General features: G+C 39.1%; 4 protein-coding genes across 13 annotated transcripts; 2 read left to right on the forward strand and 2 right to left on the reverse strand.

The window, feature by feature from the left end:
- The first annotated feature begins 28,922 nt into the window (after positions 1-28,922).
- On the forward strand, positions 28,923-36,873 carry LOC109043218 (putative 3-methyladenine DNA glycosylase). 5 transcript variants are annotated; one of them, XM_072296388.1, is made up of 4 exons: positions 28,925-29,506; positions 31,146-31,852; positions 33,763-34,015; positions 35,518-36,873. In XM_072296388.1, exons 1-2 carry the CDS (start codon positions 29,128-29,130, stop codon positions 31,604-31,606), a joined length of 840 nt encoding a protein of 279 aa, XP_072152489.1. In that variant the 5' UTR covers positions 28,925-29,127; the 3' UTR covers positions 31,607-31,852; positions 33,763-34,015; positions 35,518-36,873. The 5 variants fall into 5 exon arrangements, with proteins under 5 accessions (XP_072152491.1, XP_072152489.1, XP_072152488.1 ...); XM_072296387.1 differs by lacking the exon at positions 33,763-34,015 and adding an exon at positions 34,246-34,368; XM_072296390.1 differs by lacking the exon at positions 33,763-34,015 and having other exon boundaries at positions 28,923-29,506; positions 31,146-31,668.
- A 26,521-nt stretch (positions 36,874-63,394) lies between these two features.
- On the reverse strand, positions 63,395-119,983 carry Adat1 (Adenosine deaminase, tRNA-specific 1). Of its 6 annotated transcripts, none has more exons than XM_019053128.2 (6): positions 119,686-119,983; positions 113,134-113,430; positions 99,139-99,690; positions 83,852-84,090; positions 72,646-72,917; positions 63,395-64,714 (listed from the first exon to the last, which is right to left on the reverse strand). In XM_019053128.2, the coding sequence occupies exons 2-5, from the start codon at positions 113,368-113,370 to the stop codon at positions 72,656-72,658; spliced, it is 1,290 nt and encodes a 429-aa protein (XP_018908673.1). In that variant the 5' UTR covers positions 113,371-113,430; positions 119,686-119,983; the 3' UTR covers positions 63,395-64,714; positions 72,646-72,655. The 6 variants fall into 6 exon arrangements, with proteins under 6 accessions (XP_018908673.1, XP_072152467.1, XP_072152468.1 ...); XM_072296366.1 differs by lacking the exon at positions 119,686-119,983 and adding an exon at positions 118,367-118,738; XM_072296367.1 differs by lacking the exon at positions 119,686-119,983 and adding an exon at positions 118,363-118,736.
- On the forward strand, positions 106,216-109,114 carry LOC140223983 (uncharacterized). Its single transcript, XM_072296662.1, has 2 exons — positions 106,216-107,095; positions 107,796-109,114. Exons 1-2 carry the CDS (start codon positions 106,216-106,218, stop codon positions 109,112-109,114), a joined length of 2,199 nt encoding a protein of 732 aa, XP_072152763.1.
- Positions 119,984-124,023: 4,040 nt separating the features above from the next.
- On the reverse strand, positions 124,024-132,533 carry LOC140223893 (uncharacterized). Its single transcript, XM_072296393.1, has one exon. It carries the CDS (start codon positions 128,233-128,235, stop codon positions 126,520-126,522), a length of 1,716 nt encoding a protein of 571 aa, XP_072152494.1. The 5' UTR covers positions 128,236-132,533; the 3' UTR covers positions 124,024-126,519.
- Positions 132,534-142,841: the final 10,308 nt, after the last annotated feature.

Below are 142,841 nucleotides of genomic sequence, written 5' to 3' on the forward strand. Positions count from 1 at the left end.
TTGTGAGGTTGCGAAGCGCCGATCCATGTATAAGAGGCTTAAATTCGCACACGCAAGTCATATAGCGGTCATAGCATAGTGACAATGTGCTGGCCTTCCACCGTAGCGATTGGGGTTCGAATCCCCGCGGAGGCTCCGGGGATTTTACGCTCGTCTTCGTCAAAGGACCTGACGGCTGAACCTAACGGCAATCGGCTGACAACTTTAATCCCTTTTTTTTGGCGATTTTATCAATCGCTAGGATCATCAACATCTGAGCGATCATCCTCGATCTTATCGCGATAAAATCGCAATTTTTTCGGGCCGATAAAATCGCAATAAAATCGCAAAAAGATCGAGGATAATCGCTCAAATGTTGATGATCCTAGCGATTTTATCGCCGATAAAATCGAGGATAATCGCGACTTTATCGGCGATAAAATCGCGATTTTTCCGTTGAAAAATGCTACTTGGGTAATACGGGTTGCTCAACGGGAGAAGAATTAGGTATGTCAAAGGCTCCTAGAGTCTCTTCATTGAAATGCCTCGTCCAAGTCATTAGCGGTGTTGCCGTCGACTGCAAAAATGACCGTCGGGCCAGGGATCGTCGTTCGTGAGACAGAGTATACCCGCTGAATCGATGACTGATGATTAGTAATTTTCGGGAAGATGGTTTCATGGAGAAAAATGATTATTAGCGGTGTCTGAGGAGTATCTTACAAGCAATTTTTGTATCTTTCGTTTCCGCAAAGTATGTTTCTTGAGAATTTGCCATAGTCTGTTATATGAATCGAAGATTTGTTTTGGCTGTCGATTAATATGCAGATATGTTTTGGCTATTGTTTGGCTGTTAATTTTTGCTTAAAAAATCACTGGCTGATTCCTCAAAAATATACTGCAGTATTTTGTATGTATATGACAAGTATATCGACGGTGAAACTACCAAACCACGTATCTCGTTTGCAGTGTTTTAAAATCTACGCTCGCATTTTATTTTTTTGAAGTAGACCAAATCAATATCATTCCTTGAAATTTTCACAGAATTTTCTCCGCACGAAGAGGAAAAATCACAGAAATTTTCAAGACTGGACGTTAAGTAGTTTTTCATTTAAAAAATAAAGTATGACAGGAAGTCAGCGACGTCGCAAACCGAGATACGTGGTTTGGTAGTTTCACCGTCGATATGCTAAATTGACAGGCAAGACTGCAACAAATTCTAAAAATTTTGAAAAGTCCGGCATCCGGCGGCGGGCAAAATGGGCCAAAGCTAAAACCCCTATGCGCCCAACTTGATTCGCGAAGAAAGCAGTTAATCACTTTGATGCTTGCTGTAAGTGATGATCATTAATGCCTAAGGACAGGGATACGTAAGTTTCGGCACAGGTTTTGTGGACCCTAGCGCGATAACAGAAGGCAAATTCACAGATTATTGATGCAGTAAGGCTATGTGGCATCATAGCCTTACTCAATAGGGTGTGTGCCCGACCTGGCAAAGGGGCACCCACAGACAGACAGGCCACTAGCCAGAGCCAGGCCCTTCCTGTTCAAGTCGTGATCTCGTGATAATAAACATCTTTGAGTGATCATCAGCGTCTCATTTATTTAGGCTACCGACCCACATCATGGCGACGAGGATAACGTGACGGAAATCAGCGAATTCACCTGATCAGCTAAGAACTGGGGACTGGCTATGCACCTGTTAGGCCACCATGCTCACTGCCGCAGATCATCAGAAGAAAATGGGTAAATAGATTGTTTTAACTCATCCCCCGACATGACGCTCAAGCAGAATCCACAGCTACAGTGATTTCAGTGAATTTTATCCTATCGATTTAGTTCGAATTGTTTTTAATTTTTATAATGTCTTAGTCTCCATGCGCTTCAAGGTTATGACTGATAACAGTACCAGATGAGGCACCTATCATTATTATAGGCTAAGCAATTATTGCATTCAAGAATCTCTCATACTCGCAATTAAAACAATGGAATTGCGAACTCCCGATCCCCTTTCTCTCAGTGGAAACGTCCATGAAAACCTGAAACGTTTCAAAAAACAGTGGTCCAATTACAGTATAGGCTACGAATTAGACAAGAAAGATGAGAAAGTCCAAGTCGCTATCTTTCTCAATATACCGGGTGTCCGTAAAGTAACTGAAAAGTGGGTATAATTTTTGAACAAAAAAGGATATAAGGTCGCGGTTTGTGGCATTCTTCATCATCCAGAGGGGGAAATCTTTCGATGGGGGGTTTTTCTTGGGGGACCCCCCTGGGGGGCCCCAAGGGGGGGGGCAACTTTCAAAATTCAAATAGCAACCCCCATTTTTTTAGACATGGTTAAAAAGAACTTAAAAAGACAAGAAAAATGACGCAAATAAAATTAAAATCGGTTCACTCGTTCAAAAGTTACAGCCGGTCAAAATTTTAAATTGACCACTTTTCAAAAAATCACCGTTGAGCTCCAAATTACCGAAAAAACAAAAACAAACCTGGAATGAAAAATTTGAAAACTGCCCTTTAAGGCAAGGAAGAACAACTGACGTTGTCACAAGTTTGGATGGCATTGTTTCAAAATAAAATTTCGGAAAATTCAACATGGCGGCAAATTCGAGGAAACGCGAATAATGAAAATTCCAGAAACTGTTATCTTTCAAATACCCTCTAGTTTAAGGAAATCAGTGGTATCAACTTTTTTTCCTTTATTTGGCCAAGTAAGAGCAATAATTTGCTGACTTTAAAGTTGTCAAGTGGGACGCCTTCAATCGTTGGAGTATGCGACATCACATGCACAGGATTAAGTGTGCTGTCAAAAAATGAAGCCGATGTGAAAAAGCGCTCCTCCTTTGGGATACTTTAGTAATGTTCAAGGTCCTCATCGTTAAAAAAGAAGAAAAGAAAAATTGAGCAATATTTTTATTATTATTATTTTTTAAAGTGGAAGATCTTATACCTGATGACCTGTTATTCCGACAAATGTTCAAAGTTATCTTCATTTTGCTGCAAACAATAGTAAATTTACAGTAGTAATTGCCTAAATCAGAACGCAGTATGATCAAGAGAACTTAGCATACTGATTTCAGATTCGTAAATAATGTTACCGATCAGATATTTCATCAGATATTACCTGAAATATCGGTTCCTCAAATCGTGAGGTTGAGGCTGTCAATAAGATAATCTCAACTCAGATAATAATCAAGAGTAGAACGGCGTTTTCGGAATTGAAAGCGTAGCAGATATCCTTCTTGCCAACTTGGAGTGCCAGGAATTAGAGAATCACAATTATTCTTGCGTTTTCAATTTTCAGATAGAGAAATGTCAAAAATGTCAACCGCCCCTATCCCATCAGGATATACCATGTTTTTTTTGGCTCACCTAGTTTGTGGGTAAAAATTGCTTAATTTCTCTTTTCTTCTTTTTTGAGGATGAGGACCTTAAACATTACTAAAGTATCCCAAAGGAGGAGCGCTTTTTCACATCGGCTTCATTTTTTGACAGCACACTTAATCCTGTGCATGTGATGTCGCATACTCCAACGATTGAAGGCGTCCCGCTTGACAACTTTAAAGTCAGCAAATTATTGCTCTTACTTGGCCAAATAAAGGAAAAAAAGTTGATACCACTGATTTCCTTAAACTAGAGGGTATTTGAAAGATAACAGTTTCTGGAATTTTCATTATTCGCGTTTCCTCGAATTTGCCGCCATGTTGAATTTTCCGAAATTTTATTTTGAAACAATGCCATCCAAACTTGTGACAACGTCAGTTGTTCTTCCTTGCCTTAAAGGGCAGTTTTCAAATTTTTCATTCCAGGTTTGTTTTTGTTTTTTCGGTAATTTGGAGCTCAACGGTGATTTTTTGAAAAGTGGTCAATTTAAAATTTTGACCGGCTGTAACTTTTGAACGAGTGAACCGATTTTAATTTTATTTGCGTCATTTTTCTTGTCTTTTTAAGTTCTTTTTAACCATGTCTAAAAAAATGGGGGTTGCTATTTGAATTTTGAAAGTTGCCCCCCCCCCCTTGGGGCCCCCCAGGGGGGTCCACCAAGAAAAACCCCCCATCGAAAGATTTCCCCCTCTGGATGATGAAGAATGCCACAAACCGCGACCTTCTATCTTCTTTTGTTCAAAAATTATACCCACTTTTCAGTTACTTTACGGACACCCGGTATTAGGCACTGACGCAGAAGAAATTCTTAACACCCTCATCATTACTGACGCTCAAAAGAAAACAGTAGATGGTCTTCTAAAAGTTCTAACTGAATTTGCCAAGCCTAAACTAAACATAGCTTACTTGTTCAATACGAGAGATCAACAAGAAGGGGAATCATTTTATATGGCAATTAGAAAATTAGCCGAAGATTGTGGATTCGAAAAGCTGAGAGATTCACTTATCAGAGACCGAATCATCATAGGCATCCATAATGTTCAACTGAGAGAACGTCTCCTCGGCGAGGAACTGCCGCTAGAGAAAGTAGTTTCCTTGTGCCTCTCCGTCGAAGCAGGAAAGAAAAGGTCGAATGAAGTCAATCAACCCAAAGCATCAAGTGTTGATCTAGTCAATAGTGGAAGATTTCAAGGCAACCCCTCAAATCAAGGCAACAACTTCGCTGGACGAGCTCGAAACAACAATTCTGGACAAGGACGAAACAACAACTTTGGACAAGGATACAACCATCAAAGCAGGTACAACTCGCCCAATCAACAGCAGCCGTCAAGAATCATTGATTGTCGTTCCTGCGGTCTACAACATCCTGTGCGACAGTGTCCTGCTTATCGGCAGCAGTGTAAAAAATGCTTGGGTCGAAATCATTTTGAAAAAATGTGCCGTATTAACGAAGTGATTTGTCCTGAAAATTCAGCACCTTCAGTGCACCTTGATGAAGTCGAAGCTTCAGATTATGTTTATATCTCAGAAATTAGTTGCATTCCACATAATTTTCCAAAGTCCTTTTCAAGTCCCCCTATTACTGATTATAATCTGAGCAAGTGCGGTAAAAGCTCTGAAAGTGAAGCGAGTGCGGGTCGCAATCAAAAAGCAAGCTATCAAACGCATCATGCTAATCAATCAAATCATGTAAATGTAAATGTAGTTTCTTCCGCTGAGACAAATGAGTTCTGGATGCAACAATTGCTGGTTAATAATTCTTTCATTGATTTCAAAATCGACACCGGTGCCGAAATAAATATTTTACCGTGGCATCTTTTTCAAAAAGTTAAGACTTTAAGTGATGATTTAGTTCCCAATACAACAAGGGTTCTGGGATATGGCGGAGCTCCTATCGAAACTTTTGGTAACGTAACCTTAAAATGTCAATTACCCAATACTGGTGTTCCTTATACAATTAAGTTCACTGTAACCAAAACAGGCTCTACCCCTCTGTTAAGCCTACAAACATCAGTACAACTTGGCCTAATTTTTAAAAAACAAATAGATTATGTGTCTGCCTTCACTGATGAGGCTGCAGTTCTTGCAAAATTTCCCAAACAGTTTTCCGGCGTTGGAGAATTTCCAGACGTAGTTGACTTATTTGTTTCACCTAGTGCAATCCCATCAAATGATCCACCGAGAAGATTGCCGCATAAAATTAGAACTCCCCTGCGAGATAAATTAAATGCATTACAATCTTTGAACATAATCTCAAATGATGTCAAGAATGTAATATGGTTCAGTAACCTAGTCGTTGTGGAAAAAGATGATGGATCCATCAGGGTGTGCTTAGATCCTAATCGATTGAATAAACATATTAAAAGAGAACTTTTTCTCATACCATCCTTTGAAGAAATTAAACTTAAACTCACAAACAAAAAGTTGTTCACTGTTCTAGATATTAAGGATGGATTTTGGCATTGTAAATTGTCTCCGGAATCAACAAAGTACGTTGGGTTTCACACACCGTTTGGAAGTTTCAAATTTTTGAGACTACCGTTTGGAATAATTTGTGCCTCAGAAATTTTTCAAAAAGTATTGACCAAATACTTCGGTGATATTCCGAATGTAATCATCTATTTTGACGATATACTAATTTGTGGTGAAACTGAAGAAGAGCATGACAGAGCTTTTGCAGAGGTAATGCGAAGAGCAGAAGAACTGAATATTAAGTTTAATAAATCTAAATTTCAATTTAAAAAGACATCTATTAATTACATGGGGCACGTTCTCAATCAGGAAGGAATTAGCCCAAATCCAGAATACTTGGAGGCCATTTTGCAATTAAAAAATCCAAATAATCGTAAGGAATTACAAAGTTTTTTGGGGAGTGTGAATTATGTCCGTGAATATATTCCTCATCTTGCGGACCTGATTCAGCCTTTTCGAGGATTGCTTAAAAAGAATTCAGTGTTCACATGGCAACAGATACATACTGAGAACTTCAATAAAATAAAAGAGGCAGTTTGTGCAATAAGCAGTCTAGCTAATTTTAACCCAGCGAAAAAGATAACTCTGCAATGTGACGCGTCTCAATTTGGTCTGGGAGCTTGTCTCTTGCAAGAAAAAAGACCTATAGCTTTTGCGTCTCGTAACTTATCTGATGCGGAATGTCGCTACGCACAGATCGAAAAAGAACTTCTCAGTATTGTATTTGGAACCAAACGCTTTCATAACATTGTATATGGTTATAAAATTTATGTTGAAAATGATCATAAACCCTTACAGCCTAGTTTTCAGAAAAATATTTCTCAAATTATGTCAAATCGCCTACAGAGACTACTACTCAAACTGCTACCATATGACCTAGAAGTAAAATATATTCCAGGAAAAAATATGTATCTAGCCGATCTGCTCTCAAGAAACTTTTTAAATGGTAAGCCAGAGGATTTTATCCCATTAAATGAGGTGGTTCATTGTATTGAGACCAACTTTGAATTATCAACCCCAAAATTCCTAGAACTGCAAAAAGCTACATGTAGTGACCCAATGTTAGAACGTGTGAAGCAAATGCATTTACAAGACTGGAACAGTTGTAACGATGAGGCCCTTAAACCTTTCTATAAGATCAGGCATGAAATTGCAATGAATAACGATATTATATATTTTAAAAACCGATTAATCATTCCAACTGAATTAAAAACAGTTTACCTAAAATTACTGCATGGAGACTCGCATTTAGGGATCAGCAAAACAATAGAAAAGGCTAAATTAATTGTCTACTGGCCTACTTATATCAAAGACATAGAAAATTATATAAAAGCGTGTCCCACGTGTAGTAAATTTCTACCAAAAAATGTAAAGGAGCCTTTGATTTCTCACACCATTCCTAACTTGCCGTTTCACAAGGTAGGATCTGATATAGCAGAGTTTGCAGGAAAATCTTTCTTAATTCTAACTGATTACTACTCGAAATGGCTTGAGGTGAGACCCATGAGAAATAAAACGTCTTTAGAAGTAATCAGACTTTTTAAAGAGATTTTCAAAATTCACGGTATTCCAGCGCTTGTCATTGCAGATAACCAGCCATTTGGTTCTTTTGAGTTAAGTCAATTCGCTAAACAGTTCAATTTCAAAATCCAAACATCGAGTCCTAAATACCCACAATCCAATGGCATGGCAGAAAACGGGGTGAAAAGAGCCAAAATGCTGCTAAGAAAAGTCACAGAAAGCAAAGGCGACTTGGATCTTGCTATTTTGGAATATAACAATTCTCCTATCCCAGCTCTTGGAGCGTCTCCTGCTCAACTGCTAATGAATCGAGTCCTCCGAACAAATGTACCAGTGTCTCAAAAAGTTTTGGTCCCTCAGATCATCAATGTCTCAGAAAAAATGAGGGAACATCAGAGAAAAACAGAGAGTCACTATAACCAAAGTAGTAAACCTAAACAAGAGTTTCTAGAGAATGAAAAGATCTTCATTAGAGAACAAAATGACCGCTGGTATCCAGGGAGAATAATTAAAAAGTTGGAAGCTCCAAGATCATCTCTAGTATCTAAGGAAGACGGGGGAACCATTGTACGAAACTCAAAATTTCTAAGGAAAAATTATTGTAATTCTAGAACAGAAAACGATGTTAACCCCTACTTGTTTTATTTACCACAAGGGAACACTAATAATGAACATAACATAAATGCTGCTAATCAGGTTGCTCCAATTCAAACTTTCAATCTGGCTCCTCCGATTAAAAATCCAACTGAAAATTCCCTTAACTCTGTCTCATCAGATGACTCTAGTGAAATCACTGTAATTGAACCTAATGTGCCAAAAGAAAAAGTCACAAATGAGGAGACAGAAAGTACAGATGAAGAAGATTTTTTGGGATTTGAGACAGAACCAAGCACTTCAACACCTAAGGAGGTCATAAATATTAATAAGAATAGCCCATTCAATCAAAAATTAAGACATGGTGGACGAGGTATTCCCAAAAAACTCGGAAATGACTTTGTAAGGAAGTGAATTAATTAGAGTGCTACCTGATGTACTAATATGAAAAAACTGTGTATCAAAGCAAGTGACTACTCATTTCTTCCTGTGTATTTGCCTCGTGAACAATGTTCAATCTATTTAATTGTGATATTGATTTTAATTAATGTATAAAATGAAACTGGTCAAATGAAATACCAATTTAAAAGTACCTATGACTGGGGTTCCCACCCCTAACCTTTGAATTGTAATTATCTCAAGTAAATTAGTGGTAACATAAGTTACTCAATACGCCCAATAGCGACATTAAGTGTATCTAAGCCAATGGCTACATTAATAATTCATTACGCCCAATGGCTACATTAATAATTCATTACGCCCAATGGCGACATTATTAGTTTCTCAGCCCAATGGCTACATAAATAATTCATTACGCCCAATGGCGACATTATCAGTTTCTAAGCCCAATGGCTACATAAATAATTCATTACGCCCAATGGCGACATTATCAGTTTCAAAGCCCAATGGCTACATAAATAATTCATTACGCCCAATGGCGACATTATTTTCTCAGCCCAATGGCTTTTTGATTTTTATAAAATGAAACTAGTCAAATGAAATACCAATTTAAAAGTACCTATGACTGGGGTTCCCACCCCTAACCTTTGAATTGTAATTATCTCAAGTAAATTAGTGGTAACATAAGTTACTCAATACGCCCAATAGTGACATTAAGTGTATCTAAGCCAATGGCTACATTAATAATTCATTACGCCCAATGGCGACATTATTAGTTTCTCAGCCCAATGGCTACATTAATAATTCATTACGCCCAATGGCGACATTATTAGTTTTTCAGCCCAATGGCTACATAAATAATTCATTACGCCCAATGGCGACATTATCAGTTTCTAAGCCCAATGGCTACATAAATAATTCATTACGCCCAATGGCGACATTATTATTTTCTCAGCCCAATGGCTACATTACTAAGCTCCATACAGCTTTATTTTGCTCAGAAAGCAACATGAATGTGGAAATATCCCACACATAATCACGCACCAAGTGCTTTCTTTAAAAAAAAAAAAAAAAAAAAAAAAAAAAAAAATCGGGAGGTGCAGTAAGGCTATGTGGCATCATGGCCTTACTCAATAGGGTGTGTGCCCGACCTGGCAACGGGGCACCCACAGACAGGCAGGCCACTAGCCAGAGCCAGGCCCTTCCTGTTCAAGTCGTGATCTCGTGATAATAAACATCTTTGAGTGATCATCAGCGTCTCATTTATTTCGGCTACCGACCCACATCAATTGAGAAGCCCAATTTATGGCTCTTAAGCTGGCCAACTGATGAAGTATAACAAAACTCAAATCGATATGGAATATGGATCCCTCGGCGTGACCTTTGCTTTGTATTCCAATGTATCAGCCAGAACTGAATATTCACCCTCTCGGTCGTACACTGATACTCATATTGAAGGTTCTCTTTAATGAAAATGTTGTGGAATATTTGGACTGCATTTTGCAAATTGGAACTATAAATTCTGCCTCTTCTGGAAAAACACTTATATGCTTTGGGAAACAACTGGCACATACGTTATTTTTAAACCGGGCTAGAATTTATTGTTCCAAATTGCAAAATGTAGTCCATTTGACTTTGATATATGGGTGAATTCAAATAAGGGTCAAATTCCAGGTTCTATTTCCTCCCAAAATTTTTTTGTGAATTTTTGGGCAAACCAAACTTTATTTTGACTATCATTAGGTGTAGACTTAGGAAATATAGCTCGTCGAGCTTAATAGTTTGGCTTAAACCCGAATTTCCACCGTCAAGTGTATCACTTCCCAAAATTTGCTCTAATTTTGCCTGATTTCCCAAATTTTCGTCCCAGAGGTGACATATGATACTTTTAATTGAAAATTGAACACAATTGTCATAAAAGCACCATCGAGCACTAAATTAAAGCATAATTGAAAACATGTAACCCTTTCATATCTTGCAGAACCAAAAAAATTGAGGAAAAATCATCCGTCATGAAAGATATCTGGAGCTTATTCTGCTTGTCTTTTAGACAGTTCCGTCTGTTATCAAAATTCGCACTGTTTTCCTTTAACACGAGAAGAAGCTTTTATTTCTTGGAATATTGCAGTACAAAATGGATCAAAAACATCGAATTTTAAAACTTCGAGTGGGCGTGTACCCGCTGAAGTGGAGATAAAGCCAGGAAAAGTTTGAGTACTAACACCGGTCAACGTTTTTTTTTTTTTTTTTTTTTTTTTTTTTTTTTTTGATTTTCCGAAGATTTGCCAATGGTTTTGGAGTAGATTTTTGGCGCTGATTCTGAAGAACACCTCCATTTAACTGTATCAGTGCGATTTATCCTGGGAAAGTTCGGAATTTTTCCGGAGCAATCGGAATTTTCCTTAAAAATCTAGCTTTTCCAGTAGAGTCAATTTTCCGGAAGAATCTATGCACGATGGAAAAAACCCAGGAATTTTTCGATTTCGTAGCTTAAGATACATAAGAAACCCTATTGCACCCCTATTAAAATTTCCTTTCTTTTCCTAATACCAAGGTTTTCCGGTCCAGTTTCATTAAAATCAATTAGTTAGTCACCGAGATAGTGTTTTAAGCCACGACCACCATCTTAGATTTTCGAATCTTGGAAATTTGACTAAAATTCGAGTTCCCCATTCAAAAATACCCGCGGGTACCAAGTTTCGCGTAAATCGCTTGATTAGGCGCTGAGGTAGCATTTTAGGCCATGTCCGCCATCTTGGATTTTTGAATTATGAAAATTCGACTAAAAATTCAAGTTCCCCATTGAAAAATACCCCCGGGTACCAAATTTCACTTTAATCGACTGATTAGGTGCTAAGATAGCATTTTAGGCCACGTCCGCCATCTTGGATTTTCGAATTTTGAAAATTCGACTAAAAATTCGAGTTTCCCATTGCAAAATACCTCCGGGTACCAAGTTTCGCGTAAATCGATTGATTAGCGCTGAGATAGCATTTTAGGTCATGTCCGCCATCTTGGATTTTCGAATTTTGAAAATTCGACTAAAAATTCAAGTTCTCCATCAAAAAATACCCCCGTGTACCAAGTTTCACTTAAATCGGTCGAAAAGAGCGTCTACAGGGCTTAAACAAACAAGTCTCAGTTGATTAGGCGCTGCGATAGCATTTTAGGTCATGTCCGCCATCTTGGATTTTCGAATTTTCAAAATTCTACTAAAAATTCGAGTTCCCCGTTGAAAAATACCCCCGGGTACCAAGTTTCACTTAAATCGGTAGAAAAGAGCGCCTACAGGGCTTAAACAAGCAAGTCTCGCAGTTGTAACAGTTTTCCACACTGTCCCACTTAACTGGGACATGGGACAGGATGGAAACATATGGGACAGGATGGAACGGGACAAGATGGAACGGGACAGGATGGAATAAGCTGTTTTTTAAGCTTATCTCTAACAGTAAAGACAATTTTGGTGTTTTTTTTCACGGAATATTTAGTAGCACATCCTAGAGGATCGGAGTAAGAGAAAATTTTCCCTAACGCATACTTCGAAAGTATTTTACGAGCTGATATTAGTGTGTGTGTGTGTATGCTTGACGCCCTGTTAGTTATCGTGCATAGAATTCTGTTTGGCATCGTTAATGGCGTTATTCTTGCACAAAAATTTGCGAATTTCAGAATTTTTGCCTTCTACGACGTGTGAACTATTCAATCAAAACAAAAAAAGTCGTTTTTGGAAAAACCTCAAGGTTACGGCAATCATTTAGAGCTTATTACATCGTTCTATGTCTCTCCTGACTGTTGCTGACTGTTGCTCGGGACAATGATTCTAGGGCGTGAAAAAGTTATTGATGGAGCAAAAAAAAATTGACATATTTTTTTTCTCAAATTCAAAAGCATTACCTATCATCTCCGATAAAGTTTTCTCAAATAATCACTTTGGTTATGCTGCAACATCGATTTAAAGTCAAGAACCAGGCACGGGGGACACGCAAATTTGGGACAAATATAGGCAATTTGCACATTCAAAGTTCTCCTAAATTTTTATTTCAGTCCAAATAAAGTGGGAAATAGCATGTAATAGTCAACAATAGTGTGGAAAATGAGAAAAAAATTTGATTTGCCCATGTTTCTCAGATTATGACGATTAAAACAGCTCGGGACACCAGATTAGACGCTTATTTGAACTCACCCATATATCCATGCAGAATAGTATGGGCCCAGTGCTAATCCACAATGCACTATTCTAGATTCCCGATACTAACAGATCGGGACACTTTTTTAAGTGCTTCCTTTTCCATTTGAAAAAACCCAATGACGTTGCAGAACGAGGTGTTAAGGTCATTGAAGATGAAAAGTGAATTTGAAGTGAAGATGGTGGGTATTTTCAATGCAACCTGTTAAAGATTATGGAGAGAAGTTCCCCCACTACAAAAGTCAAAGTTGCTCTTGGTTCTCGAAAAAAAGGGATTTTCAAAAATCATGAAGATATTTTGTAGCTTCCGTGTGCGTCAATGTACTTACGTGAGAAAATGCTGAAAAATTTCCTCTCTTTAGGTGATGTTTATCATTACTGAAAGTAGGCACCGAATGGCGGAAAATCATGAATGATACCTAGCTTGTTGGGCTTACCTATTTTGTTGTGAGCCCAATTGAGAGATTATACACTAGGCTCGTTAAAAATCTGAGAAATTTTTCGTTGCCGTCACGTAAAAGTTCGTAAAGAAGTGCACCGGAACACAATTCTCTGTTTTCGTGGGAATTTTGAATCATCACTCAGAGTGAGCACACCAAAAGCGAAAAATTGCTTAATTTTGCGAATCAGGTTGAACGCATAGAATTTTCAGCCTGCTTCATTGGTCGAGGCTTTGTCAACAATTTGAGAATTTTTTGGTCGCCTTCCCGTAAGATTAATCAAAAAAAGTTTTGCCCGAACACGCAATTGTGTCTGTCTAATCAGCGTCGTAGGCACATAACAGACGAAAGCAAATAGTAAAGAAAACATAATTGGCGGAATCGCAATGAACCAACATCTCCCCCCCCCCCCCCCCAAAAAAAAAAAAAAACCCCTGAGGCTCTCAAAAATGATGTTAAAACCATTCTTTTTCTGTCAGGTCCTCCGGAAAAGACATCAATTCAAGGGGAAAATTAGAAAATTTGAGTAAGTGGAAGATATTGCCGCTCCTCGGGCGGAAGGGCGTAACTCAATTTCCTCGTGAGCTACGGTTCACATATAAGTTCATGCTTTCTGGGGCTCATATAGAAACCGAGGTACACCTTAACGTCAAAGAAGCGACGCTATAAGCAACCCAAAAGTTGGTCAATACAACAGTGGTGAGACATTGTAAATGGAGGTCCTGCCTCTAAAGGACTTATCAATTGTCACTAGCCCAATATCAAAAAACAGCAACGGCAACGGTCTAGCCAGAGATTTGGAATTGTATGTAGATGGAGTTTCCAATCGACATCCTCCCATCAGTCATAAGGGGATGAAAGTAATGTGTGAACAATGTGAATGGCAACACGGCAGGCTCCTCGCCGATTCCCTTCGCAGTTCGCACCGCGGCAAGGCTCCATTCAGCCTGCCTCGCTTCCCGTTCCCGGAACTGCTCCTTTGCACCGGGGTAACTGAAGTATAAGCTCAAGGAAAATTTTTTGTTTCTCATTTTCTGGGATTAACTTTTCTCAATGTATTCGGATTCTGCATAAAATTTCAATCAAAGTGATATAAAAAAAAATCCAAAAAGTCAATTATTCACCCAGGAGCAAAATGTTTGGTACTCTGAATATTTATAAGGAGAGCAAATCAATTAATTTTCAGAAAGAAAGCTGCCATTTTTTTTGTCCTGCCACCACAACGCCTAAAGTGGATCCAAGCCTGGGAGCCGATATGGCTTGAGGAAGTGAGTGTATTGTTGGGTTGGGAAAGGTACCAGCATAAGGAGCTATTTTGGATTACCGGAGAAAGCAGTTAGTGTAAATGTTGAATGTTATCAAAGAAATGGGCCTAGTGCTGTTTAAATGGAACATTTCATTCAATGAGCCCACCATTTTCGTAAAATTCGCAATGATGATCAGAAAGTCTATTATGTCTATGTATAGAAAAAACGAACCACGGTAAATAAAAATGGTTTACCAAAGGGTTTGTCATGTCGCAGTTTATCAATTTTTCTCAGTTTTAAATGCAACTTTGACAGCTGGTCGAGTGTATTTCGTGATTATACTACGGTTTTAGGGGTGCACGTGTACCAGGAAATTGTTGAGCTATTTAATGTTTTTACCTCAGTGTTCCGCGGTTATCAACATCCATAATGTAGGGAGGAACCCAGTAGATGTTCAACGCTCCCGTGCGTGGGAAAAACACGGTTATTAATTCCGCATAGCTTTTACGACTTTCTTGCCTAAAACTAGCCGAATATGAAAATAAATAATCATGAGTGGCGGTAGCCACCACCGGGCAAGTAACCTATCCTCCAACAATTGGCAACACAGCACAGCCCGGTCGAGGCAACGACACCATAGTTACACGAACTTGGCTTATTTGGGTTTTTAGTTGCGGTCTCAAAAGCTTTTCAAAGCAACGGAGCGACGGATTTTAGAAATTTTGGTGTCTAAAGATGCGTCTTGATCCCGTCTAACGAACTGTTGAGTTTCAAGGAGGTTGATGATTTATTAAACAAGATAATTACGCATATGTGCCTAAAATAGCAAAAAGTATCCACTTTGACCATTTTCACGCTCTGTCAAAGCTATGGAGAATACGAGACATCGGAGCCCTATATAATGTTATATCAAAAGAATTGTCATGTTCCCGTGTAGTGCGCGTTTAAGTTTCATTAATAACCAAGGCATCCTAAGAAAAATATTGCGTCTAAACTGCTTTTCGGTTGCAATGGGCGACCCGACCTGCTGACGTTTATCATTGAATTTCTCGCTTACACTATTCTGGAATGAAATTATGGTTATTTCGAGGGAACATCCTGAAGTTATGAGGATTCTAAAAATTATATATGAGTAAGGGTTTACTTTTACCGTTTAGGCTGTAGCTTTGATTATGTCCCAAAAATCGTAAAACCCGAATTTACTAACACATACACACGGTAGAGTGACAATGTTAGTGCTCTCTGCAGTCAGCATCTCACCAGCGGAACAACAAAACAAACCACGAATGTTAGGTTAGTTCCTGTTTCACAGAGCAACAAAAACGATCGAGACAATATGAAATCATTTGGTTTCAATGATTTCAATCCATTTACGACTTCAACGATGTTTGTGACAATCATTATCATCGTGTTTTACAACCTGGAGCAGAAGTCTATCGCCTCATTGTGAAGTGAATTCTGAATATCCAATCTTAGAACTCGAAACCTCACCATTCTATTCTCTCACTGTTCTCTCTTCATTTTTGGCTCAAGTCAAGCGATTTAAAGTCGCTTCACTAAAATTATGTGATCTTGAATCCATTCAAGAGTGTGAAGCTCACATTTTTCTGGCATTGCAGCCTTTTTACTCCTCAAATTCTACGGATATGAGTCCATTTCGCTCAAGGTTTTTCTGAGCGATACCAAGTGTTTATACATTTAAGATAAGTGAGGTTTGTCTTTTGGTTCTTCTTTTAGCAGTTTTAAAGTAAATTAGGTATTACAGTACCTTCGTCCAGTTTTGTTTCCTTGTTTAATGTTTGTTAAGAGTCTTTCTACGTGAACACTCAAGGACATACATACTTACGCTCAGGTACCAATACCATTGTTTTTCTCTCACGTCAGGATGTACCTTTAAGCATGCTAATTTACCAAAGAAACTCCTCCAGTGATAAGTAATTTTAAGCTTTATTACGAAGTGAAAACCTCTCTGTGTGGTGTCGCTAAATTTCTCAGATAAGTCTCAGTTTAGACACGTAGAACAGACGTTCACTTTTGTCCGTTACGATCCCTGCTCTTATAGCTTCACATCTTACTTTGATCTCTGATTCATCGATTAATGGCACTTTTAGTTCCATTCATCATCAATCATAGTTCAAAGCTATCTCAACGATGAATCATCAAACGTTATATCAAGGAAGACATTTTCTGCTGAAAGCTACGACGGAATTGACATTGCAACTCAACTTACGAAAGCATGAACCAAGACATAAGAATCCGTCTCAAAGTGAACATTTTTTTCAACTCATCAGGCAGTTTAGCAGGTAAGAAATCTACAGTTGATTAATTAAGGATTACCAGATTACATGCACACTGGTTTTCCAACATTTACGGTAGATAGGGATATTTTTATTGATAATGATTAATGACGAAACGAATATATCAATACCATGGCCAAACTGGGAAACTACTTACCGCAATCCACAAAGTTCAGCCTCAAAGACTTTCAGAGTATTTTCATTTCTCTGCTGATAAATAATTCAACATAATTTCTGAAAATTGTGTAATTAATGACTTCGATGCGCAGAATATTCTTTTCTGGGATTTTAAGCGTAGTGGTCACTAACTTTTCCCTGATTTTGGAATGTCCTCTTTTGACATTAGGTGTCTCAGATAAAAATTCTTTTCACAAAAATTTCAAGTTTTTACTTGACTTAATTTTAAGTGTTTAGTCTCTTTAAACTGAAAAGTCCAATTTTTTTACTGGGAGAAGGAATTTCAATGCTCCGCAGCAAAACTACCTGACATATTTTCACAGTGAGGAGGGCTTTATTTCCTAACTTTTACAGAACCTGTCACCCTGTCTATCCCTCAGAAATTCAGTGAACCAGATGAGATTCAATGAGGGTCGTTGATAACTTTACCACTAAATTGATACCGCTTACTTAAAGGATTTTGGAGGGAGCAATTTTACCTACTAACATTGTTGTCAAACAGGGTTTATTCATCAGAGCCCTGAATTGAGGAACCAAGAGAAAATAATTTGTTTTCATTTACTCCTCAAAGATGATACTATGACCATGATGCAGGTCAGTACCTATGAGAACTATATAGATCTCATAAAATTTCAGTAAACCTTGTCGCTGGGGGAAAGATCTAATACATACTGAAGATAATTATCGAATAATGTACTCTCCTAAATATAGACAAAAATTACAATGAAAATGTTCATTATTTGATGAAAAATAAAGTACAAAAATTTTCAGAGTCTCAGAGGACGCCAAGAACGCCAAAAAATCTTAAAATAATTTCCTTTCACAAACAAAAATAAAAATGACACTGAACATTTCTAGCAGGGCTTCTTGATAATCAGAGAACAAAAATTTTGAGAGCTTGACACTTTTAATCCTTACAATTTTTAGATTGTAACACTAATGATGTCTGGGAAGCTATTGAATGCCCTGATTTCCAAACTTCTATTACTCAAGCAGCACACATTTCTTTGGATTTCAATTCCATGGTAAAATTATTTCTATTGCATTGTAGTGTTGAGAATGTTGCCTATTTACTCATTGAAGGAACAATTTTTAGAGCAATTAATTTGAAATAAGTACCTACCGTAGTTGCAATTTATCATTGAATTTCTTCGTATTTCTTTTCTTTCTTCTTTTTCTTTTCTTGGGATTCTACAATTGTATTTCTTTTCAGGGATATCTACAGTTGTGTAGATTTTGATTTTTAAAACTAATCTCTTTTTAAAACTAAGAGAGCGTTGAAATAATTATCACTTACCATGTATAACTTTCTGCAAAATTTGCCTCAGTTGATGTTCTCATAAGTTCAGTTGTAAAGTCAATTCAGCCATAGCTTTCCGAAGAAAATTTCTTCTTCGATCTAACAATTAATGATTAATCGTCGAAATAGCTTTGAACTGATTAATTAAAAATGACAGTCAAGGGTGTAAAAAAATAAGACGGATCCGAGAAACTTTGCTACACAGCAAGGAGATATCCACTTCATAGCTACAAGCATTAAATGGATTACATTTTGCAATTAGGAGCCACTATTTCTGGTCCATTTTAGAAACAGATTACATGCTATTGGTTTCTCTATGCAGATATGTGTTTTTATGGGAGAGCCAGAGGTAATGGTTCCTTATTGTAAAATGTAATCCAATTCCTTCACAAGTGGGGGACTTCATTTGGTAAAATAACAGTTTTCTTGCAAAAATGAGATGATATAAACTCCAAAAAACCCAAAAACTTGGGTAAAGAGACTCCGGGCAAGTCACCATCCTCTTGCCAAAAACCTCCAAAAGCTCTTCTTTGTTCCCCTCTTCAGTGGAAAAAGAAAATATCACACTACGACAGTTTCCATTTCTGTCATAGAGTACCCCAAGCGGACCAAAGAACGGAACTCTTAGTCGTTTACACATTTACGTATTTAACAAAATCTCCAGGAGGTCACAGACAGGCTGGCAGCCCCTCATTGGACCAAAACGCACACCGTACCATTTTTTCCTTGTAGGTATGTGCCTCCAAAGTACATGAAATGACTCCTTGAGGGGCGGGCAAGTTTGATTGAAATTCACGTTGTCCTCTGAAAATGAGCTAAAATTTTTACCTTGAAGAAGAAGAAAATCGAGTTATCATTTTCTTCCATACACGGTAGGTATGCCTATGAGGTATGAGAGGCACCAGGAACGCCTTCCAAAATTATTGATGCAACCCGCACGACTCCGAAGTCAGCGGAAACTTTCTTGAAGCGTCTCCTAAGATTTTCCCTACGCAATAATCCCCTTCAAAAATGAATGATGCAACAAGCGCGTCCTGTTTGACCACGAAAGCTCCTCAGATGAGAAGTCTTTTGGTCTGGTCAGAAAAATATTCGAACTTTATTTTTCATCTTCTCTTCTCATTTCCCGCATTGACGGAGGCGACATTTTTTGGAAAGCATGACGCGCCCGGCCCAATGCGTAAAAAAAAGTGCGAATAGAATATGACCTTCCATTATGAATGATCGTTCGGGAATACTTGTACAACAAAGACGGCACTGTTTATTTGGAAGTGTACAAAGCCTCCTCGTAGTCATAATTGACTTTTTCCATTCTGATCCCGTACTATCAGTTCGGAAATTGGCCTCATTCTCAGTGAGCCCGAACATCTGTTTCCTAAATATTTTTAGTAGTCTATCTACAGGTTGATCCTCAGTGAGAGCATTGGGCCGGGCGCGTCATGCTTTCCAAAAAATGTCGCCTCCGTCAATGCGGGAAATGAGAAGAGAAGATGAAAAATAAAGTTCGAATATTTTTCTGACCAGACCAAAAGACTTCTCATCTGAGGAGCTTTCGTGGTCAAACAGGACGCGCTTGTTGCATCATTCATTTTTGAAGGGGATTATTGCGTAGGGAAAATCTTAGGAGACGCTTCAAGAAAGTTTCCGCTGACTTCGGAGTCGTGCGGGTTGCATCAATAATTTTGGAAGGCGTTCCTGGTGCCTCTCATACCTCATAGGCATACCTACCGTGTATGGAAGAAAATGATAACTCGATTTTCTTCTTCTTCAAGGTAAAAATTTTAGCTCATTTTCAGAGGACAACGTGAATTTCAATCAAACTTGCCCGCCCCTCAAGGAGTCATTTCATGTACTTTGGAGGCACATACCTACAAGGAAAAAATGGTACGGTGTGCGTTTTGGTCCAATGAGGGGCTGCCAGCCTGTCTGTGACCTCCTGGAGATTTTGTTAAATACGTAAATGTGTAAACGACTAAGAGTTCCGTTCTTTGGTCCGCTTGGGGTACTCTATGACAGAAATGGAAACTGTCGTAGTGTGATATTTTCTTTTTCCACTGAAGAGGGGAACAAAGAAGAGCTTTTGGAGGTTTTTGGCAAGAGGATGGTGACTTGCCCGGAGTCTCTTTACCCAAGTTTTTGGGTTTACCCTATTATTATGAATTTGAAATAAAATCGGTCAATTTTTAATCATCCGAACAATTTCTGGGAGTCTTTCGGACGATTAGTGATATTTGAGAAAGAACGGAGGCCTCTTTTCAGTACAGTTTTATGGTCAGACGCTTCTGAGCCCGTTCTATCAAAATTTCATGTTTGCAGTCACTATCTCTTTGCTATTAGGTACAGTAGAATACCAGAGGGTCCGCCTTTCGCCTGCTCTGCGGTCAAACGTACGGGGATTGATTAGTGTCTAATGTGAAGTATCGAGAAATCATGAAGAAACGTAATGCAATAAACAAATCGGAAGCACAATGGTATGCGGTTATGCGAAGAAGATTGAACAATTGGACTATATTTTCCGATTTTTTTTTCTTTCTTTTTTCTCTTTTGGAATTAACTAACATTTTAGGCTCTCGTCATATCCAAGTGAAGTGGTATAAGTATAATTCCAATCCCTCTCCACATCAAAAAATTAATTAAAGTAACTCGATTTTCAGTTTTTTTTTTTTTTTTTTTTCTTTTTTTTCAAATTCATTTCCTTTACTCTCTTTGGATTGGAAATATCCGAGAATATCCCGTGTCCTAACTTCCTGAGGGCTTTTCAGTTAATAAAGAAAACTCATCACAAATAAAATGACGGTACATAGACTAACTGAGATCCCTTTCCGAAATATACCCTCGTTATATTTGAATATTGCGGGGAGCATATCATAATCGATTAATATACTTATGTACGAAGTTGGGTTCAAACCAAACATGCAACTACTTTAACTCTGCGGAGTGCCGGGTTGCATACGCTTGATTTTGCGGGCGAAATCTAAGATCTGCCCAGGCTTTCGCGATAAAGCGAATGGGGGAAGTTGCATTTATTCTATACACCCTCCTCTTTTAACTAAATTAGGGAAAATTTAAATTTTTAGTTCTTTTACGTGTAAAAAAATCAGGTTATCTGGTATGGTCATATTTAACGAATGGCGGATGAAAGACTGCCTGAGGAGGTACTGAAATGGTTTCCTCTCGGAAGGAGACGTATAGGAGACGCCCAGGAAAATCTTGGATTGGTGGCATTCAAAATGAAATTGCGAGGATCTATTTACCAGATGACCTCTGTTCCGATAGACAAGGATGGCGATTAGGTGTAGCAAAGCGCCCGCCGGGAGCACTGTAAAAGCGACGGGTAAATAACATAAAACAATACGTCATGATCACTGATCATTGATATTATGGTCGAATCAATTGAAAGCAATTTTTTGTAGATTGAATAATTAGGAATCAAAACATTTGTTTAAAATGAAACAATGTAATGTTGTCTAATAATATTTAAGCAAGTTTTTTTTTTTTTTTTTTTTTTTTTTTTTTTTTTTTTTTTTTTTTTAATTGAATAAGCCTCAAGATATTCAATATCCGTTCCCTGCGGTAAACCCGTTTCACGATCGTGAATTTTTATGACACACAATAATTGTAAGGAGCCTATTGTGTAAATTATATGAAATAAATGAGCGAGCATAAACAGTTAAGGTTTGAGAGGGAATAGCGAAGTATAGAAAAAGTAGATGTTATTGCTCTCATGCATCATTTCAGTCGGACGGACGAAAATAAAACAAGAGAGGACGCGACCAAACCAGAGCCACCATCCCGTGCCTGGACAAGGCTTCGAAATCGCGGAGGTTGAGCGAATTGTCGCCGACCGTTGAATCAACTCGAAATCACTGATTCTGTGCGAACTATCCGGCCGTGGATAGTTAACTCAAGATTTCACTTTCATCGGAGAAGAGACCGATCCGAGGTCCTGATTTTAACCGCATGCGTTTCACATCCCCTCGCGCCTCCGAAGGGGTTGACAGCGCGGTACGCGTTCCGATCCCCGTCCAGATTTCAATACCGAGGGAATTCCCGGTACAGTTGCCTCTTGATACCTGAGGCCGAGGCAACTCGGATATGAGCTATTGCGGTCTCTGGCCAGAGATGGAAAATTTCATGAAATTTATTCGAGTGAAATTTCACGCGTGAAATTTCATGAAATTTCATGAAATTTCACGAAATTTCATGAAATTTATTGAAACTTTTGAGGATACATTCAAGAGTATCAAGAGGCCAAGAAACGCCTAGAAACGGTGATTCTCGATATTGAGATTTTTCAGCCCCCCCTGACCTAACCTAACCTCACCACCCACTCTTCCAGCAGCTCAGTTTTTTATCACGAAGATTTCGGTGTCATGTCAGATGTCACTTATGTAAGTCATGGGTCCTTAATTTTCGTAAGTAATGCATCATTGACACTTGAGTGCCTCCGCTCCACCACAAGAACAATTTCCTCCACGCATCGGCATGAAAATACTAGTTTTTTTATGAGGGGGGGGGGACTTTTATTTGAGAAACGTTGGAGAAATTGATGCTAAAAATTGTAATGCTAAAAAACGGCACTTTTAGTGGTATATTTCTGAACCAACTTAATGTCCTACATATTTAACAATTATACTATAAAGATTATTCTCAGCAGTGCTTTTCGGCTTTTTCGCCATTATTCACATCTCTGAAAACATAAAAGTACTAAAGTAAAACGTTTCTAAAAGGGTGTGATGTTCTTATAATCTTGTCCACGGCCACGCGATTTGCTGGGTACATGTCTGTTTACATTTGGTTTGGAGGTTAGGTTAGGGCTAACTTTCTCTAAAACCCATAGAGTACATAGAGTCGTAATGTAATTGGGAGAGCTGGCGCCACTTTTAAGCATTTTCCATGTCCCGAATTCCGAGACTCCTGTGTGACGCCGGGTCACTTTTGCGATACATAATCGATTGTTTGCGATACACAGGTACCCGGTCATCCGATGACAACAACAACAACAACAACAACGGAGATAGGAATTACCATGTATTCCACACCGCCATTTTGGATCGAAAATGTATCGAAAAAGCGACCCGAACTCGGCGCACACCGGGCTCGGAATTCGTCGAGCAGAACATGGCGCCAGCTCTCCCATTTACATTACGACTCTATGTACTCTATGCTAAAACCCCCCTTGTGCCCCCTCCTTTGGGTGTAGCATCTCATTAGTGGGCCATATTCTGCTGCATCAGCAGGAGGATCATCTGAACCGTTTCCGAGGCTTAGTAACAATATTTCTTTGAAAAATCAACAAATTTCAATTTTTTTGAAATTTATTCGGGCCTTGTGAAATTTCACTTTCCATCTCTGTCTCTGGCCTCCACCATGACCAAGATACTAGTGGAGGGTCTCTTGTCTCTGTCAATTATTAGTAGATGGTATTGTCTCTGTCTATTTCTTTCATGGTCCTTGCCTGCAAAAAGTAAACATTGACGCGAACCGCGCGATGTTTACTTTTTGCAGGCAAAGACCCCCTCGAATGAGCAGGCAAGATGGCTGTGTGGCGCGACGGGAACTCAGAGCAGTTCGAGCACTCTCTAACCAATACCTACTCTAAACCCATCCTATCGTCTGCCGTCTCCCCACCTTATCCATCCAAATAATCATGTTTCCAATGAATCAGTGAGTTCGGAAACACTCCAACACGGGTTTTTTTCGATTTTCACTTTTTTACGGATGACTGTGGGAACTACAGAGGGTTAGCGGTGACAGGAACGATAAGTAAAATTTATGGAAAAGTGTTGAAAGCGAAGATCGAAGAGGAGTGGACCCCGTTCGAGGCGGAGGAGCAAGCAGGTTTTAGGGCTGGTCGGTCTACCGCTGATCATCTGTTCTGTGTTACCCAGTTAACCGAAAAGAAGAGAATTGTTGGCCAGGAGCTTCATTTAGTGTTTTTGGATATTGAAAAGGCTTATGATAGTATTCCTCTTGTGAAACTCTGGGAAGTCCTAGAAGAAACTGGTTTTAGTAAAGGACTTATTGGGGCAGTCAAGCAGTTTTATCGGGGGGCTTTTGCTAGAATTAAGTGCCAAGGAAGGCTTTCAGACGGTTTTTTTGTCACCAAGGGGCTTAAGCAGGGATGTTGTCTGTCACCGACGCTGTTTAAGATATATCTAGAGCACGTTCTGAAGGAATGGAAAAGAAAGTGTGCCGGCATGGGCGTCCCTCTAAATGACCAAGAAACACTGTTCACGCTATGCTTTGCTGACGACCAGGTAGTCATAAGTCAAGATCACGATGACGCGGAGTATATGACCCGGAAGTTGGTGGAGGAGTACCGCAAATGGGGCCTCGAGGTTAGTGTCCGTAAGACAAAAAAGATGTCAGTCGGAGGTGCTCAGCAAAGCATAGTCCTGGAGGATGGTCAACATATAGAAAGTTGCGAACAATACAAGTACCTGGGGGTGAACCTGACTTCGGATGGGAAGCTGGATCAGGCCATTCGGGACCGTAATCTTCTAGGAAGGAAAGCCATCGCCATGCTTAATGGGATCCTTTGGGACCAAAGGATTTCCAAAGACAACAAGAAGAGGATTTATAACTCGGTTGTCAAGCCTATTATCACCTATGGCAGTGAAGTGTGGCAGTTGAAGAAGCGGACCCAAGAAATGCTCAAGGCGACCGAGATGGATTTCTGGCGAAGATCGGCTGGAATCTCGAGGAGAGAACGTGTCAGGAATGAACGTGTCCGAGAGATAATGGGCGTTGAGGGGACGATTGTGCACGATATCATGACCAAGCAATTGGTATGGTATGGGCATGTGCAGAGAATGGCTGATACCAGGTTGCCGAAGAAGGTGTTGGAGTGGGTCCCCCCAGGTAGGCGACGGAGAGGGCGTCCAGCCAAACGGTGGGTAGAGGGCATCCATGAAGAGATGGAGAGATGCCACCTTCCGGAGGATCTCTACCATGACAGATTCCTGTGGAGAATAGGCGTCGCAGAGCGCCCTAGCGCGCCGTAAAAGCGGCTCATACATACATACTTTTTTACGGTTTAGTAACACTTATGGATAAGTAGAAGCATCTGCACGCAAAAGGATATTTCGAAATTGCAATCGGAAGTGCTCGAAACACTCGAAACAGCGACGGGATAAGGGAAGAATCGAAGAATTTCATTGGAAATACCAATTTTTGGCCGATCAAGGGAACCGGGTGACTATCCGATTATGCGGTTTTCTTTTTTCGGTTCAGTATACCTTGTGCCAACAAGTTATATACTTAAATATTCAAGCGTTATTCAGGTCAAAAAATATAAATTTTTCAGGGCAGACTATGAAAAATCAGTATCTGAAACTTGGTGCTTTAAAGTCTCTAGAGTACTTCTTGCGTCCCTTGGCATCAAAAAGGTTTTTCTGAAACCAACTTCTGCGCCCGCTGCGAAGTTTTAGGTGTTTCCTGAAAATTTTTTTTTCCGAGTTGGTGTATTTTCGAATTCATTGATTCAAATGATTCACTAATTTCACTGATATGTCATCTTAGGTACCTAATGCGATATTTATGCTCCCATATTTCACCCCTTGATGCCTAACTGGTAAAATTCACCATTTTTTGGATCGTTATGTACTTTTGTAGGTATATTAAGTTATCAAAAGCAGAAATGTGTAAAGATATTTTTTTAGCAAATTTTTCAAGAAATATGCTAAGTGCCTCGTTACCTTTAACAGGATGTTTCCCAGAAGTTGTACCATTGTGCCACAAAAAAAAAAATTGATAAATTTGTGCGAATGCTAAAGTTAAATTTTTAGCTTGATGGTTCATCTTCACATGTAAATATTTTTGGTAGAATTATAAATTCCACAATGAAAGTCTGCCAACACAGCTAATTTAGCAAAAGCCCTCATATTTCTTGAAGTCAGGAGAGGGTAATATTTCTCCCCCCCCCCCCCTCCTCCTAACTAGTTCCCCCAATGCTCCTTGCTCCTGAAAACATCTCTGTGCACCTCTGCTGTGCGCAAAAATCCTCAAACTCATCCCTCATCATCTGGCATCCCCATGGCTCAGATATAAATGAAGCCCCTCCCCCCCCTTATTTTCCATCAAAATTCAAAATGTAAGTAGGTATACGTTTAGGATTTGATTTCAATGCCTCAGAACGCTGCGAGGCCCCCACACAAGCTTGTGATTTCTCCAGATATGCTAAGATTTTCCCTCCTTAATCCTTAAATTATATCAGAAAAATGTCTTGCCAAAGAATTTTGAGAATTACCCTGGTTAGTACTTGGTTTGAACTCTCTTAGAAATTTAATCTCGATCAAAAAGGTCAATTCCCTGAGCTGAGCAGTTTAATTTTTCTCCGAGAGTGAAATTTGTGCTTGGCGCCATTATGAGCAAAGAGTAGAGGAGAGGAGAGAGCAACAGAGCATAATCAATGAGTCCGAGCGAGCTTCATGCACGCTCCACCAGCTACTCCCGCTCTGCGATCGCCTGCTCATCGTAGGGGGTCTTTGCCTGCAAAAACGCTCAATCGAACCGCAACCGGCGCAGCCGCGCCAGTGAGTTAGGGATGTCGATACTCAGGGAAGTATCGATACTCGGTATCGATACTGGTATCGACTCTAAGCATCGATACCGGTATCGAGCATCGAGCTGAAGTATCGATACTTATGAGGTATCGATACCATCGATACTATTTCTGAATTATGCCGTGATTCTGAGTGTGCGCATGTCTGTCGGCCGTTAAATTCCGCCAGATTTACGCCTCTCTCGAAAAAGCCCTGTTTGCGTCCTTAGTCAACTATTTTGAGCCCTTAACTACACCTATCGAACTGAGCTTTTAACATTTTTATTGAAGTATAATCATTTTGAGAAACTTGATTACTCCGTCGTTTGTCACAGTGCATCATGAATATGAAGGGCCGTTTGTAAAAAAAGTGTCAACTTCTTCCGGAGAGAGAGAAAGACTGGAGAGAGAGAAGATGGCTGGGGAGAGGGGGAGGGAGGGCAGGGAGAGGAAAAATTGGCAGAGAGAGAAAAATAGATAGTAGAGAGAGAAAAAAATTAGCGAGAGAGAGATGAATTATTCATGGCGAAAATAATTTCTCCGCGGAAAATAATTTCACCCGAGGTTGAATTGCTGTTCTAATGTTCAGGATTGAGGTTATACCCTCAACGGTGCCATCGGTTGCACCGGCCGATTTGCTCCGTTGCCACATGGATATTATTTACAAATGGATGTTATGTTGGTAGTACTTGGAAGTGTCTGACAGTCTTGTCTAGAGTCCCTATATACTGAGAGTCAAGACAATTTGAATCCATTTCTGATTGGTTCCCGTATTTTAGGCCTCCACAGTGTCACAAACGGGAATAAAGATTACATTTTCACCAATTGCAAAGATTATAATCTGGAATGGACCAGGGAATTACGGGTTCGGCAAGGAACAAACGGAACGAGAGGAGGAACGGAGAAAGGCATTTGAGAATGGGCCGATCAAAGATTACGAAAAACGTTCAATTTCTGTAATCTTTATTCCCGTTTGTGACATCCATGAGCTGAATTGTCTTGACTCTCAGTATAAAGGGACTCTAGTCTTGTCTTGGCGGGCTTGGTGCTTGGCACATGCTTGGTATGTAATTGGTATGTACCAAAGACATAAAGACGGAGCACTAAAAGCAAAAAATGAAGCTTCTAGAGCTTCTTTTCAATCACCTCTACTATTGGCTAGAGGATTGGCGGCGAAATCGGGACAAGTTTGAATTCAAATGTAGGGCGGGAACTAATAAATAAAATTGCGGAAACGAAGTATTTTAGGTTGATTTTTGCCCAAATTCAGGTACACACTCATATTTTATTAACTTTAGGTTAGTTTCGGTCCGTCGTCGACCGACTGATTTCATTTGGGAGTAACGTAGATCTAGAACTGTAACGGCCTGTTTGAACCTGCAGAACCACCATAAGCAGAAGAAAAACTAACTTTATCTGAGATTACTGCCTGTTACCGAGCAAAAGTAGGTGTAATATATTAGGACGCAGACCGAACTTTCTTAATATAATCGTTTTAAGCATTTAAAACACGTTTCGAAGAAGAAATAAGGAAAAATCAAGAGGACAAGTTCAAATCAAATTTCCGTTTGCCGCCATGGATTCCCGCGCTCATTTACACACTCACACAAGCGCGCAGCGCCGAACCTAGCTTCACTTTTTCCCCGTGCTTTTAGATACGAGCGCTCCGTCTTTATGTCTTTGGTATGTACTGATTGTGAGCTACACGTGCTACCTATACACAGAACAGAACAGAACAGACTTAGACTTGTTCTCAAGCACGGCACGGCAAGCAAGCACGGTGTGTACCAACAAATCAAACCACTGACCACAGCTTTTCGTATTATCGGGAGTAAATTTCTTATTTAAAATTATTTTCTTTTCCCTACTGGCTTTACTACTGCTTTGTAAATTTTATTTTCCTCAAGAAGTGAAATAATAATGATGGAAGAATGGAATGGTGGGAATGGATGAGCCTGGACTGAGTGGACTGGAACTATCCGAACCGAAGTATAAAATTGAATATCCTTATCCATGTGGCAACGGAGCAAATCGACCGGTGCAACCGATGGCACCGTTGAGGGTATAACCTCAATCCTGGACATTAGAACAGCAATTCAACTTCGGGTAAAATTATTTTCCGCGGAGAAATTATTTTCGCCATGAAAAATTCATCTTTCTCTCGCTAATTTTTTTCTCTCTCTACTAACTGTTTTTTCTCTCTCTGCCAATTTTTCCTCTCCCTGCCCTCTCACCCCCTCTCCCCAGCCCTCTTCTCTCTCTCCAGTCTTTCTCTCTCTCCGGAGGAAGTTGACACTTTTTTTACAAACGGCCCTTCATACATGAAGGTGAAATAGTGGGGAGAGAATTTTTTAAAAAAGAAAAGGAGGCCTTCTTCATGGCCAAATCAGACTAAGTATCAATACCGTCGATACTGGGGTCTTGGCATCGATACTGCATGGTATCGATATCGTGGAGTATCGATGCCGAGTATCGTTAAGTATCGATCGAAAGTATCGATACTTTGCAAGTATCGGATAAGTATCGACATCCCTATTCCCTATACAGTGAGTTTTCAGTTTTCACGCTTCGTAGTTCGTCGTCCCTCAAATGCAATTTTTCTGTTTCAAGATGTGCGACAAATCAGTAGTCAACGCTACTTCCAAGTACTTCACTGACAACCTTGAGAAGAATCCCCATAAGCGTTTCGTTTCAGGAGAAAGAGTGAAGGCACCGTTTTACAATCAGCCTTGTGAAGAATTGGCAAAATGTCTCCTTGGTAAAATTCTGGTTCGTCAGCTAAGCAACGGCAGTGTACTTCGAGGGATGATCGTTGAGACGGAAAGCTATCTTGGCGGTGAGGATTTGGCATCTCATTCTTGTGGAGGTAGAGAGACTCCAGCAAACAAACCCATGTTTATGAGCCCCGGAACTGCCTATGTTTACTTTACGTATGGAATGTATCATTGCTTCAATATTTCCAGCAAAGGTAAGGAAGATCATCCTCAATTCATTTTCTCAATGCTGTAAAACAGCAACTCCATGCCTTTCAGAGTGCAAAGCATGATAACCGTGTTCAAGGCCCTATACCACCTTGCAACAAAGGGTTTATTGGAACCATCAAGTTGGAAGCCCTCAGGGTTGATCACTCATGAAAACATATTTATCCAAGCCTCCACATTATTTAAGCAAACCGGCGTTTTTTTAGGGGGGGTTCTCTCCCTCACCCTTAGGAGCCAGTAATTCCGATTTGGATGGTCTTTATTCAGGGTAAAAGGACCCCGCACACCTCTTACGGGAAGCTGCACCAAGAAGAATTGCCTTCTGACTCATGATTATCGACTCTCCTCAAGATGCCGATCAAAAGTTATAATTGCGCCAACTTTCTACAATGCACCGTTTTCGCCAAAAACCTTTGAGAACATTCAATTACTCGGTGATGTAAAACCAGAAAGATTCCTCATTTCAGTGCTCGATTGATAAGCGGCTGTGTGTCAACAAGGAAATCATGGGGACTCCCGCACCGAGCGGCAGTCCTATCTCGGATTCCGCACGCCGTTTTGCTCGACCGCTATCTAAATCAGATTCTTGAGGAGCATAAGAACAGGAAAGTCTGAACGTCTACCGGGCGAGTGCGGGAGGGAGATAGCCCCTGAGTCGGCAGGTACAGATAAGAAGACAGACATGCACTACGTTTTTTCCTTATTTACATCGGGCCTGTTCTCAAATGCTTTGTTCTTTTTTATTCATAGTCTCCAAACAATTGAATCTTCTCATAGTTTTTTTGCGAAAACGGTGCATCGTAGAAAGTTGGCGCAATTATAACTTTTGATCAGCATCTTGAGGAGAATCGATAAACATAAGTCAGAAGGCAATTCTTCATGGTGCAACTTCCCGTAAGAGTTGTGCGGGGTCCTTTTCTGCGTTTTCTAATTATGATGGAATACTTTCAACTGACTATGACTGCAACTTTTAAAGTGAGTGCCCTCCTTTTACCCACAAAGGGGGGCAGGGACGATGAAACTTGGATTCCGAAGGGTAATTCTCCTACTCTTGTCGACTGTCTTGGACTTCCTCCGGCCTAAAACCATTGAGAAGGAAGTCTGCATGGGTGGTCTGGGACATGCTGCACACGCGTGGCCTCTGGAAATCTTGCTTTGAAGAAAGAATCTACAGATTTAATAGTCATAAAACCAAACCTAAAGCACTAAGGAATATTAATTATTTGAATTTATCAAGATGAATGCTGAAAACATTGGGTTTTACGGCTTCCCTCCCTCTGAAGAATACTGTCGCAAGTTTGAATTTTTTTCCGTGTGATTCTGAAATTTTCAGACCAGGTACAAGTTATTGTTTATAGTCCATTGCAAATATGTTGAGGCACTTTCAGACTGGGATAAAAGATCCGCTATCTTGATTCTTGCATTACTTTACATGTATAAGTAACGTCAGACGATCTTGTGTCGCTGTTTAGAAATGCGTACCTGAACTTTTTTGGTGTCGACTCGAGTCTGTAGAAACTGCAAGTAATTTTTAAACCTCTAAAAATCAGTTGATTTGCATGGAAATACCTAAATCGCCTCGGCAGAACATTCCAGAACTAATGACGATTAATTTTTGGAAACCAGTGTTATCGCTTTTGATTGCAGGAGAGGGAGCAGCTGTGTTACTGAGAGCTGTGCAACCAATTGAAGGTATTGAAGAAATGCAGAGGAAAAGAAAACAGTTTATGGAAAATATGTATGCAAAGCGCAGAGCTAAACGTGGCCTTGAGAACAACATAAAAGCCTCTCTCTACCAAGATAAGAAGATCACCGAATTGTGCAATGGACCCTCTAAATTATGTATAAGTTTTGATATAGACATAGCCTCATGCAATAAGTGTGATTTGGTCAAATCGGATTCTCTATGGATTGAATATGGTGCTGATGGAACAGCTAGTGAGCCAATGAAAATTGTTGAAGCACCGCGCATAGGAATTGACTCTGCGGGACCTATCTGGGCAAATAAATTGCTCAGGTTTTACATTTTCGGAAGTGAGTTCGTCAGCCGACAAAACAAAGCTTGTGAAGAAAATTTACCAAGCTAGCTGAAAATACAAGCAGCAAAATCTTCTTTTCCATCTCCTCTCGACTCAGGTTTTTCAAGTAGGTAAGCAGCTAGAAAGATTTATCTTCTCTGCTACCGCTTAGTTATAATAATGGCTGGATGCTTAGAGCAGTCATAGCTCACAATGAATACCTTGTCAGTATTTTATACTGTCCACTCTTACAAGAATCCTTTCACGGCCATTCCAGACTTTTCATGGTTTTTCTGACAAACTGCCTATTACCTGGTAAGTAACTCATACTTCGTATTTCATCAATGCTTGTATCATATCTTTTAAAACTTAGACTGTAAATACAAGGGGTGTCCTATAAGTACCGCACATTTTTTAATAATTTAGAATAACGGTAGTAGATATCAAAATATAGTTCGTGTAGCATGAACATGCTAGTAATGACGAAAAAACAAGACAATCCTGAATTCTCCAGGTCAACACTTGACAAAGTCTCCAAGTTTTTAAAATGACATGTCGAGGTGACCCCTCCAGGATTTTCAGCACCTGTTCTCCGAAAAGTAAACAAGATTTAAACAGTAAAACATTCTGCAGACCAAGCGTGCTGGTGGAAGGAAGTTGGTAGTGCTAATCGACATGAAATATAAGCACTGCAATGTTAGGCAACAACAGGAATTATCATGTTCGCACTTGACCTCCTGCTGCAGGAAACAGGGGCTCTTGCATCAAGACCGCTCGTCCTCACACGACTTAGTTCACGAAAGAATGCGTGGATAAACATAGGTTTGTCTGTCTTCCGCATCCCTCATAATGTCTGGACCGTGCACTATGTGACTTTTGGTTGTTCCTCATATTCCAGAAGGCCTTGAGAGTTAAGAGGTTCAACTCTGTCAATGAAATTAAAAGCTGTTAAAACTTTCTTAATTAACCTTAGAGAAAAAGAGTTCATATCGTTTGTCTAAATTAAAAGAACATACAGTACTTTTGGGACACCCCTTGTAGAGGTGTCGTCAGCTAAGTTGACGGTTGTTTACTTTCGGTTTGCAAGTGCCAACGACGAATTTGGGTTTTGGGCCTCTGAACAAAGGGGCGTTCGCTACTATCCACATTGAAAACATCAGTCTCATGATCGGATCGTAAAAAAAACTACTCATCAGTCATGTATGATTTGCGAATTTTTTGTGGTTGTGATTTCTGCGTGGCCAATTAGTAAAGTGTTACATGGTCTGAAAGTATTAGAAAACTTATCTAAACTAGTGTTCTTGCTTCTGAGAGAGCCAGATGTTTTCATGTGAATAGTAGTGACGCAAAAACACCTGCAAACCGAAAGTAAATAACCGTCAACTTAGCAGACGACACCTCTACTAAGTACAACTTATCAAGTCCTTTAGTAAAATAATACTTTCTCCGAAAAAAAAATGAATAACTGTGGGAGAGTTTAGCCGCTTATGAAGGTAGTCTGGCTTTTCTGATCTTAGCACTTTAAAAAGTATTTTATCAACATAGCTCAGCATAAGTAAATTCCTGAAGTACTTTTTCACATAAATTAAAAAAAAATATCAGTTTCTGGGGGAAACTAACAATTTAGAAACATGTACTGTGGAGGGAAAATTACGATTTGGTATTTTCTAGCAGACATTAAAAACTAGTGGTGTAAACAATCTTGTTCTCCATGAATAACTGCACCCAAATTGTAGAAAGAGCTGGTAAGAATTTCATCAATGCTTTAGGAGACGGAGATTCCTGGCCCTTTCAACGGCATTCCTGCAACTGGCAGGATTTCTTATTCAAGTGATTATTTTTTCGGTAGATTTTGTGAGAAATATGATAGTATTTTTTGTTGACCTTTAATGAGTCAGTGGCATAAGTATGCGGATCTTTTGTTGGAAAAGAGCTTGATGCAAAAATGGCTTTTTCCACCACCCCCCCCCCTCCCCTTTGGAATTTTTTCAGGCTTTGTCTTGATTACTCATACTTGAGCGCTTCTTTTCCCAAATTTTCAGACCCCCAAAAATGGGGGGGGGGGGGGTGGAAGTCAAAACCTGTGAACCTCGATATCTCTCGTACGAAGTAAGATATCGAGGTCCGGTTTGGACGAAAAATCGTCTAAAATTGCATACTTAAAGATTCTAAAGGTCGAAATCCCGATATCACATTTTTAAGTCAACATACGTGCTTTTTTCCAGTTTTTAGGTCTAGAAAAGTTCTTTGAAACGAAAAATGTACAAAGATCTCAATTATTTGGTTGAACCCAAACCAGTTTTTTAAATTGTTCGTCTTTTTCCGCATCCAACGAGTGGTCTATTAAGCTGGGGAACCAAACGGTTCCGGAGTTATGATCGATTAAAGTTTCCGTTCAACGCGCGCCGAAAAGTCGGATTTGACTGTTATTTACCTATCTGACTTGTGGGTCATGTGTGCTACCTACCCGAGACGCATGTTAGTAATTTATTTATTTATTTTTTTTTTTTTTTTTTTTTTTTGCACAAAATAAACGTACAAAGTATACTTTTAGACATCTATTATGTCTTTAAAAAGCTCAGTTGATATTTAAGAATTAATACTTAACTAAATTTACAAATTTTAACAATATAAAATACTACCTCAATGTATCGAGGAGAAAATGAAAAACAGGATTACTACAAAATAAAAATGTCTTTTTACTTTAGCCAAATATGGACAACCAAGCCCGCCTAAAGTCCAAAGAACCTCCGATCATGTCCGAGGATTTGGACAAGCGAGCCCGGTTAAAGTCCAAAGAACCTCCGATCATGACCGAGGAGCACGAGGAGGCACGTTTTATTTATTTATCTCTTTCTTTACGGGAAAAATTTTGTGAACCCCTGGATTCCAAGCTCATGGGGCTTTCTGCGTTAGTCTCCTTCTGCATTGGTCCAACTCCAAGAGAGCTAGTGCTCCCGGGTTAGGGTGCCGATAAAGTCGGGCTTCATAAGAGTTGTACATACATCTTAGTGATGTTGTCCTCTACCGAGTCGATGTCGAGGTCAGCGCGAATATCTGCGTTTCTCTCAAACCATCTTGCTTTAACTATGCTTCCTAGTATTTTCATTTGCATGATTTCGATTTTGTCGAGATTTGACTTGGCTGCTTAACCCCACAATTGGCAGTCAAAACTCCAAACTGGCCTCAACATTGACTTGTAGAGGAGCAGTTTTAGTTGAAGGGATAACCGTGATTTGCGGCCTAAAAGCCACTGCATATTTGCAAATTTCAAGCGCAGTTGATCAACCTTTTTCTTCATATGTGCTTCCCACTTGAGCCTGGAATCCAGGTGAAGACCCAAATATCTAGAAACTTTATCAAAAGGAATTTGGATTTCACCCAATAGAAGTGGAATGTGGGTGAATGGTGTGTTAGTGAAAACAAGTTCTACAGATTTGGAAGCGTTCAGTTTGGTTTTATTCTATTAATTCTAGTAAGGTGAGATTGGACGTTATGTGCATGTTAGTCATGTCATGTGCTTGCACATTAATTCGATTGAAAAATATTTTTACACAACATAAATTATCTCTGGAATTATTATCGCAAATCGGAAGACAGAATGATTTTCAATTCTCACTCGGCTTATACTTTTGAAATCATCTTATTATTTTTTCCATCAAAGCTTGTGTACAAATACCTGATGTACCACAGCATATGACTTTCGGCAATTTTTGAGAATGTGTTTTGACATCCAGAAATATTGATTGATCAATGGATCATTTAGTTGTTCTCGATAAAGTAATATATAAACTATAAAACGAATTGACCTAATTTTTCTGAGGAAGTTATAGAAGAGGATCTAGTTAACTCTGACGTTTCAGTTTTCCAGTAATACCTAATATTAACCTTGATGTCAGACATGTACCGATTGCTATCCATGTAGGTGGTTCCACCCCATAAGTTAAGAGTTAAAGTGGACTTCATTTTTTCTTTTTCAGGACCAGCGTTACACCACGATCGTATAGGAGCTTTTATAAATGACCAGAAAAGAAACTCTTGCATGCGTCAGAGATTAGGGATCTTTTCCTTGTGTGAATTTTTGTGAGAAGGATGATGATGCCACTGATTTTCTCTGGATTTAACTTCCGAGCTCAAGAAAAGCTCTCTGAGTTGAGGCCGTAATGGAGGAGATCGTGGATGCCATGCTGAAAGTCTACCTCTACTTCCCGTCATACTCACCATGCTTAGATTGGATGCCATTTATCACTGAGTCTTAAAAGCTGCAGCCACAGCAACTCTGCTTCTGTATTTGCTCCTTATGTATGCATGAAAAGTTTGATTGGATGTAGAGGTGGTCTCTCAGCGTAGCGTGGGGGATTTCCTCCGTCACAGCCTGAATTTTGAGAGATTTTTTTCTAGTTTTGGAGTTCATTGCAGTGAAAACCAGTGGCACCATGTTTCTTGCTAAAACTCACCAGAGCATATGTGTTTCAATTGCGGATCTTCGACGCATGCAAGAGCTTTAATGGGGCTCTTCATTACGGTAGGTTATCTCTTTTGCCATCAGTGCGCAGAGAATACAACCAACTACAGAGGTTAACCGTTCACTTCTTTGAACACCGACCATCATAGCTATACCTTAATTTCAAGAGCGTTCTTAGCTTGTAAGTTCATTAAGAACATAAGCAAAAGTACTATTTTGCTTTTATCAGGACTCGCATTTAAACATTGCATTAAATTTTTGTTAATTTCTTCTCTCAAGAACCTAATTGCAAACATTGTCAGAACATTTCCGAGAAGACTTATGAACCTGTGTGTGTGTCTAGAACCTTAGAGTACTTTTGCAACCCTGCTCCTTTTTTACAGTTCGGATAGGTAGATAGGTACTTTGTATTGCTTCATCCCAGCTCAATACTTGGGAAAAAACAGGTTTCACTTTCTGAAAACAGCCAGTTATTTAATTTTCCCAATAGGTTTTAACACTCATCAAGTTTTGAACTTTCGCTGCCTGTTCAGTTCTTGCATTAAACAATTTATCCCAAGTTTTGAAGGAGCCTGTAACTGCACTCGTTACTCGTCCTTTTTTTTTCAATTTTCCTCCAAATATTCATTCTACCAGATAATTAATTCTTTGGCAAAAAGTGCGTTTCTTAATGGCAAATGCTTATTTTGTGAGTATTGATTCAGATTAAGTTCTCATGTTTCAATTCTCATTATTTCCATGGAAAATCTGAAATTTACTTTCTCTGTAGTCTGCAAGCTGCTGTTACTGTATATGAATATTTTTTTTCTTTTTCTCATGTATGAAAGTTTTTTAACTATACACATTTACAAATAAACCGATTTATTTTGTATGAACGCTTTTCTGTTTTCAATGTTCCATGTAATTCACTGTTAGTTATAAACTCTGCAAATCCGAGAATTGCGCTGCATTGTGCCCCCCAACAAGGAAAGGAATCTCGGCTCAAGGAAGCTAAATTTTTAAAGGAACATTTTTTGTCCCTCGAAAATTCGAATTTTTATATCGCCGAGAAAAACTGTTTCAGAGAGCCCTGTGAAAAAGTTACAAGCCTTAAAGTTAATTCTTGTGTCTATAGATGGCGAAAGGTTTTCTTTAAACCAGCCAATTCTTACTTCTTATGAACGGGGTAGATTGGAATTGGACGTATTTGAATCAAAAGGAATTGTGTTCATTCGGGCAGGAGCCCTCAGATCCACGAGTATACAAATACATACATGACATGGAGCTTGTTGCAATGGACGCAGTTCCTTTTAATTTAAACGCTTCCAATATTGAACAGCTTTCTCAAAACTACTTATTTGGAACCGCTTGCTTCAGGATGCCATTACTCTTGCTTGGTTTGACATTTTACAGACGTTTTTCCTCACAAAATGATCAGAGACTACTCTTCTATTATTTTGTAATAAAAACTCAAGTTTTTCTTTTTGTGGACTAAGTTTCCTAATTCGACGGGCAGTCAGTCACAAATACAGGAATATTAAGTAGAAAAACGAGGAGAAGGTGAAGTTCAAGTAAAGATGTTGAAGACTCTTGCTGCATATTTTCGCTACTAGTTAAGCCAAAAGCAATGATGAAAAAATAAATTTCCCACAACAAAAAAAAAATCTTTCAAATCCTGAAGAGAGGAAAAGTCAGGTTCAAAAATTGGACAAAGAATAAAGCGCATAGATGTTTCCTTTCCTTGTAGAAAAGGCACAATATTTTAACTTTTATTCTTAAATTTTTTGGTAGTTACACTGAAATTGATCAAATTTTTAGTAAGCGTGTTTGAAGGAATGAGAATAATTATTTCGATACAAAGGGAAGAGATTCGAATGTCTATGGCTGAACCTGGAAATCTCTTTGTCAGTTGGAGGTTCTAATTTCCAACTCATGACATTTATGCTGATGATTTAACTTAACAATATAATTTCAACAAAAGAAATTATCACAGTGACCCCCAAGAAATTATGAGACAATGATTGGTTTCGGAATTCGAAAGACAACGGATATACTTATTATGCTGAAGGAAACTTCGTTCAAATGAATTAGGGTGTAAGGACTGCATACAGGGTGTTTCAGACTACCCGTACCAGGCCTTTTTCTCGTTTATTTTAGGTCGTACGAAGTCGGGACCCGCGGGGTTGAATAGGGAATTGACCCCAAGGAATCCGAATTTCGTGGTCCCGAAACCCCCCCACTCCCCCTTGGGAAATAAAGGGGGGGGGGGTCACGATGCTAAAAGTCACGGTTCCCGACCGAATTGCGGATAAATCGCATCAGAATTAAAAACCACGGAAAATTTCACGTAGAATAGACCCCTGAAAATCCATAATCGGCCCATCCAAGGCCCAAAAATGACCCCCTAAAGCGGGGGACAGTAGGTACTGCTGAACCCTACTACAAATATTGCCCAGCCACGGTCCTGGAGAATCAGCGCTTCCGGCTCTATTGGGATAACCCGATCCTAACCGATAAAACCATCATGGCAAACAGACCAGACATAGTGCTTGTTGATAAGCGAGATCGCACCGCTTACATCATTGATATTAGCATCCCTAATAATCATAACTTGGAGCTGAAGTATCAGGAGAAGATGGTAAAATATCTGCCCCTAGCTGCAGAAATGAAGCGATTATGGAACCTGAATATTGTTTGTATCAAGCCCCTGATAATGTCAGTAACGGGGACAGAGACAAGAGACCCTCCACTAGTAACTTGGCCATGGTGGAAGCTTTTACTTTCGGGACTTCAGCATTCTACTGTTGACTTACCTACATGGTTGATGTTCAACAACGTGTTGGCAGTTTCGTTTTGCAAACAAGCCGAAAATGACCGACGTTTGGGAAAGTTGTTTGGCTTATGACGTCATCCGAAGCTCATCATCGACCATGTAGGTAAGTCAACAGCCGAAAATAGGGTGATGACTGTTGCTCGTTCATAATTGTCCATAAGGAATTGTTGAAACCCCGAAAGTAAAAGCTTCCACCTGTCGCTAGGAGGCCAGCGGAGGGTCTCTTGTCTCTGAACGGGGATAGTTCCAAAAAGTTTAGTTCAACATCTTCGAGACCTCGGAATAAACAGTTACCTGCTTCATTCAATGCAGAAGTCCGTCGTTATAAGCACGTCAAGTATTAATTGTCAGGTCGTTTCTTAATATCGAATAATTTTTTGATTTCACTTAAAATTTAATTTTTTTAAATTTTTTTTTTAAATTTTACTTTAAAATAACGTTTACCCTTTTTTTTTCAAGCAAGATAGTATGTGTTACTGACTTTGGCCTGTGGCCCGTCAGTAATACTTGTGCCGGAAGGGTTCCCTCTTCTGAGTTACAAAAAAAAAAAAAAAAAAAAAAAAAAAAAAAAAAAAAAAAAAAAAAATACTACTACTACTACTACTACTAATAATAATAATAATAATAATAATAATAATAATAATAATAATAATAATAATAATAATAATAATAATAATAATAATAATAATAATAATAATAATAATAATAATAATAATAATAATAATAATAATAATAATAATAATAATAATAATAATAATAATAATAATAATAATAATAATAATAATAATAATAATAATAATAATAATAATAATAATAACAATAATAATAATAATAATAATAATAATAATAATAATAATAAACAGGCCTGACATCATACTGCGAAAAAGGGGGCAAACTTGCTTGCTTATCGACGTGTCAATCCCAGCGGATAGGAACATATCATTGAAGGAAGCCGAAAAAAGACTCAAGTATAAAGACTTAGAAATCGAGATAAGTAGAATGTGGAAAACGGACACGAAAGTCATACCCTTCGTAATCGGCGCGACGGGAGCAGTCTCGAAAGAATGGAAGAAATTTAAGGAAGAAATCCCTGGGAAGCACTCTCTTGTCACAGCTCAGAAAGCAGCAATCCTCGGAACTGCTAGGATACTGAGGAAAGTCTTAAGTTGAAAACCTTAACCAAAGAATCCATACTCATTTGTTCCCCCACAACCTAAACCCCTACCCCACCATCATCGACGAGAAGCAACCTCTGGGTGGGCGTCTTAAGACACAGTTCTCACCCCGGTTACTGCAAACCTTATCGTCGGCTGTAAATTGGCCATTCATAGCCAAGTTAACACCGGCCTCAACCCACTTTACTCTCATTACCAATGAGCATTGTTTGCTCACGTGAAGAGAGCCCAACTACCCAGCAAAGCTGGAGATAACTTCGCATAATAATAATAATAAATCAAAAAGAAAATCTCAGAAAGCATCAGAACCAAATGGAAAGGAAAGATCATGCACGGGCAGTATCCACTGATGCTAGAAAATGACTCTATCGAGAGTAATCTCTCTACCATCTGGCTCAGTAAAGGTGTACTAAAAGCAGAAACAGAGAGCCTAATTGTAGCGGCACAGGATCAAGCCTTAAACACAAGGTACCGAGAGAGGAAAATCCACAAGAAACATGTGAATAGCAAATGCAGAATCTGCCACCAGTTCGAAGAAACCATTGAGCACATAACATCAGGTTGCCCAATTCTAGCCCAAAAGGACTATATCGAGAGACACAACAGAGTATGCACCCAACTTCACTACAGCCTCTGCAAAGAATATGGAATCGAAGTCGACGCAGATAAATGGTATGAACACAAACCGAAAAACACTGCAACAACCAGAGATGGAGAGACAACGATCCTGTGGAACTTCCCTATCAGAACCGATAGAACTGTTGAGGCAAACAGACCGGACATCATCCTACGTAGGACAGGCCAAACGTGTCTGCTGATTGATGTCTCTATCCCAGCAGACAGGAACATCACAAAAAAGGAAGCCGAGAAGAAACTAAAGTATAAAGACCTAGAGATCGAAATCAGCAGGATGTGGAAGACCAAAACCCGAGTCATACCCTTTGTGATAGGAGCTACCGGAGCAGTCTCTAAAGACTGGACTAAACTGAAGAACGAAATCCCTGGGAAACATTCGCTAGTATTGGCCCATGAAGTCTGCTGTGTTAGGCACTGCCAGAATCCTCCGGAAGGTCTTAAGCTAGGTGGAGCAGCGCGAATACACCTAGAACGTTCCCACACACCAAAAACACCCCTACCGCCTACCACCTCAGGAAAGAAACCTTTAGGCAGGCGTCCTCCAGACACCTACCCTGCCTCGGTTCCTAAAACAGGTATCCTAGTCCGTGACGAGCCACCCCCCAAGGGGGAGTGAAATAACCACCACCCGGCCACCCAAACCACAAACAGCCCTCATACCTAGGAGCATTGTTTGCCCCTGTGTGAGGGCTTAAAGCAACCCAGCAAAGCTGGTGACAGCAGTGAATATGAAAAATAATAATAATAATAATAATAAAATATAGAAAATAATATCCTACCTAAGGCTTTTTTGTCCTTCTTCAGTTTGTGCTAATTCGATCTCGGAAACTACTGGACCGATTTTCCTCGGATTTGTTTTAAATGAAAGCTCTTAGGCTGTAGATGTGCCAGTACCCCTTGGTTTTTGATTTGCGCGACCGATGTTGCAAAATTTACCTCGATTTGATGACAAAATATTTGCGTTTTTGCCACTGGACAGTTTGTGCTGATTTAATCTCGGAAACCACTGGACCGATTTTCCTCGGATTTGTTTTAAATGAAAGCTCTTGGGCTGTAGATGTGCCAACATCCCTTGGTTTTTCGATTTGCGCGACCGATGTTGCAAAATTTACCTCGATTTGATAACGAAATATTTGCATCTTTGCCAATGGACGAGTCATATGGTTGGGGGACCTCCCACCCTCTGATTTTCCGTTTCCCTCTCGACGTAAACCCATCTCCACCTGCCATTAACACGTGTCACCCTTCTACTCTGGCACGAGTCCTGCGGCAGTATACCTCCTTTCCTCATGCCGCCTGACTCGGAACACCTGCTACGCATTTCCTCCGTCGCATTGCTAATAATCAGTTCTTGGTTTGTCCAGGTTTCTTATTAGTGCGTCTAGAGTTTTGATTTCTTCATTATGTCTCTAGTTTTTTTTTATGAAAATTACTTAATTTTGATGTGTATTTTTCAGAAGATAATTTTCCTTTTTACGGCAGCACAGGTTTTATTAATAATTAACTTTTGTCAGCAGTTCATGTGTTCTTTCAAGAAAATCGGTAATCAATCTTCACCCTTTCGCACCGTTAAATTTTCACTAAGTGTTTTTATTTTTTTTCCAGGAGTGTTTTTTATTTTTCAAGGATGTTTCTTTTCCTAGAAGTAGGTGGTTATCATTATTAGTTTCTTCTTCTTTGTTTTTGAATTTATCAATTTGCCTCCAGGAAGTCCACTAATTATTCGTAGTAGCAATATTTGGCTCGCGAAGCGAGCCAACATACACTCGCGGAGTGAGTGACTGGGGGTCCAGAGGGCGAAGCCACCGGGTAGCGGCGCAAGCGAGCGTAGCGAGCTGAAGCAGCTAGTAAGCTACTAAATACCTTGTGTAGTTATAATAATCACATGCGAAAACAATTGGTATCATTTCCTGTAAGGACGATGGAAGGAGGTCAAAATTATTTTATATAGTTGCATGGAGAAATCGTAACATAATTGCTACTTTTTCCATATATTCCATCCAAAATTGAGCAGTCTTGCCTAAATTTCCCTCTTTCACCTGGGTCATTCCACGTCAACGCAACCAAGGTCGGAACCCGACCCCCTCCGATTTGGCTAAAAATTGGTATACGGGGTCTTTACATCATTCTAAGAAACTAATTTTTTGAAGGGTTTTCCCATCCGATGCCCCGTTCGCGAGATATCGACCCCCAAAGATGGGGTGAATTTTAGTGATATTCAAAAACGCCCGTTTTAGCGATTCTCATTTTCTCGACTTCCCTCTCTTTGACTCTCCATAGCGAGACTCTGTATCAATCCATCATACTTTGAAAGAGAGTATCTAGACCAATTTTTCATGTAGATTCTGAATATGCCATCAAAATTGAGCTAAAAATTATTTAAACGGCCGTAATTTAGAGTTTTTCAAAATTTACGATTTTTTCGCCATTCAATGTTCAAACTGAATTATCTAAAAAACAGTCTCTCCGATTTTCGATTTTTTTTTTATACTTCAAGCTTAGGATATATACTTTCGGTTGATATACTTTTTTTAATTGCCATCGGACGGTTAAGGGCCTAAAAAAATTCAAATAGGCCAAAAAAGGCTAAACATTGGTAAAAAAGGACGATTTTTCACATGTTAATCCAAATATTTCGATAATGAACTCTTCAATTATCGATATTTTTTCCCACTTTACCCTCTAACATGTATAAAATCAGACTATCAACGCTTTCCATACATGCACCGATCGATCAACGGCCTGATGGAAACCGGAAACCGACCGAAAATCCTCGAAATTGACGCAAAAAGACGATTTTTCACACCGTAACCGATACATTCCATGGACTGTAACTGCAATTTCCAATTTTCTCGATCTATTTCAACCTTAAGGTGTTTACTTTCGAGTAATAAACCCTTACTATAACGTGCATCGATGGGGCACGGATCCAAACGGAAGTGAAAACCGGCTGGAAATGCTAAAAAATGACGGGAAAAGGCGATTTATTGCAGAGTCAGGGGAGCATGTGTTCGAAAATTACGTCCCGTTTGCACGTTTGTGATGCAAGTTTACTCTCTTCATTTTGGTCCCTAGAATGAGAAAATCTTTGGTGGACTCTCCAATTTTGATGCCAAGGCCCCAAAAACAAGATGGCGGCCAAAATGGACGCTGAAATTGAAATTTTGGCAAAACGGCACAAAACGTCAAGAGAGGTGTCGATTCTCATGTTTTTTGGATCGTAGATTCCAGAAAAATTGTCATACAGACCCCTCGACCCACGGAAATGCCCAAAATCCAAGATGGCGGCCGATTTTGGCTCTTTAGCGGCTAAAACGTCAAATGCGTAGCAAAGAGAGGAGTAAACACACTAGATATCTGTTTTCGAGGTCACAGATTCCAAAAAAATAGCAGAAAAAAATATTTCATGCCAAATGGTGCTGATTTGGACCATGCAAAGGCCGAACTCGGCAGTCATTTTGATTAGTGTGTTCAGGAACACTCTAATCGGAATAATTTTCCGGGTCAGTTTCTATAATTAGCATTGTTGGTTTTTTTTAAGGTACCCCTGCAGAATATGGGTAAATTTGTTCTCAAATACACAATAAAACTATTCCGATGAGTTTTGACCCACTAAATCTGAAAATTGCGTTTATTCTTCCGGATTACCCCTCAATTTTCCGGAAAACTAACCAGGATAATGACCATTATTTCGGGCGGAATCGGGTTTTCCAGAGAATGGAGATGTTGCACGAAAAAGGGATTTGCGATTTGATCATTGATTCTTATGTAAAAATTCGCGAGAAACACGATGGTGCCACTGGTTTTCTCTGAAATCATCTCCCAAGCTCAAAAAAAGCTCTCAAAGTGAGTCCAAAATAGAGGGGATATCCAATCCTACCCTGAGAGTCCATCTGTACATCAAAACAAACCCTCCATGCAAAGATAGGGAGCAAATACATTAGCAGGGTTGCCGTGTTTTCAGTTTTGGAGTCCCCAAATAAAGTGGTAGCCCTGTCAATGTATTTGCTCCCTAGAGTCCCTTTATACTGAGAGTCAAGACAATGTGAATCCGTTTCTGATTGGTTCCCGTATTTTAGGCCTCCACAGTGTCACAAACGGGAATAAAGATTACAGTTTCACCGATTACAAAGATTATAATCTGGAATGGACCGGGGAACACAGATTAGTCCAGATCGCTAACATCGGCGGAGGAGCGTGAGTAGTTTTGTGAGCGCCATTGGCGGGAAAATCCATGGGCATTTAAAACTAGGAACCAAAACTGAAATTTTGGCTATTTTCAGCAGATTTTCGGCGGGAGAATACTTCTTTTTCAGATTTTTGTGGGATGAAACGTTCCGAAGAATTCAAGAATTAGTTTCTCAGTAGAATTTATGTGGTTCAATATTTCCAGATTAAATAATTAAGGTGGAAATAAATAAAGAAGGAGAATTAATTAAAATACGAGTAAACAAGGCTAAAAATTATTGAAACACTAAAAGGTAAGACGTTTCGAGCTGCTTCCAGCTCATTTTCAGCTGCAAAAACACATAAAAACAAGTAAAAAATTGAGTGGCGACCTGACCTCAGCCGTTATCACGTAACCACTCATAATAACGGCTGGGGTCAGGTCGCCACTCAATTTTTTACTTGTTTTTGCAGCTGAAAATGAGCTGGTAGCAGCTCGAAACGTCCTGCCTTTAAGTGTTTCAATAATTTTTAGCCTTGTTTACCCGTATTTTAATTAATTCTCCTTCTTTATTCGTATAATCGGGCTATGTTTTTGTGCTTTATCGGTGGAAATAAACAAATCAGAGTTCATCAGTATACTGAGTAGATAACATTATTGAAAAAATTTGCAGATTATAATATATCATATTTTTGAAGTTTAAAGCCTTAGAAACCGAAAATTAAAGCAAAATCCTGCCAAAATGAGACTTTTGGTTCCTAGTTTTGAATTCCCGCCAGGCCCCCATGAGAGCAGTTAATTGCTACCAACTGTTGTAAGAAAATTGGAACAGAATACTTAGCATAACAGTACTTGATAAAATCTTATTTGATCAAAAACCATTATTACACATTACTATTTATACTTTTTTCAAGCTTTATAATCAGATTCAATAGGAAATTTCTCTCGATCTGGTCAAGTTCTTTCACTACTGGTAGTGCCATCAATTTTCTAAAGTTGCCTAACCTGTAGCAAAAATTACTCACGCTTCTGAAGCATTGGCTAGATTGGATGTTAGCGATCTGGACTAATCTGTGCCGGGGAATTACGGGTTCGGCAAGGAACAAACGGAATGAGGGAAGGAACGAAGAAAGGAATTCGAGAATGGGCCGATCAAAGATTACGAAAAACGTTCAATTTCTGTAATCTTTATTCCCGTTTGTGACTCCATGAGGGGTGTTATCTTGACTCTCAGTATAAAGGGACTCTATTGCTCCCTATCTTTGCATGGAAAGTTTGTTTTGATGTAGAGGTGGAGTCTCAGGGTAGGGCGGGATATCCCCTCCATTTTGATCTAAACTTGAGAGCTTTTTTGAGCTTGGGAGTTGCTTTCAGAGAAAACCAGTGGCACCATCGTGTTTTTCGCGAACTTTTACGTAAGAATCGACGGTCAAATCGCAAAACCCTCACAAATGCAACAACTCCATTGTAGGGTGATGGAAAAAACGGAGGTTCCCGGATTCAGCCCCTCAAAATACGTAGGAATCACCTTCCCAAGTAGCATTTTGCAACGAAAAAATTGCAATTTAAATGAAATAAAATTTCCAGATGATTTCAACTTTCTTGCAAGAAAATTGCAATTATTTTACAACATCTGACCCCCTCATTGTAAAAAAGTTACAATTTTTTTTTTTGCAAAGAAATTTCAATATTGACGACCTTTAAATTTCAACCCCTAAATTTTCCGGGGAAATTATAATAATTCGAACCCATGCTTACCTAATGTCCTACGACGTTTAGCAGCATAAAATACCGGACGCCCTTGAGTGGGCTTGAACCCGACCCGCGAACGTCGTAGCGGTGCACTCTTCCACTGAGCTACAGGGAGCTGATGATGAGCTTGGTTGAAATCACGCCTGTTAAGGCTGTTATCGCATGCATCGCGTCAGTGCGTGGTTCAACATTCATCATAGATTTGATTAACGCCGTTTTTCTCAGGCTTCTTTCTTTTGCCTATTATTTATTTTTTTTCGTGTTATTTATTTTTTTTCATATTTTTTTTGTCTGATTTTTTTTTTTCGATATCACGTAATAGGTACTCACACTAAATTTACACCGGTGTAAATTACACCACATACTAACTTGAGAACTTAAAAATATTTTCAAAACTTTCTTAAGGAATATTTTTAACATGCATGTTTACAGGCAATATTTTTGAATTATTTTAAAAATATTTTTTGTAAACATTTTCAAAATATTCCTTTAAAATGTTTTAAAAATATTTTGAAAATATTTTACTTACAATATTGCCATGAAAATATTTGATAAAGGTGACAATATTTTCAAAATATGTTGGGCTATATGGGTTAGGTGAGACATTTAAGTCGAAAAAACTTTAAAACAACTAGAGAATTGGATGCCAGGCACATGGCGTGAATTTGTTACAACATGATTGCACCGAAATTGCAGTCTTTATAGTGCCTTGAAAAAGAAGGTTAGGCAACAAGCATAATCTACATTTCTTGCAAACTTATTGCAATAAAATTGCAACTTTTTAAGCGCCTTCAAATGAACGTATAGGCAACAAGCAAAAATTGCAATCAACTCACAATCCATTGCAATGAAATTGCAATCCATGCTACTTGGGCTTATCTCATCGGGGAGACATGGTTGTAATTTTTTTGCTTGTTAAACAGTGCCATTGCCGGGGAGTGCCTGATACTCCCAATTTCGATAGTAATTAATATATTACACATACATACAAAGCTGCTTTTATAGCGATCTCTGGCGCTCTGCGACACCTTACTACCGCCTAAGTTCCCGATCCTCCTAAGGCCTTTCAGGGAGTTCACATACCCTCATTTTTCTAAATCCCTGTGTCGCCACCCTTTCACTGGGCATCCCCTTTGTCTTCTTCCAGGAGGAACCCAATCAAGCATCTTTTACGGCAGTCCTTCGTTCGTCATTCTATTGACATCGCCAAACCAGTCAAGCTGTCTGATCATGCTGTCGAATACGATGTCATTTTCGACTCCCATGATCTGACGCACTCTTTCATTGCGGACCCGATCGCTTTTAAAAATTCCTACAGCGACCTCCTCCAGAAATCCATTTCCGTTGCTCTTAGCATCCCCCGTGTCCGTTCCTTCAGCTGCCAAACTTCACTGTCATATGTAAAAATACTTTGGTCTTCGCAATTGAAAATTTTCCTCTTGTTCTCTTTAGAAATCTACGGATCCCGGAGGATTCCGTTGAATATAGCTGTAGCCTTCCTTGCTAAGATGTTTCTTTCCTTTATTCCTTATCCGTTCTTCCATCCTGGGTCAACAGAACCCCCAAGGACCTATAGTGCGCCTTTGATCTGCTGCCCATCCTCCAACTCAATGCTATGTTGATCACCAATAGTTTTATTGCGTGAACATATTTACCTATATTACGGCTCTGCTCCGCATTTGACGTTTTAGCCGCTAAAGAGCCAAAATCGGCCGCCATCTTGGATTTTGGGCATTTCCGTGGGTCGAGGGGTCTGTATGACAATTTTTCTGGAATCTACGATCCAAAAAACATGAGAATCGACACCTCTCTTGACGTTTTGTGCCGTTTTGCCAAAATTTCAATTTCAGCGTCCATTTTGGCCGCCATCTTGTTTTTGGGGCCTTGGCATCAAAATTGGAGAGTCCACCAAAGATTTTCTCATTCTAGGGACCAAAATGAAGAGAGTAAACTTGCATCACAAACGTGCAAACGGGACGTAATTTTCGAACACATGCTCTCCTGACTCTGCAATAAATCGCCTTTTCCCGTCATTTTTTAGCATTTCCAGCCGGTTTTCACTTCCGTTTGGATCCGTGCCCCATCGATGCACGTTATAGTAAGGGTTTATTACTCGAAAGTAAACACCTTAAGGTTGAAATAGATCGAGAAAATTGGAAATTGCAGTTACAGTCCATGGAATGTATCGGTTACGGTGTGAAAAATCGTCTTTTTGCGTCAATTTCGAGGATTTTCGGTCGGTTTCCGGTTTCCATCAGGCCGTTGATCGATCGGTGCATGTATGGAAAGCGTTGATAGTCTGATTTTATACATGTTAGAGGGTAAAGTGGGAAAAAATATCGATAATTGAAGAGTTCATTATCGAAATATTTGGATTAACATGTGAAAAATCGTCCTTTTTTACCAATGTTTAGCCTTTTTTGGCCTATTTGAATTTTTTTAGGCCCTTAACCGTCCGATGGCAATTAAAAAAAGTATATCAACCGAAAGTATATATCCTAAGCTTGAAGTATAAAAAAAAAATCGAAAATCGGAGAGACTGTTTTTTAGATAATTCAGTTTGAACATTGAATGGCGAAAAAATCGTAAATTTTGAAAAACTCTAAATTACGGCCGTTTAAATAATTTTTAGCTCAATTTTGATGGCATATTCAGAATCTACATGAAAAATTGGTCTAGATACTCTCTTTCAAAGTATGATGGATTGATACAGAGTCTCGCTATGGAGAGTCAAAGAGAGGGAAGTCGAGAAAATGAGAATCGCTAAAACGGGCGTTTTTGAATATCACTAAAATTCACCCCATCTTTGGGGGTCGATATCTCGCGAACGGGGCATCGGATGGGAAAACCCTTCAAAAAATTAGTTTCTTAGAATGATGTAAAGACCCCGTATACCAATTTTTAGCCAAATCGGAGGGGGTCGGGTTCCGACCTTGGTTGCGTTGACGTGGAATGACCCACCTCTAAGTTGAATTTTTAATACTAGTCAGGGAGAAATACGGTTTGACCCGGAACAAATTGCATAACAATTTATTCCTGTGTAAACGTCATCAGTAGGTCCTCCTGAACAACATACAAAAAGTTTACCACGGTCCGACCCCGGAACACCCCCCAAAATGACGAAAATTCAAATTGGCGGCTATAATAAGGGCCTATGGGATTTCGGTATTTTAAAATGTTCCTATAGTGTCATGTGAGGTATCATTTCCTATGTAATTTTGGTCGCAGATTTCATTTCTGCAGTCCAAAAAGCCCCTAGGTCAAAGGGGGTGACCCAAATCCAAGATGGCGGCCAAATTTGAAATGCAAGAGGGTCATTTTTCAATTTTTACGTGATTGGGCAAGTGAGGTGTCGTTTCCAATGTAATTTTGATCGTGCATTTCATTAATGATGTCAAGACAGCTCCCCGGTCAAAGGGGGTGCTCTAAATCCAAGATGGCGGCTAAATTTGAAAGACAGGAGGGTGAATTTTTTCGATTTTTACGTAAAAAATGAGATTGAGGTGTATCAATTCTTATGAAATTTTGGTTGTAAATTTCATGTCTCAAGTCAAAACAGTCCCCCTGCTTATAGGGAGTGCCCGAAATTCAAGATGGTGGCTAAATTCGAAAGGCGGAAGGGTGCATTTTTGAAAAAAAGTTCACCGAACAAGGCAAGGAAGGTGACTATTCCGTGTATTTCTAGTCGACAAGTCTAAATTAAACGTAAAAGATGAATTTTACTTCTTTCATTTTTCAAGTTTTCATTCATTTATCCCCATTGACAAGCATCTGGATCGGCTTATCCTTCATCAATTGGTTTCGAAAGACCCAGATAACAATGGGCCTGTTGCAAACTTTTGCTAGAGCAGAATTAAGAGTTGTTTCCTATAGATTATGCCTCAAAAATCACGATGAGCGCATCGGCAAAGTCTGAAATGCACTCATAAATTCACAATCTGCGTAAGAAATTTGCGTTTTTTTGAGCTTCCCGCTTCAAAAACGATACTACTGCACAGGTGAACATTTTGTTAGAGGAGTCGCTCCATTGTCAGCAATATTCATCATGGCTGACGCTTGCGCAGTTCCTCGCGTAATTCGAGGAGAGTTCAAGGTCAATCAAGGCGGGCGAGGAAAATATAGACGTAAACTTGCCGATTGTTATCTGGTTTAATCCTGTTCAGGTGCTATCTCGTCCTATCACACGTTTTTTGGCGGATTGGCATCGGCCATGATGAGTATTGCCGACGATGGGACGACTCCTCTAACAATGTTCACCTGTGCCGTAGTATCGTTTTTGAAGCGGGAAGCTCAAAAAACCGCAAATTTCTTACGCAGATTGTGAAGTTATGAGTGCATTTTAAACTTTGCCGATGCGCTCATCGTGATTTTTGAGGCATTATCTATAAGAAACAACTCTTAGTTTTGCTCTAGCAAAAGTTTGCAACAGGCCCATTTCAATGTTGACAACAACGTAGAATTCCATGTTTCTCGTGAAACCTTCCACGTGGAAAGCAACGTGTAATTCTACGTGGATTTCCATGTATTAAGTACCGTTTCCGGAACGTTGCAGTGTCTACATTGCAGGGACCACTATTGGCAAAAATGGGCTTTTGGCGGACAAAAATCCATAACTTTCTTATTAATTGAAACTTCTGCTTGAAAATTGGCATAGTGACTCTTGGAGGTATACAGAGATGCCCTGTAGCCCCAAAAAAATTTTGTTCCCATTTCCCGCCATTACAGGGGTCCTCAAAGTTCAAAATGGCGGCAAAGCAGAACACTTGTGAAGAAACTATGAACCAGAGGGTTTCTTTCTCCGCGAAATACATCGAGATACATATCGATTCCTATGTAATTTTCGTCGTAGATTCCGAATTTGGCCTTTTCAACATAATTTCCATTAATACGCTAAAATAGCCCGGAATTGAAGGTTTTTCAAGCGAACATCTTAAAAAACACATCAGATAACACAGGATACACACACACACACACACACACAAGACCAGATACAACACAGGACACAGGACCAGATAGGTATGATTTAATTTTAAATGTAAACTATGGTAGCAGGAATCAAAGTTAGTATCAACACACTCTCACATGCGTGCAAAAATTGAAAAAGGACCGAAAATTGAAAAAAAATGGGCTAAAAAATGCAGGTTCTGGATAAAATACTCAGAGTTTTCAGCTTACCTTGGGGCCGGAAAAATGTTCTTCGACTTGGTCCAACCGGAAATGACTAAATACCTGTTCTACAACATATTTCTGAGTTGTATACGAAATTTCAGCGAAATTCGCCTGCAAATAGGCGAGATATAGGCGGATTAGTAACGTAATTTTGCCCAAAATCATCGTTTTTTATACCTTAAATCGCATAAGCTGAAGCGGGAAAATTTTTCTCCGACTTGGTCCAACCGGAAATGACTAAATACCTGTTCTACAACATATTTCTGAGTTTTATACGAAATTTCAGCGAAATTCACCTGCGAATAGGCGAGATTTAGGCGGATTAGTACTTAACGTAATTTTGCCCAAAATCATCGTTTTTTATACCTTAAATCGCATAAGCTGTAGCGGGAAAATTTTTCTCCGACTTGGTCCAACCGGAAATGACTAAATACCTGTTCTACAACATATTTCTGAGTTGTATACGAAATTTTAGCGAAATTCGCCTGCGAATAGGCGAGATTTAGGCGGATTAGTAACGTGATTTGCCCAAAATCACCTATTTTTTGTACCTAAATCGCATACGCTGAAGCGGGAAAATTTTTCTCCGACTTGGTCCAACCGGTAATGACTAAATACCTGTTCTACAACATTTCAAGCGAAAACGTCAGCGAAATTCGCCTGCGAATAGGCGAGATATAGGCGTGTACGATTTTGACTGTATCATGTATATATCTCTTGTATGTATCTATGGTTACGCACCACCACTTGTCTTTCTGATCCTCTCTCACGTTCATACACGCTCTTCTGATCCCGAAAGATTTGTCCTTATTTCCTTCCCATTCCCCCCTTTTCCCTACAAGGCGGATTAGTAACGTAATTTTGCTCAAAATCATCGTTTTTTACCTTAAATCGCATAAGCTGAAGCGGGAAAATTTTTCTCCGACTTGGTCCAACCGGAAATGACTAAATACCTGTTCTACAACATATTTCTGAGTTGTATACGAAATTTCAGCGAAATTCGCCTGCGAATAGGCGAGATATAGGCGGATTAGTAACGTAATTTTGCTCAAAATCACCTGTTTTTTATACCTTAAATCGCATAAGCTGAGGCGAAAATATAATTTCGAATGACTCTTTTTCCCTTTTTTAATCTCGATTTTTTCTGTTCAAAAATATTTCAGTATTTGGAAAAGAAGGATTCTCTGCAATGTGAAACTTCCGAGTCCCAGTTGATCCCAATTTCGTTTCCGTACAAACAGTAGAAATTTAGTTGTGGTGACTAACTGTTCAGTTGTCGGTACACATAATTTTTCATTGCTTCTAAACTGAGCTTTACTTTCTCTAAACAGTCTGCTCCTGCAACTAAATTACTTGTCACTGTAACAAATCAAAATGGTGGTCAACTGGGACGCAGAAGTTTGTTACTGCAGCGTATATTTAGCGTATATTTTCAGCGTATCCGCCTATATCTCGCCTATTCGCAGGCGAATTTCGCTGAAATTTCGTATACAACTCAGAAATATGTTGTAGAACAGGTATTTAGTCACTTCCGGTTGGACCAAGTCGGAGAAAAATTTTCCCACTCCAGCTTATGCGATTTAGGTACAAAAAATAGGTGATTTTGGGCAAAATTACGGTACTAATCCGCCTAAATCTCGCCTATTCGCAGGCGAATTTCGCTGAAATTTCGTATAAAACTCAGAAATATGTTGTAGAACAGGTATTTAGTCATTTCCGGTTGGACCAAGTCGGAGAAAAATTTTCCCGCTTCAGCTTATGCGATTTAAGGTATAAAAAACGATGATTTTGGGCAAAATTACGTTACTAATCCGCCTATATCTCGCCTATTCGCAGGCGAATTTCGCTGAAATTTCGTATACAACTCAGAAATATGTTGTAGAACAGGTATTTAGTCATTTCCGGTTGGACCAAGTCGAAGAACATTTTTCCGGCCCCAAGGTAAGCTGAAAACTCTGAGTATTTCATCCAGAACCGGCATTTTTTAGCCCATTTTTTTTTCAATTTTCGGTCCTTTTTCAATTTTTGCACGCATGTGAGAGTGTGTTGGTACTAACTTTGATTCCTGCTACCATAGTTTACATTTAAAATTAAATCATACCCATTATCTGATGTGTTTTTTAAGATGTTCGCTTGAAAAACCTTCAATTCCGGGCTATTTTAGTGTATTTATGGAAATGTGGTTGAAAGAACTTGAATTTGAGAAATTTTAAAGGCCAAATTCGGAATCTACGACGAAAATTACATAAGGAATCGATATGTATCTCGATGTATTTCGCGGAGAAAGAAACCCTCTGGTTCATAGTTTCTTCACAAGTGTTCTGCTTTGCCGCCATTTTGAACTTTGAGGACCCCTGTAATGACGGGAAATGGGAACAAAATTTTTTTGGGGCTACAGGGCATCTCTGTATACCTCCAAGAGTCACTATGCCAATTTTCAAGCAGAAGTTTCAATTAATAAGAAAGTTATGGATTTTTGTCCGCCAAAAGCTCATTTTTGCCGATAGTGGGACGTGGCAGTGACTACATTGAACGGACGTGCAGTAACCAGACACAAGAGACCCTCCACTAGTATCTTGGCCATGGTGGAAGCTTTTACTTTCGAGACTTCAGCATTCTTCTGTTGACTTACCTACATGGTTGATGTTCAACAACGTGTTGGCAGTTTCGTTTTGCAAACAAGCCGAAAATGGCCGACGTTTGGGAAAGTTGTTTGGCTCATGACGTCATCCGAAGCTCATCATCGACCATGTAGGTAAGTCAACAGCCGAAAATAGGGTGATGACTGTTGCTCGCTAATAGTTGTCCATAAGGAATTGTTGAAACCCCGAAAGTAAAAGCTTCCACCTGTCGCTAGGAGGCCAGTGGAGGGTCTCTCATAGAGAAAAAAAAGGAGGTGTTTGCATCTTGAGGATTTGTACCCACCTACGTCATCAATGTAAACAAGACGCTCGTTGAGGGTTATGTTGACGCTGTGAAAACGGACCATAATGTCCGATTTTTTTACTTAAATCAACTCTTTATTTAATTTCAAGCACTTTTTATAGAATGACTTTTTCCCTTAAATTACACCATTTCCAAGAAAATCGACAGGATAAAAACGTCGCTGTACCCAATGACGTCATCAAAGCTATAGATACTCTATGAAAAATTCCAAGATGCCCGAAATGCAAACACCTCCTTTTTTTTCTCTATGAGGGTCTCTTGTCTCTGGCAGTAACATTAGAATCCATTTTATTCGCAAAACATAGTGTGGCATTCATTTTTGGGCTTTTCACAGTTTATGCGTATCTTTCCCTCCTCACGTGTTTACAATTAGAAAATTTCGTTAATTATCTACTTATTTGCGATAAATGACGATTAATTAAAATACTATCATTCACTTCATAGGCACGACTTTCATTTAGGTGTACGTACCAGAGGAGGAATAAGTACTTTCAGTTTTAGAGTAGAACATGAGGTCTACGGGTTAAAATTGTGGACATTGACTTGAGATACAGAATTAGAAACAGACAAGTAAGTGCAAACCAGATAATTAACGAACTTTATATATGTAAAACACGGAGGTCCTAAGCATCACTTCAAGCACGACATTAAACTGCGAAAATCACTTGGTACGCCAAAATCAAGATAACAAATGGTGGACTCTCTCGAACAGTTGCAACCTTCGCTGATCAGAATGATTCCAGAAACTTGGTTGGTGCCGACATGGGCTGCGCATGCGCTGTAGACTTTTTGAGTAATCTGCGCCACGAAATGCAGCGCCACCTAGTGGGCGCTCCTGGCCCGTGTCCTGCCTGTGCCGCCTTTTCTAGTACAACGTGTTTTGGACTACGTTGAATTATACGTCCCGGAAACGTAGACAGCGAAACGGCGAATGAGCGATTTTAACTTTTTAGGTTAGGTTTACAGAGCAACGTTCCTTTCCACGTTCCTGTTACGTCGCCAGTGAGACGTTTTCGGAGCACCCCTGTTCTTCCATGTTGATTACTACGTAGAAATTGTAAACGTTCCCGGAATGTTTGAAGGTCTACGTTGATTTCCACGTTGCTGAAACGTTCGATGTTATCTGGGTAGTTCCTAAATTGGTGGTGCTTCATGGTTGATAATGTCGGAATTAATTTCTCTACTTGTGACGAAGATTTTTTAAGCTGCTAAATTTTTCCTTGAAGACTGATGACATACGTCTTTGAAAGTCTCATTTTTTGGCACCAAAGAGAGGTATTGTTACATTTTTTTCAGCTTTCCAGTTGATTTTCTGATTCCACGCATGTGAGAGGTCAAGTTGCAACCAGTAAATTCATTTAAGAATAGGAGTTGCTTACATAAAAGTTGACAAAATCTGCGACGGATAAAAGAGATGTTAGCGATAGTTTTGGATTTAGCGTTCAATATCAATTCTAAATAGCAAAGAAAAATTGACGCCTTTCTGATCGATTCAACAAAAAAACAAATAGGTTCGGATCCTCTCCTGTCACAATTATGTTGGTGCTCTAGAAAGCTGCAACACCCTATTCAACGATATCAAGATCTGCATTCTTTCGCATGTACCACCTTACTCCATAGATTAGAAGAGTGTGCCGAATAAGGATAAGTCGCTTTTGATTAAGTCCATGCTATATCCAGTACCTAATAGGAAATTGGCAAAAAACCGTACAAATCCTCTTGCAGAGATTTTCAAGGAATGCAGAAGACGTGATATAATTGGAATCGAGTATGTTTTGTCTTTTGTTACTTTTATAGAGCGAACGCGCGTTTTTGAGCTAACATTTCTTTCGGAAGTACTATTTTTCTCTTTGTTTTATTAAATAAAATTTAAACACCTAATTTAGGTTCATCGACCAAAATGCACGGAATAGTCACCTTCCTTGCCTTGTTCGGTGAATCCGTCACGTTCGATGTCCTCATCTTGATTGAGAATTGATGCCTTTAAAAATGAGCAAAAATAACTCGCTGGGTGCTCCTATTAAATTATTTTCAAACCGTTTACTGACACGTCTCACTCATGAGTAAAATTCATCTTTTACGTTTAATTTAGACTTGTCGACTAGAAATACACGGAATAGTCACCTTCCTTGCCTTGTTCGGTGAATTTTTTTTCAAAAATGCACCCTTCCGCCTTTCGAATTTAGCCACCATCTTGAATTTCGGGCACTCCCTATAAGCAGGGGGACTGTTTTGACTTGAGACATGAAATTTACAACCAAAATTTCATAAGAATTGATACACCTCAATCTCATTTTTTACGTAAAAATCGAAAAAATTCACCCTCCTGTCTTTCAAATTTAGCCGCCATCTTGGATTTAGAGCACCCCCTTTGACCGGGGAGCTGTCTTGACATCATTAATGAAATGCACGACCAAAATTACATTGGAAACGACACCTCACTTGCCCAATCACGTAAAAATTGAAAAATGACCCTCTTGCATTTCAAATTTGGCCGCCATCTTGGATTTGGGTCACCCCCTTTGACCTAGGGGCTTTTTGGACTGCAGAAATGAAATCTGCGACCAAAATTACATTGGAAATGATACCTCACATGACACTATAGGAACATTTTAAAATACCGAAATCCCATAGGCCCTTATTATAGCCGCCATTTTGAATTTTCGTCATTTTGGGGGGTGTTCCGGAGTCGGACCGTGGTAAACTTTGTTCAGGAGGACCTACTGATGACGTCTACACAGGAATAAATTGTTATGCAATTTGTTCCGGGTTAAGCCCTTTTTTTCCGTATTTCTCCCTGACTATACTGACTTAAAAAGGTTTTACATGACTCATTGTTGTTCACAAGTTTTTAGGATTCTCAGCTAGACATTTGAAGCGCTCCCAGCCAACTTTATCTGACAAGTTCTCAGGATGATTGTCGGCGTAAACAGTGAACTAAAGTCGCTCCAATGATTCCATCATCGTTTTATGAATTGAAATTGCTCTGTTATAGTGTTTCCCTGACATGACTTTATTGATGGAGCCACTAGCACTTTCTGATGCAACTAAAATATCTTCAAATCCTGAACCAGCCATTATTTTGCCCAGGCATCCGAGGTACGAACAAATAGTGTGAAAAGCGCCGATATTAACTACTACATTTTGGAAGTTATTATTCTGCCAAATAACATTGTATGCTTTGATTGCGGCAGCCATGTCAAAAGTAACCAGGGTAAATTTTTGGGTTAATTTTTCAGTCGCTTGCTGCTGTGAAAAAGTTAGGACCTCTCGAAGCGTAGAATACTCGGAGATTGATTCAGAGAGAGGAGTCATGTAGCCAATAACAGACTGACGCTGTTGAGATTTTTGTTCTGAGAGTACAGAAACCCACCCGGCCCATCCAGGAACTGAATACGCATCATTAAATTTAAATATACACAGCATCCAAAGGATATCAGAATTGATAGCAGAAGACAACGCAGCGTTGTTTGAAACGGCAGTTACGGTTGAATTAATTTTGGGTTCAGCGTGCTTCTGCACTATGCAAGGCTCGAGCGTCTTAGGTAAAAATTTCATGGAACGCTTTTTGCCACGCGCAGTGTTTACTAATATATCACCTGAATCATCGATAGAGATGTCATCTTTGCTCTCTTGAATGAGGATACCATGAGTCGAGTGTGTAGTACCCGCACCAGAAGGGGTCTCTTCATTTAGATCAAAATTATCCCAACATAAATGAGCTGCTGCATTATTAGCGGGGGAGATATTAGGGGGCAATATTTTATCGTTAATCTGAATAGCAGAGCAAAGAGCAGTCTCAAGTTCCAACATAAATGAATAAGAAGCACAATGACCTAAACGATTGAGAATACAAATTATTTCCGAGCTTCCGGTTAAATGCCGGATTGTTAATCCAAAACTTAAATGTTTGGGCATTTTCCAGGATCCATTTGTAGCTGCATAACAAAGGTCCTCGGAAAAAGATTGAGCTTTTCGCTTTACTTTGGTACTTGCCATCGTTAGGGTATTTCCACTGATTAGAGGGGAGATAAATGTTTTTAAAATTTCTGGAGAGGCACAATTATTTGACTGTAAATACTCTGCAGAGGGCGGCCACGGAATTTGAGGAGAAATTTCGTATGAGTGCATGATGTTGCGCCGCAGAATTGACGCAGCCTCCTCAAGTTTCCGCTTTTCCGACGCAGCAGACTCAAAGGGAACAGCTGCACCACTCTGAATGTCTGTGGAGTATACTAATGCACTTCGGTAGTTAGGCTGCCAAAACGATAGTGTGCCTTTTAATTTCTCTGTCTTATAATCTACGTTATAGAATGACGGATATTTTTCTAGCATATATGAGAGGTATTTCTCGCGAAGCATCGACATGCGCTCGACATTACCGTTGTTAATTATGCTCTCATTAATATGCTCGGAAACACACAGCGTGAGCTTTAAGCCGTTGGACTGACTCTTCCGATGGATCCGCAGAATGCCGCCGATCGGGATTTTTCGTGTATTCTTTTCTGCATTCATTATGATAGTGAACCTCTTGGGCTATGAAATCAACCCCAAGAATCTGTCGAAGTAGTTTCTCGTCTTTTTTATTTTCGGCAGCGGTCAAGATTGATTTGGCTGCGGTTTCTGTGACGCACTATGTCGGATATTCTCGCTCACCCCTATATGGAACCCATTTCCGTTCTTTATTACAAAATACAAAAGAATTTTTATGAAACAATATACTACCAGCACCTTTGCGAGGCGAATGCTTCGATGTTGATGCAGTAGTTGCATCGACATATTCAACTCTTTGCAAGTTGGTACATTTTTGATAGCACCAACGGTGATAATAGTGTATTGCACTGTCAAGCTCATCGGGAATTCCATTGCAGACATCATCGAATCGATGAACCGGGTTGGTCGCAGCCAATCGAATTTTGCGACAACTCAAAACTCTATTAAAAGAGTGATCGGTAATACTAAGTAAATTCAGATCTTTCGAATTACGCCCGAAATGTATTATACAATGCTTCTTGCTTACTTCCTGTGAATCGGCATGTTTGCGTTTTCTAACATTTATATTATTACTGGCTTTTCGTCAGCCATTTTTCATAACCTGAGTTCTTTCACCGATAATTTCTCGGATTCTTAACGACCTGGCTATTGCTCACAGCCTGAACCAAAATGCCGAAGACTACACAATTTGACGTTCTGAACAACCGAAAAACCTTGCAACAGTTGAACAATTCACGGAGACTATACTCAACGTGAAGCCAGTGTTCACTGTGTACTGTGTGTCACTTCGTTGTTTAGAAACCACGGTGAGTAGATTCCCGACCCGGGTACCGTAAAATTCTTCTCGGAGACGGCTCTCGGCGAGAAATTCCCGATTGCACGAGTTCCGTGCAAATTTCTCCTCGGAGACGGCTCTCAACGAGCAACTTCGATACCCGAGCGAACAACGAAAACGACCTAATACTAAACAACAAACAAAATTACAAACACATAGCTAACTACTGAACTTGTAAGTTTAGTCGAACTCGTGCTGCCCATGCAATCAAATCACAGACCGTCCGAGTAAGCCTTATCAAGCTCTGGGATACGCAACCATCATGCTAACCATAATATGAAATGACAGTTCGGCTTTGTAGTCCTCTGAATTAAGGGTCGCGGGGACCGTGGACCCCATCTAAATCAAATCAAGGAATTTAGAGGGGTAAAGCATTTCATGAGATGCGAGCGCAACCTAGCGGAGAAAAAAGTAAACAGTAGCATACTTTCCCGGACGTCGGCGTGATTGCGTATGCTTTCACTTCTTAAAATTCACCAATTGCAGCTAGGTTTCCGCGTTCATCGCACTATATTTGTATTGCTTTACACAACCTTTTTTTAAGGTGGGGGGGGGGGCTGTGAAGGCTACCCCCTCCCCCCCCCCCTTAAAATTATATCAATATGACCGTGTCGATGACAAGCCTCAAGCCTTAGAAGTCGTCTTACAAAGTGAATTTTTCGCGTTTATTTCATTTTTTTTCGGTGATTGATTTTTTTTCTGGGGGGTCGTGAACCCCCCCTCCCCCCACGAGGGGTTGGGCCGCACCTCGAATGAAAAATTTATGCTCCATCATTATAGGGATAAAAAATTTTACGATATTACCAACCTTTTCCGCGTTATTGACGAGAAATCGCGGCGAAACGGTCATTTTCGCGAGAATTTGAGATATTTTAACATTTTAAGCCCCCCCATTTTGGGATTCCCGCAGGTCATGGCCAAGTCAAACACAACTTCTCTAGACCGAAATTTTACGAGCTTTCAGAATGGTTGTAAGAAGTTTTGCCATAAAATCAAGCCTTTTCGAGAAAAATGGGAAAATTCGCGGGAAAAGTCGGAATTCTGAGCAATTTTTGGGGGTTTAGGGGGGGCTTACTCCCCCCCCCCCCACCACGATAGAATTAGCGTAAACAAGAAAAATCTTATTTTACTAGTTAACAGCTTCAAGAAAATCACCATCTTCAAAATTCCCACGGGGAGGGGGGGAGGGTTACCCCTTGCTGGCCCACGGTCTTAGACATCTTCAATATGTTTTCAAATTCCCTCACACTTATTGACATATCTAAAGGAGGAGTATCGTTTTGGGCCTTTTCCGGCCCCGCCTGGATTTTGCTAAATGTTTCATATTTTCAAAGTACTAGTCTTAGGTAGACTCTGTGTCAAATATTAGACCGAACGGAGCCCATGCAAGGGCGCAGCAGCGCCTCAAACCCAAAATCCTGGAATTGAAAAATAATTATTTTCGTCAACTTTCTCGACTGTTATCACTCTTCCAGCAGATGATTCCTATGTATTTTTTGCGTACTTTCCGTTCCTAGCCTTTTTAAATGCCTCCGATAAATTTTAAGGGACCTTTTGGCCCATTGTTGCCATTTTTGGCCCATTTTTAGGGTTTTTTTCCATTTAACACATTCGAAACTTAATTTAATCCAAAAACTGTGTACACTTTTGAAAAGTACGTAAAAAAATGAATAAAAAATGTTCAGTAAAATTTTTTCCTACGTTGCCAAATTTCCAAGAAAATTGGTCCCAAAGTGTCAAAAACGTCAAACAATCGATGAATCGCCGCGCCTAAGGTTCAAGAAAGGGTAGTACAACTTTCATATTGTACCAGGTAACAGCTCTTATCCATCCATACAACATATTAAAATATCATAGTTGTACCTGGATTCCCACGATGTGAAAATTGACCGAGATGTCGATTTTAGCGGCCTTTTTATACTTGAAGGCAGCTCTTTTGAATGTTTTTCGACCTTAGTCACCCTCTATGGCTGTGTACTATATGTATTTTTCTACGTACTTTTCATATCTGGCCATAATAATGGCTTCCTGTGAATTTTAAAAGGCCTAACGGTCCATTGTTGCCAATTTTCACCAATTTTTAGGGGTTTTTTCAAGTTTACGTGTGTGAAACTTAATTTAATCTAGAAACCGTGTACAATTTCGGAAAGAACGTAAAAAAATACATAAAAATGTGATTTGTACCTTTTCCCTACGTTGCCAAATTTTCGAGAAAAATCGTCCTGAAGCGCCAAAAATGCCAAAAATTGGATTAATCATCACGTCGGAGGTTCCAGGAAGTGAATTATGACATTCATGTGGATCGTGGGACACTTTCTCCACACATTTTCTGTTGTTCGGTATATTTGGCCTGTGGCAAGCATCTTGAGAACCGAGGATTATCTCGAAGGTACAGGAATAAAGAGGTGAACTGGAGTGAAGGATAAAGTAAAAGCACCTTGAGGGCCCGTTTTGTCACGTTCATCTGCGCCATTACATGTTCCTTGAGAAGCATTGCAATTTTCCATTTTCGATACGTTATTTGTAGTGGAAGAAAACTTGAAATTCACTTCCTGGAACCTTCGACGTGATGATTAATCCAATTTTTGGCATTTTTGGCGACATTCAAAAGAGCTGCCTTCAAGTATAAAAAGGCCGCTAAAATCGACATCTCGGTCAATTTTCACATCGTGGGAATCCAGGTACAACTATGATATTTTAATATGTTGTATGGATGGATAAGAGCTGTTACCTGGTACAATATGAAAGTTGTACTACCCTTTCTTGAACCTTAGGCGCGGCGATTCATCGATTGTTTGACGTTTTTGACACTTTGGGACCAATTTTCTTGGAAATTTGGCAACGTAGGAAAAAATTTTACTGAACATTTTTTATTCATTTTTTTACGTACTTTTCAAAAGTGTACACAGTTTTTGGATTAAATTAAGTTTCGAATGTGTTAAATGGAAAAAAACCCTAAAAATGGGCCAAAAATGGCAACAATGGGCCAAAAGGTCCCTTAAAATTTATCGGAGGCATTTAAAAAGGCTAGAAACGGAAAGTACGCAAAAAATACAAAAGAATCATCTGCTGGAAGAGTGATAACAGTCGAGAAAGTTGACGAAAATAATTATTTTTCGATTCCAGGATTTTGTGTTTGAGGCGCTGCTGCGCCCTTGCATGGGCTCCGTTCGGTCTAATATTTGACACAGAGTCTACCTAAGACTAGTACTTTGAAAATATGAAACCTTTAGCAAAATCCAGGTGGGGCCGGAAAAGGCCCAAAACGATACTCCTCCTTTGTATTGATGAGGGGGGGGGGGGAACACCACCTTGTTAAATCTGTACAGTGTATCAACCCCGATGATGATGTAACTTACTTTCCTGTTTGTGAATGAGTTGGGCTTATTCAAGAAAAAGACCAGGTTTGTCAAAAGCCTTTGCAGAGGTATTTTGTTTGATTCAATAATTATACATTTTACATATAAAAACCTTTATACGACATAGCTATCTGCGATCATGAATGTGCTAATACTTGTTGCTAACAAGAGATGGAACCGATGAGATTCGGAACCCTGACTGCTCAAAGAAACGGAGAAAAATCTAAGTTACTAAATTATTATACGAGACAGACACTTAAAAAAATAATTTACACTAACTTTTATCATAATCAATTTAATGTACATAGTTCCGTTTGGCAGAAATACGTCCATATTATGATTGTGTAAACCTAGGGCCAGGGAAGGTAGTATAGATAAGTAGTATATAATCAGTGTAAATTCAAGCTTGTGTACATAAAATATTTTTGTGATATGATGATTCGATTTTTCAGCCCCTTATAAATCAGGAAGGAATGTTGACCTATCGAAATCTCAAAATTTTCGACTCTATTGACATTTTTAAACTTTCTGGCTTTGTTTTCCCTGCGAAATGGTCCTAATGGTCGAAATGGACCTAACTCCATTTTACCACCTTATCTAAATCCATACAGTGTATCGACACTAATGGTTCCCGGATTTTTCGGCACGGGTGGTTTTCATCGTATCTGGCAAGTTTAATAATTACCTCTCTCTTGCCTCTCCCTCTTTGATGACAAACAAAAGAGGAGACACAAAATTATTTAGGGCCACAGCCCAGTCACTTCCAGGAATGTCTCCAGCAGTCCCAATCCTGATTGATTTCGAAAAAGCAGTGAGAAATTCCATTAAAACTGTATTTCCAGAGTGTTTAGTCAGAGGGTGCTTCTTTCATTTTAGTCGAGCTAATTGGCGGCAAATTCAAAGTTTGGGTCTACAGCATTGGTATGCACAGGACCTAGAGTTTGCCCTTGAAATTCGTCAACTTACAGTTATAGCATTTGTGCCTGTGGTAGCGGCCCAGGCAACGTATGATATGTTAATAAACAGTAGACTTTTTGGGAAAATGCCTCTGAGTTGTAACCCCTTCTTGACCACTTTGAAGACACTTGGCTAAGTCGAGTTGGCAGGCGAGAAAAGCGGCCCAATCCTCTGTTTCCAGCGACCATGTGGAATTGGCCGAGCTGGTGAAGGCCCGGGCGGGAAAATCCGAGCTCCGACCCTCAAGATGATGTAACTTCCTTTCCCGTTTGTGAATCTTTAATATCGTACCATCAGTTGTTTTGACAGGCGCCCGAGCAATCTATCTTTGATTGTAATTTTTCCGCTTCCTCAATTCAGCAACATGATTCTTGAGCTCCTTGATTTGCTGCTTTCTTCTAATACTAATCTGAAACAAAAAGAAAAAGTAAGTATCGTAAGAATTATTTTCGCCAATTTTTTTGGTGCGTCATTTGAAATTATATGGTGAGCAAAGCTATTCCATGTGATAAATGCAGCCCAGAAAAAAATTAATTGCTACAATTAAAGAATTTTTCCACAGCATGGGATGAATTCAGCGATTGAGATACTGGCATGTCGAGTTATGATCCAAATCGACCCGAAGTGGATAGAGAAAAGGTACGGGACTTAGTGGCTGCGCTTTAAACAGTAACTCTGATCCTGAGATATGGGCATTCGAGCTCAACTTGTTCGTGGCAGGGGCATGGCGTGCTTTGCAATACATCGATTGGTCTGCCATTTAAACTGAGACTAGAGAAAATGATCGATGAACAGGGTATTCGCAAGGAACACCTTCATAATCGATTCTTTATTGCTGCCTCAAATGAGGAATTATCGGTAATCAATCATTCACCCTTCACCACTGGTTCATGGATTTTCCCACTGCAGCAATTGATGAGATTTTTATATCAAGATGTTCCCTGAACGCATCTTCAAGACTTGATAGTTGTTTATCAGCTGTTCATTCAAGCTCCCTTCTTCTCTAACTGATTGTATATTATTTATACCTGTTCACATGTTAACGAGATAAAATGGTAGGATTCAGAACATTTATAATACTAATTTAGTAATACGAGTTCCAGTTTAATTGTTGCAAGTATGCAGTATTATTGAGTAATTTTACGACACATATTACTATGTTACTGTGGTAATCGTGTGTAGTTCACTGTACAATCAAGGTACGGAGCAACGGAATTTCGACAACCTAAGCAATGGCATGGGGTTGGTCAAAAGAGACTTCGGCAATTTTAGGTCTCATTTTTTCGGCTCACTTCAAAATTCTTGATCGAAAATTTTTTGGTATAAGGGTGCATAACCACGTATTACCTTCTTCTTCTCCTCCTCCTTTTTTGGTACATTATCTTAACATTAACATTATCTTAGTAAGTTGAAAATTAGTTCAACATTGCGTTTTCAAGTCCCCAAATTTCGAGCATAGTTCCAAAAATGAAATTTAAGGTGATTCAATTCAACCATTTAATCATTTTTTTTTTTAAACTTTGTTCGAAATTTGGGGACTTGAAAACGCAATGTTGAACTAATTTTCAACTTACTAAGATAATGGTGAGGAAAAGTAAGGGGAAATGGGCTCATCTCGCGAGAATATCGTATGACCTTTAAAATGACGTATTTGGGGGTCCGAAACCCCCCTTAAAATTAGTTTGAAGTAATTTCTGTGATTTTTACTTGAAGGTGCTTACAATTTGGTAAATGTTCCCGTTTTATTTTTTTCTTTACGATAAGAGCTTGATGCAAAAACGGCCTTTTTCGCCCCCCCTCCCCCCCTCTAGACTTTCTTCAGACTTTGTCTATTGATTACTCGTACTTGAGCGCTTCTTTCCCCAAATTTTCAGATCCCCAAAAAATTTGGGGGGGGGGGGCTAGGGGGGGGGGGCTGGAAGTCAAAACCTGTGAACCTCGATACCTCTCGAACGAAGAAAGATATCGAGGTCCGGTTTGGACGAAAAATCGTCTAAAATTGCGTACTTTTAGATTCTGAAGGTCGAAAACCCGATATCACATTGTTAAGTCAACATATGTGCTTCCTTCCAGTATTTAGGTCTAGAAAATTTCTTTTAAACGAAAAATTTACAAAAATCTCAATTTTTTATTTGAGCCAAAACCAGTTTTTTAAATTGTTCATCTTTTTCCGCATCCAACGAGTGGTCCATTAAGCTGGGGAACCAAACGGTTATCGAGTTATGATCGATTGAAGTTTCCGCTCAACGCGCGCCGACCGATTTTCGCGCACCAAAAAGTCGGATTTGACTGTTATTAAATCAGATTGAATGTTCAAACTGAGCAAAATGCATTATTAGGGACTCTTAAGGGTCGCTGAGTTCAGAGATTACAGATAATTCCAAATAATTCACGTTTTTAAAATTACGGATCCGTACAGGACTACTGACCGGCCGGTCGGCGCTCAGTGGGCCTCTAAAATAGCGCTACGTTTCCCGTGAAGACCAATTTTGTAGAAAATTAGCCGAAAACCCTACCTCGAAAAGGCCGCCATGGATACCAGGGTGGTCAAAAAAAAATGAAGAAAATGGGTTTTGAGCTTCTATTGGACAAATAAACTAATATCGAAAATATAAAAAAATCGGGATTGGTCGCGCAACAGTCCCTGAATGATTTCCCATGGGATGACCCATAGTAAGTAGGAAGAGATCAGCATCTTTAAAAATAAATGCATAAGAAAAAACATGCGAAACGACTTTTCTTAGCAGATACTGTTGTTGCCCTTTCCTTTGCTAGCAGACTGACTACCGTCAGTCGCACGGTGGGCCAGATCGTGTCCGTAGCGGCGCTGAATTCATAACTCCCGCTAGATCAGACATATCGTTCAAAACATGATGATTCTTAGGGTAATTTGATCTGTTCTTGCCACATGTTGTGTCAAAAAAGCCGGCAAAAATGTCTAAATGTAGGTTTTGAACGTCGAAAGTCAAAGAAATTGTTCCGTAAAAAAGAGGATCTTGAGCCTCTCATAAAATGGGGGGAAAACACAATCATCGAACAGAAAAATGTAATCTTATCATCTATCCTTGTAATTCTATTGAAAGTAGAATATTTTCGCTTTTGTAGATCCCAAAATATTGATTTTTAGCAGCAGGGCATGAGATCAAAGTTGCCCGAAAAAAAGCCTTTAAAAATTAATTTTTCAGAATATTGACTGGGAAAGTGTCATTGCAGTTCGTTGCGCGGTTCTCTTTGGTATTTTTAGAAATTATAAATCCCAGAGATACCATACAGGGTGAGCGAAAAGTCCCCGACCCCCCCTCTAACTTTTGAACGAATTGACCTAGGGAAATGAAACTTTACGAATGTTCCTACCTCAAAGGGGACCATCTTTTGGGGGGGTCAAAATTTTGGTCCCCCCCTCAGGGGGGGACGGGGGCCCCCCAACTTTTTTTTTCAAATAGCAACCCCTATCTTGTGATACCTCATTCGAAAGAACATAAAAAATTAAGAATTTTGACGCAAACCGCAGATCAATATCTTAATTTTTGACCGAGTTATGATAGGTCAAAGGTCAAATTTGACCTATTTTCAAAAAATCATAACTCCGGTTCAAATTATCGTAAAGAAAAAAATAAAACGGAAAAATTTACCAAATTGTGTCCGCTTTTAAGTAAAAATTGCAAAAATTACTTCGATTTAATTTTAAGGGGGGGCTCGGACCCCCAAATACGTCAATTCGAAGGTCATTCAATTTTCCCGCGAAATAAGCCAATTTCCCCTGGATTTGCCCCCACATTGTCTCAGTAAGGTCAAAATCAGTTCAACATTACGTTGGCAAGTCCCCAAATTTCGGGAAAAGTTAAAAAAACGAAATTTAAGGTAATTAAATTTGACCGTTTAAATATCATTTTTTTTTTAACTTTTCCCGAAATTTGGGGACTTGCCAACGTAATGTTGAACTGATTTTGACCTTACTGAGACAATGTGAGGGCAAATCCAGGGGAAATTGGCTTATTTCGCGGGAAAATTGAATGACCTTCGAATTGACGTATTTGGGGGTCCGAGCCCCCCCTTAAAATTAAATCGAAGTAATTTTTGCAATTTTTACTTAAAAGCGGACACAATTTGGTAAATTTTCCCGTTTTATTTTTTTCTTTACGATAATTTGAACCGGAGTTATGATTTTTTGAAAATAGGTCAAATTTGACCTTTGACCTATCATAACTCGGTCAAAAATTAAGATATTGATCTGCGGTTTGCGTCAAAATTCTTAATTTTTTATGTTCTTTCGAATGAGGTATCACAAGATAGGGGTTGCTATTTGAAAAAAAAAAGTTGGGGGGCCCCCGTCCCCCCCTGAGGGGGGGACCAAAATTTTGACCCCCCCAAAAGATGGTCTCCTTTGAGGTAGGAACATTCGTAAAGTTTCATTTCCCTAGGTCAATTCGTTCAAAAGTTAGAGGGGGGGTCGGGGACTTTTCGCTCACCCTGTATACCAAAGCACAGTCAGTACAAACCGGTACAACCATATTTTTCGGATACTTTTTTGAGGTGACCTCTAATTTCCGCGAAAATCGGATGTAGGGGTTTTAAGGAACCACGGTACACAGTAAAGCGGCCAATGAGATATTTCAACACAAATTCATGTTTTAAGGGTTTTTAGGGTTTCTAATAGCATTTCTCGCTCTTTAAATGTCTTAGGGTTGAAGGATGGAGAGGGGGAGGCCGACCAAAATCAGACAGTCAAAAATTTGTTATGGTCAACAATTTTCTTGAGTTCAGTAAATGATGATAATCTTTCTGCATCCGTTCACACATTCAGCCTAAATAGGACTGGTTTTAAACCAATTTGGCAATGAATATGAAAATTGTACCATCACATGGCACCTAGGTTTAGAGTAAGTTCACTGATACTGATATAACTGATGAAATGTCAACATCACTGTTGAACTTAAAGTAATGCAATATCGCACGATTGAAGTCGCTCTGAGAACTAAATATTGACCTCTTTAAATACAGCTATGCCTAATTTAGTGTTAAACCCCTTTTAAAGGCTATTGTCATTGTATAAATAATGTGTTATTTTCGGTAAGTAACGGTATCCTGAGCTGTGTACGATATTGCGTTTTTTTCATACCATCATTAATGTTTAATCGAATTAGCAGAATTCGATATAGATTCCTCCTCCACCTCTAAGATATCACCTTCGAGCACGCAAGAGTGCATAGATTACAGTTCAACAGTGAAGTAGAAGTTGACATATTTCATCAGTTACATCAGTATCAGTGACGGTCAACTTACTCTAAACTTAGGTGCCATGTGAGGGTACAATTTTCATATTCATTGCCAAATTGGTTGAAAACCAGTCCTGTTTAGGCTGAATGTGTGAACAGATGTAGAAAGATTATCATTATTTACTGAACTCAAGAAAATTGTTGACCATAACAAATTTTTGACTGTCTGATTTTGGTCGACCTCCCCCTCTCCATCCTTCAACCCTAAAAAATTTAAAGAGCGAGAAATGCTATTAGAAACCCTAAAAACCCTTAAAACATGAATTTGTGTTGAAATATCTCATTGGCCGCTTTACTGTGTACCGTGGTTCCTTAAAACCCCTACATCCGATTTTCGCGGAAATTGGAGGTCACCTCAAAAAAGCATCCAAAAAATATGGTTGTACCGGTTTGTACCATTTGTGCTTTGGTACGTGGTATCTCTAGGATATGTACTTTCTAAAAATACCAAAGAGAACTGCGCAATGAACTGCAATGACACTTTCCCAGTCTACAATATTCTGAAAAATTAATTTTTAAAGGCTTTTTTTTCGGGCAACTTTGATCTAATGCCCTGCTGCTAAAAGTCAATATTTTTGGGATCTGCAAAAGCGAAAATACTTCTCATACAATGGATTTTACCAGTCAGATTCATATAATGGTGTGAGGTTCACGAGTGCACTGTGAAATAGGTGAGTTTACAATGAGCGCCTCAGGTTGTAGAAATCTGGGTTCATCACATTCCACATGCTGCATATCTATCTACGTGCACTAAAAAAAAAGACGTACTATTTTTAAGTTAACGCGTTGTCGCGGATTTTTTACTATTTCGAAGGCGGGTCCGCCTTGGGGTTTCTCAATGTAGGCATTCAGAATTGTCTTGGAAAAAGAAAGTCCTATTTTGTTGAATTAAATCAACGGCGTTTTAAAATAAGCGATCGTGAACTTGAATGAAGAAACCTGTTTCTTGAAATTAGTAAACGGGGACAACGCCCTCAGAGCACCGTCAGTTTCCTTTTTTCAACTACTTAGCTTGCTGGAAAGAGGAAAAAACGTTTCGTCGAAAGAATAAATCGTTTTCTTGAAATTAGTAAACGGGGCGAACGCCCCCTGAGATCGTCGGTTGCCTCTTTCCAAGTCAATAGCTTGCTTGATCAAATAAAACACGGTGCGTCAAAAGAAGGAATAGAATACATTAATTTTAAACTAAAAGTGAGGTTGACATTTCATTCGTTACATTGGTGTCAATCAGGGTTAACTTACTCTAAACTTGGGTGTCATGTGATAGTAGAATTTTCATCTTCATTGCCAAATTGGTTTAAAACCAGATGGATTTGTGCAGAATTTATAAATGGATGTAAAAAGATTATCACAATTTTCAGGCTCAAGAAAAGTGCCGACCATAACAATACTTTTTGCTTTCAGCTTTTGGTCAACCTCCCCCTCCCCTCCTTCCAACCCGACGTATCGGAAGTGCGAGAATTGTTGTTCAAAACTTTAAAAACATGAACTCGTAATGAAATACTTCATTGGCAGCACTTTTGTAAGATAAGGTTCCTTAAAACCCTTATGCCTATTTTTCACGGAAATTGGTGGTCATCTAAAAGAAATCTGAAAAATATGGTTCTACCCTTTCTACCATTTAAGCTTTGGTATTTGGTATCTCCAGGATGTATGCTTTCTAAAAATGTTGAAGAGAACACTGCAATGAAACGCAATGACTTTTCCCCAGTCTACAAAATGTGGAATAAAATGAACGTCTAATGTCGTTGAATGTACGAATGTGCGTCTTTTAAGACTCATTATTAGGGTCACTTTGATCTCATGTCCAGCTGGCATTTAATGTATCTTTTTTACTTTCAGCCTACGATACCTTCAAGTTATTGCATTCAACACATCTGGAAATTTTTTTAAATTTTAAATCTATTTCTACGCATTTTAGCAAGTTCAAACTTGCCTTCTTGTATTTTCTGTCTCCCCTTTTCTTCATGTTTGTCCTCCTTTTTGCTTTCTGAGGGGGCTTGAGGCCCCCAACGAAGCCCCCCCTCTGGCTACGTGCCTGGCTTACTCCATGATTTTGAAAACGAGAGCATGGCAAATACCCCCCCCCCCCCCAAAAAAAAAAACAAAAAAATAAAAATATTACCCCTTTGGATCAAGTCAGCAGCTTCGCATTTAGATTCCACAACTTACGCTTTTTTCTCGTCTCTTCAACGTTTTTAGAGATTGTAAGCTAAAATCGTGGAGGCCTTTCCACATTTATCCCGATGGATGAAAAAAATTATAAAGTTGTGGGCGGAGACTGCTACTGGTGAAGGTCCATTGAAAATAATAATAATACCTATTTTCAAAATATTTCCACAACTTAATCTTTTCTACGTCTTTCCTGTTTTGTAATCCTCTCAACTTCGAAGCCTTGCCATATTTCCTAGACATTTCCCTTAGGCCCTTTTTCAGTTTTAAGACGTTAACCAACCTCTGGAATAAATATTAAGATAAAATGATTTTCAGCAAGTTATCTAATTATATTGTGACGCAAACAGTGCAACTTTTCAGTCGTAGGTGCTTTGACCCTTTTTTTCTGGAAATGGGTTCAAACAAGTGCAAATACATGACATCATCGCTCCGGGGAATTTTTTTGGAAAGCCGACAGGTGGACGCGTGAAAATGTGAAAGCTTAGAAGATTCTGCACCCCTGCTGTTACAATTTAAAAGATTGAACGCACCATTAACAGGGGCGTAGACTAAGAGAAAGTATTACATAATTTCGCGTTTTGAGATCAATGTTTTAAAAATTTTTAGAGGAGCCTCCCTGCATTCTCAGAGGGAATCGGTCACCAGGTGAGGGCTGGCCCAGGATTAAAATGATTGATGATTTGGCATTTTCGGACCCCTCATTGGATATCTCCTCCAGGACTGTGAGAACATTTGTATGAAGTTGACCTAACTTCCACTAATCATCATTAATTATAAATTACAAAAGAGCCCATTTCGCCTTGAGTTAGAATGAAAAAATAGGAATAAAAAGAAGAGGAAAACTATTTCCTGGGCGAATGTAGCTAGATTAGGTAAAAGAGGAACTTACAACATGAGTCTCAAGTTGGATTGTCAATTTTGAAGTGTTGCAATTCAGGCGGTTTCTCCGTCCAAGCCCCCAATTGACTCTTCCTCAGTTTCCATGCACACTGATAAGCTTCTGCTGCTTGCTTGCAATCAAAATATGTTTGACTTTTGAATTTCTCACCAGTTAGAGAGATGAATTTTTGGAATAAACTTTTCCTGCATACGAGCAAATAATCATTTTTAGCTCCTTTGGTTGCACCTTGCTTCTTCCCGTCCACCCCAATTTCCAATGGCCTGAATGAATATGTAAAGGGATAACATAGGGGTTAAACGATCATGATAAATATGGGAACAGAAGAGAAATATTAGTTAAATGAAGGAGAATAAGCCCCGCAAAAAAAGTAAAAGCTAGTTTCTAAATGACGATGCTGATGACACATTGTTGCCAGAATTGTAGCTTTAGTTGGCAATAGCCTACTGCAGCAGAGCAGTTACACATTAACATTAAGTTTACTTGCAGTGCAATGAGTGTTATCTACACTAAATGAGAACGCAAGATCTAATTTGGAATCGAAACTCAACTGAAAAAGATAAAGTAGAATAAGTAACTTCAGTTCTGTAGTCAAGAGGCAAACAAATGTATTCGGATCATTGCCGTTTTGATACTAAGCAAATCTATTAACATAATATTGTCTGTGCTTTCTGTTCCAACCAGCAATCAGTGAAAATAACACACTTATGTTTACTTCTTTTTTGAGTGCTTTATTAGAGTCTATCTGTTGGAATTTAATTCCCACAAAGAATAGAAATCAAGTCATAAAGGCCTAGGTAAATGGACGTATTTATGCTAAAAGAACTATGTTACATACAAATCCTATGTACATAGTTCCTTTCAACATAAATACGATCGGCCCGACAAAGGATGAGTGGTTACGTTTCTTCGGCTCTGACCAACTGGGCTATATATTCATAGGTGCCCCACACATCCGGTCAACTTTTATAGTAGTCTTGTCAATCTGTGCTGTTATTGGCTGAATTTCTGAGAAGAATGAAGCAAGACGGGTTCCTTTGTAGTCTTGGTCACTGAATCCGAATCTACCAACAAAAATTTTGACCGAAAATGGCCTGAAAGCTTTGTACTAAACGAGGATATCTGTTTGCTAACATTTAGATTCAATTTTATGAAAAAAATTTGCTTCAAAGTTGGTTTCTATCCAAAACTAACGTTTAAGCAGAATTAATTCCGTGGTTCGTGAGCCATACGGCAGCACAGCTTGAAATATCAAGCCACTGCCTTCCAACGATTTACCTATGACAATTCCTGAATAACACTCGAACCCCATGAATTAGTTTTGCACTAAGATGGCATAAACAAACAGGGTGTCTCAAAAGTCTTCCATCCCTTCGAAAATTCCCTAAATTACCTAATTGATATTTTAAAACGAAACTTTTGGGATGTTCATCAATCAATGTTAGCTACTTTTGCCCCTCCCCCCCCCCCCCTTGGGAAGGGGCCGGCTGTGGACCCCAACTTTTTTTTAAATTGCAACCCCCGCTTTGTGACACATTGATCAAATGAAAAGGATAAAAAAAGAAAATTTTGGCGCAAACCGCAAGTTAAAATCTTATTTTTGACAAAATGGCGGCTGATCAAAGTTCAAAATAACGGAAGTTTTTGTTGACAGATTGGGACGAAAACTGGTTTCCGGAGGTTTCTTGGGACGAGAAAAACGAATCTGGCATTAGTTTTCCAGAAAATTCTGTCCTCCTCAATAATGCGGCGGTCAAGATGGCGACCTAGAGCGGTAAGGGAATATTTTCACTGTTTATCGGTGGATTTGCATGAAACTTAGCATTCGGGGGTATTTTGGCATGAGGAAAACGAATTGGAATTCTCATCGGATGTATTAAATTCTGAATGACTTCACAATGGCGTCGGAAAAATACCGAAAACTTGGTATTACGGACATTTACGATTGCGTTCGCATGTAACTCGGGGTCCTGTTGATTTCTGGTTCGACAAAAATGACTCTCTTGCTTTACGTTTCTGAAATGTTAAATACTTTCAAAATGGCGGCCGAGGTAGATGCGAGTCCAACCATTAATGTCCGTAATAGGTACCAAGTATACGCCATTTTTCCGGTGCCATTTTGAAGATATTCAGAATTTCTAAATTCCAATTCGTTTTTCTCGTGCCGATATACCCCCGAATACCAAGTTTCATGCAAATCCATCGATAAACAGCCTAAATATTCCCTTACCGCTCTACGTCGCCATTTTGACCGCCGCCATTTTTGAGGACAGAATTTTCCGAAAAACTAATGCCAGAATCGTTTTTCTCGTTCCATAAAACCTCCGGAAACCATAATACGTCCCAATCCGTCAACAAAAACAGAAGTATTAAACTTCCATTATTTTGAACTTTGATCGGCCACCATTTTGTCAAAAATTAAGATTTTAACTTGCAGTTTGCGCCGATTTTTTTTTTTTATCCTCTTTCGATTGATGTGTCACAAAGGGGGGGGGGGGTTGCCATTTGAAAAAAAAGTTGGGGTCCGCAAGCCCATCTCCATGGGGGGGGGGGGGGGGGCGAACATTTTGAGGGTCTGTCATAGAGAAAGAAACTTCTCAGATATAAAATTAAACTTTAGTGAGCTCATAATGTTTTTCCTTCACAATTTATATTTACCCATTTAGTTTTTACTCAGGAGATGTTATTTTTCATGGAATATGATACCTTTAAGCTATCATGGGTGGCGGTAGCCACCTCCCGACAAAGTCTAAACTCCACAACAATGGAAAAAACAAAAAGGTGGAAGCCAAGTAAAGACACACATAACTCCCTTAATCTGAAAATTGATTTGATGTATAATGGAATTCAGAGCAAAGGGCTGCACGGATTCCAACGATCTTTGGTATCCATGGACACAGCTAAGTTACGCGGAAGGCGAGTAAGGGTTTCATGAAGATCCAATGAGTTTTCAAAAAGTTATAAGCACCTAAAGAACCGAAACAACGAAAATTTGTCTTAATATGGGGTTGTTTGGCGGCAAAATTTGAATTTCAGGGCTCCGATAAAGTTACTCCGATTCCGGGATAACGGTAAACCCTGGACCCACAAAACTGGGTACCTGAAGAATCGTCATGTTACCGTGTGTGCCGCTTTTGACTTTTTTTTGACATCCGGAATGTTATAGAGGAGAAACCTCTTAAAATACAACCAATCTGACTGAAACACACCCAACATGACCACCTTTCACAACAGACTTATCGCTTACTCGTTTGCCGATGCTAATGGAACCTGGGTCATTCCACGTCAACGCAAGCAAGCTCGAAACCCGACCCCCTCCGATTTGGCTGAAAATTGGTATACGGGGTCTTTACATCATTCTAAGAAACTAATTTTTTGAAGGGTTTTCCCATCCGATGCCCCGTTCGCGAGATATCGACCCCCAAAGATGAGGTGAATTTTAGCGATATTCAAAAATGCCCGTTTTAGCGATTCTCATTTTCTCGACTTTCCTCTCTTTGACCCTCTGTAGCGAGACTCTGTATCAATCAATCATACTTTGAAAGAGTGTTTCTAGACCTATTTTTCCTGTAGATTCTGAATATACCATCAAAATTGAGCTAAAAATTATTTAAATGGCCGTAATTTAGAGTTTTTCAAAATTTACGATTTTTTCGCCATTCAATGTTCAAACTGCATTATCTAAAAAACAGTCTCTCCGATTTTCGATTTTTTTTTTTTATACTTCAAGCTTAGGATATATACTTCTGGTTAATATACTTTTTTCAATTGCTATCGGACGGTTAAGGGTCTAAAAAAATTCAAATAGGCCAAAAAAGGCCAAAAATTGGTAAAAAAGGACGATTTTTCACACGTTAATCCAAATATTTAGATAATGAACTCTTCAATTATCGATATTTTGTCCCACTTTACCCTCTGACATGTATAAAAACGGACTATCAACGCTTTCCATACATGCACCGATCGATTAACGGCCTGATGTAAACTGGGAACCGACCGAAAATCCTCGAAATTGGCGCAAAAAGACGATTTATCACACCGTAACCGATACATTCCATGGATTGTAACTGCAATTTCCAATTTTCTCTCTCCATTTCAACCTTAAGGTGTATACTTTCGAGTAATAAACCCTTACTAACGTGCATCGATGGGGCACGGATCCAAACGGAAATGAAAACCGGCCGGAAATGCTCAAAAATGACGGGAAAAGGCGATTTATTGCATAGTCAGGGGAGCATGTGTTCGAAAATTACGTCCCGTTTGCACGTTTGTGATGCAAGTTTACTCTCTTCATTTTGGTCCCTAGGATGAGAAAATCTTTGGTGGACTCTCCGATTTTGATGCCAAGGCCCCTAAAACAAGATGGCGACCAAAGTGGAGGCTGAAATTGAAATTTTGGTAAAACGGCACAAAACGTGAAGAGAGGTGTCGATTCTCGGTTTTTTGGATCGTAGATTCCAGAAAAATTGTCATACAGACCCATCGACCCACGGAAATGCCCAAAATCCAAGATGGCGGCCGATTTTGGCTCTTTAGTGGCTAAAACGTCAAATGCGGAGCAAAGAGAGGAGGAAACACTCTAGATATCTGTTTTCGAAGTCACAGATTCCAAAAAAATAGGAGAAAGAAACATTTCATGCCATATGGTGCTGATTTGGACCAAGCAAAGGCCGGACTCGACAGTCATTTTGATTAGAGTGTTCAGGAACAGGAACACTCTAATCGAAATCATTTTCCGGGTCAGTTTCTATAATTAGCATTATTGGTTTTTTTAGGACCGGTACCCCTGCAGAATATGGGTAAAGTTCTCAAATACGCAATTAAACTATTGGTGATCAGCAAAGCATTGGGTTGGAGGATGGGACCTATAGTGCGCCTTTGATCTGCTGCCTATCCTTCAACCCAATGCTTTTGCAATGCAATGCTTAGTTTCTTAGAATGATGTAAAGACCCCGTACACCAATTTTCAGCCAAATCGGAGGGGGTCGGGTTCCGAGCTTGGTTGCGTTGACGTGGAATGACCCACCTACAAAAGGCACTGCTTGAAGGTATGAGGATTTCAATTTTTGACATTTAATAGTGCTTCATTGGACGGATAATTCAGCAACAGCGTTTCAACATTTTAGCTATAACTTTTTGAATTTAGAAAAAAACCAGTCGTTCAATGCCATCGGTTGGTTCTGTTCAGCTCAGTTCGAGTTTCGGGGACGAAACTTCCCTGGTCGTTACCAACCTCTAGCCACTATAACTAGATGTGAATAGATTTAATTTGAATGTTCAATTCTCTTTAGATCCAAACTACTACATATATTTACAGACTTATATTATTATGTCACACGTGTTCTACTAGAGCCCAACATACTATTTCATTAGTTTCTCTTAAAATGTTCAAGTGATGTCTTCATATTGAACGATGACCAAAGACATAAAGACAGAGTGCTCGTATCTAAAAGCACGGGGAAAAATTGACGCCTGGTTAGGCGCTGGGTGCTTGTCTGAGTTTGTAAATGAGCGCGGGAATCCATGGCGGCAAACGGAGATTTGATTTGAACTTGTCCTCTTGATTTTTCCACATTTCTTCTTCGAAACGTATTTTAAATGCCTAAAACGAATATATTAAGAAAGTTGGGACTGCGTCCTATTATAAGACACCTACTTTTGCTCGGTAACAGGCAGTACCAATCCGCCGATAAAAAACGGAGATGCCAAATTTCCGGCATTTTGAACTTTGACCGGCCGCCATTTTGTCAAAAATCAACATTTTGACCTGCGGTTTGCGCTAAAAATTTTCTCTTTTTATTATCTTTTGAACGAGATATCACAAAAGGGGGTTGCCATTTGAAAAAAAAAAGTTTGCCCCCGCCCCCCAAAATTTTGGGGGAACCAAAAAGATGCTACCTTTAACCGAGGAACATTCCCAAAGTTTCAAACTTCTATCTCAATTAGAAAAAAAGTTACAGGGGTGGTGGGTGACTTTTGGATAACCCGGTATAAGTAAAGGAAGAGGTATATGAGAGGGATGATGCAGTTGAAACAAATAAGAAACTTTATTCTACCTCTGGGAGTTAGCTTACAGTGAAGTATCGGTAACAAGTTTTTCTCTTTTTCAAAAAATTTTCGGACTGAGGTAATTGTAATTTGAGGAAATTCAGTCAAGTACTACCCGAAACCTTCAAGTTCAACAGAGTGCATAATACAGGGTGTCCCAAAAGTCCCTTCCACCCCCTCTAAAATTTTATCTAATTGATATTTTGAAACGAAACTTTGGGGATGTTCATCGATCAATGTTAGCTACTTTTGGGGCCCCCCGTGGGGAGGGGCTGCGGACCCCAACTTTTTCTTTCAAATAGTCAAAAAATTTAAACGGTCAAATTTAATCACCTTAAATTTTGTTTTTTTAAACTTTTCCCGAAATTTGGGGATTTGCCAACGTAATGTTGAACTGATTTTGACCTTACTGAACTAATGTGGAGGCAAATCTGGGGGAAATTGGCTTATCTCGCGGGAAAATTTAATGACCTTTGAATTGACGTATTTGGGGATGCGAAACCCCCCTTATAATTAGTTTGAAGTAATTTCTGTGATTTTCACTTAAAAGTGCTTACAATTTGGTAAATTTTCCCGTTTTATTTTTTTCATTACGATAATTTGAACCGGAGTTATGATTTTTTGAAAATAGGTCAAATTTGACCTTTGACCTATCATAACTCGGTCAAAAATTAAGATATTGATCTGCGGTTTGCGCCAAAATTCTTAGTTTTTTATGCTCTTTCGAATGAGGTATCACAAGATAGGGGTTGCTATTTGAAAAAAAAAAGTTGGGGTCCGCAGCCCCTCCCCACGGGGGGGGGGGGGCCAAAAATTTTGGGGGGCCCCAAAAGTAGCTAACATTGATCGATGAACATCCCCAAAATTTCGTTTCAAAATATCAATTAGATAAAATTTTAGAGGGGGTGGAAGGGACTTTTGGGACACCCTGTATAAATAAATTTTTCTTCTTCTTATGTTAAAAGTCGCATTCTTGGCCGTTAAACTCTATTAAAAGAGAACATTCTTTTGTGAGGGATATAGCTTGGCTTGGCGCACACTTTTATTGGTAAATGAAATACCTCTCACTAGAAATACCTACTTTTTATTAGGAAAGAACAAAACAAATAATTTCAACTCGATTTAATTTGAATGGACTTTCCACTTAGTGCTCTCACTGTTATTTAATCGAAACTTTTAAAGGCTGAATGTAAGTATGTCAAACAGTTGAGATAGAAGTAGTAAAAATTTCAGAATTAATGTTGAAACTTCAAGAGAAAGGGATAATTTATGCCGCAAAAGAAGTTCATTCTAATTAGCCTACACTATGACAGATGAATGCTAATCCATCAGTTTTAATAACATTATGTACCCTATTTTGGTGACTGAAGTTTAAACCAACCAAAACATTAACCTTTATTGATCGCAAACTCAATCACCACCTTTTAATTTTTAGATGATCCAACAAGTAGTTCCAGTTCTGCTGATTGAAAATATTATTTTTAGATTCTCCGTCTCCAGCCAAATGTCTAATTAGCTTCACATCATTCCAAAAACCACCTGATATAAAATGCAAAAACCCCTAAAAACCTCAGATTTAGAGGGGTAAAGAATCCGGCCAAAGTCTTAAACTTAGTGAACCAAATTGTCTTGCTACTTCTAAAAGAAAATGAAAAATTATACTTTACTGTAAATCGAATTTAGACCCCTTCATTTGAGTTGTTGCTACTTCGCAATACAGTTTTTGTGTGCAGTTTGTACATGCAAGTGCTATTATTTCTAAAAGTAAGGCATGGTGACCCCGACGTGATTTAATAAATTGTTCAATTAATTCTTAGTGACTAAGATTAAGATTTGAGCATATTTAATGGCCTATAAGGCCTTCCATGGCCACTCAAGACGCGCGTCTATTTTTTTTTTATATATAGCTCGCAGGTGTATCTGCCCCTTCAGTGAAAATTAAATCATATGGTTTCATTACATTGTTGCCAAGTTAAGAGAAGGCTTATTAAAAATGAAAGCCAGAAACAAAAATGCCATGGCAAAAACAGTCATAGACGTTTTTAGAGATGACGTTACATTTCGAGATGTATCGCGATTTCAGGCCTGGTGCCTTAATCGGGATTCGGTCGGTTACATGGGATTTCCCGTGAGGAACTGAAAGTCAATTTTCAAACGCTGACTTCGGGTAATTTTAGACAGTTTCTGCCGGAGTTTTTTGCGATTATGAGTTCTATATATCCTCAACTGTACGTTTCTATCTGGTAAATCCCGAATATCGCATCGGATAAACCAGATTGCATTTTGCAAAAAGGAACCGCTAGCATTGCAATGATGCTAAGATTGTGCAACTTCATCTTTTGCAATAAAATTGCGGAAATCGTGAAAAACTATGAAATTTAGATGATAAATTTGTCTTAAATTTACAGTTTTTTGCGAGTAAAATAGAAACTATTAATGGATAATCGGGTTTTTCCTCCAAGACAAAAGAAGTAGCACAATCTTAGCAACATTGCAATGCTAGTGGTTCCTTTTTGCAAAATGCAATCCAATTAGTCATCGTCAATGTATCGAAGCAAGGCCCGAAAGTGAGGTTATGTTACCCCTTAGTTCACATTCTAATTCTGGACTCTGTTCCATCACTAGGTAATTTGTGAAAAAAACAATTCTGTGCGTCTCTTACGTTAGTTTTTCTCTTAGATTCTACCTATAATGACAAAACCAAAACATCCGCGACTAATTAGTTGAATATTGGACACCAATGTTTGTTTTCTCCCTCCCAGAGTTTTGCGCTTCATTCTTTCCAGCCATACACCACTCAGTTTTGTTTCATAAAATCCATAATTTTTCCCTCTAAATATTCCAATTCATAGGTAGTATTGTTTAAATCAATCTCGGTTGATACCTTTAGAGGAGAGCTGACACTAGCATTCAATAACGCTGTGGAGAACTTGTCTCCGTTTGATCCTATCGATGTTGATAAGGTTTAGAAGGTATTTCATCGATAACATTAGACTTCCCGAATACTGACATTGACAGGCACTTATTGGCATAAGCTCAGTAAAGTTAAATTAAGGTAATAGGCATTCATTAGAATCTTTTTATAACATCTAGAGAAATGTAAGTATCCATAGCGGTGAGCAGGTTGTCCAACTACAGTTTTACTTATCCCCACGTGATGTCCACACACAAGTATGCTGTCGCAATAATACAACCTAGAGAATTAAATAATGCTCATGATCTCAGTAACGTATTTTCAATCTACCAATGCTTCGTTCTTTTTCATAAAAACGAAGAAGAAGTATTCTTCCGAGTCCCAGAGAAGATTGTAAACAGAGGGGTGACATAACCTCACTTTTGGGACTTGCTTTGATACATTGAGTATGACTAATTTATCCGATGCTATATTGGGGATTTACCAGATAGAAACGTACATTTGAGGATATATAGAACTCATAATCGCAAGAAAATCCAGCAGAAACTGTCTGAAACTACCAAAAATCAGCGTTTGAAAATTGACTTTCCGTTCCTTGTGGAAAATCCCATGTAAATCGAACCGACCAAATCTCCGTTAGGGCACGGGTTACAGGACAGGATGCACGGTATTCTATTCTACATGTGACGTACCGAAGCTGGTTCGCAGGCAACTAAACCGTTTAAAATAGGGTCAGATGTGTGGAACGTTGGCGTCATTTCATTGGCTGAATACGATTTGATGAAAATCAGACAATTGCGGGTAGTATCACTTTCCGAGTGCTTCCCGAGAACAATTCAGAAAAATTAAGTAACTGCTCCATACATGAAAGGGCCAGCGGCCGGCCTCTCTGCTATACTAGTTATAGTAGGCGACGGGCAACACTATCTTTGCAGTGATTGGTGCATGAGTATTGCGGATTTTAATCCAAATCGTCTCGGCTCAGTTGCGAGAGGGCGTAAAATCGAAGAAAACCAGAGGATGGGGTGTTGACTCAAAATAAAGTTGTTAGGGTCAATTCAACGTAAGTTTTCAAACTTTCGAATGTTTTGGAAAAAGGCTGAACTGTTTTGACTTTCCTTAGACAATAGAAGGATTTTGAATTTTTTATGATTTGTTACAAAGCCCAGAAGCTTCTCTAACGATTTGTGTTGACGAAACTCAAAAAATTCATATAACGCGAGATTGCACTTAGTTTCTTTTGCCTTTATTAAGACATGTGTTAAGAAAAAGTTTGATCACGGTGAAGGAAACTCAAATTAATTGCCAAGTTTCTAAAATCAATAATCCGAGATGTGTATTTGGCCTTGAAAAATATCAATTAGTTCGCTACTTTGTAATCGGCGATTGTTCGACGGGGACTCCGATTTTGGAGTCAAATTTTCAACATTAAAAAGTTCAAGATGGCTAATGTGAACTAAAATGCTACTTCGCCGCCTATTTAACAGATTCGGTGCGCATACATGTACAAAGAAAGAAAGCAGTGCAAATTATCAGGTTTTCAATGTGTAGAACATCCATGAACTAAGTTAGCCAACAGTTTTTTGTGGAGGTTGGTGGCCTCGAGTACCAAATTGCATCAAAGTTGATTGGATTGGCGCTAATATGGCGTCTAAGATCCCATCCAACCGCTTGGATTTTTTATTTTCTCAGGTTTTACTTAGATCCACGCACAATGAGTTGAAGTACTTTTGGAGAAGACCTGCCGTCTTGATTCTCATATTTCCTTTCACTGCTTAAGTTATGACAGCTGATCTTCTGTTGCACTCTTAAAGTTCAGGGTTGCCACTCTTTGGAAATTTCCATTTTCCCTGAATTTTCCCAGTGTTGGCAAATAATTTAACGCTGAGGCATAATGCAAGAAAGGTGCATCGCCCTTGGTGGGTTGAATCGAAAATGACTGCACTGAGATTTATTTGATTAAATGCGTTTCTGCCCTGTCTCCTACTTTCCAGGTTTTTCAAGCGCCTTTCTTTTGGGATGAAATTTTTTTTTGGAAAATGTATATTACTTTAAGTATGATGGTTTTGTCATGGATGATTGAAACCCGTTAAAAACGAAAAATTGAAAATCTGTCGCTTATCTCCATTATGCATAACTTTCAGCATTTGAGTTGATGACTGAGGCTGTTGATGCGTGATCAGATGACTAAAAAAACCTCCTTGGTAACACCAATGGAGGCTATAACTAACTTACTTTTGAGAGACGTCACACCAAATGATACTAGCTGGAGCCGGTTGACTTGTAGGCTTTCCGTACCTAGCATGGGTGAAAACGATACTTGAACGCATGATAAGAGGTATATGTATATCTGCTGCATTGAACCGCTTCACCAGAGCTCTGAGAATGGATTCCTCACAAAATGGTCCTCCTCCACCGATGACGATGGTCTTCAAGAAAATAGGGTGCTCAAGCAGATGTGACAGCAAAGCTCCCTTCAACAGCATAGCACAACGCATAATAAAATATCATACATTGATAAAACACTGTCAGTGAGTACTATTTAACTCAGTCATTTCTTCAATGCCTTCTCATACACTAGTTGCATCATTATGGCGGTTAAATAAAGAAAAATAATTGTTTTGACAATATATAATTGTAAAGATCTCTTCTGCAGAAACAATCTAATGACAGTCCCCTCGCTATATATCTATGAAACTATCAAATTTGCTTTCTCCTACAACTTTGTAAATCAGGAGGATTTAACACCTAAACATTCATATAATAGCAGGCACTATAATATAAGTAATCTTAGAATAAGACTTACCAAATCAGAAAGCAATGTAAATTTCTCTGATATACAGCTCTTTAATGCCCTACTGCTTTCACTAAAACTATCATTTAAAAATGACCATCCAAATGTATTCCTTAAACTTCTTAAAAAATTCTGCCTAAAAAAAGCGTTCTACCACATAAATGAGTTTCTAGGTGATAGCTAAATACAGAGATGTCTGAGTTAAGATTGTTTCTGAAGAATTTCTGTATATAACTGTTAAATACTCAACAGTTGAAAACTAACCTATTATTGTTGTAAATTTTATTGTACATGTGTTTAAATTAAGTGTTTTGAGGACAACACCTAACACGTACCATAAGCAGTTTCAACAGCTTTTGTATGTACTTAATTGAAAAAATAAAATAAATAAAAATAATAAAATAAATGGGCACATACCTACATTCTCAGGATTTGGGAACATCCCTAGTAGCCAAAATAGTGCCATAGAATAGGTATCGTACAGATACCCTATTTTATAGGTGTTTAATGGATATTTTATGGGGTATAAAATATACATATTTAGATCCATCTATTTTATAGGTATTTTACATGATTTTTTGTAGGTGTATCTCATCAGCATATTTTCTACCTATTAATAAGTATCAAATCAATTTCATTTTTTAAGTTTCATGGAAATGGAAATTTTCATCTCTGCATCCTCGTTTCGTGTTCGTGATAATGATAATGGTACCACGGTGGTTACTTGATCGAACATCTACGTCCTCACACCGGTTGTACTTTTCTACGTCATCAAGATGGCCGCTACATCTGTAACCTGTAACGGTCTCTGCTCCGCCTTTGCACGAATATGAATACGACGAAGACCAAGCCGACGCTGCCTAGATGTTTCAAAGTTTTCAAGTTATTTTATATTTATTTCAATAAATACTTCATTACTATCAGCTCCGTGGCAGGAATTTGTTCATTGCTTAATTTATTCATCTTATCTGTTTGCCGGAGTAAGTAGCTAATTTTACTTTTTTGTCGTACCTTTTTTCATGCCAACCTCACGTTTCCTGTAGGTGACATAGGATGTAATTCTACCTGTTCTTTGCGAGTATATATCTGGGTGCCTCATGCGAGTAAAATATTCCTCTAGACGATGGCCCCAACTATCTCTTATGAATCTTGTTCGACAAGAATCAAGCATCAAAATACATTTCTGAGACCAGCGCTACTAACCCATTATTTGCAGTGGGGCTTAATCGTTCATGTGGATCCCGATTCTAGGTTAGGTCCTTCAAATACTTCAAAAACTTTTTAATAATTGGGTATTGAAATTATAAGAAGTTATGCATGCATGTACTACCATGTGCCATTTCTTACTGCAGTTACAAAGTTGAGTGGAGAGGCTACGTCAAATAAGTGTACGCACTCCTTTGCTGGGACGGAAGATAATCTTTCATCAATTTAGCATTGAAAAAAAGGGCAAAAGTGAGATGGTGAATCCGCTGTTGCACTCTGAAGGTGCTAATCTTATTTGGAGCGGACTCTTATCACAAATAGAAACTTCCTAACTATTGCAGGCGAGTGCTCCAGTAAGTCTGTAGGAACATCCATGAACATCTTCACACCACCTGCATTTTCCTTGTGTCTTCAAAAGAATGAAGTATACTTAAAGTTTGGTTGCATCTACTTCATCTCTTGTAGGACATATGAAAGTTGTCTGATTTTAAAATATCTAGAATCACTAGAGCTTCAACACGAATGAACTGTTCTGTGTATCAGAAACTCAATGTATCCCAGCAACATTGGATGGTGGGTCCCTGAGTTTTAAATTTTATCGACTGGTGGACTGTGTTTCATTCAGTGGCTCAGACCGGTAAGTAGTAAAGTGGTCAATTTTTAAGTTTTTCTTAGCCCTCCCTCCAGAAGGAAGAGTCCAACTCTCACTTTGAATTCGTTCTGTTATCAAATGGTGGATGATTTATTGTAATGTATCTTAAGGTATGTCTCTATTGACGGTCATTAATTGTAGGTAGATTAATTGGATGATCTGTCTCTTGCTTGGTATTTTTGCAGATCGACACTTCCAGGAACTTGCCATATCAGATGTACATTGCTGCTTAGTGCCATTCGCTCTGTGCCTCTCGACATTCCCTGTCATGTGTTGAAGGAACTCCGGGTAGAGAATCGACGGCTACCTTCATATCATCAATGATCAGAGTAAGTCGTTAAATTATTTAAGCTTCATTTTTATCGGTGTTGAGGGATGATGTCGCATGTTTTGAAAGGTGCATTTTTCTTCTCTAAAAATAAACTAAAAAATGGCATTGTGTCAGTGCTTTGCCACCTGATAAAGGCATGATAAAGCAGCGATAAGACATGGCCGACCAATCTTGCTCCCCCTTCTTACCTATGTCATGTACGTCTACCCGACAAACACAAAATATCAACAATCAGGCTGCTGTTTTGATCAGCTATTAAATCATGGTGCTAATTTTTCTCTTACGTTACAGAGTGCTTTAGATTTTTCTACAATGCACCCATATGGTTTCAAGTGTTCCTCGGTACTTATACCAGTTCTACTTGTTCGGATTCATTGTTGCAAAGTGGATTTTCTTGACCCAATGGATTACAAGCAAGTTGGTGAGTGTTTTTTGTTCATTTTCTAAACTTCAACTGAGAATGTTTGCATGGTTCAAATATCACGTGCCTCTATGGGGACGCTTCATTTCCAAAAATAGTTCCAAAAATTCACTACAGAGCAAGAAATAATTTTGGAGAGCTCAATTTTTTCTGAAACTGTAGGTAATTGAGTTTACTTTTCGAATAAACTACAGTTTTGAATGTCAAAGTAATTTGAATGTGAGTAAAATTGAAAGAAATTAAAAAATGAGAATTATTGACCGGCATTTTCTGTGTTTACATCCTTACAAAGACCCGGATTCGTAAGTATTATACAATGGTTCCTTACATAGCTATTGTAGGTAAGAAGAGTTGCGGCTACCTGAAATGAAGGGGAATAATTAGCAAAAAATTAAAGAAAGTTTAATGATGTATGAGAGTGGAATTTATTGCCTAAAATGCAAAACGAAAATGAAAGTGAGATGAGGAGATGGTAAAAAATCTTGACTTCAAAAGATATCAAATATTTTGAGGTTTGAGACTGAAAAAAGAACTGCTTGTTTTATCCCTCGCCATCTTCTCGCATCAGGAATCAAATCCAATTATCTTTCCTTGTATTAGTGACCCAGGCAACTAAACTAGCTTCACAGGTAACCTGGTTGCGTCCGAGACTAACTGAAGGGGACTCTCAGCAGAATTAATTCCCCGTCTGCTCGTTCTAGTTCTGGGGCGTACCTGTACTTAAAAAATCTTGACCTCAAATGATATCAGACATTTTGAGGTTTGAAATTGAAAACAGAGTTTGAAAGAGCTGCTTTTCTTTTCTCCTTTTGTAATTTTCAAGAGATTACTATCCCCCCCCCCCTCTCCTTTTTTAATTTTTTGTTGGATACATACCTACTAATTTTGTGAAAAGATCTCATAGGCTTGACGGAATTTTTACCCTTTTTGAGGGTTTTTTGTAGTTAAAGAGTTACATGTAAGAGAATGACACGGACACAATATAAAGGCAATAATGCATTTTTCTTGCGTTATCGATGCTTAGAATCTGCCTCAAAAAAAGTTTGGGGCGGAACGGGCCACAAAAAATAAGACAGTATTTTTGACCATCCGATGGACAAATTGCATGGAAAATACCACTATTTTCAATTTTTTACAAATAGTTCTTAATTAATTGGCAAGCACGTGAAAATTGGGACTTAAAATTTTAGACTCTTTTCATGGTAGATAAGGAGGGTGCAAGAATTATTTCATCAAGGGATATTTTCGTAGCTCCGAGGAGAGCCTAGCAGGGTCAAAGGATAAAGTTCTTATCTATTATTTTAAAGGCAAATTTCACATATTTTTTTTTTCTTGGGGGGGGGGGGGAACTGAAAAATTGGGCCTCCAATTTTCAGAGAACATATTATAGTAGATTAAAAAGGTGATAATCGTCTAAAGATCGATAGCAGGCATTTGAGGCGCCTCATGAGGTTATGCCGTACAGCATCGGCTCGTAGCTTCAGCATTAATGCCGTATGCCCAGGTAGCGGCCGTGCGGGCATGCGGCGTCGCGCCTAATGCGCGCAACCTGCCGGCGCCGGCTTCGGGCATCGAAGCCCTATGCCGACGTGCCGTCCGAGCCAGCATTGAGCGCTGATGCTAGGTTTGATGCTGGCTTAGGGACCAACATAGGTTTCAACTTTTGAAGCCGGACCCACGGCTCGCGGCCCGCATATTCCCAAACCCCGCGTGAAATGTGAAAAATGTAGCCTTTCCTCAAAATCCTTAGCGGCTGCCGTCTGAGCCCGGCCTTGTATTTGGTCGGCACGGGGCTCTTCAGCAAATGACCTTGAGCACTTCGGCCACGCTTTCTCCGTTCTTCCGTCTCGCCGCCTGATTGTCTGCAACCCTCAGGAATGAATGGGGGTGACTTCGCGGTGGACTCTTTTTGTTTTCCTTCCTCCTCAAAACAAGCCCTTCGCAGAGTTGTCACATGTTCAGTGCATTGCTAAATGCACCATTGACTTGTTCACGAAACCCCTGTCTCTTCCAAAATGGATTTCAAATACCAAAAAACATCAATGACATTGATGCAGTCGGCGTGTTTCCTTCTAATTTTTCCGTGTCCCAGGGATGTTTGTGTCGAACAGCACAGATTTACTCGGGGTATTCGTCCATTTACCGATAAGGACAACCGAAACGGGCAAAATGCGCTTCACGAGGTTCTTGCGGAAATTTTCGGGGAAAGCAATTATGGATACATTTATTTTTCATATAAAGAGCCTCTCCAAAAAGTGGTGTTTTTTAGCCCCTTTTTGTATACCCGAGTTGATCAATCGGACAGTGCTCAAATGAAGCCTATGTTAAGGCAAACTTCCATGCAAAGTACCAACTTGAAGTGACCCCTCGTTTAGGCTGCACAGCGTTGCCAATTTTCCATTTTCATGTGCTACAATCAAGGAATTCTGGACTATTAGTCCGGTGCATAAGTAGACTAGTACACCCGAATCGGTCGACGGGACAAGGCTTAAATGAAAGCTTATGGTAAGGCAAACTTCCAGGAAAAGTTTCGATCTTGAAGTGAAACCTCGTTTAGGCTATACTGCGATGCCAATTTCCATTTTTAGGTGCAAAAATTAAGGAATACTGGATCATCATGCTTCAACAGACTAGTACACCCGAGTTGGTCAACGGGACAAGGCTCAAACGAAAGCTTATGCTAAGGCGAACTTCCAGGAAAAGTTTCAACTTGAAGTGAAACCTCGTTTAGGCTATACAGCGTTGCCAATTTTCCATTTTTATGTGCTAAAATCAAGGCATTTGGGACTGATAGTCCAGTGCATCATAATTAAACAGACTAGTGCATCGATCTACGAGCTGAATACTACCCTGAGATCGAATAGGAGCACAACTAAAGGCCATCGTGAACTTTTCGAAGCAGTGTTGCGAAATTAATTATTAAATTTTTTAACATAAAATTAGGGTATTTTCGAGATTTTTGGCGAAAAACGTACCTTTATGGGCTATAACTTTGATGAGTTTAGGCTAAACCTTACGACTCGATAGTAAATGATCGCTACAGACGGAGAAAATTGAATTCCGAACGCAATGTTGCGTTCCGTGTGCGTTGGTTTCTCCGTCTGTAGCGTTCATTTACTATCGAGTCGTAAGGTTTAGCCTAAACTCATCAAAGTTATAGCCCATAAAGGTACGTTTTTCGCCAAAAATCTCGAAAATACCCTAATTTTATGTTAAAAAATTTAATAATTAATTTCGCAACACTGCTTCGAAAAGTTCACGATGGCCTTTAGTTGTGCTCCTATTCGATCTCAGGGTATTCAGCTCGTAGATCGATGCACTAGTCTGTTTAATTATGATGCACTGGACTATTAGTCCCAAATGCCTCGATTTTAGCACATAAAAATGGAAAATTGGCAACGCTGTACGGCCTAAACGAGGTTTTACTTCAAGTTTATCTTTTCCTGGAAGTTTGCCTTACCATAAGCTTTCGTTTGAGTCTTGTCCCGTTGACCAACTCGGGTGTAATAGTCTGTTGAACCATGGTGATCCAGAATTCCTCAATTTTCGCACATAAAATGGAAAATTGGCAACGCTGTACAGCCTAAACGAGGTTTCACTTCAAGTTGAAACTTTTCCTGGAAGTTCGCCTTAGCATAAGCTTTCGTTTGAGCCTTGTCCCGTTGACCAACTCGGGTGTACTAGTCTGTTGAAGCATGATGATCCAGTATTCCTTAATTTTTGCACCTAAAAATGGAAATTGGCATCGCAGAATAGCCTAAATGAGGTTTCACTTCAAGATCGAAATTTTTCCTGGAAGTTTGCCTTACCATAAGCTTTTATTTAAGCCTTGTCCCGTCGACCAATTCGGGTGTACTAGTCTGTTGAACCATGATGATCCAGAATTCCTCGATATTACCTCATGAAAATGGAAAATTGGCAACGCTGTACAGCCTAAACGAGGTTTCAATTCAAGTTGAAACTTTGCATGGAAGTTTGCCTTACTATAAGCTTTCGTTTGAGCCTTGTCCTGTTGACCAACTCGGGTGTACTAGTCTGTTGAACCATGATGATTCAGTATTCGTTGAGTATACCGCAAAAAATGGAAAATTGGCAGCGCTGTACAGCCTAAACGAGGGGTCACTTCAAGTTGGTACTTTGCATGGAAGTTTGCCTTACCATAGGCTTTCATTTGAGCATCGTCCGGTTGATCAACTCGGGTATATAAAAAAAGGGGCTAAACTTGGCGAGGCTCTTTCTATTCCTCTTTAATGGGGTTTTAATAGCTCTCTTATTGGTTCGGGTGAGATACCAAGTGCATACCTATTTATCTTCGCAAATGCAGAACTTTCATTTACAGGGTGTTCGAAAAGTCCCCTCCCCCCCTCTCACTTTTGACCTAGTGGAGGTAGAGATTTGAAACTTGGAGGGTGTTCTTAGATCAAAGGGAGCTACTTTTTGATCCCCTCAAAATTTTGGGGGGCCTCCCCTTGGAGGGGTTACGGACCCTAACTTTTTTTTTTCAAATGGGAAGACCCCCTTTGTGATACCTCGTTCGAAAGAGCATAAAAAAAGAAAAATTTTTTCGCAAACCCGAAGTCGTTATCTCAAACCGTTTCAAAATGGCGGCCGGTCAAAGTTCAAAATGGCCGAAAATTGGCACCTCTGCTATTTGCGCATGGATTTGCTTGAAACTCGGTATCTAAGGGTATTTTGGCACGAGAAAAACGAATTTGACGGTAGATTTTTAAAAAAATCCTAATTTTTCATAATGGCCGCCGGTTTAGGCTCGAAATTTCGACAAACTCGATTTTTTGACGATGGATTCACCTCAAATTCAGTATCAGGGGGTATTTTGACCCGAGAAGAACGGATTCGACGTTAGATTTTTAAACAAACCCTCATTTTTCAAAATGGCCGCCGATTAAAGTTCAAAATTGTCAACAATTGGCAACCTCGACTTTTTGCCGATGGATTCCTGTTAAATTTCAAGCTTCAGCTTCAGGATTCTCAGCTTATCGTTTTTCTCCCACCCAGATACCCCCAAACATCGAGTTTCAGGCGAATCCATCGGCAAAAAGTCGAGGTTGCCAATTGTTGACAATTTTGAACTTTAATCGGTGGCCATTTTTAAAAATGAGGGTTTGTTTAAAAATAAAACGTCGAATTCGTTTTTCTCGTGCCAAAATACCCACAGATACCGAGTTTCAAGCAAATCCATGCGCAAGTAGCAGAGGTGCCAATTTTCGGCCATTTTGAACTTTGACCGGCCGCCATTTTGAAACGGTTTGAGATAACGACTTCGGGTTTGCGCGAAAACTTTTCTTTTTTTATGCTCTTTCGAACGAGGTATCACAAAGGGGGTCTTCCCATTTGAAAAAAAAAAAGTTAGGGTCCGTAACCCCCCCCCAAGGGGGGCCCCCCTAAATTTTGAGGGGGTCAAAAAGTAGCTCCCTTTGATCTAGGAACACCCTCCAAGTTTCAAATCTCTACCTCAATTAGATCAAAAGTTAGAGGGGAGGGAGGGGACTTTCGAACACCCTGTATAACTCTTCTTCTCTACCTGCTGTTCATTGTTTATTTGAGGGTGTAGATACCCTTTCAAGTAAGGTGATAGGATTTGCGCAGAACTATGAACGAAAGAAAGGAAATATTTGAAAGAAAAAAAATTACTTGAATTTATCGTCAAGAATACTGCTCTTGAATCAAGATGATTACTCGAATAAAGCCGAATCCTGCTTGATACGAGCGGCTTTCTTCTCAACGCACGCATTTTTCAGCTTAAGTCAAGAGAAATTTCATCATTGCGGCAAATTCAAGAATATTTCTCCTACCAGAGTCATGTTTTTCCAGTGCAGAAGCTCCGCAAATTCCACTAGTTAAAGAGGCTTGTTAGATGCATATGCATTGTACTACTCTAAAAATTTTCCGAGAATTTTCCATCAGAAATGTTTCTTTACGAAGAACAAAACGGCGAGACATACGAGTCAATAGACAAGTTTATTGGTCGTGCGATCAACGAAAGTGACTTCATGACTCTGCATTGCGAAATTTTCTGCATTAAAAAATTTTTTCACTGCACGTAGTTGAGGCATTTTTCGGTAAACGGGCATATGAGACGTCCATTGCTGCTATGTTTGTGCAACGTAGTTCTCTATCCGACTGTTTAATTTTTCGTTGAGTCTGCTCCGAGTTTTTCCTGGCGATTGTAAGGACGTAAATTGACTGTAAATGAATTTCATTTGTCGCGAACGCTACAGGAAAACTGCGCAATCATAGCAGCATAGCAAGCTCCTTTCGCCTTTTTACCAAAAAATTCCACAAATTCTGCTTTTAAAAATATTTTCACTGCATAGAAAAGCTAAGCATAGAAAAAAATTGGAACCTTGGTTCGTTCAAAAGATTCAACTGTATAAATAAATATTTGATCGATTAATTCATGGCCAAAACTGTTGAGGAGAAATCAGAGGAAGGGCACCAATAAGGGTTGGACGGAGACGAGAGACCAGCTGAACCGAGCCGCGGCCAGTGCGAAGGAGTCTCAGACCCGCACAAGGGGCTGCTGTTGGGGTCTAAACTGCATTTCACATTCCACGCAGGGTTTGAGAATACGCAATATGAGGTTGGGCAAGGGCCGCATGGGCTTTGGAAAATAGACGTTTCGTCGTTCCCTTTATTCCTGGGGAGATTTGCCATCTAGGAACCCCCCCCCCCCCTCCCACCAGTCGTCTTGTCCGCATAAGTTGTCACTTTGGGCCTTTCTTCAGAATTTGCAACAATAAGAAATTAAAAATAAAATATTAAAATGAAATACAATTACTCTGATGAACTTTACAGGACATTGTTTTAGGAAAGAGTCGGATTTTCTTTAAAAAGAAGGCAACTGCATACTTCAATTTGTTATATGCCTTCTTTCACAGGTTATCTGAAGTCGCCAGATAATGCTGAAATCAGCACTTTTCTTCATTTAAACCCATGTTAAATATTCACATTTTATGGCACAACCTGGCAACTTTGGATATATCTACTCGTTGTTTTATAGGTCATTCACACACTTATTTGTTAGTCGGCAATTCGAAAATAAAAAATCGGTTGCCATTTTTTGTGTCAGAGGGACGTGCGATATATCGCATCGATTTGTTCCATAATTTCAGCACCTCGTCATTTTTTCGAAATTTGAGATCGCACTTCTCTTGTCATGAGACTAAAGAATTCATGTACCAAAGACAAAGAAATTCGACGTATTGAAGATAGGGTTTTTTCAGAGGAAAAATATCGCATTCGAGAACACTTTCGATATCAGTATCGAGTGCGATATTTTTCCTCTAAAAACCCAGCCTTTATTACGTTGAATTTCTTTGTCAAATTTGGTACATGAATACTCTAGTCCCATGACAAGAGAAGTGCGATCTCAAAATTCGAAAAAATCGACAAGTGGCTGATATTATGGTACGAATTGATGCGATGTATCGCACGTCGCTCTGACACAAAAAATGGCAACCGTCGAATTACCTTAACCTCAAAGTCTTCTTCTTCTTTTCCTGTTAGTTTACTGGGGAATATTCCACATGTGGAACCTACAGCCATCTATAACCTCAAAGTCGTTCTGCCCCAAATCATAATAGGAGTTCTTCTGTTAAACTATAAGTTCATCAATAAAGTAAAACACTATTTTCATTTTTAAACCCCCCCCTCCCCCTCCGTAGGACATCCCTTGACTCCTCGACTTTTAAATAATTTTGCGATGCTGGCTCGACTCCCCCCCCCCCTGAAAAATTGAGATATGTGGATGGAGTAACGGTTTTGTCAGAGAAAACATCCTTATGAGAAACTCGGAATATTTTCAGACGTGCCTTACACATATTCCGATATATTTTTGACAGCGGAACCCAAAAAGGACCTTCGTTTTAATGCATCATCTGCGAATTTTCTGAAAAATTAATTTCTTCCTGAGAAAGCTAAGTGTTTAACGAAAATGCCGATTTTTTTTCCTGGGCATAGGTAACCTTATTTTCCAGAAAGACCGTTTACACCTCTCTCAAATCACTTTACAACTTTTTAGCAACTTGGAAATAAGAATTATTTGCTGAAAAGTGCTATGATGAAATGGGAAATGTATGAAGAAAGTGAGCAAAAATGCAAAGGTTTAAAGCCACCCCCCCCCCCCCTGGAAAATTGAGTCTAAATCACAAGCGTAAAAAACGATTAAGGTGATTCGATAGACGCCATCATTTGTGTCAGAACGGCATGCGATACATCGCATCAATTGGTTCCATTTTTTCAGCTACTCGTCATTTTTCTCCAATTCAGAGATCGCAATTCTGTCGTCAAGAGACTAAAACACTCACTTACCAATTTTAACAAAGAAATGCAACGTAATAAAGGCGTGGTTCTTTTAGAGAGAAAATATCGCATTAGAGTGCAGTTTCGATATCAGTATCGAATGCGATGTTTTCTCTCTTAAAAAACCGCGCCTTTGTTACGTTGAATTTCTTTGTTAAAATTGGTAAGTGAGTGCTTTAGTCTCCTAACGATAGAAATGCGATTTCAAATATGGAGAAAAATGACGAGTAGCTGAAAAAAATGGAACCAATTGATGCGATATATCGCATGCCGTTCTAACACGAAATATGGCGTCCATCGAATCACCTTAAGAACTTTGAACATGAACGGAGGAAAGTAACAATAAAAAATTATAGGGCCCACTAGAGACGTTCCGTTGGTACTCATGTGAATCCGACGTAGAGTGAAGAACTTTTAAAAAATCATTTATTTATTATTAATTACCTACTGAAAAACCATTAATAATTAAAAAAAAGACTCAATTAAGTAGAAAAATGGAAGGAAGAAGAACCGAACGATTAAATAATCAAACGTATTCAGCATAACCACATCAGAGATTGCCTACTTTTTATCTAAGTGCTAATTTTTCAGCCAAAACCAAGTAAGGTAATACTCTGACTTAAAACTTCGTACGTATATTTTCTAGTTTTAGTTCCAAGAGAAAACAAACACCAACCTGTAGTGGGTTCAGGATGATTCTGTTCAAACCCGTTCAAATGTAAGGGAGTAACATTTTAGTGAGAGCGAAAGAAAGTTTTAAAAAAAACGGAGTAGCGCATGTTAAGATAACGCAGGGTGCCTTGCTGCCTTGCCGTGCCGTGAGAAGCGCGAAGTGCTGAAACAAGTAGGCAGCTTATCGGCAAGCCTAGGACGCATAACGTGTAAGCGGATGTATCGCAACGAACTAGGAAAGTGGTGAATCTGTGGAAAGTGAGAGTGATGAAATAAAACCAAGAAGAGGGTGAATCGTCAAGGTGATCGCGGAGGTGGAGGGTTCTACGGATGAGAGGACAGAGAGAGGGAGGAGGAAAGTTCTAAGAAGTGGACGCCGAGGAAGGGTTGAAAACACAGCCCGGTGCGATTAGCCGCCCGGCAGCCGGGCCCGGGGCGCTGGCGTCCGACGTGTCTGCTTTTTGATGCTGGACCCAGCATCAAAAAGTCATGCCGGGTGTCGGCTTTACCAGGTTAAGCCGCCTCAAGGGCACATGCGATCCCCCGGCGCACTGTTCGACGCGGCATGAAAGTCCGCGCCGGACCTCCGCCTTGCGCGCCGATCCCGCTCCATTTATGATGCTGCCTCAAACCTCAGCTCTAAATCCCTGCGATAAAGGTCTAAGTTTGGCTTACAGAGTCTTACGGAGGGGGAGGGGAGGGGAGTCCAGTCAAGTCTTACGTGAGCCTCCCACTTTAAGAAGAAATAATAATTTTGAATAGAAACAAAAATTCGCCAGTTTTCACACTCTCTGTCACTTTCTAGGAAATTGGGAGGGGGGGGGGGAGATCAGGACAGTTACTTGATTGCAAAGGGGATTGAAAAGTAGTTGCACTGTTGCTTTACAAGGAGGGGAGGTTTAAAAAGTCGTAAGTATTACTTGAATCGCTATCAAAACAAATTATTGAACAGTTAAATAATAAAACGAAAACTGGCAACCGTGGCGCTTTAGAGAAGAGCCTTTAAATGAAAATGATTAATTTTGGTCGTGAGGAGACGAGCAGAGGTGAATTAACCATCACTACCATCATGTGCCACCCAAAATCGCCAGTCTACAATTCAAAACATGGGCGGCCGCGCGCTGACCCGCTCCGTTTTTGCGCTTTTGCTCCTTCAATTTTAAAGACAAACCTATGACGTATATACCAAATCAACGCTGAAAGAACGATCTACAACTTTTACTGAAGGGTATTTTTCGATCCGGGTTTTCATAAGGACGTAAAAACAGAAAATGCCGGTCAATAATTCTCATTTTTTAATTTCTTTCAATTTTACTCACATTTAAATTACTTTGACATTCATCCGTAGTGAATTTTTGGGACTGTGTCCAATTTTCAACTTCATCAGACCACTGTGCGGAATCCCCCCAAGGGGATTTATGGGGGCTTTAGGCTAAAAACACCTTTTCATATGAAGAATCGATTGGGCCTAGATCCAGCCGTATGTTAATTTTTGGCCATCGAAATGCTTCGTTTCCTGGACAACAACGAAAATAATCCAGTAAAATTTCAATATTTTTACGTAAAATTGCGCGGTACGTTTTATACACTTTTAATGCGGTCAACATACCGCCCGCGATTTTTTTGCGGAAATGTCAACTAGAAGGCCTACTGATTGAGGAACATCAAACCGCGAAATCTGTGATGGGGCCGTTTATGAGGAAATTCAATTTTTCGCTTTTTTGGCGGGAATTTCGGGTCAAGGCGCTGAAAAAGTCAAGTTAGGCTGTTTTTGTGGCTCGTAAATGCATATCCTATACATTTTCAGTCAATCAAGTGCCCGTACATAGTTATTCGTGCATATTGCCTAAAATTCATATCCTTAAATCCACGACTTTTGGGTTTTTTGGGGGGTTAGTCAAGGAGAAATCCGAAAAAAAGAGGGTTAACCCGGAACAAATTGCTTAACAAACTTTTCCCATGTAAACGTCTTCAGGAGGTCCTATTGAACAACATACCAAAAGTTTACCACGGTTCGATCCCGGAACTTCCCCCCAAATTGCCTAAATTTCAAAATGGCGGCCATAATAAGGCCTCTGGGAGTTCGATTTTTTTTTAAAAATACGCATACAGTGTCATGTGAGGTGTCGATTCCAATGTAATTTTGGTCTTAGATTTCAGATGCGAAGTCAAAAAAGTCCCCCGGTCAAAAGGGGGTACCCCATATCCAAGATAGCAGCCAATGTTGAAAGACAAGAGGGTGGATTTTTAAAAAGTTCGCGTGATAAGGCGAGTGAGGTATCATTTCTTACGTAATTTCGGTCGTAGATTTCATTAATGAAGTCATAAAAGCCCTCAAGTCAAAGGGATAACTCCAAATGCCAAGATGGCGGCCAGATTTGAAAGGCAGGAGGGTGAATTTTTTAAATGTTTACGTGACGACGTGACATCCCTCGTAAAATTGAATCAACCTGACGTCAGGCTATGTTTCATAAACTACCTTGAGTCAGACTGATATCAGCCTAAATTAGTCTGCCTCAGGGTAGTTTATGAAACATAGCCATTGTTTTTACTGGCAACAACCTCAACAGATTCAAGATACTTATAAAACTCTGCCTAGTTACTTTATTGAAAACTTAACAAACTCTGCATATACACTGATTATTGCAAGCACTCTCTGAAGTGAGTTTCTGATTACCTATAGGAACTCGAAGTAGAGATATTTCGGTAAACTTTGGTACTTCTTAAAGTAAATTAATTGCAAAGGCAGAAAAAAGATGAAAAGAGGATCAACAATTTTCAAGACATCCTTAGGAATTTTTTCACAAACTATGTAAATATGTGCTAAATTGTTCCGTCACAAAGCATTCCTTGCTTTTTCATTGTTGCGGAGACAAAGGGTAGAAAATGAGAATGATCTACGAGGACCTCCCTTACTTTAATCAGAAAACTTGTTTTCTATGAAATTAGTCAAATAAATTGATCGGACCTTTAGCTTCATTTTAAGCTTCACTTCAAGATTTTGTTCTTTTCAAGGTTTAACAGGAATATGAGACTCAACTGAAAGAGCTCTGCAGTGCTCTGACTAAGATGTGCCTAATCCTTTCATCAAATTCAGGGATCGCGAAGTAAAGATGAAGCTCACCTGGATACCAACAGCATTCCATCTTGCTATTTTATCGCTGCAAGAGACTGACATGGTTGGATCACCTCGACCAGGTTTGGTCCTCACTGCTCCAAGGCTGTGATATTTCACTCCAGGTAGAAGTGCGTCTTGTCGAGAATCTGAAGGTACACACTTAGCACCGGTGCGAAACACATCGTAGACACTATTTTCTTGTTGATTCTTCTGTGCTCTATTTAAAGGGCAAGTTGACATCAGAAAGCAATCCATCTTAGATTTTTTACAGCGATCTTCTGTTTCACTGTCTGACAATTTTCTTTTAGAATCGAAACATTTACATTCTTCTCTCCGGTTGTTTCCATTGAACAAACCTTCATCACCGTCACATTTTGGAATTATGGAGGCATCTCCACATGGTATATGACTGGAAAAGAAATGGAATTCAACAGAATCCTTCAACTTAAATTTCTCAATTGTAAAATTACTTTCTTCAATGACATCTGAAGTACCTCTTCTCTGGAACATTTCAATTTGTTCATATAGGTAGCGCAAAAAGCCTCTCCTTGCCAAGACCTGTAACACATAACAGTGGTTGCACTACTTTCAAGTTAAACTTAAAACTAGAAAAGACGCACCAAGTGATGCATCTTTTAGCTGATGAGAAAATATTTGGTATGTTTGATATGTCATAGACGTTTAAAGCAAAACTACCTTCATTAGCCATGGAGAATAGTGTTGACAAAATCAAAATTTGTTGTCATGGTGGTAGTTTTTTTTGGAAACTGATCAAAACCTAACCAGAGAAATTGCAATAAAATGAATTGTGAATAACTCCTCAGTTTTCTTATAACTAAAATAACAATCTACTCTTGATAAATAACAATTAGATTAAGTTTCCATTATTTTTTTTCACATCCGAGGCACCGCCATCTTGGTGCACTCATTTGTGGCTCCATAAAAGAGAACCAATCAGAATTGAATTTTTTTTGGGCCACTTTCAGCCAAACCAGAAATGAGATGTCTTTAGGTCTTGTCTCGACGGCGCAACTGTTGAGGGAAATTGGCGCAACTGTTGAAGGAAGGAAGTGTCTCAAAAATGTTTCACTTATAAGTGAAACTTTCAAGGTCAGAAATCTGGAACCTCAACAGTTGTTTACCTTCGATGTTTTGAATTGATAAATGCTGGTTACACGTGAAGCGGGAGTGTATTACGGGTGTTTTATTTCGGAGCGGTTATTATTTAGAAATATTTGTACACATTTCAGTATCAATTTTATATTTTCGTTTGTAGCATATCACTACAGCAGGAAAATAAAATTTTATCGAATATATTTTCTTTTTATCCATATCTGAGTAATGTTATTGTTTTTTGTTTTATACCTGGTCGACATAACGCAAAATATTCACCTCCCGTTCATAATTATCAGTTCAATTATCTCAATTGACATCATTTAACCTAGAAAAATTAATATTGTTCAAATATTCCCGCCTAAAAGTTCCAGGAACACATGCGTGCGCGTCGAGACAGGGAATTTCGGTTGGTGCAACGAACTCGCTACAGTTTCACCTAATTCCCTCAACAGTTGCGCCGTCGAGACAAGGCCTTACTCTGGGTTTAAAGGGACTCTACACCTGACGGCCGGTTCAGAAATACTTCAGATCTGGATACACGCTCAAGTTTCTGTCAATTTCCGATCAAAACGATGACAAAATGGCGGTCGAGGGTTATCTAGATTGATGGGTAAAATTAATTAAAACAGCGTTTTGATTAGAAAAAGCATGAAATCAGCACTGCTGTGTGGAAATCAGATGACGGATGAGACCCATAGTTCTATCATCTACCATCAAATTTTCGCAGGCTGCAAAAAATTGATGGTAGATGGTGCGCACCAGTCACCATTTGATCGGAAGTTGATGGAAATTTGATCGTGAATCCAGACCTTTACAGGAATAGGAGTACAGCGTCCAGCCCACCTACAAACTAGAGCCCACAAACTGGCACATCGGTGCAGTTCTTGACTGTTGTCTTTCAAAGATCGTCGGACTGACGATCTTTGAAGGTAACTTATGTGTTCGTGACACATCACAGATCAGATCCAGAAATTTTGAAGGAATTTCGAGCAGAAATGGCCGAGAAATTGAAGAATTGGTGCAGGTTTGAGAGCCCCAGTTTGTAGGTGGGCTGGACGCTTACCCGCTTACCACACTAACTGAGAAACTTAAAAGCGAACACAAAATGGAAATGTTGCGTATGTGAGGAATTTTCGATTTGACTGTTGATTCTAATGCAAAAGTTGGCGAGAAACACGATGGTGCCGCTAGTTTTCTCTGAAATCAACTCCCAAGCTCAAAAGAAGCTCTCAAGTTGAGGCCAAAATGGAGGGGATATTCCACGCTATACTGAGAGTCCACCTCTATATTAAGACAAACTCTCCATGCAAAGATAGGGAGCAAATACATTGACAGGGCTGCCACTTTATTTAGGGACTCCAACACTGAAAACACGGCAACCCTGATAATGTATTTGTTCCCTATCTTTGCATGGAAAGTTTGTCTTGATGTAGAGGTGGATAGCAAGGGATATCCCCTCCATTTTGGCCTCAACTTGAGAGCTTTTTTTGAGCTTGGGAGTTGATTTCAGAGAGAACCAGTGGCACCATCCTGTTTCTCGCCAACTTTAACACCAGAACTATCAGTCAAATCGCAAATTCCTCACACATGCAACATCTCCACCACGCTTGCATCAGGGTGTCTAGTTTTTTCTCATTTTAGGTAATCCTGATTTTTCCTGCTAGATCCTGATTTCACAATTTTTCCACATCCTGATTTTAGGCAAAGAAAAATTAGGCGAAAGTAACTTCACAAAAATAGCTCAATAAAAAAATCTAATCGGACGGCCGACTGTCTGGAAATAATCTGGAATATATATATACTGGAAATAATCCTGATGAAATCAGGATTAATTCCAGATTGACCTCTTATCCTGATAGAATCGGGATAATCCTGAGGTTTGACACCTTGTGCATTTGCCAAGACTAGGATCTTCCGAAAGGAGTCCTGTAAAACTTCTCCACTTAACAGATTAAGTTAAAAAGATTGGAGAAATATTAACAAAACATTAACAGCACTACACCTGACTGGCATCAATCCTGCCGAAGCACCGTCGACAACTTATTAGCGGATTATTCTTAAGATCCATTTCCCATGATGACAGAAAAAGGCGTATATTTCTTACTCTGCAATACTGAGGGCTTTGCTTTGACTGCTTGACAGGACCAGGGACGAGTTCTATAGGACGCCGTTCTGTTGTGAGCGGGTGATTGCAGCGCATTCTCGCGTAGGATCCTAGTCAACTCAGAGGATCCTCCCCCCCGAACCTCGACTCATCCATCGCCCGCTCCAAAAGTGAGGTTAAGCCGGAGATTGAAAAATAACACATAAGGCGGCTGAATTCTTGAAAGATAAGTATATTTTTGGCGTTTTTCGACCCCTTTCGACAAGGAAGGGCCCGCCGCATGTAGTAATACGGTGAAAAATTCGATTTTTTGCAGTTATACGCGATCCTACGGATTTTAATGAAGTCCAACAACTGATAACAGCAGTGAGTTGCGAGGATCCTACGCGAGAATGCAGCACTAGTATCTGCTCACGAATTTTTACATTGACTCTTACGGGAGTCCAGGGTCCTATAGAACTGGTCCCTGACAGGACATACTGCTGGGCCAAATGAATCACGGGTTAGCAGATGCGATACCTAGACTCGGTTCACCTATCCAGGATGAGTCATAGGTGGAACGTGGAATCTCTCAAGAATTAGGTTATTATACCTGTTTGCACATGGTCATTTAGATGCATTAATGCTAAAAAGGTACTATGCAAAAATTAATTAAATAAAACAAAACCACAGTTCATGTGAATCATGTGATCATAATCTCTTTTAATTCAATGAGCCTCTAGATAGGGTAAGAACTGGAGGCTCTGAGCACATGAATCTGCTTCAGAATTTTGCGTAGAATCCAATGGTGAAAACGGGAATTCATGAAACCAACTAATCAGCGAGATATTTGCGTAAATAGAATGCGCATTTTTGTAAATCCCGCTTGTCTGACATACTAATGACGTCACATTCGCAGCGCTTCTGGCGGCGGCCGACTGAGCATCGGCCATCGAAACCGTCCAACGCTCCAAAGGCCGGGATCGTAAACAAACGAAAATTGATAACAGGAAGGACGCAAACAACTCGAAATCTTTTAATTTTCATTAATTACAGTCCATGTTCGACTTTAAGAAAGCATTTGGCACAGAGACAAGTAGAGACGGTGCATGCCTCATTCTGCCGTGATAGCAAAAAGAGCCTTAAGTGCAAAAATGAAGTTTTGAGAAAACGGGCTCAGAAGCTTCTGACAAGATCATTTTCATGAAAGAAGCCTCCGTTCTTTGTCGAATTGCCACTAATCGTCCGGAAGACTCCTAGAAATCGTATGGATGATTAAAAATCGACTGATTCTATTTCCATTACATAAAAAGGGTATTTTTTATTTTCATGCTAGGTTATAGTTAGGCAAGACAGCCGTAAGTGCTATCTTCTGCAAGCTTTCGTGGTTGCGTTTAGGACGCACAACAAACACATTTTCAGGTTAGAAATTGGCAGAAGAGGGCGGCACTTTACTGGAAAGCACTGTTTTCATTGGCTCTCATGCATCTACGGCTGTCTTGATAAAAAAACTGTGTCATTTTTTGTGCAGTTACGGCTTTTACAAACGTCTCGTTTTCATTAAAATAGGATGAATTTTGCTGTTTTAGCTGTCTCAGTAATTTCATCTAAAAGAGTTAAGACGAATTTTGAAGAAAACTCGATTTCGAAAATTTTGCACTTACGGCTCTCTTCGCAATCACGGCAGCATTTCCCGGTTGAGGAAAATTATAATCTCGGGGATTCAACGGAACAACAGTCATCACTTCCCCGAATTTGCCTGTGTGGAATGGTGAACTTCGGGTGTTGGTTTGTTTACGCTGGTTGGGTTAAGTTGGAAATGTGAAATGTCTCACTCGTAATCCGATTATTATCCACAACATTTTTTTTTTATTTATTTTTTTATTTATAATTCGTGTACATAAATGCCACACGTTTGAAATTTAAAATAAATTTTGTTTTTATGAGCTCTGAAACTAATATTTCTAGAAATCATTACTATTGGGTATCGTTTGTGAATTGCTTGAGTGTGAAATGAGTTTCATTTATATCGAGCATCAAGCTTCGCAGCACCAGGCCAGGACCCAGAAATAGGAGATGAACTGTGGTGGCTACAAAAGAATAAATGATTATTCGACATTTCTAATTTTAAAAAATAAAATTATAATATGAGAAATTAAAGTAGTAGAGTTCATGATGTGAGTGACTGCACAGCATAGTCGGTCAAATTATCCAGGACGTCACCATGCTTTTCCAGAACTCTTGTTGTTTATAAGATTAATGGGCTCCATTAATTAATGAGTAACATAGTTGTTGTGGAAAAGCACGTCGATAGTCCTTCGAAACATCGAATGAGGATTCGCATTCGCTTCAAGGTCTGTCAACTCTGTTTCAAAATTATGCCGCCCGGCACTCCATCTGCAGGATCCTTTACCCTCCTGCATGAGGGACAGTTTCTTCATCAACTTATTCATTCAGAGATCTCAGAGCTAACATCATAAATAAATCATAAATCAGAAATCAATATATTCTTGAGGCACTCATGTAAATTTTCTCATTTTTGCATTAAAAGTTACTTGAAAAATGGCTTATACTTGTGACAAGCGCAGAGGGATCTTGATGATGACTCTGACTTCTATTGAAATACCGACGGGCATCAGGAAAATTACTGGTTCTTAGTAATTACTGTGTAATGTGTCAAGCTTTATTAAATTTTATCTACCTATATTTATTGACACCATGATTCTAATCTGGAAAGAATTCAGAGAGTTATTTGGGGAAGGGTAAACTCCTCCCGATACATCATATATGGAAGGAGATTGACTTGTAGCAAACTCAAGAATAGATAATGGTGTGATTAGGAAGAAAGGGTTGCTGAGCCTTAAGGGCACTCAAGAGAACCTAGAGACTTGGTGCTGAAAAATTTTCCCAACAATAATTGGAAAGTAAATTAACTTGCTCATAATTATTGGACGTCAACTTCAGCCAGGATCTATTTAATGAATTTCTCCTCTCATTACTGAGATTTTGAATGAAATTAAGCCTCTTTTGAAGAAGGACATAAATGGGCAAATTTTTTGGGGCATAAAGTAATGAAGATACTGTAATGAAAGAGGAGAATTGCATGAAATTAAAGAATTGAGAACGTACCGGAAGTGTCACGCCCACGCATGACCCAGTATTCAAAGCCCGATTTTGAACTGATGATGTTGCATAATGAATTGAAGCTTTGTGTGAGCCTTTAAATTTTTCTATGGAATTAAACCAGGACAGTAATTGGAGGGTTCTCACATTCAAGTTTTGCAATAGAACAGTCTGGTGTGCATGCTGCCTTTGACCTGATCATCCTGTCACAAATCCTACATTGATTTCAGATGTACTCACCTTAAATGATGACGTTGGCTGCGAGTTCTCTGAATGAATAATTTGATGAAGAAACTGTCCCTCAGGAGGGTAAAGGATCCTGCAGATGGAGTGCCGGGCATAACTTGAAACAGAGTTGACAGACCTTGAAGCGATCCAAGATGGCGGCGGCCGCGGTAACCTCGCGCATTTCGACCTCCCCGTTAAATCAGTTAATACGATCAGTAAATACCAACAAAATCAATCATTCGACAAAAAAATCGAAGAATAGTGCTCAAGTTAGTCCAGTAGTGAATAAAAATGACTGTCCGAAGTGTAATCTACGCGTAACAAGGGCAAGAACCTCCGCGGGACCTGGCTGTACTCGATGTGGCCAGTGGTTCCATTTTAAGTGTATCGGGATTAAACCAAACAGTGCGGAAGCAAATAACAAAATCTGGGTCTGCCCCAAGTGCAGTGCCAAAGAAAGTTCAGCAGAAAACTCTCCAGTCAGGAATCCACCTCGAAAATCTAAGGTAATTTCTCATACGGAATTTGAGGTTATGTCCAATACATCAAGTGATAAGGAGAACCATTGTAAATGCTGCGATAAGTGCAAAGGGAGAATTAACTTTCTGACCACTAGAGTAAACTGCCTTGAACAAGCTCTCAAGGAACTTAGCTCCTTAGTTAATACTGTGCAGTGTAAGATGGACTCCAAAGCTAACAAAGTTTCGTGCGTTGCGACAACTACTTTTGCTGCCGCACTTGACAAAGCCAGGGCATCTACTCTCAACGGTTGTGAAATCGCGCTAGAACCGAAAAACGTAGCTGTAACCAGTGAACGACCCAGCTCTGAGGACTCATCCAAATCTAAATCCTCCTCAGCAACACGGTCATCCGTCACTGCTGGAATCTCCCACCAAAAAGTTAGTAACTGTGCCAGCTCAAACAAGGTGAGTACACAAGGCTCAAACTTATCTAAGAACAGCGCTCGAATATCCAGTATAAACTATCCCAGTTCGTCTGGCAGGTCTTTGACAAACGACAGTGCAACCTCTAGCCCTACCTTGAAACCGGCTCAAACTAGAAATGATCCATTGCCATCGACATCAAACGCACGTCCCAGAGCAGAGATGGACAACCCCGTTGCCAGCCTTTCAACTAGAAGGAGCCCCCCTCCATCATCAGCATCCAGTCAAGGTGAAACCAGGAACATTTCACCACAGACCTATTCCAGTCAGTGTTCAATCTCTAACATCGAAAGGAATGAACATTTGGGTAATGCACCAAAGAACGTACGGAATCTTCATCTGGACCTTTTCGCGGACAATCACGGACGGGGAATAGGAAGCTTAGTTAAGGACAGTCTAAATGTCAGCATCACCGAAGCAATCAAACCCGGCATGACCTTCAATCAGGTTATTATTGATATAGAGAAAAGTAAGTCCAATAATGTTGTAATCTGCGCAGGAGCGAATGACATTTTCAGAAACAGGGCAATGTATTTTGTGAGATCGCTCTTAGAACTCCTAGCAAGCTCAGAAAAGATAGTGTACCTAGTGAATATTCCAAGGAGATTTGACTTGGCGAGTGATCACTGGGTCAACTCTCTAATTTTTGACACTAACAAAACTCTATATGAATTAGGTAAAATCCACAAAAACTTAGTCGTGGTAAGGGCTGACGATATCAAATACAAATACTTTTGTACAGATCTATTGCATCTTAATCAAATTGGCAAACAAATAGTAGCTAAACGGTTAATTAAAAGAATAAGTATGTCAAACCAATTGGAAGGTGTCTCCATTAATTTAAACTAGATCCTACTGACGTAACTGCTCAACTAGTAGTTGATAATAGGGAAACTCAAAACGTAAAACTCTCAGTACCCGATAATGTTGACGGGTGCAACAACACAATGATTCTACTGAATGTACAAAGTCTTTTCAGCGTATATCAAGAGCTACAAGTATTGTTACATAATGTTAAACCCGTATATTTCTGTATAACGGAGCACTGGCTTCCCAAAAATTGCAAAATTTTCTTTGAGAATTACACACAGAGCCAGCCTCAAATGGGGGAACCTATGGCGGTGTTGCCATTTTTGTAAGAAGTGATATAGCTGAATTTTGTGAGGTAGTTAAAATTGATAATTTCTGCCAAGACAAAATCTTCGAAGCTGTTGCCATAAAAAATATAGTGGAAAAAATTACCATTCTAACTGTCTACAGATCAGATGGCAATGTACTGAATTTCACCGACAAACTAGACAAAATAATCGCAGGAATGTCAGGCAAAATTATTGTAGCTGGCGACTTTAATATTGACTTTTTAACAAACGAATGTAACAATCTAGAATCCTGTCTGTCATCACACAACCTTGTGAAGCATGTGCATGTACCTACTAGACAAAAAGCTTGTCTAGACAATGTATTAAGTAACGTGGAGTGTATTGAAACTAAGGTAGAAGACGAGGGTAAATACTCCGATCATAGCATGATTATCTTTAAGTTCAGATCAACGGACGGCAACATGGCCTCCGGAGTCCCTCCAATCAAGAGATCATTTAGTAGAAACAACACCTTAAAATTTCAATCTCTAGTAAAATCAGTGAGCTGGGCAGAAGTCTTCACCCAGCTCTCAGCAGGCAATGCCTTTAAGATCTTTCACGAAAAATTTTGCAGTTTGTTTAATCAAGCTTTCCCACTAATAAATAGAAAAGCAGTGAAGCATAGACAAAATGAATGGTATAATGAAGAAATTGATCTAGCTAGAACAGTGAAGCATGAGTTGTACAACCAAAGTAAAAATAACTTAGTCAAGAAAAGTGTGTACCTCGACTATTTGCGGGAGTACAAAGCATTGATAGACAGGGCAAAAAGGGAGCACTTTGGCAAAGTCATTCACAATGCTTCGAATAAAGGAAAGGCATCGTGGAGATTAGTCAACGAAAATTTAGGAAAGGGGAAGCAAGTGAATACTATAAAAAGTATTGTTGACAAGGGAGTAGAAATAACTGAGGCGACCGGGATTGCAAAAGTGTTTAACAGTCATTTTGTCTCGGCCCCTGTTAATTTAGTTAAGTCTCTGTATAACTCCAGCGCCGCTATATCATCTCATGTTGATTCCGGAAAGTTACAGAGTAGACATACTTTCAAGTTTACCAATGAGAACGAAGTAGTGAAGGCAATCAACGATCTGTCTAGCTCAGGTTCCTCTGGGTTTGACGATATTAGCGTCATGACGATAAAGTCAGTGAGTAAGTACGTAGTACCTGTGCTTGTCTTTATCATAAACCTCATTCTTGCTACAGGGGAGTTCTCAGATATCCTCAAAATAGCAAAAGTCATTCCACTCCATAAGAAAGATGACAAGAAACATGTAAGCAACTATCGTCCGATCAGTATACTCTCAAACTTCGGCAAAATCATAGAAAAAATAATCTATTGGAGACTCTAGGAATTTCTCACGCTGCATAATCTCATAAGTAGCTCTCACCATGGGTTTGTCAAAGGGAGATCCACCTGCACAGCTGTAAACAGCATTCTCTGTTACATTTACAGCAATCTCAAAAGAGGAAAATTAACACTCTGTGTCTTCGTTGACTTGAGCAAAGCCTTCGACATAGTGAATCATGAGTTACTGCGTGCCTCCCTATACGAGTTAGGGGTAAGTGGGACAGCGCTAAATTTGTTGGCCTCCTATTTAAAAAATCGAAAACAGTATGTGCAGATGGATGCCCATGGGTCTAAAGTCAACTCAAAGCTTGAGTCGGTAGACATAGGTGTGCCGCAAGGTAGCTCTCTGGGGCCACTTTTGTTTCTGATCTATGTAAACGCACTCAAAGAGTATTTTAAAGACCTTGAATTTGTTAAAGTAGTTCAATACATAGACGACACAAACATCCTTATCTCTGCGGAGAATACTTCGGAGCTTTATGCGAGACTGCAAATCGTAGAGGATCGGCTAAAGAGCTTCGTGGCTAGCAAGAGACTGTGCATCAACACGGATAAAACCCAACTGATGTTGTTCAGTAAAAACTTAGCGGTTGACAGTCATGCTCTATCAGAGATGGGCGTACAGCTTGTCAACTCTGCGAAATTTCTAGGGATTTTCTTAGACAACAAGCTATCATGGTCTGCCCATACTGAAGCACTATGCAAAAAATTAGCAACCACATCTTTTCAACTTAAAGTTCTTAGAAGTCTAGTTAGCCAGAAAGTTCTTAATAGAGTCCCTTTATACCCAGAGTAACGACAACTCGATTATCAGCTGACTGGCAGCCGACCTTGGCTGGCCATGGAGGCCGAAACTAGTGCACCCAAACGAACGATATTGAGGGATAAGGATCAGGAATCCTGCGATGTCTGTCACACAAAAACAACAACATCAACAAAGTGATCAATTAAAAAGAAAATGAGATTGGTTTGTGAATAATTTCTTAATCTATTTTCATTTTGGACCTATGGAAATAACAATTTACTCTTGATAAACCACAATTAGGTAATATTTTCATTATTCTTGTTCACATTCGAGGTACCGCCATCTTGGTGCACTAGTTTCGGCCTCCATGAGGGAGAACCAATCAGAATTGGATTTTTTTTTAGGCCACTTTCAGCCCAATATTGGCCCAACCAAAAGTGAGTTGTCGTAACTCTGGGTATAAAGGGACTCTAGTTCTTAAAGATGTATACTATGCACATGCATATTCTCACATTTCATCCTGTATAGCCGAATGGGGTAGTTCTAACAAACTGAATGACATTTTCATCTGGCAGAAAAAGATCATCAGAAGAATCTCTGGGCTAGGCAGAAACGAGTCCTGCCGATCCAAGTTCAAAGAAATGAATCTACTAACGGTCCCAAGCATCTATATCTATCATGTGCTTAAATATGTTTTCCAAAACTTTGACGAATTTAAAACTTTCAACAATGTGCATTCTCATAACACTCGGAACAAGTCCAACATAAAACTTGAAAACGCAGTAGATCCCCTACTCAGAGAAGGGAGTAGAATGTATAATAAACTTCCCAAGCACATCAGGGAAGGAGATGGGAACAAATTAGTGAAACTAAAAGTGTATTTAATTAATAATGAATTCTACTCTGTAGACGATTTCTTCGATCACAATGTAACAAATTAATGCATAGTGATTTAGATGTAATATTGTTAACATAAGATTTAAGTATCAAATTTATGTTAATGTGACGTGTACGATAACTGCCTGTGTCTATGTACAAAAATTTGCAAAAAATAAAAAATAAATGCAAAAGCGAATGCGAATCCCCATTCGATGCTTCGAAGGACTATCGACATGCTTTTCCACAATTATGTTCCACATTAATTAATGGAGCCCATTAATCTTATGAACAACAAGAGTTCTGGAAAAGCATGGTGACGTTCTGGATAATCTGATCAATAGTACTGTGCAGTCGCTCACATCATGAACTCTTGTTAGCCGTCAAAAGAGAAAAATGTATTGTTTGGTAGCTGCAAGAAAAATACTGAGTTCTCAGACTGCAATACAGGGTGTTCGTAAAGTCCCCTCCCCCCCCCTCTAACTTTTGACCTAATTGAGGTAGAGATTTGAAACTTGGAGGGTGTTCCTAGATCAAAGGGAGCTACTTTTTGACCCTCCAAAAATTTGGGGGGGCCCCATTTTGGGGGGGTTACGGACCCTAACTTTTAATTTTCAAATGAGAAGACCCCCTTTGTGATACCTCGTTCGAAAGAGCATAAAAAAAGAAAATTTTTCGCGCAAACCGGAAGTCATTATCTCAAACCGTTTCAAAATGGCGGCCGGTCAAAGTTCCAAATGGCCGAAAATTGGCACCTCTGCTATTTGCACATGGATTTGCTTGAAACTCGGTATCTGGGGGTATTTTGGCACGAGAAAAACGAATTTAACGTTAGATTTTCAAAAAAACCCTAATTTTTCAAAATGGCGACCCGTTTAGGCTCAAAAAGGCCGAAAATTTGACAAACTCGATTTTTTTGCCAATGGATTCACCTGAAATTCGGTATCTGGGGGTATTTTGACCCGAGAATAACGAGTTCAACGTTAGATTTTTAAACAAACCCTAATTTTTCAAAATGGCCGCCGATTAAAGTTCAAAATGGTCAACAATTGGCAACCTCGACTTTTTGCCGATAGATTCGCTTCAAACTCGGTGTTTGAGGGTATCTGGGTGGGAAACAAACGAATTCGACGTTATTTCACCGAGTTTCAGGCGAATCTATCGGCAAAAAGTCGAGGTTGCCAATTGTTGACCATTTTGAACTTTAATCGGCGGCCATTTTGAAAAATTAGGGTTTGTTTAAAAATCTAACGTTGAATTCGTTATTCTCGGGTCATAATACCCCCAGATACCGAATTTCAGGTGAATCCATTGGCAAAAAAATCGAGTTTGTCAAATTTTCGGCCTTTTTGAGCCTAAACGGGTCGCCATTTTGAAAAATTAGGGTTTTTTTGAAAATCTAACGTTAAATTCGTTTTTCTCGTGCCAAAATACCCCCAGATACCGAGTTTCAAGCAAATCCATGTGCAAATAGCAGAGGTGCCAATTTTCGGCCATTTGGAACTTTGACCGGCCGCCATTTTGAAACGGTTTGAGATAATGACTTCCGGTTTGCGCGAAAAATTTTCTTTTTTTATGCTCTTTTGAACGAGGTATCACAAAGGGGGTCTTCTCATTTGAAAATTAAAAGTTAGGGTCCGTAACCCCCCCAAAATGGGGCCCCCCAAAATTTTGGGGGGGTCAAAAAGTAGCTCCCTTTGATCTAGGGACACCCTCCAAGTTTCAAATCTCTACCTCAATTAGGTCAAAAGTTAGAGGGGGGGGAGGGGACTTTACGAACACCCTGTATACACTTTTAAGTACGCTGAAGCGCAAGGAGGGGGACTTTGTTTCCTTGTGCTACTGATTGCGCAGAGAAGGAACATTGCTGATCCTCAACTGTGAGATGAGGACCTTGCACCTCATCTCATAGTATGGACTACGAAGTTTTACAATCGCTCAACGCTCAGCCACGGACTAGCAGTCTTTGGAAGAAAAGAAAATCATATTTCACCTGACTTCCGCTCAGAAGAAACTTGCTGAAGATCGTAGAGGCAAAATTTTAAACTAGGCGCCACGAAATATCCGAAGTTCACCAGTCCAAACAGGCAAATTCGGGGAAGGTGATGACTGTTGTTCTGTTGAATCCCCGAGATTATAATTTGCCTCAGCCAATTCCATTGGCTAGATAGGGGCATGCACCGTCTCTACTTGTCTCTGACAAAAATGCGCATTCTATTTACGCAAATATCTCGCTTATTAGTTGGTTTCATGAATTCCCGTTTTCACCATTGGATTCTACGCGAAATCCTGAAGCAGACTCATGTGCTTAGAGCCTCCAGTTCTTACCCTGTCTAGAGGCTCAATGCTTACATTTGTAATTGAAACTTTCCTCATTAAAAACATTGTAGAATCCTTACCTCTGCATGACTATCATGGACAAGAGTTCCGGTGGCATTTAGTCTGGATTTACCTATGCATCTGGAGCCAGTGGCTAGGCTAACTACCTTCAAGGTTCCATCTGAATTTCTCTTGACTATGGCAGCACATGATGTCCATTGACTTCCATCTGTATGAGGTTTGCCAGATTTAGGTAGAGAGCCATACTTTTTGTAGCATACATCAGTAATAACCGAGGAAAATCCATTCCATTCCATTTTGTCAGAATCAAACTGTGGCAGTTCAAAACTGCTCAGCAAAAGTAAAGGCGCAAAGTCCTATAAAACATGTAAAAATCCCAATAGAGTAAAAAAATATAGGATACGGAGCATTAATTATACATATCGCGAAGGAGTCCCACAAAATCATCATAGTGAAAACTTGGGTACAACAAGTAAGCCAATGTAGGGTCAAAAATATTAATTTATAGCTTACGATGGTCAGTGCTTCATACCTAATACATACTGAAACAAACTTACATTCAAAATTTCAAGGTGCAATTTGTCTCGTGAAGAATCTCCTAGGTAAGTACGTGTTAGAACTTTCGCGGATGCTGGCAACAGCATCAACACGGTTTAAGTGCGTCTTCATTGTTTGAAGTGTTTTTAGTGGGTCAATATTTGAAACTATTGAATGACTCTTTCGCCTGGAGATGCATAATGAACCCATATGAAATGAGGAGTAATGAGCCTCTAGACAGGGTAAGAACTGGAGGCTCTAAGCACATGAATCTGCATCAGAATTTCGCGTGGAATTCAATGGTACAAACGGGAATTCATGAAACCAACTAATAAGCGAGATATTTGCGTAAATAGACTGCGCATTTTTGTAAATCCCGCTCGCCTAATATACGAATGACGTCACATTTGTAGCCAATAGGATTGTCGCAGCGCTGCGCAGCGCCGACTGAGCATCGGCCATCGAAAACGTCCAACGCTCCCAACGCCGGGATCGTAAACAAACGAAAATTGATAACAGGAAGGAGTCGACTGTTCAGCAGAGATTCCTTCCTTGAGCTCGGAAGGCAGGGATGACAAAAATCCTGCCGAATTTCCATCGCAAACTGTCTGGTGCGCAATCGGGAGCATCGATGTTTCCTTTCTGCAGACTCACTGCACTCCCCACGCGCCGCAGGATTTTTGTCAACCCTCGCCTTTCGGGCCAAGCAGGAATCTTTTAAATTCAAACCAAATTAAACGCTCTTTTTTTTTAAAGGAAAATCTGCATGATTTCTCTTCTATTATCTATATGATTAGGAATTTTAAGTAATAAAGACCATAAGGAATACCAAAAATTTAAATAAGGGGCCGTTCATAAATTACTTAAGGCTCTCATGGGGAGGGGGGGGGTCTATAACAGCCTTTCGTTGCCTTACGAGGGGGGAGGAGAGGGTACGACGTCAACTTTTTAGCCTATATTTCAAGAAAATGCAAAAATCCATATTTCGTCAGGTTGATAATAAAATTCAAGATGAAATAGAGGAAATCAGGAAACCACCGATTGCTGGCCGATCGAACCATGCCCTATCATTTCTCTTGATTCCCACTTCTCCACTCATTCTCACGATGATGAGTAGTGACTTCATCCTCACGTCAACTTTATACTTTTAACTATTTACTCCCAAGGCCAAAAGAATCTTCAATTTTGCTCCATATTTTTGTTTATTAAACTAATTATATCATGAATCTTGCCTGTGAACTTACTCCAGAAATTTGGTTTCACATAAAAAAATTGTGGCTTAAAAATTTCATTGTGTTCTAAAGGGAAACGTCATGCTTCGATCTACGATAACTGAAAAAAGGGGGGGGGGGGATAGTCGAGACTTACGTAATTGGGGGGGGGGGGGGGGGGGGGGTTAAGGGATGCCTTACGGTGCTGCACAAGGAGAAGTATGGGAGTTAAAAAATGGGGAAAAGGTCTTACGTAATTTATACTAAAGGATGTTAACTGAACACTATGCTACATTAATTCCTGTCTGGAGTCTGCTTTTTCCTCCAAGAAAAAACAAGTTTATTGGACGGCCCCTGTATACTACTGTATACCCTCATACAGGGACCCTGGACCAGAGTTGCTAAAGGAATTTCATCGTATGAAATTCTTGAAATTTCACAAGAAATTTCATGAAATTTCCTCATAAAATTTCTTGAAATTTCCTCATAAAATTTCTTGAAATTTCCTTATGAAATTTCTTTTTGTAATCTTTCATGAAATTTCTTAACTCTGCCCTGGACCTTGGATTCAGAAGTTTCTCTGAAGCAAGAGGAGCCCTTTTCGATTACGTTTCAATCAAAATGCAATCCTCACTCAGATTTTTTGGAAAAAATAACCCTGCGATGCCCTACGCGGCATTTATAAATATGATCAAGGCGTTAAAATATATTCACCGCGAGGGCGCGAACCGTGAACGTTCTGGACATGGGGCGAATGCCTTACCGCTTAGCTACGCCGATTGTTATTGTGGAGACGAATTTGCCAGTACATAAGGCAAATAAAGTTCTTTCTTTCTCCACTAGAGCTGAGAGTAGAGACGCATCGGTGAAACGCTCTTGCTTACTGATGATCTGCGGCAGGATTTTTGTCATCCCTAACCTTCTAAGCCAAGAAGGAATCTCTGCTAAACTCAAACGCCAACAGGAAGGACCCAAGCACCCAAGCAACTCGAAATCTTTTAAGGTTAATCTTCAGCTGTAGTTCCGAAAAAATCCACCACGTCGCGCTGCTAAAATCCGACTCCGAAATCAGTGATTATTTAAATATCACAATAGGTATCTTAAATTCTAAGACTCATAAGTTCTAGCAGCATACGTCTGGAATCCTTAGAAACAAACGCGAGCTTTGAAAGTCTAATAATAAAAGCTGTAAATTGATCCCAGTTTCTCTTACGGGACATCTGTAAGTGCGAGAGAGACAGCTCACGGTGGGAGAGAGATATCTGCCAACTGCTGAGAGCGATCAAGCGCGATTGGTTGCATCAAGGTCATCATGCTTAACCCTACTTTTTTCTGGGATCAAATTGCAGAGCTTCAGAAATGACTTTTCACGTTGTTTTTAGGGTCAATAGGAAGAAGAATGTTATAGCTAGAACTTATTTATCTTCGATTTAAACAGAAATTCCTTCAACTTTTATAAAAGCTCAAGGACTCACGTGGTGCTGTACGGACTCTAAAACACAGCGGTGGCGCCCCCTGCGCGGAGAAATTTCTTACTTCACGCAGCTGTAGATACACTAGGTGTATCTACAGCTGTTAATGACAAGGCTAAACTGGGAAACCACTTACCTAAATTCACAAAGTTTCAGACTTCCTGTTCCTCTTAATTTCTCAATTAAAAGATCATTCAACAAAATCTCTGAAATGTGATATTTTTCCTCTACATGGGCAGAAAATTCAGTAATTAATTCAAACGATATGCTGACTTGCTTCCCTTTGAAAATCTGAACTGGATGTAGAAAGTTTGAGCAACGTATTCAGGATATGTAATTTACACGTTTTGCAAATGATACCTATGTTTGGCCATTAGATTGGTTTGAGAAGTAAATGTTACAAATGTCATCCCTGGTCAATCTGAACTGTTTTTCCCAACTTGTTTTCATGGTGGGATGTAATTCTATGACTTTTCAAGATCCTTTCATCTTTCGGTACCTGAAAAATTCAGTGAACCAAACGACTTTCAATAGGAATCGTTGGCAACTTTACCATTGAAATGATTCTTGGGTGATTTACTTACCAAGTACCAGTTCCTGATGAATTTTTTTAAGGTTCATGCTTTCGAAAGTTGAGTTGTAGGTAATGTCGATTCAGCCGTAGCACGCACCAGAAAATTCCTTTTTCGATCGGACCATTGATGATTCATTGTCGAATTAGCTTTGAACTGATTAAATATAAATGACACCATAAAGTGTTATTTATTAGTGAATCAGAGATCAAAGTATAAATTTTAAGCTGCTAGAGCAGTGATTTCATCTGGTCCGAGTGATCGTCTAAATGCAATACCCACTTATGACGGATCTGAGAAAGTTTGCATCACCGCAAGGAGGTATTAACTCAATAACTACACACCAAATTATTTACACAACTAGGGCAGATTCTGTGGTGAATCAGCAGGCTTAAGAAAAAGGTCTGACAGCAGGAAAAAAGCAATAATACCTGTACTTATAGCGTAACAGTGCATGCACTAAATTGGTCACGTCAAAGGACAGACACTGATAACAAACATTGAACAAGAAAGCAGAACTGGATTGAGTCACTGTAGTCCCTAATTTAGTTCTAAACTGCTAATTTGAAGAACCATGAGACACACCTCAGATGTGTAGGTAATCACTCGGTTCGGGCCAGAGAAACCTTGAACTACATGAGGTCATATCGGTGAAGTTTGAGGGGTCAAAGGGCTGTAATACTAAAAGAAAGGTAAACTTCTGACTCCTGAATGAATTCAAGACCACATATTTTAGATAAAGAAACTGAATAACACTTAAATTGTGGCGAGAATGAAAAGAGAATGATCAAAGAAAAGAATGTCAGGGTTTGGACTTGTGGAACTGATTCTCAGAGTGCACATTACAATGAGCCGATAGGCTGTGGCTCCAGGTTATAAAATACGAGGAAAATGGTTGTCAAATGCTTTCTTGAAGTCGAACATGGACTGTAATTAATGAAAATTAAAAGATTTCGAGTTGCTTGGGTGCTTGGGTCCTTCCTGTTATCAATTTTCGTTTGTTTACGATCCCGGCGTTGGGAGCGTTGGACGTTTTCGATGGCCGATGCTCAGTCGGCGCTGCGCAGCGCTGCGACAATCCTATTGGCTACAAATGTGACGTCATTCGTATATTAGGCGAGCGGGATTTACAAAAATGCGCAGTCTATTTACGCAAATATCTCGCTTATTAGTTGGTTTCATGAATTCCCGTTTGTACCATTGAATTCTACGCGAAATTCTGATGCAGATTCATGTGCTTAGAGCCTCCAGTTCTTACCCTGTCTAGAGGCTCATTGTCTTATTAGGTTTCCTCCGTTTTGTTAGAACCCATTTCACCTGATGGATTTACGTCTTGTGGTGCGAAACTGATTCCCCCGAGACTCTGAGCCTAGTCCATAGTTTGTTCAACTTCCCAATGGATAATTTTAGTAATCGAAGTGTTTTTTGACTGTGAATGGTGTTAATATTCTCTAGACAGTATAAGTACCTTGTGAATCAAATTATCAATCTATTACCTACTCTCCTCATTTTGCTGCAGGATAGAGATATCATGGGTGGCGGTAGCCACCTCCGGACAAAGTCTAAACTCGACAACACTGGAAAGCCTCCAAACGAAAAGGTGGCAGCCAACCATAGACACACGTAACTCCCTTATTCTGAAAATTGATTCGACTCTAGATCGACTGCAGACCAAACGACGGCACGGATTCCAACGATCTTGGTGTCTACTGACGCACCTAAATTGGGCCTACAAAGTTGGAAAGTTTCATCAAGATCCATTGAGTTTTCAAAAAGTTATAAGCACTTAAAGGCCCAAAATGACAAATATTTTTTGTAACATGGGCCGTTTAGTAGCGGGAAACCGACACGATCACCTTTCGCAACAGATTTCTCTCTTACACGGCCACAGATTCTAATGGAACCTAAAAAGGCCCTGCTTGAGGATATAAGGATTTCATTTATACCACATTTAATAGGGTTTCAATGCTCGGATAATTCAGCATCGGCAAATAACTTTCAAAATTTTAGCTACAATGTTTTGAATTTTAGAAAAATCCGGTATAGTGGTTCAATGCCATTGGTCGATTCCGTTCAGTTTAGCCAGTCTCGGGAACGAAATTTCCCTAGTTACCAATACCAACTTCCAACTCTAACTACTTGACAACAGATTTATGATTTAATGTAATATAAGAGTTCAATTCTCTGTAGAAGCTAACTAATATTTTTACACACTTATATTATTACGTCCCACGTCTTCTGCCAGAGTCCGATACACGATTTCATTAGTTTCTCTTAAAATGTTCAAGTGATGTCTTTGTTCAGAAGTGAGGTTATCAGTCGGTGTGTATGTCTGACCCAAGCATCAATAAATGTAATTCAGGTAAATTACGTCGATAATAGGACAACAAAGCTGTGCCAAACTATCGAAAGGAAGCAGGATTTACACCACAGTTTGCATTCCCGTGACTAACAGCATCCAAATATTTCCCTACCGTGCACACCAATGGATCGAAGGGAGAGCCCATTACTCTCAGTTTTTAATTACATTATTGTTTTCCTCAAGTCACGAATGCTACTTTCCATATCTTGATGAGATGTAGTTGTTTTCAGTGGACCCTATCAGTCTCAAGAAAAGATCTAAAAATTACTGTAATATGAGCCTTCCCCTATCACACTACTTGCGACACGGTCACAATGCTCTGACCAAAATTTATTCGCTTTAAATTTTGCTTTCAACCTACGTGCTCTGGAGTGCTTGTGCTTCTCCTAAGTGTATGTTATTGACATTAAGATCTTGTGTTCTTCATGACTAATCTTGGAAAGCTTTCGCCTCTTACCGTTGCTGGTTTACATCATCGGCATATGCGGGGATGCGAGGTATAATTCAATCACCAAGTCAACTTTATGTCCCTAAATCAGAGATCTTTGACGATGAGTATTAGCTCAAATTTGGTTTTCTTCGAGTCTCTTTGATTTTGCGTCAGAAGTTGTTAGAAACACCATGTGGCCAGTCAATGTGTAACAAAGTCTTTCATGAAAGGTATGTACTCGTTCTATTTTCTCAGCTTGATGATTACTATAAAATCAAGAATTTACATTCCTGCATAAATCGCTGGGCCAAGTAATTACGTACCGCCCATTCCGTCTCTATTTTAACATAAGGGCTTTTTTTTATGCGGATCGCAGTGGATCGCGATGAACATCGGTATTTTTTTATTCTGTTCCTCAGCGTGATCCAAGCGTTCCAGGTGGATCAGGGTGGAACGCTGGATCGCTCTTCCGAGGTGGGGGGAGCTCGCGATCCACTGTGATCCTAATCTAATGCGAGGAAGTTGCCGTCCCCAAAAAATCAAAACAATAACAAATCGAACCAAATTCCAAGTTTGGATTTTTTTATCGCTTGGAACACTTGGATTGGTCCGAATCGCTCAGGATTCCGATCCAGTGCATTCCACCGAGATCCACCCTGATCCGCGATAAAAAAAAAGCCCTATATGAAAACTTGATGTAAACACAACACAAACACATCAAATAGTGAGGTTATGTTATGGACTTACACTGGTGGTGCAGCTACCGACTGTTAGATAATAAACCCTTAAATGCCATCCGGCTAACTTAGCTACGTCCATAGACACCAAGATTGTTGGAATCTGTGCCACCGTTTGCTCTGAATTCCATTCTATATCGAATCAATTTTCAGATGAAGTGAGTTGAAGGTGTGACTAAGAGTGTCGACCACCCCTTTGTTATAGGGACTTTAGTAGGTCGTCATTTTCCTCGAACGGGGGTGGCTAACGCCACTCTTGATGTGAAAATATTGTGGTGTTGTTGGTTGTTGTGTCACAGAAGTATTCCATCTTCACCTACTGAGTTTCTAGCATAATTACTCCAGTGAAACAGTGCACTCTGAAATTAATTGAGCGTTGGGTCTATGTATGGTTCGCGTGCCTACCTAGTTCTTAATGAAATAAATGTAATCGGGTGAATCAAAGCCAAAAAAGATTAGACCAATCGATAGCGTTTATGATCAAAAAGTTTGCGCCTAGGCACCAACTGCGGAACATGTTCTGATGAAAAGTTTGGGGGTGGTGTTTTTAGTCCGACAGTAGACAACAAAATTACTAGGAATTCTTGAACTACCAGGTAACTGAGAGGTAGCCTTCATTATCTTTCATGAATCAAAAGACGCCATTCAAATTTAAATGCTTGCTTACATGCCAGTTATACAATTCGACAAATTATGTGGTGAAGCGACTCTAAGCAAAATAAATCAAAATATTCTCCGCTATAGCGTCAATATAGGCATACTGTATCAAGAGTGGCGGTAGCCCCCCCCCCCCCCCCCCCCCCCCCCCGTGGGTAAGCTTACAGTGTAATATTTGCAGCAAGTTTTTCTCTTTTTCAATTAATTTTCTGACTGAGGCCATTGTAACTTGAGGTTGAAATTCAGTCAATTATTACCTGAATCGCTCAAGTTCAACGGAGTGCATAATAGGTATAAGTACAATTTTCTTCTCCATGTTTCAAGTCACATTCCTAGACGTTATACTCTGTTAAAAGAAAAAATACTTTTGTGGCCGAAGGGGCTTGGCTTGACGCACACTTTTATTGATAAATTAAATACCTCTTACAGGAAATACTTTTTATAATGAGTGAACCAAAAAAAAAAATAATTTTAACTCTTTGAATGGACTTTCCACTTAGTGGTCTCACTGTTATTTAATTTAAAATTTTAGTGGCTGAATGTAAGTATGTCCAACAGTTGAGTTAAACGCAGTAAAAATTGCAGAATTAATGTTGAAACTTTATGAGCAAGGAATAATTTATGCGGCAAAAGAAGTTCATTCTAAGTAGCCCTACACTATGACAATTAATTGCTAATCCATCAATTTTTAAAACATTATGTACCCTATTTCGATGAGAGAAGTTTAAACTCACCAAAACATCAGGTAACTTTTATTGATTGCAAACTGAATCACCCCCTATTAATGTTTAGTTGATCAAACAAGGAGTTCCAGTTCTGCTCATTAAAAAAATTATTCTCAGTTTCTCTTTTTCCAGGCAAATGTTTCATTAGCTTCACATCATTCCAAAAACGACCTGATATAAAAACTACAAAAAACCCAAAAAAACTTTCAGATTCTAAGGAGTAAAGAATCCGGCCAAAGTCTTAAACTTGTTGAACCAAATTTTCTTATTACTCCTAAAAGAAAATTAAAAATTACCTATACTTTACTGAAAATCGAATGTGGGCCAATTCATAAACGAGCGATACAACATTCACTGCATGTGTGTATGTGGACCTCTTGTAGGAGCCCAAGCGGTTCGCTTTTTGCAACAAACGCTACATATTCGTGAATGGAAAGTCCTTGAAGGAGCACATAACGTCCTCTTTCTTTATTTAACTTATGCATTTTTTATTCAGAATCTTCATAAAATCAAAAAGAAAAGTATGGACTGATCTGAGCCTTATATGTGCTCTAAAACAATATGAAATATTTTATCGCACAAAGTCGAATATTTTTTCTTTAAAATTTAGAGCTACGTAACTAATTCAATAATCATGACTCGTGTATTTGCAGAAAAGTTTTCTCAGAGACTCAGTAAATTCCCTTGCTGAGCTGCATGTATCTTCAAGTAGGCATTATACTTCTAAAAGGAAATGTAGGCCCCTTCATTTAGGAGTGATGCAACAGTCATGACGTGTAAGTATGTTTAGCCCTTGCAGGAGCCTCTCCTCACCTATTTGCATTTTTATCTAAAGTAAAAAAAAAATAGTCGGTAGGTATGGATTGATCTATGAGCCATCCGCAAAAATGCTCTTACTGTAATCATTAGTATTTGTCCCCTCTGCTTGCTGGAAGATTGCTTGCAGCGTATTTTAGGTAGAGTAGAATAGGTAAGAGGGTTTTGACATGGATCCTCAGATATCTCTATGAAGCATTAATTTCAGTGACCCGTTCATTTTTGCGGACACGTCAGTGATTCTTTAAAATTTAGCTGAGTCAAATAAAAAGGCTTCTGCAAGGGCTTTTCATATTAAAATGTCGCAATTGTTGCATCACTCATTGAAGGAGGAGACCATTCTTAAGAAAAATACTGGACTTTAGCCAGCCGATTGAGTATTTTTTTTTTCTTGCTCTCTTAAAAGCATTTGTAGGACCTGAATCGAAAAATATTGGACTTTGTGCGATAAAATATTTCATATTGTTTTGGAGCACATAGAAGGCTCATAGATCAATCCATACCTACCGACTATTTTTTTTTTACTTTAGATAAAAATGCAAATAGGTGAGGAGAGGCTCCTGCAAGGGCTAAACATACTTACACGTCATGACTGTTGCATCACTCCTAAATGAAGGGGCCTACATTTCCTTTTAGAAGTATAATGCCTACTTGAAGATACATGCAGCTCAGCAAGGGAATTTACTGAGTCTCTGAGAAAACTTTTCTGCAAATACACGAGTCATGATTATTGAATTAGTTACGTAGCTCTAAATTTTAAAGATAAAATATTCGACTTTGTGCAATAAAATATATTTCAAATTGTTTTAGAGCACATATAAGGCTCAGATCAGTCCATACTTTTCTTTTTGATTTTATGAAGATTCTGAATAAAAAATGCATAAGTTAAATAAAGAAAGAGGACGTTATGTGCTCCTTCAAGGACTTTCCATTCACGAATATGTAGCGTTTGTTGCAAAAAGCGAACCGCTTGGGCTCCTACAAGAGGTCCACATACACACATGCAGTGAATGTTGTATCGCTCGTTTATGAATTGGCCCACATTCGATTTTCAGTAAAGTATAGGTAATTTTTAATTTTCTTTTAGGAGTAATAAGAAAATTTGGTTCAACAAGTTTAAGACTTTGGCCGGATTCTTTACTCCTTAGAATCTGAAAGTTTTTTGGGGTTTTTTGTAGTTATTGTCAACGTGGAAAATGCTGGGAGGTTGGAGTGTTCATCATCTGATGGAGTTGGTCAGATTTCTTTAAGAACTTCGCATCCAGATTTTTTTCGGTCCCACTTCCACCAAAATTGTCTCTCCTATCACCATCATGAAGTACTTCAACCAAAGATTAAATGAGGAATGATAGACATACTTTCATTTTTGCCTGAGAATTCTTCCGATTTGAAGTTATGAAAGAAATAAAGTAGCTTTACCGTTGACATAATTTTTTTTTTTTTTTTTTTTTTTTTTTTTTTAATACCACACAAGTGGTAATCCTTGCGCTTCCAGATAGAGCCCATCCCCCCTCCGTCCCTACTGCGTACGAGCCCGAGGCAACCGTTGTTTGAGACCATCAAACTTGGGTCGCCTAGCCGGGAATCGAACCCAGGACCTCCTGATTATAGAGCCAGCGCTACAACCACTACACCACAGGAGGCCGACAGGATTCGCCAGCTTATTTCTTAGTGAAAGTCTAATTTATTCGGTGAAAATGGAAGAAAATATTTTTCTTCTCTAATTTCAATGAGGCATTGCATCAAATACATATAAATTGTGACACTGGGACACTGGATCTCACTAATACTGCTGTTATCTCTTCTATACTATAAGCTCCAAGACCTCCTAATTTTGCGAAACTGGTAACGCTTAGTTCCAGCGTTCTACCGGGCCGATTTTCATGATTTTTGCGGCTATTGACAGGCAATTGTCTCTAGATAAGCCAACTCTTTTCAAATTTTCAAAATATGGCCCAGGTTTTTTTATATTACGTGGTAAAGTTGCGAATTCTCCCATTTAAACAATGTAAATTTATACTTTTTGTCATAGTTCGTTTGAGCGTTCTACCGGGCCGATTTCCATGATTTTTGCGTAAATCGACAGGTAATAGGCCCTAGATGAGCCCGCTGTAATCAGATTTTGGAAAAAGGACCCAGGTTTTTTTAAAATCACGTTATAAAAGTGAGTGAGTTTACAGAATGCTCCGGTACTGCTACCGCTATGCGCGGGAGGATGCGCAGTGGTCGAGGAGGTTGCGCAGTAGCTGTGTAGCCTGCGCATCAGCTCTACACTTATCTACACAAGATTCGCATCGGCGACCTCATGTCGAGCGGTGGCAGAGTCGTCTGAGACGTCGAATGCATCCACTGTGAACTCGGTGTGGGTTCGATCCCCGTCTCATGAAGTCTTAATTATTACCTGACTAAAAGTGTTCATTGTTTTACTGCAATATTTCATCAAGCAGTCATTCCAAAACGAGTCCTTTTAATTTTAAGGTAATTTTAAGTAAAGTTTAAAATTAAAGTATGCCTCATATCGTAATTTTTTAGGGGAAAAATAAAACTAACACTGATAGGAGGGTAAAAATAGGGCCGCGAAGCGGCCTATTGATGGCGCGGAGCGCCTTCAGGGGGTTGGGCCGCGTAGCGGCCAGGGGGCGTAGCCCCCTACTACTAGATAAATATGTAACTCTACCAAAGAAAAGAGAATCTCATCAGGGTGGCAATCGAGAAACTAAAGTTAGTTTGAACAAGCACCTATTAAGAGAGAAATGCGACAGATTATTTACAGTGTCTCACTTTTTCACAATGCTTTGCATTTTCCTCTAGAAACTACAAAAAGCCCAAAAAACTTTCAGATTCTAAGGGGTAAAGAATCCGGCCAAAGTCTTAAACTTGTTGAACCAAATTTTCTTATTACTCCTAAAAGAAAATTAAAAATTATACTTGACTGAAAATCGAATGTGGGCCCCTTCATAAACGAGTGATACAACATTCACTGCATGTGTGTATGTGAGCCTCTTGTAGGAGCCCAAGCGGTTCGCTCTTTGCAACAAACGCTACATTCGTGAATGGAAAGTCCTTGAAGGAGCACATAACGTCCTCTTTCTTCATTTAACTTTTGCATTTTTTATTCAGAATCTTCGTAAAATCAAAAAGAAAAGTATGGACTGATCTGAGCCTTATATGTGCTCTAAAACAATTTGAAATATATTTGTGATGCGGGGGTCCTATGCGGAGCGTAGGGTGGCCCGGCACCTCGATAAAATGAATCCAACACAAGATGTAACGTGCAAAATACCGTCACTCCAGCGCGTTCGACCAGGGTGTCGAGCTCGAGGAATCTATGCTGAACTTGTCCCCTGAGCCTCCACTCCTACCTTAAATATCCATCGACCGAGCTTGGGGCGCTTCGGCCTAATGAGCCGCTTAGCGAGCTTGCGCCCCAACTCAAGGTCGGTGGGTATTTTTGGTGGATGCATTCTGCTACGTGATGGCCTCAGGGGGTAAGTCGGCCGTGGTGTGCACCACAATCCTGGGGCCCTTCGAAGCTCGGCGCCCTCGCCGAAGTTAGCCTTTGTAACCGTCTTTTTATTTAAAAGGTTTTTTAAGTATTAACTTTACAATTGGAACTTAAGTACTATTTTTACATGGATAAGAACAAAGCTTATAATATTCAGTTAATTTATAAAAGTAAAACATATAATGTTCAATGAATGAACATAGACCATATAGTATAGAACTAATATTTATAGATAAAACCAAACCAAATAATATGTAATAAAGGAATACTCGTAAGGTGCATCCATTCCCAACAAGTTAAAAATTTATGTATCGTATTTCATGGGGATCCAAATTTAAAAACTAAATATTAATTATTATCCCTTTAACCCTTACTTCCTAACTAAGCAATGTGATGTAATCTTATGTTTTTCCTTTTTCAATCAAGCGTCTTCTGAGGTATCCATATAAATCTCATTGTTTATGTACCTAATTCTATCCTCTGGCAAGTTACGTCTGATAGTGTGGACTTGAGCAAGTAGTGCAATTATGGCTATGACGAGGATGAAGATTGTAACATATACTATATAGTGGTGGTTGGGTGTTTCGGGTTTGTATTTCTGAGTATCAAAGAATGTCTGCATGTTGTATTTCAGTGCCTGCAGCTTTACTCCGTCGGGGATGGCTTTCTGGAGTTCCTCGGAGTTCTTTACTAAATCTTGGAATTTTTTAGCAAATGTTGGGTCCTTCGTTAAATTGTGTAGTAGGATGCTATCCTTCTGTGAAATTAAATTTTTAATTGTGGGAGTAAAAAATGACGTCGTCTCACTATTTTCTATCGAGTTGAATATTTCTGAGGCGTCTATCCTGAACGTGTCAGCCGACAGAGAACATTTGGGCGGAATGTTTGTATAATTATTTCCTACTAGCTCAACTTGTTTGCCTACCTTCTCACCGTCTTCCGGGCATTGCAATATTGCTGTGACGGGGTTTGCAACGCTGTATATCCATATATTGTCTAATTGGGGTTTATAAAAAAGGGGGGCTCTATTTCTAGTTGTTACAATTCTATCACAGTAGTTTATGATGTCGCTGGACATATTTCTGATTAGTGAAAAGATGCATGTTTTTGGTTTAAAACTCCTAATTGGAATGTTCGCTGGGCAAATCATAATTGCTTTATTGTGACATTTGTTTATTTCTTCCTCGTCTAATGGGAGGTATGTTTCTTTGTTCTTACTGATTGCAACATATGGGTGAGGGGGGTCAATGTATATGCTTACGGAGACATTTTTAACGTTATGAGGTAGGGGCGCTAATTTGTACAAATCGAATACTCTGTTTTCCGTTTTTAACGGAATGTTAAGAAAGATGCGAATTTTATTATCTATCAATATTGCGTGGCAAGATATTAAATTATAGAACTTAGAGATTTGAGTGGATCTAATAGGGAAGATTAAGCTGTATTGGGGTGGTAAGTGGGCTTGGATTTTTGAGAGGACCGACAGTAATTTTCTCTTCGACATAAGGAATTCCGTTAACGTGCCGTGTGCGGCGCTTTGCAATGCGATTTTTAGCTTAAAAATGTTGTCTTTTATTTGTAGTATACTAAATTGGATTTCTTTCAAGAAGAAGGAGACATCGAAATATTTAGACACCATTATAAATTTAAAGTTAGTTTCATTGATATATGTGTTTGCAACTTTTTCGAATTTCTCATCAATGTGTTCTGTTGCTTTCGCTATATCTTGTATAATGTTTTTACTTTTTTCCTCAAAATTATGTATATCTCCTAGAATTGAAATTTGTTGCTCAATATCATGATGGTTTTCGGATGTTACAGCTTTTAGGTTTAATAGTTTATTATTTAATTTACTTGTTTCCTCGTCCGTACTTAATCCAAATAAGTAATGAAAAGAGCTTCCTATAAATCCAAACGGCGCAAAATTCCTTTTTTCTCTGATGAGAGATTCTGTCGATAGTTCGTTGATCTCGTCCCTTAGGTTCTGTAGTTGGAGGATGAAGCTTTCCATCTCTAGCTGGACGTGTTCTGCCAATTTGTCTGGATTCGTTGTTGCCCATGATTCCTGCATCGTGATGTTGATCATTTTCGATGTTTTTTCGACTGCATCTTTGTACGGTTGTAGAGGGATTTCCATGATGACATTCCAGAAGTCGTTGCTTAGTAGGAAAGTCTTCTGCCGTAAGAAGACTATGCCAGACGTAAGGTCATTTACTACGCCTCCCGCTGCTGCAATCAGGAGGAGGATTCTGGAACATAAATTTGTTTCCCATTTCAATCGTTGACCTTATTGATTTGTGTTTCCCTGAGCCGAGAGCTTTACATGTCATCTCACTATTCATCTTTGTGAAGTGCTCGACTAGGGGAATCACAATATTAATTGGGTTATCATGTTTGGTATTCTGCCCTGAGGTTCACTTGAGAAAGTGTTGCATTTGCTAATTACGCTTGCATTCTATGGCATGACAAAGTCTACTCGTGCGTTTACACTTTCTTTTCCTATTCGGTGTTGCCATATCTACATCATAGAACTTAGTTCCTGCGTTGATTTATAGATTGTTTTACTTTTCTCCGCCAGAGACTGTGTTCATCGTCCCACTTCCTGGAATGTCTTGTTCTTTTAATTTCTTGGATTTCCTGGAAGTGTGACGGCGATCGCTGTCTTTGTCGGTCAAGAGTAAAATATCATTTTATCCTGAAAGTATTTACCTGTCATTGGGCGTATCTTAATTATTATGCTAAAAGTTTCGTTCATTTTTAGGACCCTGAGATTCATTTGATACATTGTTTCAGACGTGTATATTGTGAGGTATCTCAGGGACTGAAGGCTTATTTAATATTGAGGTCTTATCCCTTATATTTTCTTAATCATCTAAAATAAGTGCATGCCTTAAGACTACGGTGTTCCATGAGATTGAAGGCGCCCTTTTGAGGCCAATCCGAATTTTATAACGTGATTTTATAATTTATGTACATTGTAAGAAGAACGATCGTTATATCTTTTTAGATTATTTCCGTGGTCCGGAGACTTTAACGCTGGATCATGAGTATCATCGGTACTTGATCCATAACATAGCTAATTCGTAACTTAAAATTAAAAGCATATTTCTGGCGAGAATTTTCTTTGTAATCCCTGTTGAATGGCTAAGCTTAAATAATTATTCAAAGAATGCATGAATATCATTGATCATAGTTTTCTTTCTTATATTAACGCCTAAACATTTTCATGTAGTCCGGAGTTTTCACTCCTGCAACTATTGAAGTATCCCCTGGGTTCCAGGCTCTCAGATGAGGGGCTGGAGATGCTCCTTCCTTTTTTAGTCGACGAAAACATATTTACTTTCCCTCGTATTATGGTATTCTTTGCATTGAAGGCGCTCTAAAAATTGATTATGTTATTAATTTTTCCCTCCTATCTTTGATTGGAGGTGTATTCTTAAAATATCCTACTTACTTCTAAGAAATGTGAGCAGTTATCTATTCAAATAACTTTGTGCCATCAAAATTCTAGTCTATAAATTTTCTTAACTTAAATATTTACACATAATTCAGAATTTCGTCTATTCTTGCGTCTGCTCTAATTCTTCGGTTCATGTAGCGACAAGAATATTTCCCGAAAACTTCTGCATCGTTTTCAGGGCATCCGCACATCCGTGCGTTTTCTGAAGCTAAAGCTTCTCTGAACACCATCACACATCGCTGACGTAATTTACAAACCTGTGAATTTAATTATTAACATATACTTCCAAATAGAGACATTTCCTGACAATGTTAAAATCCGAAATTGATTTCTGTTCCCTGCAAGTCCCTGAGAAAATCTGATTCTGTTATCCTGAATTAATCATGATGATTCGAATGTCCTTTCGTGAAATTTTTCCTTAAAAAAAATTCTCCGCGATATTTACCAAAATCTGTGAAACTTCCGTGATACTCAACAATTTAATTATTCGTGGTGATGTGTTTTTATTTACATTCTGTGAAGTTTTCTATCGCAAGATAGTACTCCCATTCGATGGATCCCGACCAGTGAAGGTAAGAATTTCATCATTTGTCAGGCCTGACGATTTTTGAATGTGCGCACGTTAGTAATTGTCAAAATGTTGAGTAATTTGCTCGCTTTCTTGTGTTTCTAAATCCTAATTCTCAGTTGATGTGAGCTTTCAACATAAACCGTATAAAAGAGTAACTGGGATGAGGTGAGTTCACAGTAATCATGGCACTCGCTTATCAATCGGAATTTCAACTTTTTCGCGTTCGTGCCTGTTGCCGCGAAGTTTTTCGTGGTGAAGGCCCTATATATTTTTTACCTAGAGATATTCATAGGATGTGGATTTTTTATAGGAGGCGGTCACGTGAGTGTAGATATCTTTGTGAGGCAGCTCTGGTTGCCTACCTTTCGTCCAAGGGCCTAGTTGCCCGCGTGAGGACTGAGTCTGGGGATGCTGTGAATTCTACTGCTGATTTTTCCCATTGTCTTTTTTTTCGTGATGATGGGAAGATTGTGTGGGACCTGCTTTTCATTGGGTGCGATGATCCCACTGATCCATCCATCCATGCTAAAATCTTCGATTCATGTCCTATTTTTAGGTAAGTTTCCTATTTATTTACATTATATATACAAAAATTATTTTTTATTTTATCCTAAAAACTTCTTTCTTCTTTTTACTGTTTTAATATAGGGAGTGTCTTTTCTCTCTTCGTTTCCTCCGGTTTCATCTCAGAGCTGGCGCATTTAATCATTAGCCGTTTCACTCTTGGTGACCGGACATGAAGGTGTATTTCGCAATCTTCTTTCGCGTCCTACTTTTTGACGTCACGAGGAGTACCGTTTTTGGGAACCGTTAATCGATTTCTGAAGAAGAGTATACTTAAGGGTAGTTCTTTCTGGAATCAGCGTTTAGTTTTGTGAATTTGCAACGATGGACTTCACGCCTCTTGCCGACATTTTCCGTAGTGGTATTCCTGGTAGCTTCCTCTATGTTCGCCCTGGCCCTTGTTTTGTTCTGTTTTACTCCCCCGAATATTCGCGCCGCGTAAGGGCAATGCTTCGCTGTTTTTCGGTTATTTTGACGGTCATCGGATGGGACGTTTTTGTGGGGAGAAATGAGTTTACTCGCGGCCCCCTTGTTTTTACTTCCTTGGCCGCATACAATGCGTTGACCGGATTCGGACTCTGGTTTTGCCATTTCCCAGAGTGGAGGGATGAGGGAGCTCGGCAACGGGCTCTCGATATTTTCGACCTTTAGGAGGTATGTATATTTTATTTTATATTTTAGTTAGAATTACTGAGTTTAAAAAAAAAATATAGCAATTATGGAGAGTCATGATTTTTCGAGAGAAGTTCTGTGAATCTGCTGTTCTCTTGGTGTCGCTCCGCGCCACCTTATGGGGAATCCTAATTACGCTTTTGGTTTTGAGGTTCATTTGTCTATAAAAGTCGCGGTTAGTATGTTTCTGCATCTCAGTCTCAAAGGTTCTCTACGCTTGTTTCCCTCGTTCTTCTTTTCGTCATGGACATAGTTGCACTCTGTCAGTTGGTGAACATGGCTCTCCCCGGTTCCATTGTGATGACCTGCCCGAATAGTTGTATTGCCATTTTTTGTCCCCGGGGCCGCGCTGCATCGGTTCACGAGTTATTTTCTTATATGTCTGCAACCCTTCGTTTTGTGGGGGCTTTGGTTTCAACATCTAGCGCTGTTTACGCCTCCGGAGCGGTTTTTCGTCTAATTGCTACTTTGCAAGAGCCGTTTTCCGTCTTTGTGTTCTCTGTCCCGGGACATGTTGATTTTGTCGTTCAAGACGATTGTTTGCGGCAATACGGTTTGTTGAGGTAAGGTTTCAAATTTTTCTAGATTTATTATTTCGTGGAACTTTAAAAATTTTTCTTTTTTTTTTTTTTTTTTTTTTCATTTGGCAACTGTCTCTTTTTTTTTTTTCTTTCTCTAATTTTCTGATACTGTTTGTGTACACTACGAGATAACTAGTTCTATATAAATCTTTGCTTCTATCTTCCTACTTTCATTTTTACTATCGCAATGGATCCTGTGTTCGTGGGTACTTTGAATTCCCGCGGATTTCGGCTCCTTATTGATAATTGTTTTTCCTTTAGTTTTGTAGTTAAGCGCTCCTCCCGGTGCTTTGTCGTGTTTTTTCGCCGGGGCGACTTAATTTCCCTTTTTCGCGCTTTGGGGATGCTAAGCCAGCAGGGCTATCTCGCTGGGCTCGATTCGCGGGTTGAATCTCGCTCTCCCGTCTTCGGGGACTCAGTGACTCATTTAGTTTTTTCGGGCCGGGAATTACAGGTTACTCTTGAGGTGGTTTTCGTCGGGTGTAATGCGCCCAGTTTGGCTTGCACTCGACGCCGTTTTTTCTCTGCCTATCCTTGTTTCTGGTAATTTTATTTTTTGGCTCTTATTTACATTGACAAAAAAAAATTTTTTTTTTTTTTTTTTTTTCATTTATTTATTCATAATTTTCGATTCAGAAACTTTGACTTATATTTACATTTCTCACTTTATTTGTGAAATTTATGTTTACATTTATGTTCTAAAATTAATATAATTTTTACAGCTTATAATATTAATAATTTTGTCTTATTGCTTTCTGTTACAGATGAACCGGTGATCTCTTTGTAAATATTGTAAATATTCTGTCTAATCTTCCCTTTAGCTTTTTAAGGTAAGATTTGTTTTTTTCTACGTAGCTTATTCAATTAATATTTTTTTATATTTTGCGAGAATTTCAGTACAGATGTCTCGCCTAAAATATTTTATGTAGGTGATTAATTTATTCCTGTTTCCGTTTTTGCCTATCTGATGTTTTGAAGGGGTTTTTCATTTTTTTATTTTCGCCCTTACCTTTTTGCCTACCTCGCCCTTTGAAGGGTTTCTTCTTTTACCAAAAAAAAAATCTTTAGCAGTAATGTCAGTTCCGTATTTCTTTTTTTGAACTTGAAGTTTGGGGGTTTTTTTTTTTTTTTTTTTTTTCTAACTATCTTTGTTGGTACATTGTTCTCACTTTTTATAATTTCTAGATTAATAATTTTTTTTTTTTTTTTTTTTTTTTTTTTTTTTTTTTTTTTTTCAGATGATCCTGTTTAGTTTTCCTAGATAATTCTGTTTTCCTGATTTTCATTGTGACTTAAAGTTTCTGAAATGCTTGAAACTGTTGAGTCCGTGGATATGAAATCTGATTTATGTACTGGTATTAATTTTTTCGGGGTACTTGTTCTGATTTCATCTGAGGAGTAGTTTGAATTCGTGGGTGATAAAATTTCTTGTAAATTTTCATTTTCTTCGTCGGAAATGCTAATGTCTAGTGGATTTTCTTGAGAGTTACTAACTTCTCTTTCTCCTGTATCCTGTTGGGGAGGGGGGTCGTTTTCCTGGGAGATGTCTATTAGTTGTTCAACTTGTGTCCCTGATTTTGAGCTGTTTGGGCTGATTATAGAGTCTATTTCTCCAGCTTTATATTTTCTAAGCCAGTCCTCATTGATATTTGTAATCCATCCTGTGTCCCGTTCGCCATATGTTAATTTTGGGTCCCTTCTTACAAGTTTTTTCAATCTATTTGCATGGACTATTTGGGTTTTTCGGGGATGATCTAAATCTTTAATTTTAAAGTTAACATTACCGAGTTTGCTAATAATGACGTACCGACCAGAATATTTTGGGTTGAATTTTCGGGCTCTCCCTTTTTGGAGCGCTGGTGAGAAAAGGGTTACTTCCTGTCCAACGAAAAATTCAGGGTTTTTTGTTTTCTTATTATAATAATTTTTCCTATATTCAGCGCTCTTCTGTAACCTATCCTGTACAGTTTGGTAAGCAAATTTCATTCGTTGCTCAGTTTCTACCGCATAGTTAGAGTCAATGTTGTAGGTCATTCTACGTGGTTTATAAAAATCATCAAACGGCAGATTGACATGCCTGCCAAAGAAAAGATAGCTAGGTGCATATTTAGTTACGCTGTTTTGAGTATTATTAATTGCACTAATGACGTGTGGAAGTGTTTCATTCCAATTTCTGTCTCCATTATCTAAGCAACATGTCATCAAACTTTTTATGGTTTGATTCGCTCTCTCACTCATGCCATTGCACTGTGGGTTAAAGGCAGTAGTTTGAATTTTATTAATTTTCAAGAATTTACATAGTTCTTCAATAATTTTACTCGTATAATTTTTTTCCTTTATCTGAAAGTAAATATTCCGGAGCTCCATAAGTGGTTACTACCTTAGCTAGACATTTGGCAACCGTGTCAGCCGATTGATTTTTTATGGCAAAACCTATTAAGAACTTAGAGTAATGATCTGTAAAAAGTAAGCAGTAAAGATGGCCTTTGTCTGTCCTCTGCAAAGGGCCAATGATATCAGTGCTAAGCCTGTAAAATGGATACTTCGGAGTATCAAAAGCTTGCAATGGCGCTGGTCTCTCGAGTTTTGATTTCTTGCCCATGGTACATTTCTCGCAACTCGCAACATAATTTTTTATATCAGTGTGCATGTTTGGCCAATAGAAATTACGCTGTACCAATTCAAGGGTTCTGTTAAAGCCTGCATGTGAACATGGATATTTGTCATGGCAAATTTCTAAAACTCGAGGGATCAGTTCCGGCGGCACTACCAGTCTGTCTTCATTTTCCGGCGATTTCCTGATTTTGTAGAGCAACTTATCATCATCCAGGAAATATTGGCAATTTTTGTTGTCGATATTTCCTGTTGATTTCAATTCATGTACTATATCCCTGCAAAAAGAGTTGTTCATCTGAAACGACCTAATTTGATTCCTAGAGAAAGTTGGCAACAATGCATTTTTGTTGGCAACTCTGTGAATGTTAGTTGGCAATCTACTCAGAGCATCTACATGTGGAATTTTCTTACCTGGTATATGTCTACATTCGAAATTAAATTGTTGTAAATAGAGTACCTGTCTTGCTAATCTATCATTTTTAAAAGGAATGGAGGCGATTCCTTTCAAAGGCATGTGATCAGATCGTAGAATGAAAAATACTGACCAAAGGTAGACTTTAAAATGCGAAACTCCAAATAAAATACTTTCAAATTCTCTTTCTATAGTTGATCTCTTCTGTTCTAGAGGACTAAATGCTCTACTGGCGTATGCCACTGGTCTTAAGTTATCTTTTTCATCATATTGTTCTAAGATGGCTCCGCAATGCGTTAGGGACGCGTCTACTGTTAGTACAAACAGCTTATCTGCTTCTGGTAATTTTAATACAGGGTAGTGCGTTAGGCTATATTTTAGTTTGTTGAACGCGTCACGTTGTGCTTGATCGAACTCAAAAGGCGCATCTTTTTTCAGGAGGTCCGTCAAGGGTTGTGCGATTTTCGCATAATCCTTGATGAATCTTCTGTAAAATGACGTCATCCCTAAAAAGGACTGTAATTCTTTGAGTTTTTTTTTGGATACCTAATGTCCGATATTGCTTTTACCTTTAAGTTATTTGGCTCGATTCCTTTCGCGCTTACCGTGTGTCCTAAAAATTCAATTATTTCTTTGAAGAATTCACATTTTTGTGGGTTAACTTTTAGCTTTGCTTCTCTAAGTTTTATGAAAAATCTTTCAAGTGTTTTTAAATGTTGCCAAAAGTCCCCTTTTGATGAAAGGACCGCATCATCCATATATATGTATAGATCTGTTCCTATCATGTCATTAAAAGCTAGTTGCGCTAGGCGGGCCATGCATGCCGCACTATTTTTTACTCCCATCGGCATTTTTCTATATCTATAATTTATTCCATTTAAGTTAAAACTGCTTTTTTCCATGTCCTCATCTTTTATTTTTACCGAATAATATGCGTCAGATAAATCTAGTACTGAAAAATGTGTTGCTCCTCCTAAATGATCGATTTGGTCGTCTAAGAGGGGGAGGGGGTATGGGGGGGCATCAATTACTTGGTTAATTTTTCTAAAGTCGCTTATGAATCTTATTTTCGGTCTACCATGTTCATCTTTGGTCTTTTTCATGGCTGTAATAACTGGAGAGTTCCAAGGGCTGGGAATGTTTTTCTCTAAGACTCCTTTTTCAACTAATTTGTCAGCCATTTCCACCAATTGCCTTTGGTGTGTTAGGGGAAGTCTGTATTGCCTTGTGTAGATGGGTTTTGCGTCGCCTGTTGGGATCTCAAATTCTAAAGGGGGGGTGGTCTGAATTTTTTCATCTGGATCTAACACGAAAACATCACTATATTTGTCTAGTAAATTTTGTAGGGCCTCCCTTCTGTCTCGTGGGAGGTGGGATAGATCTATGTTTACTTTTTGTTTTCTTTTTTCCATGTTGACCTGATTACAAGGGACAGTTGAGATACTGTGTTGATTAACTGATAAGCTTTCAATTGGGTCTAAGTAACCTAGCGGGGTGCCTTTCTGCAAGATAATTTCCTTATTGTTTACATTTATTAATCTGACCATTATTTGAGAATTTGGCAACACTGTGATTAAAGATCTTGCTGCCCATACTCCGTCCTTAATGTAACTTACCGGTTCAAAATAGAACGATTCACCTATAGGCGTCTTGTATTTTTCCTTAATTGCTCCGTCGCATATGAATTCTGCTCGCGGTGGTAGTACCGTGTCCTTGGCCATTTTGATCGCTGTTAAGTAGCCAAAGTTGTTTTCGGGTGTATTTTTAGATTCGGTCTCGCGATTATTGTTGTTCGGTCGCGGCGATTTTTTGATTTGATTTTTATATGCAAAATTTCCTTTTCCTGATTTTTTTCGTTCGCCGTTTTGGTGGCGAAATTGGGGGGATTTTGGTTTTCTCGTTCCATGTCTCTCTATTTCTGAGGTATTCGTGGCTCTTCCTTCTATGTTTTTTATGGTTTCCTGATTAGTGGGGGAATTTTTTGAAAATATGATTTTTCTTTCCATTTTTGGAGGATTTTGGTTTTCTTTGGGAGGGAACCAGTTTTCTGGCATTCTCATTGTCCGTATTTTTCCTACTATTGCTCCTGCTTTTAAGAATCCTTCCTTGGTTGACTCATTAAAAATTGTTATTTTAATTATTTCTTGATCTACAAAAATTATGGAGTTACTGGAATGGATTAGCCCGTTCCTTGAGACTTGATAGGGAGAAAACATGTAATTTGTATTCAATTTAAAGTTGTTTCTAAATCTTACTATGCAGTCAACTTGCGTTGTGGAATTAGGTTTTAAAGCTGTGGGAGATTTTACAAAGATTAAATTATGTTCCCAATTTGTATTGTACTTTTTTGAAAAAGCTGGGATTTCTGACTCTTGTTCTGGGGTTTTAGGGGGGTCGCGATATTTTTCCGAGGGGGGATGCATTTTCAGGCTGTAATTTTCATGCGGAATTTTTCGTATCAATCCCGAGTGGAAGGTTCCAAATTTTAAAATGTTGGCATATGAATCACTAATGGAAATTGTCATGTTATTCTCAGGGAAGTTAAATCTTGCTTTATATTTATCGCAAAAATCCAAACCTAAGATTCCTTGCACTGGGTCGATAGTATCACTCTCAATTACATGGAATTCATGTTGGAATGTATGATTTCCATGCGTTAGGGGTAAGCTCACTGTTCCTTCCGTTAGTACTCGTGATTGGCTAATATTCGTAAGGTAAACCCTTTTATTTTGGTTAATTAATTGTTCTTGCGTGATGTGACATAGATTATTACCTTTCAGGATGCTCACCGCAGATCCTGTGTCAGCTAATAGTTTTAGAGGGCTTTCTACATTTCTTATTTTAAAGGTCGCAATGTATCCTAACTCATTTCTCTCAAAAGGTATTTCATAGTTACAGGGTGTTTCGTTATTATGGGGTTTTAGTATTTCTGCCCCACTAGCCGTGGGGCTTAGTGAAAATTTTTTCCTTTATAGTAGGCATTTGCAGGTTTTGTATTCGGCAAGTTTGAGATTTCAGCTTTATTTTGTCTCTCGGGCTCGCGATAGGATGTTTGCTGGGGAGTTTTTCTGTCTTCATATCTCTGGGAGTTTCTTGTATTTTCGCGGTTTTGCTCGTTGCGCGAATAGTTATTTCGGAAAGTACTGTCGCGAGAATACAAGTTTCGGCTGTAATTTCCGCGAGGGGTTTCGTTTCTATAATAATTATTTCGCGGGGGTGTTTCACGGTAATATCCTCTATTACTCTCATAGTTATTTTTGGGAGCTGCGGGTTGCCTATCCCTGTTATACATAGGGGTTGGAGGCGAACCTCTGCTCGGGGCTGTATTTTTATAGTTTGATCTTGGTATCCTATAGTTATCGGGGAGGCTTTTCCTATTCTGGTATTGTGAGCTAGAACCAGGAGCGTCATGAATTGCATTTGTCTGATTAATTTTTAGTCTACATGCTGACTCTAGGTGCCCATGCTTATGGCAAAACGCGCAAGTACGTAGCATAATTTGATCTTCCTCGAAGGCCGCGTCATTGACTGCGTCTTCGAATGTTTTAGGCCTGCGTACTACTACAAATCGCCTTAAGTTGTCATTCAAGCCCTTTAAAAAAATTGTTTTTAACTGCTCAGATAATTGTTTTTGTAAAGTAGCTTCTTCTGCTTCATCGGCTCCTGTTTCTTTGCTTTTATAACCTAATTTCGTTAAGGCAGTTGCATATTCTCTTACTGTCTCATTCTTTTGCTGTTCCCTACTGAAAAATTTAATTTTTTCAAGTGCCTCATCCTTTTCCTTTTCGTATCTCTTAGTTAAAAGGGATTTCAGTGTTTCGTACTCTACTTTTAATTGGGGATGCTGTTTTAAAAAGGTAGTTGCATCGATTCCTAATTTTGTTTTGCAAAAGTAAAATTTCATGGAATCTGACCACTTCGCAAGTGTTGCAATTTCTTCAAATTCTTTAAAGAATAAATCGATAGTTTCATAAGATTTTGTCGAATACCGGCATTTTTTCAAGCATCATTGTGATTAATTTGTCTTGTTGCTTGTTTGTTGCAGGTTGCCCCGCTGTGGTATTCGGGCTGTTATCATTCGACATTTGTTCAGTCTCTTAATTTTTTGTGAGAATAAATATCTTAGTTCTCTCAATTTATGATTTTCTTATTTAAAGATTAACTCAAATCCTATCAGGTAACAGAAATCAATGAATTCTTTTATTTGTCCTAATTTTGTGTCATGCACATCTAAAAGTACGTAAAATTCTTTTGCAATTTCTACTAATTTTTTCTCCTCTTCTGAAGCGTAAATACTCCTAAATATTGTATGCTCGAAACTATTAATTATAGAACTAGCACTTTTATTATTTTTGATGTCCGCATCTATATATAAGATGCTTTCTACCAGTGGGTAGTTTTGCATTAACCTATTCATTTAATCTAACACTAAAACATGAAATACTTAATACTAAACATAAAAATTGACACAAAGAAGAAAAATTTGCACTTCACAAAGTGAAAAATAGTGGATACTAGCTTCCGACTCACCCGGTTACGTTTAGGGAAGTCATCTTTGGCTGAATCTCCTCGGTAGCGTGGGTGATCGAAGTCTTCGCTGCCACCAGTGTGATGCGGGGGTCCTATGCGGAGCGTAGGGTGGCCCGGCACCTCGATAAAATGAATCCAACACAAGATGTAACGTGCAAAATACCGTCACTCCAGCGCGTTCGACCAGGGTGTCGAGCTCGAGGAATCTATGCTGAACTTGTCCCCTGAGCCTCCACTCCTACCTTAAATATCCATCGACCGAGCTTGGGGCGCTTCGGCCTAATGAGCCGCTTAGCGAGCTTGCGCCCAACTCAAGGTCGGTGGGTATTTTTGGTGGATGCATTCTGCTACGTGATGGCCTCAGGGGGTAAGTCGGCCGTGGTGTGCACCACAATATTTTATTGCACAAAGTCGAATATTTTATCTTTAAAATTTAGAGCTACGTAACTAATTCAATAATCATGACTCGTGCATTCTCAGTAAAGTTTTCTCAAAGACTCAGTAAATTCCCTTGCTAAGCTGCATGTATCTTCAAGTAGGCATTATACTTCTAAAAGGAAATGTAGGCCCCTTCATTTAGGAGTGATGCAACAGTCATGACGTGTAAGTATGTTTAGCCCTTGCAGGAGCCTCTCCTCACCTATTTGCATTTTTATCTAAAGTAAAAAAAAAATAGTCGGTAGGTATGGATTGATCTATGAGCCTTCTATGTGCTCCAAAACAATATGAAATATTTTATCGCACAAAGTCCAATATTCTTCGATTCAGGTCCTACAAATGCTTTTAAAATAGCATGAGAAATAATACTCAATCGGCTGGCTAAAGTCCAGTATTTTTCTTGAGAAGCGTCTCCTCCTTCAATGAGTGATGCAACAATTGCGACATTTTGGTATGAAAAGCCCTTGCAGAAGCCTTTTTATTTGACTCAGCTAAATTTTGAAGAATCACTGACGTGTCCGCAAAAATGCTCTTACTGTAATCATTAGTATTTGTCCCCTCTGCATGCTGGAAGATTGCTTGCAGCGTATTTTTCGAGCGTATCATTCTTCCTTTGCTTTCTCCCAAAACTTATTTATTTTATAATATTTTTAATCTCAACTTATGATGCTGCAGTTTCATATGCATGTAAATGGAAGCTATCATAACATTGTATCATATACCACTGCATAATGAACTGATCGTCATGAAAGGACTCCAGATTACCTAGATATTTAAAATTGTTTTAAGAGAAAATTAATGAAGATTTAAAAAAACAAAAATCATGGTTGAAAATAGCGTTTTTATTTTTTACGCAGAGTAGAATAGGTAAGAGGGTTTTGACATGGATCCTCAGATATCTCTATGAAGCAATAATTTCAGTGACCCGTCTTTTTTACGCATTTTTGCGGACACATCAGTGATTCTTCAAAATTTAGCTGAGTCAAATAAAAAGGCTTCTGCAAGGGCTTTTCATACCAAAATGTCGCAATTGTTGCATCACTCATTGAAGGAGCAGACTCTTCTCAAGAAAAATACTGGACTTTAGCCAGCCGATTGAGTATTTTTTCTCATGCTATTTTAAAAGCATTTGTAGGACCTGAATCGAAAAATATTGGACTTTGTGCGATAAAATATTTCATACTGTTTTGGAGCACATAGAAGGCTCAGATCAATCCATACCGACTATTTTTTTTTTTTTTTACTTTAGTTAAAAATGCAAATAGGTGAGGATGGAGGCTCCTGCAAGGACTGAACATACTTACACGTCATGACTGTTGCATCACTCCTAAATGAAGGGGCCTACATTTCCTTTTAGAAGTATAATGCCTACTTGAAGATACATGCAGCTTAGCAAGGGAATTTACTGAGTCTTTGAGAAAACTTTACTGAGAATGCACGAGTCATGATTATTGAATTAGTTACGTAGCTCTAAATTTTAAAGATAAAATATTCGACTTTGTGCAATAAAATATATTTCAAATTGTTTTAGAGCACATATAAGGCTCAGATCAGTCCATACTTTTCTTTTTGATTTTACGAAGATTCTGAATAAAAAATGCAAAAGTTAAATGAAGAAAGAGGACGTTATGTGCTCCTTCAAGGACTTTCCATTCACGAATGTAGCGTTTGTTGCAAAGAGCGAACCACTTGGGCTCCTACAAGAGGCTCACATACACACATGCAGTGAATGTTGTATCACTCGTTTATGAAGGGGCCCACATTCGATTTTCAGTCAAGTATAATTTTTAATTTTCTTTTAGGAGTAATAAGAAAATTTGGTTCAACAAGTTTAAGACTTTGGCCGGATTCTTTACCCCTTAGAATCTGAAAGTTTTTTGGGGTTTTTTGTAGTTTTTATATCAGGTCTTTTTTGGAATGATGTGAAGCTAATGAAACATTTCGCTGGAGATAGAGATACTGAGAATAATATTTTCAATGAGCAGAACTGGAACTCCTCGTTTGATCAACTAAACATTAATAGGGGGTGATTCAGTTTGCAATCAATAAAAGTTACCTGATGTTTTGGTGAGTTTAAACTTCTCTCATCGAAATAGGGTACATAATGTTTTAAAAACTGATGGGTTAGCAATTAATTGTCATAGTGTAGGCTACTTAGAATGAACTTCTTTTGCCGCATAAAATATTCCTTTCTCATTAAGTTTCAACATTAATTCTGCAATTTTTACTGCGTTTAACTCAACTGTTAGGCATACTTACATTCAGTCACTAACATTTTAAATTAAAAAACAGTGAGACCACTAAGTGGAAAGTCCATTCAAAGAGTTAAAATTATTTTTTTTTGGTTCACTCATTATAAAAAGTATTTCCTGTAAGAGGTATTTAATTTATCAATAAAAGTGTGCGTCAAGCCAAGCTCCATCGGCCACAAAAGTATTTTTTCTTTTAACAGAGTATAACGTCTAGGAATGTGACTTGAAACATGAAGATAAGAAAATTGTACATATACCTGTTATGCACTCCGTTGAACTTGAGCGATTCAGGTAATAATCGACTGAATTTCAACCTCGAGTTACAATGGCCTCAAGTTCAAGAATTCCTAGTAATTTTGTTGTCCACCGTCGGACTAAAAACACCACCCCCAAACTCTTCATCAGAGCATGTTCCGCAGTTGGTACCTAGGCGCAAACTTTTTGATCATAAACGCTACCGATTGGTCTAATCTTTTTTGGCTTTGATTCACCTGATTACATTTATTCCACTAAGAACTAGGTAGGCACGCGAACCATACATAGACCCAACGCTCAATTAATTTCAGAGTGCACTGTTTCACTGGAGTAATTATGCTAGAAACTCACTAGGTGAAGATGGAATACTTCTGTGACACAACAACCAACAA

This window comes from Bemisia tabaci, chromosome 2, assembly GCF_918797505.1.
Source record: "Bemisia tabaci chromosome 2, PGI_BMITA_v3".
NCBI lineage: Eukaryota > Metazoa > Arthropoda > Insecta > Hemiptera > Aleyrodidae > Bemisia > Bemisia tabaci.

Excerpts from the sequence above, each read along its gene's own strand:
- Adat1 (XM_019053126.2), bottom strand. The coding sequence starts at position 113,718 with ATGCTGTTGCCAGCATCCGCGAAAGTTCTAACACGTACTTACCTAGGA. Across the intron at positions 84,091-99,138 it reads GGAATGCTGTTGGTATCCAG|GGAGCTTTGCTGTCACATCT; the intron begins GTGAGCTTCATC and ends ATGCTGTTGAAG. Across the intron at positions 72,918-83,851 it reads TGGTGTGACGTCTCTCAAAA|GCCATTGGAAATTGGGGTGG; the intron begins GTAAGTTAGTTA and ends ATATTCATTCAG.
- LOC140223983 (XM_072296662.1), top strand. The coding sequence starts at position 106,216 with ATGTCCAATACATCAAGTGATAAGGAGAACCATTGTAAATGCTGCGAT. Across the intron at positions 107,096-107,795 it reads TATTATTGATATAGAGAAAA|TTAAAATTGATAATTTCTGC; the intron begins GTAAGTCCAATA and ends TTTGTGAGGTAG.
- LOC140223893 (XM_072296393.1), bottom strand. The coding sequence starts at position 128,235 with ATGGAAATCCCTCTACAACCGTACAAAGATGCAGTCGAAAAAACATCG.
- LOC109043218 (XM_072296390.1), top strand. The coding sequence starts at position 29,128 with ATGCAATTTTTCTGTTTCAAGATGTGCGACAAATCAGTAGTCAACGCT. Across the intron at positions 29,507-31,145 it reads CTTCAATATTTCCAGCAAAG|TGTTATCGCTTTTGATTGCA; the intron begins GTAAGGAAGATC and ends TTTGGAAACCAG.